The sequence below is a fragment of the Carcharhinus amblyrhynchos genome, chromosome 16 (assembly GCF_965287045.1).
Source record: "Carcharhinus amblyrhynchos chromosome 16, sCarAmb.v2.hapA, whole genome shotgun sequence".
In the NCBI taxonomy this organism is placed as follows: Eukaryota; Metazoa; Chordata; class Chondrichthyes; order Carcharhiniformes; family Carcharhinidae; genus Carcharhinus; species Carcharhinus amblyrhynchos.
The window spans coordinates 24,459,848-24,604,026 of NC_137339.1; the positions used below are offsets into that span (position 1 = coordinate 24,459,848).

The 144,179-nt window shown below is 42.8% G+C and overlaps 3 protein-coding genes across 6 annotated transcripts in view; 2 read left to right on the forward strand and 1 right to left on the reverse strand.

The window, feature by feature from the left end:
• The first annotated feature begins 1,167 nt into the window (after positions 1 to 1,167).
• srms (src-related kinase lacking C-terminal regulatory tyrosine and N-terminal myristylation sites) lies at positions 1,168 to 51,164 on the forward strand. Of its 4 annotated transcripts, none has more exons than XM_080204848.1 (8): positions 1,168 to 1,630; positions 24,269 to 24,390; positions 27,054 to 27,214; positions 31,743 to 31,887; positions 34,801 to 34,959; positions 41,861 to 42,042; positions 43,787 to 43,943; positions 44,021 to 51,164. In XM_080204848.1, exons 1-8 carry the CDS (start codon positions 1,257 to 1,259, stop codon positions 44,224 to 44,226), a joined length of 1,506 nt encoding a protein of 501 aa, XP_080060974.1. In that variant the 5' UTR covers positions 1,168 to 1,256; the 3' UTR covers positions 44,227 to 51,164. The 4 variants fall into 4 exon arrangements, with proteins under 4 accessions (XP_080060974.1, XP_080060977.1, XP_080060975.1 ...); XM_080204851.1 differs by having other exon boundaries at positions 31,743 to 31,815; XM_080204849.1 differs by having other exon boundaries at positions 31,746 to 31,887.
• Positions 51,165 to 58,176: 7,012 nt separating this feature from the next.
• On the forward strand, positions 58,177 to 96,117 carry LOC145353897 (protein-tyrosine kinase 6-like). The gene is made up of 9 exons (XM_080204853.1): positions 58,177 to 58,725; positions 67,164 to 67,285; positions 69,752 to 69,915; positions 72,283 to 72,451; positions 82,261 to 82,419; positions 89,092 to 89,273; positions 92,133 to 92,286; positions 92,390 to 92,566; positions 95,843 to 96,117. Exons 1-9 carry the CDS (start codon positions 58,397 to 58,399, stop codon positions 95,854 to 95,856), a joined length of 1,470 nt encoding a protein of 489 aa, XP_080060979.1. The 5' UTR covers positions 58,177 to 58,396; the 3' UTR covers positions 95,857 to 96,117.
• A 48,029-nt stretch (positions 96,118 to 144,146) lies between these two features.
• The window catches only part of LOC145353898 (pancreatic progenitor cell differentiation and proliferation factor-like), a 3,710-nt gene continuing 3,677 nt past the window's right edge, over positions 144,147 to 144,179 (reverse strand). The window contains exon 5 of the mRNA XM_080204854.1: positions 144,147 to 144,179. This exon is cut by the window's right edge and continues 242 nt beyond it. The gene's annotated coding sequence lies outside the window, so the exon portion shown is untranslated.

Consider the following 144,179-nt stretch of genomic DNA (forward strand, 5'->3'; position numbering starts at 1 on the left):
AGTTCTTCCTGGGACACTGTCCATTTCCTACTTTCCATTGAAATTCATCCATTAGCTTTTGAGTTACATTGTTCACAGTTTAATGTTTAATTATTAGTGTCACAAGCAGGCTTACAATGAAGTAACTGTGAAAATCCACACTCTGGCACCTGTTTGGGTACACGGGGGGAAAATTTAGCATAATCAATGCACCTAACCAGCAAGTCTTTCAGACTGTGGGAGGAAACCGGAGCAGCTGGAGTAAACCCACGCAGACACAGGGAGAACGTGCAGACACCGCATTGACAGTGATCCAAACCAAGAATCGATCCCAGGTCCCTAGCGCTGTGAGGCAATGGTGCTAACCATTAGTCTAATGGGGAGAGACATTATCTCTGCTTGCCTTTATTAAAATGAAGACATCAAATGTTGTCACCAAAGCAGAAACTCTCACCAGGTCAGGAAGCCTCTGTGGAGACGTGATAGATGGTCATGCACAGGTATAGCCCCTTAACTAAGAATTGTAAGATAAGCAGTACATTAAGAAGGCACTGACAGGAGTGTGTGTGTTGGGGGAAGCGTGATCTGGACAGTGCTTAATAAGTGGAGAACAGAGAGATTGAAAGTGATATTAGCACAAGTCACAATGAGTGAAATGAAAGGGCAGACACAGAGACACAACGTGGACAGGTAGAAAAGAAAGCATGATAGCAAAGTTGGGGGCGGGGGGGTTGAATCCCAGCAACCTGGCAGAGAAATTTGGGGGGGAGGGATTCCCAGCAACCTGGCAGAGATTAAAAGAAAGCAGCTGGGCGTCAGAAATTCCCTCTCCACCGTATTACATTTCAGATATCCCGCCAGGTAGGGTTCAGTAGTATCTGAATATTGTTCTGCTGTGAGAACTACCTGTGATTCCCACCCCCTTTGCCCCGAACTTGAAGCTTTACAGCCCAAGAAGCTGGGTTTGTTTTTTTTTGAAAAGTAAACCAGCGGGAAGGGATTCCCGGGCAGGCTGGAAAGGGGTTGGAGTTGAACCTGATTCCGGTGGTTTCCGCATTGCTGCCGCTGAGATTTGGAAACTGGTTCCACCTGATTTGTGGCTGCAGGAAGTGAACCCTCCCCCCTCAGCGAGCGAGGAAAGGTAGGCAGGCAGGAGGGGGATTGTGCAGAGTGGAGGGTGAAGGTACCTGGCTCCTTGTTAGCCCCTCTCCCACCTCCCCCTGGGCAGGAAACTTTCCTGCAGTTTCATGGCAAAGCAGGGCTGGTGAGTGCATGTGATGGAAAGGGGCTTGCGGGGCTGCATGCCCTGTCTGGGGGAGCTGTGGGACCGCCTCTGGCCCCAGCCTGTGACCCCCAGCACTCCCCCACGCCGACCGGAGATCACTGTCATCTCCGGCCCCCTCCAGCAGTCCAAAGTCCCGCAGTTAACCCTGACCCCGCTGCAGGCACCCAAATCCGAACCCCTCTACATTGCTCTGTACGATTTCCAGGCCAGATCCTCAGAGGAGCTGTCGCTGAAGAAGGGGGAGAGGTTGAGAGTCATCCGGGATGAGGGAGAGTATCTGTTTGCGCAGAAAGCTGGCGATTCCGGGGCTCAGGGCTTGGTCCCCACCAATTACGTGACAGCCTCTGAAAAGTTTGCACATCAACCGTAAGTAAACCTATCCGAAAATGCTGCTCTTTCCTGCTGAACGCTCTGTAAGTTGTTGAAAGAAGTCATTCAGGACAAACACTTGCTCCCTGGGTAGAAAGAAAGATGTGCATTCATGTAGCACCTGGGAAAACACAATGGGGCTAGAATGTCCAGCCTCCCAGCCATGTGTTTCCCGCCAGTAGGAGGTGTCGTGTTGTTCGCTAGTGGCGGGATTCTCTGGTCCTGCTGCTATCAATGGGAATTCCCATTAACATCACCCCACACTGGCAGGAAGCCCATGGGCAGGGGTGCACTGCTGGCAGGACCAGAGAATCCCGCTGGCATGAACGGTCGGAGAATTCCGGCCATGAAATTTCTTACGTATTTGCGTCAGAATCATAGAATCCCAATAGAAGGCCATTCGACCCATCAAACTCTCTGACACAGCATCTTACCCAGACCCAACAGCCCGCCCTATTCCACAGCTAAAGCCCTTAACCTACACATCTTTGGATGCTAAGGACAATTTAGCATCTATGGATGCACTTGGCAAGGCTCCTTTGACAGCATCTTCCAAACCCGTGAACTCTCCCACCCAGAAGGACAAGGGCAGCAGGTGCATGAGAACACCACCGCCTGTAAGTTCCCCTCCATGCACCATCCTGACTTTCAATTGTATTACTGTTCCCTTATTGTCGCTGGGTCAAAATCCTAGAACTCCCTTCCCAGCAGCACTGTGGGTGTACCTACACCACATGGGCTGCAGCGGTTCAAGAAAGCAGCTCACCAACATCTTGGGGCAATTAGGATGGGCAATAAGTGTTGATCTCACCAGTGATATTCACATCCTATGAAAGAATAAATAAATCCTTTGGCTTCTATGCTATATCTCAACAAGCCCCTTTGGAACTCCCTCACAAAGCCATTCCACCTCTCTTTCCTCTTTTTAAGATATTCTTTAAAGTGTACCTGTTTGACCAACACTTGTTATAATATCACTTCAGTAGCTTGGTGTCAAATTCTGTTTGATGCAGTCCTGTGATGCACCTTGGGGTATTTATATTAGCACAATTAATGCTGTATAATGGAGATTGTTCTTGTTACAACAGCACCTCACACACCTGTTTCCCAAAACTGGACTTATCCAGCGACTCTGCTTCAAATTACAACTGAATTTTAGGCACAGTAAAAAATCAATTTGGCCTCAGGAATAAAGTGATCCCTTTAACAAAGCTTCCCCCCACCACCCCCCCCACAACTTTAAAATCACAAATAATATACATTTTTCAAGATTTGACAATTGTCCTACAGGTACTGCACATCATTACAGTATTGCAATACTAGTTTTTTAAAGTTTTAATTGAAACTTTCATTGAAACTTTGGCTATTATATTTAAGATTTATCGTCATTAAGACCTGCATATATTTTCTGTTTTGATGAATGCATTTTTCATGGAGGAAGTATGTATACTTTCCTGATTGCCATGCCTTCACCATTAGGATATGCCTCATGCATGATTGATTTTTGATTTGATTTATTATTGTCACATGTATTAGTATACTGTGAAAAGGATTGTTTCTTGAACACTACACAGACAAAGCATACCGTACGTAGAGAAGGAAAAGAGAGAATGCAGAATGTAGTGTTACAGTCAAAGTTAGAGGGTGTAGGGAAAAATCAGCTTAATGTAACGCATTCAAAAGTCTGATGGCAGCAGGGAAGAAACTGCTCTTGATTCAGTTGGTATGTAACCTCAGACTTTTGTATCTTTTTCACAATGGAAGCAGGTGGGGAGAGTATGTCTGGGGTACGTGGTGTCCTTCATTATGCTGGCTGCTTTTCCAAGGCAGTGGCAAGTATAGACAGAGTCAGTGGATGGAGGCTGGTTTGTGTGATGTGATGGTTAACTTAAAATTTCATATTTCCGACAATCCAAGCTTTTATTCTAACTTGCTTGTTTATCTTGAATTAGGATAATGTGCCATTAAAATATTAAATAAAGGACTGTCTTTAAACATAATAAGAGTACACATTAATATTCATTCAATGTAACTTCAAGACCACTATGTTTACTTTGAGAAATATTTGACAGGGACTGGCTTTGCTTATTTAAATATACATTAAAATTTATTTATTAGTGTCACAACTAGGCTTACATTAACACTGTAACAAAGTGAAAATCCCCCAGTCATCACACTCCAATACCTGTTCAGGTACACTGAGGGAGAATTTAGCTTGGCCAGTGTACCTAACTAGCGTGTTTTTCGGACTGTGGGAGGAAACCAGAGTACTGGAGGAAACTCATCATTAAGATATGCAGACACAGAAGAATGTGCAGACTCCGCACAGGTAGTGACCCAAGCCAGGAATCGAACCCAAGGTCCCTGGAGTTGTGAGGCAGCAGTGCTAATGAATCACTGTGCCACTTTGTCTTTGTTTTTTTTAATGCTAATTTGAATTCAGTTTATTTCTGGGTGTATTCTCATGAAATTAGTCAGAAATTTGGATGTAATTTAACATTGGCAAAATAGGAGTGGAATAAGGAGTAAATTGGAGGGTCTAACATTCAGATTGCACCAACAGGTAAATTCCAGGCCCTATACAAAAGCACACCACGCAATTTACACGAGCAGTCACCTTGACTTAAGCACATGCAGCAGTCAATGTGTGCACTACAATGTCTTTCAAACACCTGAGATATATGACCAATGGATCATATTGATCTCGAAATGTTGGCTCCATTCTCTCTCCACAGATGCTGTCAGATCTGCTGAAATTTTCCAGCACTATCTGTTCTTTTTCAGATTCCAGCATCTGTGATAATTTGCTTTTATCAAACCCAGATTCCAACATTGGAAGATCTTTGGACTGCTCACCCAATACCTTAAGTTAAATGAACTGCCAATGATGAAGATGTGTTATCCAGTGCAACACAAACATTCCCCAATGTTCAACATGGCAAACATTAAATTTATTTTTTATTGAGTCACCTGCTTCAGAAATGAAGTAACCTTAAATCTCTTCAAAACAATAACCATTGCAAAAGGGGCAGCACAGTGGTTAGCACTGCTGCCTCACAGCGCCAGGGACCCAGATTAAATTCCTGTCTTGGGTTACTGTCTGTGCAGTCTGCACACTCTGCCTGTTCTGCGTGGGTTTCCTCTGGATGTTCCAGTTTCCTCCTACAGTCCAAAAGACGTGCTGTATAGGTGCATTGGCCATGTGCTAAATTCTCCCTCAGTGTACCTGAACAGGCGCCGGAGTGTGGCGACTAGGGGATTTTCACAGTAACTTCATTGCAGTGTGAATGTAAGCCTACTTGTGACAATAATAAATAAAAATAAACAATTACCCTTTAAAATATCCAGGTTAATTAATCCAGGGCACAAGATAACACTTCAAAAATGATGCTACCTTAGCATTGCAGACTACAATTGATATATATAGGTGAGAAGTTAACTTTTCCAATATGTGAGAGCATGTCTAATGGATTAAATTAATGAAACAGATAGATTTCTAGATGCCTAAAGGCATCAAGGGGCTTGGGGAGAGTGCTGGAAAATGGAATTGAGATAGAAGATCAGCCGTGATCATATTGAATGGTAGAGCAGGCTTGAAGGGCTGGATGGCCAGTTCCTGCATTTATTTTCAATGTTTCTGTGATAGACTCCATAAAAGTTAGTTTTAACGGTGACCCCAGCCAGGAATCAAACCTGGGTCCCTGGAGCTGTGAGGCAGCAGTGCTAATCACTGTGCCACCGTGTTAAAGAATGCAATTTATAGGGTAAGTTGAATGTATACCATCTCAAAACTAGTAAAGAACTGCTATGCAAAATCGTTTCCTCCTCCATAAACAATAGTATGTCACCTTCCTTAAATGAGAAAAATGTTATAGGTGAATGATAAACCCAAAGAATTTGTTGCAGTGCAAATTGCAGGTAGTTTTGTCTTATCATTTACAATTAAATTCTTTGATTGAATAAGTGCTAACTAAAGTTTTTTGTCTGTAGAAAATCAACTACATCCTTATTGTGACTTTCCATTCAACTTCCCTCTTGGCTCCATATTCATTGATCGTTTGCTCTTCTCAAGCATGATTTATCTTCTTGAAAACCATTATTATTCTATCTTCAGTTATCTGCAACCTCCTAAACCAGTTCCTTGAATGTTGCCTTTTATCCCCTAGCAGTTGTTGCTGTAACACAATATTATCTTGCCATTGAAAGATTACTTCTGACATCTCAACTTTAAAATTGGTGTTTTCCACAGTTGACTTTGCTGAAATTAACTAATATTGGCTGTTTATTAGATATACACACTATTTGCCCTTCAGCTGTACCATTCAATATTTCTGACGTTGAATACCCAGCTTAAATTCTTCACTAAAATAAGCAATATATTATGGATGCTAGAATCTGAAACATTAATAGCGGATGCTGAAAAAGCTCAGCAGGTCTTCCAGTATCTATCAGGAGAGAGAGAGAGGGTGTATCAATGCTGTGTGTGTGTGAGGTTGAGTGTGTTCATATGACAGTGCATGGCACTGAATGTGGATCTCAGAATGCGGCAAGAACAGTGGTTCGAGGAGTGATGTATATCCTGAAAATACTTGTAATTCTGGGCAGATTCAAAATGTGAGGGATCAAACCCTGGTTGGAGGAATACTTCTTCAAGGAAGGCATTCCTGGAAGAGAAATGACCCTGAATTAAATATTAAAATAAGCAAAATACTGCTTAAATTGTTGTTCCATGCTTTAAAACATGGAGAAAAAGGAATTTCACTGTTTAAAAGAAACAAACGCAGATATGATTGTTTTATATTTTCTGTCCTTCAGCGAGGGGGATTGAATATAAAAGTAGGGAGGTCTTGCTGCGGCTATATAGGGCATTGGTGAGGCCGCAGCTGGAGTACTGTGTGCAGTTTTGGGCGCCGTACTTACGCAAGGATATTTTGGCTTTGGAGGGAGTGCAGAGGAGGTTTACTAGGCTGATGCCGGAGTTGAGGGGGTTGAGCTATGAGGAGAGGCTGAATAAACTAGGCTTGTACTAGTTAGAGTTTAGAAGAATGAGGGGAGATCTCATTGAGATGTATAAGATGATGAATGGGATGGATAGGATAGAGGTGGAGAGACTCTTCCCACTCAGAAAGGACAGTAGGACTAGGGGGCACAGCCTCAAGATAAAGGGGGGGGGGGGGGGTTTAGAACGGAGTTGAGGAGGAACTTCTTCACTCAAAGGGTGGTGAATCTCTGGAATTCTCTGCCCGTTGAAGTGGTGGAGGCTACCTCGCTAAATATTTTTAAGATGCGGGTTGATGGGTTTTTGATAAGAGAGGGGATTAAGGGTTATGGGGAGAGGGCGGGAATGTGGAACTGAGCCACGACAGATCAGCCATGATCTTATTGAATGGCAGGGCAGGCTCGAAGGGCTAGATGGCCTACTCCTGCTCCTATTTCTTATGTTCTTATGATCACATTAGAAAGGCTGCCCAACTTATAAAAAACAATGATGGTTGCAAACAAGATTTTTTTTTGCTAGTAGTTGAATCCTGGTGCTGTGAGGCCGCAGTGTTAGCCATTGTGCCACCTCGCCAGTCCTATCCACTGTGCCACAGCAGTACCCCAGGACAATCTGCCAAGCAAACCCAGGCATGGCCCCAAAAGACTTACATCGGCGAAAAAACATCATGTTGTCCTACGTGGTGTACCACAAGGACGTCCTGTGGAGAATTTGAAACCTTGTCCCTCTACATTTTGCGAGTTGAATATAGAAGATGGCACATCTTGTGAGGAGTCCGGGTGGTTGTCTCACATCCAGGCCAACGACCAACACTTCAAGAATTGCACAGTGGTCACCCAGGAATTTCTAAGATGGAAGTGCTCACAAGAAGCTATGTTTGGTGGCCTGACATAGACAGTCATATCAAAAACCTGGTCAAGCAGTGCAAAACTTGCCAGAAAATACAGAAGGCCCCACCAGCAGTCTCGTTGCATCTACGGGAATGGCTAGGGAGACCCTGGGTGAGAGCACATGCAGATTCTACAAGGCTATCCATGTTTTTAATTCTCATCGATACCCAGTCAAAATGGGTCGACATGCATCGAATGGTATCTACTACCTCTTAAAATACCATAGAGAAACTCCGTCAATCTTTTAGTACACATGGTAAGAACCTAAGAACATAAGAAATAGGAGCAGGAGTAGGCCATTTAGCCCTTCGAGCCTGCCCCGCCATTCAATAAAATCATGGCTGATCTGAGGTGGATCAGTTCCACTTTCTCCCCATAACCCCTAATTCCCCTGTCTGTCAAAAACCTATCTACCCGTGACTTAAATATATTTAGCGAGGCAGCCTCCACCACTTCAACGGGCAGAGAATTCCAGAGATTCACCACCCTTTGAGTGAAGAAGTTCCTCCGCAACTCTGATCTAAACTGCTCCCCCCCTTATCTTGAGGCTGTGCCCCCTAGTCCTGCTGTCCTTTCTGAGCGGGAAGAATCTCTCTACCTCTATCCTATCCATCCCCTTCATTATCTTATATGTCTCTATAAGATCCCCCCTCATCCTTCTAAACTCCAACGAGTACAATCCCAGTCTATTTAGTCTGCCTTCATAGACCAACCCCCTCATCTCCGGTATCAGCCTAGTGAACCTCCTCTGCACTCCCTCCAAGGCCAAAATATCCTTGTGCAAATGCGGCGACTAAAACTGCACACAGTACTCCAGCTGCGGCCTCACCAGTGCCCTGTACAGTTGCAGCAAGACCTCCCTGCTTTTATATTCTATCCCCCTCGCTATAAAGGCCAACATTCCATTCGCCTTCTTGATCACCTGCTGCACCTGCAGACTGGGTTTTTGCGACTCATGCACAAGGACCCCCAGGTCCTTCTGCACCGTCGCATGCTGCAGCTTTTCGCTCTTTAAATAGTAATCCCTCCTACTATTATTTCTGCCAAAGTGGATAACCTCACACTTGCTAACATTATACTCCATCTGCCAGGTCCTCGCCCACTCGCTCAGCCTATCCAGATCTCTCTGCAGACTTTCCACACCCTCCGCGCAATTTGTTTTTCCACTCATCTTTGTGTCATCAGCAAATTTCGTCACCCTACATTCAGCCCCCTCCTCCAGATCATCTATATAAATGTTAAATAGCTGAGGCCCCAGCACCGATCCCTGCGGCACTCCACTTGTCACCAACCGCCAATCAGAATAGCACCCATTGATACCAACTCTCTGCCTCCTATTAGACAACCAATCCTCTATCCACGCTAACACCCTACCCCCAACTCCATGGTATATCTGAGGTTCTCATGACAGTGGAATCCCTCTACCTACAAGGAGTTTCATGAGTACGAACAGAGTAAGGTACACCTGCGTGGCACCCTACCACCTGTCCTCAAAGCCTGGCTGAGTGGGTGATCCTGACATTCCAAAGTGGCATGAAAAACAAACAGAGGTTCTCTGGAAACAAAGTTTGCACATTTCTTTTTTAACTATAAATGCGACACATGATATTCTGGACATTATGGTGTCAAACAATGGTCCATAAATTTGCTTATGAATTATTACAAACTTTAGTGAAGGAATACAGATTAATCCACATAATCAGCTCACCTCGTAAACCTCAAGCAAACAAAGAAGCTAAGAAAATGGGATGGACTATTAAAGACTTGAAAAAGAATGAAGATCTTAAGAAAGCTCTTCTGATTTGATTTGATTTATTATTGTCACGTATATTGGTATACAATGAAAAGTATTGTTTCTTGCATGCTGCACAGACAAACCATACTATTCATAGAGTCCATAGGAGAGAAGGAAAGGAGAGGGTGCAGAGTGTTACAGTCATAGCTAGGGTGTTGAGGAAGATCAGTTTAATATAAGGGCAGGTCCATTCAGAAGTCTAATGGCAGCAAGGAAGAAGCTGTTCTCGAGTTTACTGGTTTGAGTGAAGGACTGGACTACGTTCACAACCCTTTTGTAGTTTCTTGTGGTCTTGGTCAGAGCAGGAGCCATACCAATCTGTGATACATCTGGAAAGGATGCTTTCTATGGTGTTTCTGTAAAAATTGGTGAGAACTGTATGCTGAATTTCTTTGGCCTCCTGAGAAAGTAAAGACATTGGTGGGCTTTCTTAACTTAGTGTCAGTATAGAGGGGCCAGAACAAGTTGTAGGCAATTTGGACATCTAAAAACTTGAAGCTCTTAACCATTTCCACTTGATTGTTGTTGACGTGGACAGAGGCATGTTCTTCACTGCACTTCCTGAAGTCGATGACTATCTCCTTTACTGACATTGCGGGAGAGATTATTGTCATCACACCATTTCCTCACTTTCCTGAACTCCATCTTGTCATTGTCTGAGATCTGACCCACTACAGTGGTGTCGTCAGCAAACCTGAAGATCAAGTTGGAGGGGAATTTGGCCACACAGTCATAGGTGTACAAGTATAGTAAGGGATTGAGGACACAGCCTTGCAGAGCACTGGTGTTGAGGATAATCGTGGAGGAGGTGTCATTGCCTCTCCTTACTGATTGCAGTCTGTGGATTAGGAAGTCTAGAATCTTGTTGCAGAGGGAGGAGCTGAGCCCCAGGCCACAGAGTTTGGAGATGAGTTTTGTTGTGAAAATGGCGTTAAATGAGCTTTAGGCTATAAATAAGAGTCTGACACAAGTGTCCTCATTATCCAGGTGTTCTAAGCTTGTTGAATCTCATCATTCAGAGTTATTAATGAGAAGAAGATTGAGAATACAATTTCCAGCTCTGCAATAGAAACTAAAAGCTAATATTACCTTACACGACCACAAGAGGGTGAAATGGTATGAGGAAGAAGCCAGCTTATAACTGTAACTTCGGGCACAGAGCAGGAGACAGATCAGTACTGAAGTTCTGAGAGAGAGTATGGATACAAGACCAACAGAGAGGAGGCATAACAATCAAAAGAACTCCACAAGTTAGATCCTACAGAATTGAGACAGATCAGAGAACTATAAGGAACAGAGAACTCTGTGCCTTAATATGCTTGTAAAGAAAGCCATGAGAAACTTGGGCTTCCCAATCAAATCCCAAAAAGAAAGTAGAAGTAACAAGAGAAAGCTCTACAGTCACTCAAGAGAAGGACAATCACATCAAATGAAGGGAGAGTACGGAATATCCTCTACCCTCAGAAAGAGATCAGAATAAAATCAAGGTGATTGGTGAAAGCTAACTTGGCAGAGTCTGAGATATTGGAGGGAGAAATAGGAGGATGTATATTGTAGCAAGCCCCTTCAAAAGCATTACACTGGATGGGTGACTGGGTCACAAGACCCAGTGGGAAACGAGCACAGGGATCTTTGTGCACAGCGTGAGCTTTTGCAGCCAGAGTAGGTCTTAGAGTTGGAAGTGTTAACATCACGAAAATAGTCAGCTTGTAAACAAATTGTAGGGACCCAGGTTCAATTCCCACACTGTCTGTGTGGAGTCTGCACATTCTCCCCGTGTGGGTTTCCTCCGGGTGCTCCAGTTTCCTCCCAGACCAGAGATGTGCGGGTTAAGTGGATTGGCCATGCTAAATTGCCCCTTAGTGTCAGGGGGATTAGCTAGGGGGTTATGGGGGATAGAGCCTGGGTGGGATTGTGATCAGTGCAGATTCGATGGGCTGAATGGCCTCCTTCTGCCCTGCAGGGGTTCTATGATTCTCGCTTGTCATACTAACTGGTGGTCGCCAATCCTTGTGATTGCCACATATATAATTGGGTTAAAGATTTTGGGGGTGAGGGGCACCAGAGGAGGAAAGATTAATATTAGAAACACAGGATGCTGATGTCATGATGATGTAACATCACATGATTGAGATATCACAATCTGGAGGGAGCAGAGTTCCCAATACTTATATAACAGCTGTAATTAATGAGTAATATGGTTTTAACAGTCTCAAACTGGGAGGATAGATGTAATGACCTCAATGAGGCCCGTGAGGTTAGCTTCTTGGAGTATGAGCTCTCTAATTGAAGTAATGATTGCCTGACCGATCAGGAAGTCTCACATATATGTATATATTGAGGAGTGTCAGGGCCACTGACATTCTGGATTTTGACTTTGTACCTGAAACAATCTTAGGAGTGGGATTAAGTTTCTAAATAAAAGGAATCTGGTAAAGGGACACTGGGCTCTGAGTAGCTATTTTGACAGACAAGCCCCAAAGAACCTGATCTAGTCCCTGAGTACATGAACAAGCAACCTGTGTCAAGGCTTGCATTATTCCTTCATTTATAGCCACTACTGAAATGTGTAGGGATGACTGTGTTCCAGTAGTCTAGCTGACTTTGGAAGCATTCCATGTGTGAGTCACGCATGTAAAAATTCTCCTCATTTCATAACCAACACCATAGAATGGTCCCAATCCAATTGCTTCAGTTTTACAAGACTTGGATTGCAGGCTTCCCCATCATGCAGGGTTCCATTGACTGCACGAGCAGCCGATGGAATGTTCAGGGCATTGTGTTATGTGCTCCTTATGTGATGTCTGCTGTTTTCCTGGACCACAAGGATTCCCACTTCCTCAATTTGCAAATGGTGTGTGACCACAGCCTGGGTATCATGCTGGTGAATATCTGTTAATTTAGTTTCCTGAAACTCAGCAGCTGGAGAGGGGCCAGGACTGTTTCATTGAACAGATAAAGTGCTTTTCCAGCACGGCTTGTGAGCCAGGTGAAGGATAATAGCTTCCCCAGCCTACAAAGCAAACCTATTAATCTCTCCAGTGATCAGACCCAGACCCAGACCCTCCCCTGTTATTTGATGCCCACGTGATGTCTTCCACAACTCCCAATTTCCTTCCCATCCCCTCAGGTTATCCACAATCCTCTCGTGCCACTCTAATTTCTCCCCCCATCACCCTCCCCAGATCCCCCCCCTCGCCCCCTCAAAACCTTCCACAATCTCTTTCTCTGATCTCTTAGCGCCCTTGCACAAACTTCTACCCTCTTCTCAATCTCTCCGGCCTGCCTTTACGCTCACTGACTGTGGCCTGGAGCCATAGGCTGCATGCCTAACAATCTGTCACACTCCCAGACTCGCTAGCAACTGCCAGGAGACTGATTTCAAAAATGGTGATTGGGTCCTTTCATTAACCTTCTGGAAGGCCTGAGGGAAACCTGGCCTTCGAAGTTTCCTAGCTGCCAAACTGTTCCTTAACCTCCCGCCAGTTTCAGGGACAGTGTGTCTCTTTAAATATATTCCTGAAAGAAGGCATGGGGCCAGTTAGAATATGTTTGTCTTCTGCTCAATTACATTACAGGATTTTCTTGATTTTGCAAATGTTGAGAGGATTATACTCTAAATGTCTCCAATTTCCTATAAATGTTGCAGATCCGTGGCCTCGGGTAGTGGTTCCACAATCGGCTATTATTCTTTGCTTTCAGTGATCATTCCAACTCTCCACTTCCTCCTTTCTTTCAAACCAATTTTGGTTCATTTTGCTATCCTTGCCCTAATTCTACACTCCTTAAGCTTCTCATAATCTTCCGCGTAAGAGCTTGTCAAAGACTTTCCTACGGTTGATATATCTTTCTTACATGCACGGTATTACTCCCATTTGCCATGTCTGTTACCTCCTCAAAGAATCATGTGTTTTGTAAAGCATGTACATAGTCATGGCACCTCGGAACTGTACTCCACACTATATCATGTATCAAATTTAAAAGGGGACCTGAAGGGCCACTTCTTCATGCAGAGGGCGGTGTGTATATGGAATAAAAGTGGTTGAGGCAGGTACAATTTAAAAAGCATTTTGATATGGATGGGAAAGGATTAGAGGAATAGGAGCCAAATAGGGGCAATTGGGACTAGCTGGGATGCCACCCTGGTCGGCATGGACCGGTTGGGCTGAAGGGCCTGTTTCCATGTCATATTGCTCTATGACTCTATCTTGCCTTCTCCTGCACTAAAGGTACTAATTAAAAGGTAAAAGTCACTCTCCAATGAAGTTGTACCTCCCCCAATTGCGCTTATTCTCAGGCTTCAAAGGTTGTGAATGTAGCCCAATCCATCATGCAAACCAACTTCCCATCCATTGACTCTGTCTACACTTCCCACTGCCTCAGCAATGTAGCCAGCATAATTAAGGATCCCACGTACCGCGCACATTCTCTCCCACCTTCGTCCATCGGGAAAAAGGTATAAAAGTCTAAGGTCACAGATCAATCGACTCAAGAACAGCTTCTTCCCTGCTGCTGTCAGACATTTGAATGGACTTACCTTGCATTAAGTTGATCTTTCTCTACATCCTAGCTATGACACTAACACCACATTCTGCACCCTCTCGTTTCCTTCCCTATGAACGTTTTGTTTGTATAGCGTGCAAGAAACAATACTTTTCACTGTATACTAATACGTGTAACAATAATAAATCAAATCAAATCAAACAAGACTTAGTTGAATTAGAATCTGATAGAGCAGTATTAAAGGTTGCTCCCAGCTACAGCCCACAGGATCACAAGACCTTTTCCTCCCTGGATTGCCAACTTTCAGATAATGGCTTCCATACTTGTCAGTGTCCTGAGGATGTTTCTTCAGGTACTTCTCTTCTGACCCAATTTATTCCACCGTGCACCAAAAAATTGGGAGCCCTCATGTCTGCAGCCAGCAAGTCTTCCAGAGTTAATTTGAGAAATGCAAGAGGTGCCGCACTTGTTCAAGGGATGCATTGTACACTTTATTTGAGGAAGGGAGTTGTGCACATCATTGCACTGCCCAATTCTACAGAATTGAGAAGGCAGTCTGAAATTCAAATATTAGTGGGGCTCTGGGAGTTATAATAATCTGAGGCTTGCTTTTCCCTCAACTCCACGAGCATGACATCTATTCCATTAAGAGATCGGGCCTTATATAATTAGGCCAACTTACATGTTTATATGAAAACCATTGAACATACAAAAAATAACTTCTACTTATTTTGTCCCATTTATGACCCCAGGACCTTCCAAAGCAGCTTTCATTCAATGAAGCCCTTTACGAGTTACAGAGTACTACCTATAAAGGGAAATATAACAGCCACATTGCATGCGACAAGCCTCCACAAGCAGCAACATAGCCAGATGAGCTACTTGTAGTGTTAAGGATTAAGGAATAAATATTTACCAGTAAAGTGGAGGAACTTCACTATTCCTCAAATAATGACATTTATATCCATTTAAGAGGTCAAGCAAACCTTGGGTTTTTGTTTTGTTTTTGTAATGATTCAGGAAGTCCGACTGGGAAAGAACATAATTTATTACTGAATGAAAAGTAAAAACACTACCCTGGTTTACACACACTAGGCCCTACCAGGGACTACAGCAGGCAGGCCCAGTCCTGGGCCTGCCTTAAAGAAGGCTTAGGTAATGAGTACCAGCTGGGCCAGGCCACTGCCTGTTACCAGGGGAACCTATACTCAACAGGCCCCACAGGGAGATCAATCAGTGATTCTCGATGGTCCTCGTGGTGATTATCGTAGTCTCCATTGAATGTTGATGCTTACAAGAGTCCTGTGCTCCCTTAGTGCTGCTCCGAAACCCGCAGTTTTAACCTGGGGATGGGAGTAAAGCCTTATGTAGGTGGCAATCTCTCTGGCATCCCCCCAACTAGCACTAAACCTGGGAGATGGGAATCCTGTCTGAAGACAGTGGGACTGTGGAGAAGGCTGGTGGACAGAGAGGATTGCACCTAGGAGGAAGCCACTGTCAAAACCCCAAGGGAACAGATCCCAGCAAATAGTTTATCGATTGAGGAGAAACTCCTGATGTCAGCTTTGACTGGCACGTCCAATACTGAGCAAGGCTTCATCAACCTTCATATAAAATGGAGTGCTGCTGCTAATGGCATGATTAAAACATGAGTGTTATAATGTAATTAAGCCGCCACTTGCGAGTCCTGAAACAAACCTAATCACCAAATAAAATGCATTTTAAGTGAATGTATTCAAGAGGTGGCTAAATATAGCATTTGGGGACGAATGGGATCCAAGGTTATGAGAAAGCAGGATTAGGCTGTTGAGTTGGACGGTCAGCCATGATTGTGATGAATGACGGAGCAGGCTCGAAGGGCCAAATGGCCTTCTCCTGCTTCTAACTTCTGTTTCTATGTAAAATGGCAAGGTTCCTAAATACTTTGGGTAATGGTGTGATAAATTCCCAATCTCGTATGCACTTGGAGAATTTTGGATTTCAGAAGCATATTGTGTATCACATGGTACAATAAAATTGTAACTTTGACATTATTGTGAATTAGGGCTGGGGTTATCAGTGTCACAGGGGATCTGCTTATATAGTACAACATAAACAGCTTATTTCAAATATTTAACATTGCTTGAGGCAAATACATAATATTTAAAAGAGCACCACACAAAAATATGAAAGCATAGCAAATATTTTCAACTTTCCTGTCACAAAAACAAATAAAATCAGATCAGCTTCAGCGACCCTCCTGTATTTATAACAGGTAGCTGACACCGGATGCATTGGCAGAAGACAGAAGGCAGCTTTCTCTTAGCCCCATCAGTAGTCTTGAACTTGCGCTTGCTCTCAACTATTTATACTTCCTAAAGTTTAAAGTTAAAGTTTATTTATTAGTCACAAGTAACGAAGTTACTATGAAAATCCCCTAGTGGCCATACCCCAGCACCTGTTCAGTTACGCTGAGGGAGAATTTAGCATGGCCTAACCAGCACGTCTTTTGGATTGTGGGAGGAAACCGGAGCACCCAGAGGAAACCCGCAGACTCAGCACAGACAGTGACTCGAGCTGGGAATTGAACCAGGGTCCCTGGCGCTGTGAGACAGCAATGTTAAGCACCATGCCGCCTCAGTGCAGACATTTGAGATTTGGGGCAGCATGATGGTGCAGTGGTTAGCATTGCTGCCTCACAGTGCCAGGGACCCAGGTTCAGTTTCAGCCTCGGGTCACAGTCTGTGTGGGATTTGCACATTCTCCCCATATCTGCGTGGGTTTCCTCTGGGTGCTCTAGTTTCCTCCTACAGTCCAAAGATGTGCGGGTTAGGTTGATTGGCCATGCTAAATTGACCCTTAGTGTCCGGGGGATTAGCAGGGTAAACATGCGGGGTCTGGGTGGGATTGTTGTTGGCGCAGGCTCGATGGGCCGAATAGCCTCCTTCTGCATTGTAGGGCTTCTATGAATAGGTCAATCAGAGGATGGCAGCTCTCAGTAGGTAGGACTTCCACCCCTGTTGACTTTCATAAAGTGGAGATGCCGGCATTGGACTGGGGTAAGCACAGTAAGAAATCTCACAACACCAGGCTAAAGTCCAACAGGTTTATTTGCCAGCACAAGCTTTCGGAGTCTCGCACCTTCTTCAGGTGAGTGGGAGTTGTGTTCACAAACAGGGCATATATAGACACAAACTCAATTTACAAGATAATAGTTGGAATGCGAGTCTTTACAGATAATCAAATCTTAAAGGTATAGACAATGTGAGTGGAGAGAGGGCCAAGCACAGATTGAAGAGCTGTGTATTGTCTCCAGCCAGGGCAGTTAGTGAGATTTTGCAAGCCCAGGCATCTCACAGGAGTTACAGATAGTGTGACATGAACCCAAGATCCCAGTTGAGGCCGTCCTTGTGTGCGGAACTTGGCTATCAGTTTCTGCTCAGTGACTCTGCATTGTCGTGTGTTGTGAAGGCCGCTTTGGAGAACGCTTACCTGAAGACCAGAAGCTGAATGCCCGTGACCGCTGAAGTGTTCCCTGAATGGAAGGGAACACTCCTGCCTAGTGTTTGTCGAGCAGTGTTCATTCATCCGTTGCCGTAGCGTCTGCATGGTCTCCCCATTGTACCATGCCTCGGGACATCTTTTCCTGAAGCGTATCAGGTAGACAACATTGGCCGAGTTGCAAGAGTATGTACTGTGTACCTGGTGGATGGTGTTCTCACGTGAGATGATGGCATCCATGTCAGTGTTCCGGTGTGTCTTGCAGAAGTTGCTGTGGCAGGGTTGTCTGGGCTTGCAAAATCTTACTAACTGTCCTGGCTGGAGACAATACACACTTCTTTAACCTGTGCTTGGCCTTCTCTCCACTCGCATTATCGGTACCTTTATGATTTGATTACTATAAAGACTCTCATTCCAAACATTATCTTGTAAATTGAGTTTGTATCTGTATATGCCCTGTTTGTGAACACAACTCCTCACTCACCTGAAGAAGGAGCGAGACTCCGAAAGCTTATGCTGTCAAATAAACCTGTTGGACTTTAACCTAGTGATGTGATACTACTTTCTATCCTTCATAAAGCCTGCCTATCTCTTGGCACTTAATTCGGAGGGCCTTCACAAAGTGAAGTTACATTTAGGGCTGCCACTGACTGGCCTGTCGTCTCCATTAAACCCAACTCAATGTTGTAATTTTAAAGAAATGCATTTAGGGTGTAAAAGTTGAGAGATTTTATTCAAGGTAATATTTGGTCAGTGAAAAGTCATGTTGAATATTCAAAGAATGCGGAAACACTGGCTTTTCCTTTTGTGAGTAATAATAGAGAATATGCAAAATGTTTGGGAGATAAGGAATGGAGACTTTAACAGGATAATCCAGTTCATAATGTACATTGCTATACATGTAGTCCTCACTTAAAGTGTTGGTTGCATTCCTGAAATTCACCCTTTAAATGAAGCATGGTTTCTCATAGCAATCAACGGTAAGGCCAGAATTAGGTTCCTGAGGACAGTTTTATTTGGAAAACTCAGTGCAAAAATTGAAATACCACCTCATAGCCTTGAATACTATACTGTGAAGTACAGTTCTGTAGCTGCACTGTAAGGTACAGTACATTGGAGACTTATTTCAAAAAACAAAATCCACAGTTTCGCAACTACAGGGAAGAGTAAAATGTTTAAAAATTGAAGTTCAGTTTAGCACAGGGAGGGTTTCTGAAAGTGCAACAGGGACAAAATGACAATAATCACAAGCCAGACTCCACTCTCAGAATCACTGAGCCTGGTCATGCGATTATATCAGTGGCACATTGGTTAGCAATGTTGCCTCATAGTGCAGCACAGTGTGATGGAAGTAGAATCAGTCATGACTTTAAAAGGAGGATTGGACAGTTTTCTTACGGAAAATCAATTATAGTGCTACAGGGAGAAGGCAAGAGAGTGGGACTAATTGAATCGTTCTAGCTGAGGTCCAACGTGTATAGGACAAGCTGAATGGATTCCGTCTGTGCTGAAACCAATCAAAAACAGGCTGGGAGAGAATAGGATGTTGACTGTGCTGTCGGAAGGCTTTTTATAACATCATAATTAGCTGAAATGACTTCAGTTTTACACAAAAACAGAAAATGTTAGAAAATCTCAGCAGGTCTGACAGCATCTGTGGAGAGAGGATAGAGCCATCATTTCAAGACTGGATGACCCATCGGAGTTTTATACTACCTACAAAAGACAACTTCAACCATGCAGAAGTCCCCCCACCCCGCCAGAGGCTTAGCTTAGATAGTGCCTTCAATGCCTGGAGTAGGATTTGAACTCTCAACTTTCTGGCTTGGAGACAAAGGTAGAACTTTTGTTCCTGGGTCTCGATCTTGTTACTGGTTTGAAGAGCAATTCAGGAATCTGGAAATACCAATGGCAGAGCTGTGGGGGAGATTTTGGAAGCGGCAACCAATTAGTGATGAAGTGGGCACCGCTGCTCCTGAATCCTGAGGGTTAATAGTAGGCCGCCCAGCACGGAAACATTGACAGCCTTACCTTTAGAGAAGTACGGAGGGGAGTGTGAGAACTCCTCCTCCCGGTTACCAGTGACAAATGTGGGATATGAGAGGGGAGCAAAGGGTTAATGCTATTGGACAGGAGGTGAAATCAACCCCCATTTTTCCAAAGTAAATTGATAAGTTATGTGCAAAATTATGGTGAATAACATTTTACAGGAGTCTACGGTGTTTGTGGGGTCAGGGAAAGAAAGCAACCACTGGGTCATTAAGCAAGATAAGTAGCTGTCGGATGTCTTTTACTTTCTGTTTTAAGCAATTGAGCATGACGTGGGATGAAAATCATATCATCCACAACCGAATGGTGGAGCAGTCTCGATGGGCCGAATGGCCTAATTCTGCTCCTATATCTTGCGGTCTAATCTCATTATTCAATTTTCTTTTCATGCTACAGCCAACAAAATACCTTAAATTCATTTGAAATGTAGTGTTGATCAGTAACAGTGCTCTCTACTCTGATCAGGCACGTTCCAGGAGCTTTCACCACATGACTTCCCATCCACCCCGCCCAGTCAAAAAAAAACTTCCCTCCCATCTTCAATTTTTTTTTACAGTCAAGGAAGAGTTCAAAGAAAGATTTTTTTTTTAAAACCACACCATTCTAATGCCTCTAGGTTGCTCCGGGCAGTAGGATTGACTGACTGACTTCTCCAGTGACTTCTCCATTGAACAGAAAGTCCAGGTCCTCTCGCTAACTGGAACGCTGCAGCTGGTTTGAAACAACCTCATGGTTCAGCCTAACTCTGGTTGCAGAATCCAGACGGTGCCAGGAAAGTGTCCTTAATTCAGTCCTATCAGGTGTCCACTGCGGCTAGTCACGTAACCGGTTTCACTGTTGATCCACCTACATTGGAAGAAATGGTGACAGGTCATGGAACCTCTTGTCTTAGCCCCCTGCACCCCGCCACCGTCCCACCTGACCCATCTCCTCAGGCCCTTGAAAATTCAGCTCAAAACAACAAAGTTGACGAATTTCAGCATTGATGGGCGCAATTTTCTCCTGCAAGGGTTTTGAAAAGAAAGAAATAAAGCTTTACTTTTGCTGTAGGAATGTCCTGGAATTTCTATAAATTAAACATTAATATCCTACTGCTCTGAGCAACCTAATGCCCTGAGCATTAAAATTAAACTTTTTTTGAACCCTTCCTTGACTGTAAAAAAAATATTGAAGATGGGAGGGGAATTTTTTTTGACTGGGTGGGGTGGATGGAAAGTCATGTGGTGAAATCTCCTGGAATGTGCCTGATCAGAGTGTAAAGCACTGTTACTGATCAACACTACATTCCAAATGAATTTAAGGTATGCTGCAGCCATCAAAATGAAAAGAAAATTGAATAATGAGATTAGACCGTAAGATATAGGAGCAGAATTAGGCCATTTGGCCCATCGAGACTGCTCTACCATTCGGTTGTGGATGATATGATTTTCATCTCCATGTCATGCTCATTTGCTTAAAACAGAAAGTAAAAGACATCTGACAGCTACTTATCTTGCTTAATGATCCAGTGGTTGCTTTCTTTCCCTGACCCCACAAACACCGTAGACTCCTGTAAAACATTATTCACCATAATTTTGCACATAACTTATCAATTTACTTTGGAAAAATGAACCTAAAATCCACATATGTACTAGATGCAAAGAATATTAAACATAGAGGAAATAGTAAATGGTTATAGGATCGATAACGGTTCTGTAATCACAGGCCTGAGGCCTACCCTGTGCCCAATGTGGCTGGCTTGCATGAACAGCACTTGGGAACCTGTGTACAAAAGGGTCATTATACCTTCAAAAATATTTAAGTTATATATGGGGCTTTCTAATGGATTGCCTGAACTGTACTGTAACAGTTAATGGGAGCTCGTTCCCAGTGGAGAGAACTGGTTAAAAAGACAATTACAGTTTCTTATCTGACTGGCCCTTTCCTTCCCCAAAGACCATACAGCCTTTCCGTAGTTTGGTTTCAAAGGATCAAAGTGGATAGCACTGCCTTCGTTGTCACCTTTCTGATAAGATGTTAAACCAAGGCTCTGGGTGAAATTTTCCTGTCCCACCCACCATGGGAATCCTAGCAGGTGGGACACGGACCATGCAAAGGTCCATTGACCTCAGGTGGGATTTTCCAATCTTGGAGTGTGCATGGCTGGAAAATACTGCCCTCTATCTTCCTTCTCAGGCAGATGTAAAATATTCCACGGCACTATTTTGGAGAAGAGCAGGGAGTTCCCCCAGGAATATTTATCCCTCAGCCAACATCACGGAAATAGATTGCCTTCCGAGTTTTCTACATTATAACAGTGCCTATGCTTCAGAAACACTTCATTGGCTACAAAGTGCTCCGGGACATCCTGTGGTCGTGAAAGTACTACTTACAAATACAAATCAATCTTTCTTCCTCTGCTGGAAAAATTGTCATTCCTCCCAAGGAGGCAGAGCCTATTAGTAGCTGATGACCCAAAGTTCTGAACTTCCCTACCTGACACTAGCAGAACAGTGTATAAATTAGCTACCCTTACCCTTTGACCTTGTCAAATAACACACAGAGTTTGTGCAAGTTTTTATTACACTGACCGCCTCATTACAGAAAATGGGTCCAAAATTATATTCATTTTAGTAAAAAATTAAGTAAACATACTGGCCAGAATTTTCCAGCCGTTCACACCAGCGGGATTCTCTGCTGCAGTAACAGAGACTTGGCTGAGTATCCAGTAAAGGAGTATTGTGACGCTACTATACCTTTTAAAATTATATTCATAATCATGTTCTCTGCAGTTTGTAAGCAACCCTGTTTGTTTTTTTTGTTTTGTTATTTGGCACACTCTCCATTCACCTGACGAAGAGGGAGTCCCCTCGAAAGCTTGTGAGTTTACTATCAAATAAATCGGTTGGACTAAAACCTGGTGTTGTCAGACTTTTTACTGTGATGTCTGTGAGGCATCTTTTATTTTCGTTAGAGTCGGATAATATGCTTTTTGTTTATTTTTAATCTGGACCCAATATGATGTCCTGGAGTTGTGAGTTTTACGACCCCTTTTGAATTGTTGGGAAGGATGATTGATGATCATCCCCCGGGAAGAGTTCTTTACTTGCAGTTTTGGCTGCTGGCTAGTTGGAAGCTGTTGGACTCCAGACTGAAAAGCAGTATTTCTGTTTCTCTCCCCAGTATTAGAAATTCTGTTGGCTAATTGGAAGCAGTTTTTCTTGCCTCTCTGTAGTGATACTTTTGATGTTGATGGTTTGCTAGCTGGAGGCAAGCAGAGGCTCCATCTCTGCCTCAAAGTGGACTAGAAAGTCAGAGTTTCAATTCTCCATCCAAAGGACTAATTCACAGCAAGTGTTGCAGAGCTAGAAAAGCAGCACATGAGCATTCTTGTTTTCTGTGCTAAACCCTGGGACAGGTGTATGTTTGTAAGGAGGTTTGGTTGGAATGGTATTCGGAGCTGCTAAGGTTTACACAATATCATGATTGTTCTTTTTCCCTCATTTGTAATTGGTAGAAGTTATTGCTAATTGTCTTATTATATGTTAACTGTAATCTTAATTAAATCTTGTTTGATAAAAGCTCCCTAGTGGGTCGTTTGAATCACACCTGGAATTAAACATCTTATGCTTACCTGTGCTGAAATTTAAAGTGCAAAACTTATGATCTAAGCGGACCCCATAAAAAACCTTGGAGTTTCTGACCTGGATTATAACGATATTGTGTTATAATCAAACTTCTGATTAATAAATGTTTATTCCTTGTAAAACTAATTAGAAGTCTCTTCCTCCATATTTTCTTAAAGAAAAATCAAAAGTAGCAATCTTTTGAACCAGAGTTCAATTATGGAATCTTCCTGTCCAATTGTAACACCAACAGGCATTGTTACAAATTTTAGTGCATTGTACAGACATAATTCTCAGTACTGATATCTATGGTTTAAACAAAGCAGTTTGAACCAATGAGATTGGGTTCACTCAAAAAAGTGGAATATAAAGGATAAGGGAGCAAGCAAGAGTTATATTAGATAAGTCTAATATATTAAATAGTTTTCTAGAGAAAACGTCATCATAGACATCAGAGGCATCTACTGGTTTCTGTGCTGTAAGATTCTATAATTAGAACAAAGAAAACAAAGAAAATTATAGCGCAGGAACCTTCGGCCCTCCAAGCCTGCACCAACCATGTTGCCCGACTGAACTAAAACCCTAAACCCTTCGAGGGACCATATCCCTCTATTCCCATTCTATTCATGTATTTGTCCAGACGCCCCTTAAAGCTCACTATCGTATCTGCTTCCACTACCTCCCCCGGCAGCAAGTTCCAGGCACCCACCACCCTCTGTGTAAAAAAAAAACTTGCCTGGTACATCTCCTTTAAACCTTGCCCCTCACACTTTAAACCTATGCCCCCGGTACTTGATTCTTCCACCCTAGGTGGCAACTGTTGTCAGGAATTTTGATGTTTTGTGATCCTAGTATCCCCAGTTATCACATTGTTCATGAACCTGCCAATGTTTGAATAAAATGTTACTTTGTATATTTGTGTGTATGCAATACATATAATAAATAGCACACATATCCTGGCTGGAATTCTCCAGCTATTCATGCTGGTGGGATTCTCTGGTGTTGCCAATGATGCACCCCCTGCCACGGATTTCCCGGTGCCGTGAGGTGGATTCAATGGGAATTTCCATTGACAGTGGCAGGACCAGAATATCCCACTGCCAGTGAATGGCACACCATCCCCCATTGCTGAGGGGGGGGGGCAGAGGATCTCACCCCTATAAATATGATAACATTTCCTCCATAACACTGATTTCACAAAACAGAATTTGATTTATTAAGACATTTTAATATAAAGTGTCGTATCATCTGATACACCATGGATAATGCCACAGGGCATGTATATACTAAAAATCCAATTTCTTTTTAAATCAGATGGTATTTTGGAAGCATAACAAAAACCAGTGCGGAAAAATTGCTTCAGTCTGCAGAAAATCAGAGTGGAACTTTCCTAGTCCGTAAAAGTGAGACTGGTAACAGCGACTATTCAATATCAGGTATGCAAAACTTGGTTAAATGTAAAGCTTTGATGAAAGTGAAGTGTGGTTTGATGGATCAGTGCAGGTGTGATGTGATACTGAGTTTACGAGATCAGATATTCTCGGATTTGATCCCAACTCTGTGATTAGTTACTCAATCTCAAGCAATCTCGTAGTGAGGATCACGGGCAACACCCCCATACTTTTCAAATACCTCCCTCGAGGTCCGGGTGGAGGGATCGAGAACAAAGAGTTAGTAAGGGTTCCCCAGACACCGAAAACGTGTTCACAAGGCCACAGTGTAATTGACCTGGACAAAGGTAGCTGGAAGGGTCATTGCCGCCATCACCCCCAGGATTGAAGCTCAAAGCAGGAAAAGGTACAGTGACCTTACAAGAGCAGGAGGAGTGAGTATAGCTTTTAGCATTTCCACCTCTGTCAACACCACCTCGTGAATCTTGTCATCCCTCTCCCATCATTGTCAACAATCCTCTCCTCACCATCACATGCTTCAGGTACCAGTCATATGCGCACATGCATCACTCCCTTTTTCATTCAACACACACACACATCTTTTGCTTCCTTCACGCCACATATTTACTCACCATTTGATTAACTTCTGTAATAAGTCTTCGAAGGCAGAAATCCCTTCACCAAAATCCCTTTATTTACAAGCTCTAACAGCAGTATACAGAATGCTAATAGCAGTGTATCTCCAGGGATGTCAGAGGAACTGACACTCCCAGTTAAGTACAAGGTAAAGACCCCCTGGTTGGTCCATCAGTTGGATCCTTAATCTGGGACATCTTTTAACGGAAGGAAACCGGAGCATCTGGAGGAAACCCACGCAGACATGGGAAGAACATAGAGACACAAGGTGGGATTCGAACCTGGGTGCCTGACACTGCGAGGCAGTATTGCTGTCCACTGTGCAGCTGTGCCGTCCCATCCTTAATCAGTGTTCATACTCCAATCGGCCAACATCAGTGGCCTGATTGAATTCATTACAACCTCCTCCTACCACTCCTTCCTCACTTCAAATTACAGAGACTTCCTCCTATTGTCCTCACCTCTCCATCCTCCTTCCATCTGGCATCTTCTCCACCTCTCCCCTGGCAACAGCGCATACACATCTCCACTCATTCCTCACTGGTCGAACTCTAATTTTAGAATCAGAAACAAAACAGGAGGCACCGGAAATCTGAAATATCAACAGAAAATGCTGGAGAGCTTTTAATTTGCTGATTTTAAGATTCTGCCCTTTTATTATGGCTCATCCTCGCTGACCTCAATTTTAGTACAAGCCATGTTAATGCAACCTTCCCGAATTTGACCTTTAACCCTGGTATAGTTGTGACCAATCTGTATTGTAACCTCTCGAAGGCCAGTAGGTCTTTCCTGAGTTGCAATAGCCAAAACTGAACCCAGGAGTCCAGAGGGAGTGATGGCTACAGCAGAAACACTACTTCCTTCATTTTGAATTCCAACCCCCTGAAGATTTTGACTTAACTCATGGGAAGTGAGCGTTGCTGGCAAAGCGAGTATCTTATCCCCAAATAAATAGGTAACACCGTACATTTCATTACCTGTTTTGATTACAAGCATGTGAAAGCTTTTAACTTAATCAACCAACTTGGCACTCTTTCAGGCCTGCTTTCTGGGGCACTGACTTTCCTTGACAAAGCCAGCAGGAGGCATCAGCCTCAGACTCTAAACATAAAATAGCATAGGAGCCTGATTGACATCATTAAACCCCTGCCTTTGGATCAATCTCTCACCTGCCTGAGGCAAGAACCTCACATTTGAAATGCATCTGTTAAAATGTATGCCGCAGTGTGGATCCAGCAGGTGCCACTTTAAAGTTTACGTTTATTTATTAGTGTCACAAGTAGGCTTACACCAGCACAGCAATGAAGTTACTGTGAAAATCCCCTAGTCGTCATACTCTGGCACCTGTTCAGGTACACTGAGCAAGAATTTAGCATGGCCAATGCACCAATTAAGCACGTCTTTTGGACTGTGGGTGGAAACCAGTACAGACATGGAAAAGAATGTGCAGACTTCACACAGACTGGGAATTAGTGACATCTAGACCAAGAATTGAACCCAGGTGAAGGCGGCAGTGCTAACCATTATGCCACCGTTTGCCACTACTCTGCAATATTTTAACCCCGCACATGCCCTAGCTACAAGGGGGCAAAATCAAAATTCTTATTTTAATGGATTGAACATGGGATGGATGATATTTTGAGACTGAGGTCCAGTCATTGATGGTCCTCGCAATTCACAGATACTGAAATGAATATAATGCTTTTGTGTCACATGGTCACTCTAATGTAATGACCATCAGAAACTGGATAAATCTGATACATTCTCAGCACGAGGGGCACAGAACTGCTCTAGTCACTATGTAAAGTTATTTTGTAACAACATAATTACAATATTAGCGCACAGACAAATACGCCCATCGGAGAAAAATCATTTAATGGGAAGAGGGATGAACTAATAGCAAAAGTACATACTAATGAATCATAGAGCACCATTGCTGATGGTTACAGAGCCATATTCAGTCCAGACTTTGCCCTCCCCTGAGACTTGTTTTGCTGGCTCACTTATAAAGCATGAAACATGAGGCAAGGAATGATGTGTTTTCAGTTTAAAATGTTTCTTTTCACCTGCAGCTCTCAATAATAAAGTCTATCACTTTCGGATATTGACCTCACCTGAGGGAATGTTTTATCTTCGTGAGAATCAAACGTTTGCAACTGTTAGTGAACTTTTGGAATTCTACAAGAGAGATGGCAGAACCCTTGGGTTTTCATTAACAAAGCCTCACGCAAAGGTATGTACTGGGAGTTCACGCTGTGTAACATAAAACCATACACAAAAGATTTGTGATGTACAACTATACTACGTTCAGGGAGCGTTGTCCAAATGCATCTGTGGGTAATAAAAATGACAGTGTGTTGTGCATTGCTTAATCTAAAGTGACATTATCACCCATATGTGGTCTGGAAACCATGAAATGATTGTTTTATATTGGCTTCTGGCCTAATCCTAGAATCGTCATAGAATCCCAACAGTACAGAAGGTCATTTAGCCCAATGAGTCTGCACCGACCACAATCCCACCCAGGCCCTATCCCACTGACACTAAGATGCAATTTAGCATGGTCGATCAACCTAACCTGCACATCTTTCAGACTGTGGAAGGAAACCGGAGCACCCAGAGGAAACCCACGCAGATGCAGGGAGAACGTGAAACTCCACACAGATAATCACCCAAGGCCAGAATTGAACCCGGGTCCCTGTGAGGCAGCAGTGCTAACCACTGTGCCACTGTGCCAATGTCAGTAATGACATTGCCTGGATGATTGAAATGATTTTCTAAAATTTCAACTACCGTTTCATTTATATAGCACCTTTCCTGTCTCAAGAGGCTTAAAAAATTAAAGTCCAGAGTAAAGAAACAAGTAGTAGATTTTGGTGGAACAACTTAATTATATCTGTACATAAAATTCTATTAACATTTGGAGGAGATTCGCTCACAACCTGGCATTTCCTGGTCAGATCACCTGGCCAGTAGATCATGTTATCAGATTGTCAGTGTGTGCCTAAATCGCCAAATAACAATGATCTTCCATTTCTTAGTATCTACAGGAATGGTTTTGTACAGAACAGCGTGTGTCTGATAATAATCAGGAACTGTGGCACTGGTCAGGAATGTAATGTCAGGAAGGGTGGCAAATGATGGCACGGTGGCTTGCACTGCTGCCTCACAGCACCAGGGACCCAGGTTCAATTCCCAGCTTGGGTCTCTGTTTGTGGGGAGCCTGCACATTCTCCCCGTGTCTGCGTGGGTTTCCTCCAGGTGCTCCGGTTTCCTCCCACAGTCCGAAAGACGTGCTGGTTAGGTGTGTTGGCCACGCTATATTTTCCCTCAGTGTACCCGAACTGGTGCCAGAATGTGGTGACTGGGGGATTTTCACAGTAACTTCATTGCAGTGTTAACGTAAGCCTTACTTGTAACACTAATAAATAAGCTTTAAATTTAAGCACATAACCTTAACTCCTCTCCATATAACAATTTGGGTTTTAATTTACATATTCAACTTACCTGTAGATCCTCCCTCTCTGCCTCTCACGTGCCCTATCTACAAGGGGGCAAAATTAAAACCCTTATTTTAATGGATTGATATGGGATGATGATATTTTGAGACTGACAACAATGGATATATTTTGAATTGCAGCGACTGTTATCACGCAACCCAATATATCACATAATTTGTGTACAACAACATCTCACAAATAGAAAATGAATGATTTTCTGGGTAGTCTACCTGTCTTACGATATCTGTTTTAGGATGGATAGGACACACTGTGCTCTTCTTCACGGAACATAATGGAATCTTTACTTCTACCTGAGTAGTTAAGCAACGTTTCAGATATTAGGGCAATTTTTCTGTGTCCTTCTCCTCACCCAACCCTACCCCCTCCACTGACTCCTTGCTAGACTCCAGTGCTCTGGGTCTGCCAGGGCCATGGGCCGCCCAGATTTTCTGTCCTTGATGCAAAACTGGTACGTGCGTACTCCTCTGGCAAAACATTGCATTTAACACTGAAGCTGGTGACAGAGGCGTAATCATCAGTCTAAGAAGCCTGCCACTATATCTGTGGTAACTGGCTGCTGGGAATGAAGTATTCACAAGTTTACCAAAGAGAATGCTGGGGGGGGGTGAACTCTCGGTAAAAAATGGCAGAGTTTTGTTTCCTTGCAAATTCAACAGTTTTCTCTCCCAATCTTAACAAAAAAAAACACAACTGGTGTGTTTTTTGGCATTATTTGCATGTGTGTGTATTTGTTTGTGTGTTGGGAGGGGGGAATGGGGGGGTGCAGAGGGAATGGGGGGGTGCAGAGGGGCATCAACATGCCAATGAAGCCCAGCTGCACCAAGATTGGGGTGTAAAGAGAGCGCTCCAAGCTAAGCAAAAAGTGTCCTCCACTGCCCCCACCCCACCAGGAAGGCGTCGGGCTCCCCCACTGACCAGAACCAGCATGTATCCCCTCCCCCTAACCTCCCCTCCTTCCCTGGTCAGAGCTGGTATTTAATCTACGTCACCGCACCCCCCCCCCCCACCCCGCATCAGAGCCGTCATTTTGCCCCCCCTCCCATCCACCTCCAGCAGCCAGTTCCGCAAAACCTCCTCTTCCACATGAACATGGACAAACTGCCCCCCCCCACCTCCCCCAATCCAGCAACTGGTGCCGGCAACCCAACTTTCCTTCCCTCAATCATCAGATCCCTTCCCCCAGAACCGCACCCTCTCACCCCTCTCCGGCACCCCTCAAACAGCCATTACCAGCATCCTCATCTGCCATGTCTGCTCCCACCCACCCACCCACCCCTGCCATTTGGCTCCAGCTGGAATCTACCCCTGCCACAGGTTGGCACTGCCACGTTTGCATGGGCAAGGTGCCAGTCTGGCTGTGCCAACCTGTTACAAGATCAGCCTCCGATAAAACCTGTGAAGAAACAGCTAGTTCGTCCCGGACTGACTCTGCTCAGGTTTCTCTGATTTTTTTTTCATGGACATTCATTTTTCCTCAATTTTGCTGGTTCCTTGTCAATAAAATGCGTGGCTGGTTTTGAACTGGACGTACCTTCTTTGACAGTTAAAAACTGGAGCTCCTTCATGACATTGTCTACAACGCCACATGGACGTAATGCTTTAACAAGGTCAGCTTCCAATAAGACAACAAAGAACAACACAGCACAGGAAACAGGCCCTTCGGCCCAACAAGCCCGCGCCGCCATCTTGACAATGTGTTTTTCCTTCTCCACCCTTGACCCATGTCTGTGCTTATGGTGCCCCCATTGGAAACCTGTGAACTGTGCGGGACGAACTAGCTGTTTCTTCACAGGTTTTATCAGAGGCTGAACTTGTTGAAGCATTACAGCGACGTGGCATTGTAGACGATGTCATGAAGGAGCTCCAGTTTTTAACCGTCAAAGCAGGTACGTCCAGTTCAAAACTGTGCCAACCTGTGCCGGGGGCATTGCCAGGCCACTGCCTGCTCATGTCCCTCTCCCTCAGGGCGCTATACTCATCTTTATGCCACTGGGGGCTCTCTACAAGTGGGTCATGGTTTGAACAAATAGTGGGGATTCAGTATCCAGTGGGGGTGGTGTCCTTTAATCATATGCAAATTTTAAATATATGTAAACCAGGTTCCTGCCACCTCCAGCAGCCACCAGTTCCATAAAACCTCCCCTTCCACATGACTGCTCCCCCCCCCAAGCAATCCAGCAACCGGTGCCAGCAACCTAACTTTTCTTCCCTCAATCATTGTTTGCTGTGTACAATTCTGGTCATCCTATTATAGAAAGGATATTATTAAACCAGAAAGAGTACAGAAAATATTTACTAGGCTGCTACCAGGACTTGATGGATTGAGTTATCAGGAGAGGCTGGATAGACTGGGACATTTTTCTCTGGAGCGTAGGAGGCTGAGGGGTGATCTTACGGACGTCTATAAAATAATGAGGGGCATTGACAAGGTAGATAGTCAATATCCTTTCCCAAAAGTAGGGGAGTCTAAAACTAGAGGGTGTAGGTTTAAGGTGAGAGGAGAGAGATACAAAGGGGTCCAGAGGGGCAATTTTGTCACACAGAGGGTGGGGAGTGTCAGGAACAAGCTGCTAGGGATAGTAGTAGAGGCTGGGACAACTTTACCTTTTAAAAAGCATTTGGATAGTTACATGGATACGATGGGTATGGAGGTATATGGGTCAAATGCGGGTAATTGGGATTAGCTTAGGGGTTTTAAAAAAAGGGGCAGCATGGACAAGTTGAGCCGAAGGGCCTGTTTCCATGCTGTAAACCTTTATGGACTCTATGTAGGTGTGAACCTGAGTATGCAACCAGTGAGGAGGCAACAAAAATCTTGCTGGCAAGATTTGCGACTTCCAGGTTTTGCTGGAAATGGAGTTCCAGCTGCCACTCCCACAGTAGGCGAATACAGGCTCAAGATGTCGGCCAATGTACCTGACATCCCCAATGGCACAATTGTCCCTCAGTACTACGTTGAAATATACCCATAGGTTACAAAGCCAACAATGATGTCCAAACCCAATTGTGGAGCCCTAAATCACTTATAAGATCATCTATTTCCCCATCTACAGGTAGGTTAACGTCAATACTAAATGCAGGAATTTATGATGGTTTCCAGATATTATTAAGTTGGAATCTGCTTGATTAAATGTTCGTGTCCTGGAGTCTGTATGTTGAGTCTTGCAGTGCCTTTCAATTTTGTTTTAATAATTTGTTCAAGTCTATCAAAAGTCTGTTACTATTCTGGCTTTCTTGCAGCAGAATGTTTATACAGCTGACGATTGGGAAAAGCCCAAGGAAGAATTTACATTGCTGCGAAAACTCGGAGAAGGTCAGTTTGGAGAAGTCTGGGAAGGTGTTTGGAAGGAAAACCAACACGTGGCGATCAAAATGTTTAAAAAGGGTTTGTATCCTGATGTGTTTTTGAGCAGTTTTGGTCCCCTTATTTAAGAAACGATATTGGCAGGAATTCTGCCAAAAAATTTCTAATTGTCAAATTTGCATGAAAACTGGAGTAATTCACATTTTTCTTTCAGTGGGAGTTCAATGAAGAATCTCCCACACACTGTGCATTGCAGAGGTCACTTGCGTGTACATCATTAAAATGCAGTGGGCCTACTCCCACCTGGAAAACCAGCAACATGGTGCTGAGAGGGCCACTGCGCATGTGCTGATCAGTCAGTGCCAAGACCGGTGCGTACGCAGTAGCCCCTGATTGCTGGTCTCCCGATCACTGATCAGGTCAGTCGCTGGCCAGGCTTGTGACTTCCGCATTACTGCACACTCCCTGCCACACAACCCCCCCCCCCCCAGGCCTGATCGCTGGCCCTCTGACCATTCCTGGAGAAGCCTGAACCCCGCCAATTCCCAGACCATCCTGATCCCCAATTCCCTCCCTCTACCTCCACCTTTCCCAGTCCATGTCAATGCCAATCCCTCTACCTGCATTCCTGGCGCCCCCCAAGCAGGCTGAACCCCGTCCCCCCCCCCCCCCCTCCCCGCCCCCCGCCGCATTGATGGCCAGCCCTGATTGCTGGCCTCCACAGATCTTGGCAGCAGATTACATAAGAACATAATAAATAGGAGCAGGAGTAGGCCATCTAGCCCTTCGAGCCTGCCCCGCCATTCAATAAGATCATGGCTGATCTGTCGTGGCTCAGTTCCACTTTCCCGCCCTCTCCCCATAACCCTTAATCCCCTCTCTTATCAAAAACCCATCAACCCGCGTCTTAAAAATATTTAGTGAGGCAGCCTCCACCACTTCAACGGGCAGAGAATTCCAGAGATTCACCACCCTTTGAGTGAAGAAGTTCCTCCTCAACTCCGTTCTAAACCGCCCCCCTTTTATCTTGAGGCTGTGCCCCCTAGTCCTACTGTCTTTTTTGAGCGGGAAGAGTCTCTCCACCTCTATCCTATCCATCCCATTCATCATCTTATACGTCTCAATGAGATCTCCCCTCATTCTTCTAAACTTTAACGAGTACAAGCCCAGTTTATTCAGCCTCTCCTCATAGCTCAACCCCCTCAACTCCGGTATCAGCCTAGTAAACCTCCTCTGCACTCCCTCCAAGGCCAAAATACCTGTGCCCATAGACCTTGACACAGCCCCATGCATTGGCACTTTGCCCCTTGGCTGCCACTGCCAAGGTGGCACTGGCCAGGGGCACCACCTGACCCTCTGGGGAGCTCCTATTACCCCCCCTCCCCTCCTTCATTCCAGCAGGGTCAGGCCACCAGCTCCCCAAAAGCGGGGGAGCTGCTGTAAACCCTGATGGAGTGAACCATTTCAAGTGGGGTGGTGGGGCAGAGGCTCGTGGGCTCAGAGACTTCAGTTCCAAGTCTGCTAATGATATTCAAATTATATTAAAATGGCCATTTAAATGGTCTTTGTGTCTCCCCACCGATTTCCAGTGCAGAGTTGACACTGCTGGAAATCTGGTATTGGGGGATGTAAGTGGGGCGCAAACACAGGTGTGTATCCGCGAATCAGAGAATCTCCAGACCCGCTACACTAAAAAAATTAGGAGAATCGCGGCCATTATTTGATAGGAAGCAGTTCAGAGAATGTTCATTCAGATGATCCCCGAGAATGGAGGGGTTATCTTTACGAGCGAAGGTTAAACAGGTTGAGACAATATAATGTGAACTTTGGCTAATTGGAAATGCTACAGTATATTGTTTAGGCAAAATATGATTTTCACTCACATGATCGAAAGCTGTGGAGGCAATCTTATCAATAATGGCATGGGTATGAAAATGAATCTCAGATGGTGATAGAAAGATGTTGTCCCTGAAATGACACATGCGATACCAGTGCATTTGATTTATTTGAAATCCCCCTCTCTGCAATTTTAATGGCTCAGACAATATGGTAAGATAATAAATCTCAAATCTATACTCTAAATATTTGTAATTGTGTCCTAGACTGAATTTAGGACCGCATGAGCCTATCAGTAAAAACAAAACAGAGAACAGTGTGAAGATGTGGAATGAAACGTTATGTTGGAATAAATCATGAGCTTTCAAAATGCATCTGTGGAATCAGATGGAATTCACAAACACTTAGCTTTTCTCCTGCAGCTTTCAAATATTATCCAAGCATGTCACCCTGTATTTATAATACACTCTGAGCCAGCTGTAGTTCTTGCTGTGATCTACAATTGTTTTTTTCTTGGCCAAATGCACAATATATAATTCTGCTGTAAGAAAATGAGGTGTGAGAGCTTACTCCATGTTTCCAAAGCAGAGATTTGTTTGATGAGAACACAAATCTGAGAATCAGTCTTTTTTTCCCACTCTGCTTCCAGAATCCCTACAGTGCAGAAGGAGGTCTTTCGGCCCATCGAGTCTGTACTGACCACAATCCCTCCAGGCCCTATTCTCGTAACCCCATGCATTTACCCTGCTAATTCCCTAACAGGTCAATTTAGCGCGGCCAAGGAACCTAACCCACACGCATCTTTGGACTGTGGGAGGAAATCGAGGGACCCAGAGGAAACCCACAGACACAGGGGAATGAGCAAACTCCATGCAGACAGTGACCCCAGGCTGGAATTGAACCCGAGTCCCTGGCACTGTGAGGCAGCAGTGCTAACCACTGTGCTGCCCCTCTGTGTGGTGAGATCCTGTGGCAGTGCAGGAATACTGAATGTGCCATAAAATGAGTGTTGCAGTCCTCATTTTCTAACGCATGACCCGTGGTTGGTAAACTGTTGCATCCAATTCATATATCCTCAAATGTATCACTCTTCTTTGTACTTTACAATTGACAAAGGAAATCAGTTAAAATATTAAATAAGGCATTTTATTTACACAGATGACATGATTGAGGATGAGTTTGTTAAAGAAATAAAAGCTATGAAGAATATCAGTCATCCAAAGCTAATCCAGCTTCTGGCCATCTGTTCACTTGAGGAACCTATTTACATTGTCACAGAACTCATGACCAAAGGAAACTTACAAGAATACTTGCGGGGTTAGTATTTGAAAAATGGAAAAAAGGAACATTTGGATTGCGTGATTAGTTCTTTTATCTCGCTGACACTGGCACAATGGACTAAACAGTATTTTAAGATTATGAATCTATTGTGAACAAACTTTAAGCCAAACATTTTGCTGCATGATAATGGAATTCTCTATTGCCCAAAGAAATAATAAGGTTTTTTGCCAATCAGAAACTATATTTATATACAATTTTATTTGGGCAAAGTGCTAAATTACAGAAATTGCCTTATCTAACTCATTGTGCTTTCAGCTAATATTAATTAGGACTTATTGTATTAAGTCCACAGAGTGTTCATTTTAAAATCCTAATTATCTGACCCATAAAGTACAGTTGCTTGTGATACACATTTTCAAAATATAGTTGAGCTGGCTAGTAATTGGGGGAAGAAAACTTAGTGACCAACACAAGGGCAGCACGGTACCCCATCTGTAGAGAAACATCCAAGTACACAAGATCTATTATTTTTACAAGAAAGAGAGGGAAACAAATTATAATAAATTATAGTATTGAATGTAAAAAAGAGAACAATTTTTTTGCCAACAAGCAGTTCTGCATCACTTAAAGTGAATTGGGTCTCCTGCCTGCTCTACCAGGAATCCTAGGTGATGATACTGTACCTTTAAGAAATGTCTGCATATCATATTTCTTGTAAGGGAGATGCTGGGAAATCAGGCCTGTTTTGCAGGGTGCCTGTTTGTCTAGCAAAACTTATAAATGGGTAGCTGGGAGCACAGGATAAGTATTCATTTTAGATGTGGAGTGTTTGTTTTAAGCAGAGCTAATGCTTTTGGGTTTCCCTGGGGTTTCCAGTGTAGAGTTTTGATTAGGTTGACTGACAGGGACAGAGTCATGTGCTTAAGGGGAAGAGCTAAGCTTGCAGGAAAGAAATGCTATTTCAGTTTCATTTTTGAAACTACACGCAGTTGCTTCTTGGGCTTCCAGAAGAAAACAGGTGCTTCACTGTCTCTTACTCCAGAGGCATCCTGAAAGCTCTAAGATAGTTAACCTGAGATAAGCAAGTATGCCCATGTTTTGCTAACTAATTTTAAAGAGAGGTTTAAGTCTATAAGAGGAATATTGCTTAAATTGGAACTCAATTAAGAATTGTATCTTGTCATATTTAAGTATGACCAGATGCAATTGTCATACTTAAATATGACAATTTTAACCCTAACACCTGGTAAGATAGGTTTGTGGAGCATGAGTGCATTTCTACTGGCCATCTGCCAAGATTTCACTTGGGATTGGGGTTGTGAGAGAAAATCACTTTTCCTGTGTCAGAATTCCACTCCACGTGCTGCTGGCTTATATCAGCTTATCCCAGAAAGGTAAATATTTAGGGGGTTGTCATTTCCATCTGCTTATCAGAGAAGAATACTACACAACACGTAGACAAAGTTTTATTTCAAATCTATTGCCCACTCCTCTTCTGAGACCTATTTCCTGAGCACATTATTGGTACTGCTTTTTTTTTGTGACTGTGCATTTTGTTATCTACACCAATGTTCCCCAGCCTGTGGACTTTGCGAGTCATATTTTTAAAAGCTCTGCTTAACGGATCAAGGCTTGAGAATTATGATGGTGCCAATTACTTTTCCATTTTCAGTTCTTGAATTCAATATTAGGCTTGAAAATTTGAATTGAAAATCTCCTAAGCGCAGAATCCCAACCCTTCATGGTTAAGAGAAGCGTAGTTCAGAGTGTGTGAGCTAACACATGAGGAGAACAGAGAATGCAGTGAATTTGAATAGGGCTAGGAGACAGAACATTAGTGGGAAAATGCTCAAGATTTTGTTTTGTCACTGAGCCAGTTCAATTCCTGCCCTGCGGCTGAAGATGTTGCGACATGCTGCTACACCACAACTTTGCAGCTAAGCGCTAAAAATGAGAGACAGGTTTCCGGCTTCACTTCCTCTTTTAACAAGTTGAGCAAGGAGCTCCAGTCACTGGGACTGAGCAGTTAGACCATGTTTTGGCAGTATGAAAATATTTGTATTACGTAATATTTTAGTAAGCATGAATCAGGGAAATTTGAACTGGCTCGTCCACACGCAGGGCAGGAATTTCCAAGCCTTCCTGTCAGTGAGATCATCCAGTCCAGCTGAAGTCAACCCCCCTCCCCACCCCCCAACCGCACTGGGTTCCCTGACAACAGGGGGTGGGCAAACCACTTATCTGCCATGCCCGCAGGAATCCTGCGATTGGTGGGGGGTGTGGAGGCAGGAAATCCCAGAGTCACGGTTTACTTCAATGTTGATAATATGGTGCTATGATTAGGGGGTGCCTGGTGCTGATAGTGTTTCTTCACCTAGAGGTAGACTGCTATGAAGAAATTTCCATCCTTACGCCATGAGGGGAATGGTGTAATAAGAAACTAATTACATATATTGCATGAGAAACGACTTTTTTTAATTTGATTTATTAATGTCATATGTATTAGTATATGGTGAAAAGTATTGTATGGTGTACAAACAAGGCATACGGTTCATTCAAAAAAGAGAGAGGGTGCAGAATATAGTGTTACACTCATAGCTAGGATGTAGAGAAAGAAGAACTTAATATAAGGTAGGTCCATTCAAAAGTCTGACATCAGCAGAGAAGCAGCTGCTCTTGAGTCAGTTGGTACGTGAACCTTTGTATCTTTTTCCCGACGGAAGAAGCTGGAAGAGAGTATGTCCATGGTGTGTGGGGTCCTTGATTATTCTGGCTGCTTTTCCATGGCAGCAGGAAGTGTAGACAGAGTCAAAGGATGGGAGGCTGGTTTGAGTGACGGAGTGGGCTTTGTTCACCTGAGAGTACCTTGCCATCTAACTTCTATTCCAAAAGGTAATAATATCACAATTTCAAGCATATGTGTAAGAATAAAACTACTAGTCAAATTTCTTTACAAATGGCAATATACACAAAGGTACATCAGGTAGATCACTCGACTTAAATAAGCGATACTGTTACAAAGTAAAACAAAAGCCATCTAGCATCATTGTATCCTTTTCAGTAGTTTTGGAGTGAGTCTCTGATGAATATTATACATCATCCTTAATGTTAGAATCCGTCATTAAGGAGGAAATTGCGAGGCATCTTGAAGGGAATTGCTTGATAGAGCAGATGCAGCACGGTTTCATTAAAGGGAAGTCGTGTCTGACAAATTTACTGGAGTTCTATGAGGATGTGTCTAGGGCGGTGGATAGAGGAGAGCCGGTGGATGTGGTCTTTCTGGATTTTCAGAAGGCGTTTGACAAAGTACCTCACAAGAGGTTATTGCAGAAGGTCGAGGGACACGGAGTTGGGGGTAGGGTGTTAGCGTGGATAGAGGATTGGTTGTCAAATAGGAGGCAGAGAGTGGGGGTCAACGGGTGCTATTCGGATTGGCGGATGGTGACTAGTGGAGTGCCCCAGGGGTCGGTGCTGGGGCCTCAGCTTTTTACCATTTATATAGATGATCTGGAGGAGGGAACCGAGTGTATGGTGTCGAAATTTGCTGATGACACCAAGATTGGGGGAACGGCAAATTGTGCGGAGGGTGTGGAGAGTCTGCAGAAGGATCTAGATAGGCTGGGCGAATGGGCCAGGAAATGGCAAATGGAATTTAATGTTGGCAAGTGTGAGGTGGTCCACTTTGGTAGGAAGAATGGTAGGAAGGACTATTACTTACGGGGCGAAAAACTGCAGCAGGCGACGGTGCAGAGGGACCTCGGGGTCCTTGTGCATGAGTCGCAAAAACCCAGCTTGCAGGTGCAGCATATGGTCAGGAAGGTGAATGGGATGCTGGCCTTCATAGCGAGGGGGATTGAATATAAAAGTAGGGAGGTCTTGCTGCAGCTGTATAGGGCATTGGTGAGGCCGCAGCTGGAGTACTGTGTGCAGTTTTGGGCGCCGCACCTGCGCAAAGATATTTTGGCCTTGGAGGGAGTGCAGAGGAGGTTTACTAGGCTGATACCGGAGTTGAGGGGGTTGAGCTATGAGGAGAGGCTGAATAAACTAGGCTTGTACTCGTTAGAGTTTCGAAGAATGAGGGGAGATCTCATTGAGACGTATAAGATGATGAATGGGATGGATAGGATAGATGTGGAGAGACTCTTCCCGCTCAAAAAAGACAGTAGGACTAGGGGGCACAGCCTCAAGATAAAGGGGGGGCGGTTTAGAACGGAGTTGAGGAGGAACTTCTTCACTCAAAGGGTGGTGAATCTCTGGAATTCTCTGCCCGTTGAAGTGGTGGAGGCTGCCTCGCTAAATATTTTTAAGACGCGGGTTGATGGGTTTTTGATAAGAGAGGGGATTAAGGGTTATGGGGAGAGGGCGGGAATGTGGAACTGAGCCACGACAGATCAGCCATGATCTTATTGAATGGCGGGGCAGGCTCGAAGGGCTAGATGGCCTACTCCTGCTCCTATTTCTTATGTTCTTATGTTCTCCTGTGGCACAGATAGTTCAATGTACCGAAAATCATGAAACTGAGTTGAAATATATTTTGGTGTTTTTGATTACATCAGGATATCCTGTCCAGTTCTTGTGTGTGTATATATACACACACGCACAAAATTTGGACAGGATATGCTGATAGGCGTCTATAAGTCAATGCCAATAAACAAAATTTAACCTGACCTGTTCAAAAGACAAAGTTATCTTCGTGATACAGTCCTTTATTATATTAATGAAAGCAAAATGCTGGAAACCTGAAATAAAAACGAAGTGCTGGAAAGACTCAGCAGGCCTGAAAGCATCTTTGGAGAAAGAAACAAAGTTAATGTTTTGAGTCCATTTGATCCAGCTCTGAAGAAAAGTTGTATGGATGAGAAACATTAACTCTGTTTCTCTGTCTCCACAAATGCTGCCAGACCTACTGAGTCTTTCCAGCATTTTCTGTTTTTACTTCATATTACATAAAGTAATGAATGTGCCTGTTAGTATGTAATTGAAGTCATAAAGAGTATTTTAGTTCTCCATTTCCCCACTATCCCTCCCCCACCCTACATCTGATGAGAATGAAGGGTGTGTGATGGATTAAAGTTGAGATAGTACCCTACCCACTTGTTTGACATCACCAATATGGGATGCTATTTTAACTTCTGGGTTTTTCGATGTGTACCAAGCCCACGCCAGAGGTGAAAGCCACATTAAATTGCAGCAGACAGGTCCTGACGATACAAATGGGGTGGCCTGATGCCTATTTTCAGCCCTCGGCTAAATCGATTAAGGATTAACCAAGCACGTGCAGGTCCTCTTCACAGAAGAATCTCCAGACCTGGATATATTTTGACCATTGTTGTTGTGGTCCCAGGAGGATATGCCTGTGAAAGCACAACAGGCACTGGCAGCTTGGTCAAATGTAATAGGCAATGGTAACCACTCAATCAGTTCATTCAGAACAATTTTGTCCCCATTTGTTCCTGCATCGAATAAATCACCTGCGATGTTTACAGTCAGAATTGAGTTCTGACAAAATGGACAAACAGCTTAAATGTGCTCAAAAATCATTAGAATTAGTAAGAATGTGTTCCTATTTTTATTTATTCATGGGACATGGGCACCACTGGCTGGCCCGTATTTATTGCCCATCCCTAGTTGCCTTTGAACTGAGTGGTTTGTAAGGCCATTTCAGAGTGTGGGAGTCACATGTAGGCCAGACCAGGTAAGGGTAGCAGATTTCCTTCCCTAAAGGACCTCAGTCCTTTGTTGGTGGAACAGATGGGTTTTTCCAACAATTGACAGTGTTTTCATGGTCATCAATAGATTCTTAATTCCAGATTTTTTAAATTGAATTCAAATTTCATCTGCTGTGGTGGAATTCGAAACTGGGTCCCCAGGACATGAGCTGAGTTTCTGGATTAATAGTTTAGCGATAACACCACTAGGCCATCACCTCCCTTATGCTCTTATCTATGGGAAAGTGCATTAGCTTCAGTGAAACTGTCCCAAAAGTGGCACCTGTTATGAACAGGAATAGCACGTTCAAGCAGTGCAATTACAATTTTTAAATGTGGGAATCATAGAGAAAAAATTTCATTGATTTAAAGTTATATTTGAAATATCTTTCTATTTTTCTTCCCAGCGCACATGAGTTGTACTCACTGGGGCATGGGACATTAAGGATTCTGGTAGCAGATATTAGAAACTCAGACAAATGCTGCTGAAGATTTTTCAGCCATTAAAATGAACAACTCTCATTTTCTTGACCATTATGCAGCTGGATTCCAAATTTACATAGCAATGTATTTAAGATTGGTGAAGACCAATTTGAACTTTTGCCTCTCCACGCTTTTAAAATGAACTCTCGCCTCTGTCCGTGTCTAGTGAATCCCAACCATTTTCGGGTTAATTTCAGTTACATGCACAGCAATGAAAGGTCAAAATGTCAATTTCTTCTCATGCTGAGATAAGAAACCATTTAGTGTTCAGTATAATCACTCACGTATTAATGAAGGGTTATTACATAAAAAGGAATCAGCCAGAAACAGATGATTGGCCAAATAGTGTGCCTCAGTTAGGTTTCAATTGAAAGATAAGTCATTAATATTCAGCAGATAATGAGAAGTCGCTGGCAGATTGTGGAGTTCTTGCCAAATTCTCATAAAATCACTTTTGGTATCAGCTTGATTATGTTTGAACGCCCCATCCAAATGCAGCTCAATTTGCTCTGTTGCAGTTTTGAGTGCTATCAGAGGTCAAGTGTAGCACTGCCTCACCTTAACTCCCAACCTGGAAATTGGGGTTGGCACCTCATTTCAAGATAGGACCATGATGGTAATTGGTCCCAATTGAATTCTAACTTATTTCCATACTAACCTGCTGCGTTCCCTGCACTCTTGCGAGTTGCCAACTTTATAAATGAAATGATTTCTGTAGATGGTACATTTGAGTATTTTATCTCTAGGTGCAGAAGGTGAAACGTTGACAGTGGCCCATCATGTGTACCTGGCTAGCCAAGTGGCCGAGGGAATGGCTTATTTGGAAAATCTTGGATTTGTCCACCGGGATTTGGCGGCGAGAAATGTTCTTGTTGGAGAAGAGCTCGTCTGTAAAGTCGCAGACTTCGGATTCGCAAGATTAATCCGGGTAAGTGACGAACACTGTCAGCCAGCCTGGAACTGGTTCAGAGAATCCAGTCTTCCGTTAACAACATGTTTCTAAGATGAAATGTAAATACATGCTGAAGATTATAGAAGACAATTGGGTCAGTAACACATGGAATGGGGTCATACTGAATGTTTCAGTTGTTTGTTCCAAATCATCATTATTGGCTGTCGATGGAAATCCTTCTTTATAACATTAGAACCTTGATTTTTGGTTTAAATCTTGTTCGAAGAGCATGATACTCCCTCAGTGTTGCCTCATTGTAGGTTAACGTTGAAATCCTGATGTGCATCTTAAACTCACAACTTGCCTTTAGAAAAGAAAGTTCTGACAGCGAACCAAAGAAACACTTTGCAAACGGTTGGGTAACTTCTATCTACGGTCTGACGGCCGGCCTGATATTGCAGGACCCCTCGTGCCTGCAGCTGTGTTTGTGTTCTCACGCCTGTTCCTCATCACAAAGCAGACCTGCACCCACAATGTGATTGGGTCAGAGCAGCAAAATGGGGGGAGCAGGGCCCATTGAGGTTGCGCGGCAGAATGCTTAGAATTGCAAGTTCCTTGAGGGTGAGATCAGTCAATTGGGCAGAAGATTTGTGTGAGGAGCATGGCGAACATTTCTACTCTTCCTTGTAACTTCAGCACTCCTAAATAAAAACACATTTTTTTGACCTAGTTACTCCTGTCCCTTTTACCTGGTGGGCTTCTTAACCCTTAGCAAATTCTTTGGGTGGTGAGGGAGTTTAAATCACTGTTTGACCTATTCTACCCCTGGTCGCCTGGAAGCTTGATTTAAATATTATAATGAAGGCCACACAGCCCAGTACAATAAAAATGGCAACAAGTATGTTTGTAGCTGATTGGGATCTCAATACATAATGTCTAATTCTTTAATCTCAGGGGTGATATGGTGGCACAGTGGTTAGCACTGCTGCCTCACAGTGGCAAGGACCAAGGTTCGGCTCCTGGCGTGAGTCATTTTCTATTGCACCTTCTCACTGTCTCTGTTTGGTTTTTTTTATCTGGGTGCTCTGGTTTCCTTCCAGAGTCCGAAAGACGTGTTGGTTAGGTGCATTGGCCAATTAGTGTCAGGGAGGATAGGAGGTTAAATATGTGGGGTTACGGGGGTACAGCTTGGGTGGGATTGTTGTCAGTGCAGACTTGAAGGGCTGAATGGCCTCCTTCCGTACTGTAGGAATTCTAGGATTCTATGATCCTAACCTTGCCAATCAAGCAGGAAAGGGGTTAAAAACGCATAACAAGTTTAGTCAGTCAGGAGACTTCCGGACCCTGGAGGAATGTCTCAATTCTGTGTTATCCTCTTCAGGAAATGAGGGATCTTTACGACATTTGCAAAAGATAAACGGGGTCAAGAGCCTCCTCAGTAACTACTGTCTGCTCAGTTACAGAAACGACTGGAGACTTTGGTTCCACATTTACAACAGGGGCCCCTGTATTAACCACTGATGAACCCAAATCTACTGAAGGGGGTTAGTCACCTATTGATCCCCTGTATCAGGCCCAGTTTTCTCCCTCAAATGTTTTTTGACATGATGACTTTGTATTTTTACAACATAAGAGATCTGCCCTGTTCTTTCCACAACTTTTCCAGCCGCCCATGTCGGTTCTGCTGCAAAGTTTCTGGCCTCTAGAACTAAATCATCAACTTGGAAAGCCCTTGTGTTATGTTTGTGAATATAACAAATCCCTTGTTTTCATTGAGCAGGATGATGTGTATCATGTCCGTGCTGGGACTAAAATACCTGTAAAGTGGACAGCCCCCGAAGCTGCAAATTATCAGAGGTATACAGTGAAGTCAGATGTATGGTCCTTTGGTGTTCTTCTGTATGAAATAGTGACTTACGGCAAAGAACCTTACGAGGGTAAGTAAATTCCAAATTCTCAGGCATTTTGCAAGCAGGACTGTGCGTTGTATTTACAATTCCATTTCATTTTGCAGGAATGACGAACAAGGAAGTGGTGAATCAAGTAAACAATGGGTATAGAATGCCTTGTCCAAAAAACTGTACCCCAGACATATATGGAATAATGCTTAGGTGCTGGAACGAGTCTGAGGAAAGCCGGCCTTCGTTTAGTATGCTAATGGATGAACTTAATTCATTGTATGCTACATATTATTACAAAAGCCAAGACCAAACTCAGTGAGGACACAACAAATATTATTGGTGATGGTGCATTGCAAGATGGAACTGCACATGAATTAACTTGTAAAACAATACTTTAAAACAATGCTCTTTTTCCTTAACTTTTGTTGCAATGGGATTGTCCAGTCCTGCAGGGGATAAAGCAGGCCAACCAAAAATCCATTGGCTTTTGGCGAGACTGGACAATCCCGTTGGGGCTGGAAAATCCCACCCTCAGTTCCTGCCACCAATGTAATCAACAAAGGAGCTAAGCAGATTTCATGAACATGTGAGGTTTCAGGGCCTGAGAAAGGAAGCTGAAGACTTGTAGATAACTTGCAAAAGAAAAAGAAAATTAAGGTTATGTTGCAGCTGCATACGGTGCTGGTGAGGCCACGCTTGGAGTACTGTGTACAGTTTTGATCTCCTTACTGGCACTGGGGGGACGTGCAGAGGAGATTCACTAGGTTGATTCTGGAGTTGAGAGGGTTGGCTTATGAGGAGAAACTGAGTAGACTGAGGCTATACTCATTGGAATTCAGAAGTTATGGGGAGATCTTATAGAAACATGTAAGATTATGAAGGAAATGGATAAAATAGAAGCAGGGAAGTTATTTCCACAGGCAAGTGAAACTAGAACTAGGGAGGATAGCCTCAAAGTAAGGGGGAGCAGATTTAGGACTGAGTTAAGGAGGAACTTCTTCACCCAAAAGGTTGTGAATCTGTGGAATTTCCTGTCCACTGAAGCAATTGAGGCTACCTCATTTAATGTTTTTAAGGTGAGGATAGATAAATTTTCCTCAAAATTATGGTTGGCAAAATTGGGTAAAGGCTTATATCATCGGTATGATACTATCCTACGCAACATTCTATCAGGAGTGTTAAAACTAAATGAGAAGATGCCTACTTTAAAAAAACAGAGAAGGGAATGTCATGTCATTTCATTGAACACTGCTCAATAATGGGAACAAGAGTAAGTTTTAGCCTACTACTAGTAAGTATTATCAAGCACTAAAAGGAAAGTAATTTAACAGCCAAATAATATAAAAATGCAGCAGAGGCTAAGAATACTGCAGTGAGTAACTCACCACCTGATCCCCCAAAGCCTATCCACCATCTACAAGGCACAAATCAGGAGTGTGATGAAGTACCCCCAACTTGACTGAATGGGTGTAGCTCCAACAACACTCAAAAAGCTTGACATCATTCAGGACAAAGCAGCCCGTTTGAATGGCACCACATCTGCAAACGTTCAACCCCTCCACCTCTGGCGCTCAGTAGCAGCAATGTGTACTATCTGCGAGATGCACTGCAGCAATTCATCAAAGATCCTTAGACAGCACCCTCCAAACCCACGACCACTTCCATCTAGAAGGACAAGGGCAGCAGATAAATGGGAACACCACCACCTGCAAGTTCCCCTCCAAGCCACCCACCACCCTGACTTGGAAATGTATCACCACTCCTTTGCAGTTGCTGGGTTAAAATCCTGGAATTCCCTCCCTAACGGCATTGTGGGTCAACCCACAGCATGTGGACTGCAGCAATTTAAGAAGGCAGCTCACCACCACCTTCTCAAGGACAACTAGAGACTGGCAATAAACGCTGGCCAGCCAGCGACGGCCATGTCCCACAAATGAACTAAAAAAAATTAAATCTACAATCTAAGATTTCTTTAAAGGGAGTCCAGGCTTCAGCAACATAATAATTGCATTATCAAAAATGTTTTAACTATCTGTTTCAGACACAGCTATTCTGGTACCATAAAAACCTTTGTGGCTTTCATTTACCACGTCTAGTTCCGTAAAGTTATATTCGGCTAGAAATGACTGTTGGCAACATTAATGAGCAAACTGTGTGATTTTCCTTTGTCTGTTATCTTAACACACACAGGTGGTACTTTGTTCAAAAATTAGCACTTCTGCTAAAACAGAGGGCAGAAGAATGTCATACAAATCATAACTTACTGGGCAATTGTCCACTTCAACAACCTGAACATAATTCTAAGACTGAATGCAGCATTTAAAAAGCCTTAGGCTGGGATTGTCCAGTCCTGCAGGAGATAAAGCGGGCCAACCAAAAATCCATTGGTTTTTGGCGAGACTGGACAATCCCGGTGGGGCTGGAAAATCCCACCCTCAGTTCCTGCCACCAATGTAATCAACAAAGGGGCCATGCAGATTTCACAGACATGAGGTTTCAGGGCCTGAGAAAGGAAGCTGAGGACTTGTAGATAACTTCCGAAAGAAAAAGAAAATTAAGGTTATGTTGCAGCTGCATAGGTGCTGGTGAGGCCACGCTTGGAGTACTATGTACAGTTTTGATCTCCTTACTGGCACTGGAGGAGGTGCAGAGGAGATTGATGAGGTTGATTCTGGAGTTGAGAGGGTTGGCTTATGAGGAGAAACTGAGTAGACTGGGGCTACACTCACTGGAATTCAGAAGTTATGGGGAGATCTTATAGAAACATATAAGATTATGAAGGAAATAGATAAGATAGAAGTAGGGAAGTTATTTCCACAGGCAAGTGAAACTAGAACTAGGGAGGATGGCCTCAAAGTAAGGGGGAGCAGATTTAAGACTGAGTTAAGGAGGAACTTCTTCACCCAAAGGGTTGTGAATCTATGGAATTTCCTGTCCACTGAAGCAATTGAGGCTACCTCATTTAATGTTTTTAAGGCAAGGATAGATAAATTTTTGAACAGTAAAGGAATTAAGGGTTATGGTTAGTGGGCATGTGAGTGGAGCTGAGTCCACAAAACGATCAGCCGTGATCTTATTGAATGGTGGAGCAGACTCGAGGAAATAGATGGCCTACTCCTACTCTTTGTTCTTATGTTCTAACCCATTAACAAAACACTTATTTTTTACACTGCATTCTTTTTCCTTTGAATGTATTTGCTGAGATATAACTGTTGGCAGAATGTTCCTTCCACATAATTTTTGAATAAGGCAGGCTCCTATAAGAAGGCACTCCTGCTCCCAGCTTGGAGTCTCATTGGACAAAGGCATAGGGCCTAAGAAAGAGTTTGAACACTACAGAGTAAATTCTACATTTAGTACAGCTGATTTTCTACCTCAGTGTTTTCAGTGTGCAAATCAAACTTTGCAATGTATAAAGAGCTCCAATGTAATTTTCAGGTGGAGATGAGTGGAGCTTGCATCACACCCACTGGTACTTGGCATTGCGTAGCCTGTTAAGCAGCTCCTGAAGGGATTTCTGAAACTCTGGAAACACAGACATATGTTTTCAGAATAATTGTTTTGTTGAGCCAGGAGGATGTTTTGGCCTGTTAATGCTCCACTCCCAACTGGCTGTCTCCCTCCCAGCCCCTTTAGGTTTTGACTTCCAGCCCAGTTCCAAAAGAGGAGCCACTGGATTTTCCTGCTCTATTGCTAGCCTGGCTGGTCAGCTGCCTTTGAATGCTGGTTTGGTGCTCACTAATCAGCTGCAAGCATGGCTTGGCCACCAAACAAAGCTCAGAGCGCTCACTGGGAACATCAACTACATACGTTGCCTAATATCCACCAAAGGTGAAAATTAGACCCAATAATGTGACATTTCTCCTCTCTAGCACTTGCATCTCTCGAAGCATTACAGTAATGCGGTTTTATCACAAATCCCTCCTACTACCTACTCCTTTGACACTTTCTTCTCCTTTCAGCATCTTGTGTTATTTCACCCTCCCTGCCTCCCATTTAATATCCCGTCGTTCACTTCCGCACACCCATGTGCCAAGGTTTGTTCTGAGTTACCAGCGGGGAGTCTCGCTTCAGGTAAGTGTGTGTTGTAAAATTGGGGCCTGCTGGCACCACAGAATAATCAAATTCACCAACGTTTTATTCGAAACACAGAGAGAAAACAGTATGTCCCCCTCCTTCCCCACTGCAACTTCCCCACTGCAACTCCCCCACCAGCCCCTGCAAACCATATTCGCTCTAAACTTATTAGTAAGCCATGATCTTAAATAAGAACTTAATTTGCTTTTTATGATCCAATGGTTAACCAATTGCATGTTCTAAAGGAAAACAGTTTTGATATTATTGTTGGGTATCTTAGTGGGACAGCACTTAACTGATCAGTGAAACTTCTCAATCTGCTATTTTAACAAAGTTATTAATCCATTTATTTTAAAATGTTAAGGGGAGAATTTTGGCTGACAAAATGGGTTGAGTTAGTATTTTTAAAATATCAAACCACCTGTTTCTGGTTTTAATACAGATGGGACAATGGGTGGTGAGATATAGGCCACCAATCAGGCCGGTTGGTTGGTAATAGACTTTAAGAATGTTGGATACCTCTATTTTAATAATTTTTTTCAGCTTTAACGTCAACCAAGGTTCCCTGGCCTCGTGAAACCTGACAGGAGAAAGGAGATAAGAATGGATGTAACCATAAGGTTTGTGCCCTTACAGCACTGTTTGTGTATCAGTTGGAGCAGAAATGTCTCTCCCATACACCACCCCACCAAACCCAAAAAGCTTACCTGCTCCTACCTCCATGGTGGCTGACTTCCTTTGACCACCATCTTCTTACCCTCAACTTCCATCTCACTCCCCCTCCTGTCGCTCCCCTTCTTCCTCTCCCACCACCCAGAATTGCTATCTCGCTCCCCTGCAATCTCTCCCTCCTCCCCACTACCACTATCCCCTACCCATCCCAAAGTCTCATATGCCATCTGATTGTGGTGTAGCCACTGCCACCCAGCAGGCAGCCAACCAATCGATCAATGAAGCTAGTTCTTGTATGAGAGCTGACGAGATGCAAGAGATACCCTGCAGTGAAAAGCTACAGGAATTCCATATTTCCCATCAATAACTCCTTTGTCACCATTCCAAAAGCACAGCCCGCTAAAAATTAGTGCCAATGTTTGTTAAAATAGCAGGCTGAGAATGAATTTAAAAATATGAGAATCTTTCACCCCCTAATATCAGCAACAATTTTTTTTACATTGAAATCTTTTATAATGTAGAATATTGCAAGTTTGAAATTATTCAGCCTGCTTAATTGTAAATTTATAAACAAAGGACTTTATCTTTGGAGTGGTACAAGCCCACTACAGTCACTGACAGAGGTCTTAAGTGTTTCTATACAATACGACTCTTCCTGTAGTTTACATTTTTTTTTCATTTGCCAGTATGTTTTGTTTTTGATATATCTGAAAATAAATATATAAGTAGAAGCCTCTTACCTGCTAATGTCTGCCTTAGACATTCAATTATCTCTTATTTAAAATTGCAGTCAGTACCACTTACATTTGTTGGAGGGTTGAAATTCATTATGTTCTGTATTGACCTTTAACTTAAGAGTCCTTGGATTTTGTAACCGTATCAGTCATTGGCTATTTTGCTTGTGGAGATAGAGCTGTGATGGGGAAGAAAGTACAAGCAATGACTTTTCAAACTGTGAGGAAACCGCTTTTTAAATATCAATATTGCCATCTAACAATTAGTGCTGTTTAATTTCCTTCAGTAATTAGGCAAATAGTATCTTTGATGCTGATAGTGTGTCAAGTTTTATTGGCAGAACCAGAAGTGAACTGTGTATGTTGCCAATGTCAAATGGCAAAAAACCTTCCAAATCTCGCTTCATAACTATTGTGCACTAGCAACTGTGAAACTGCAGGTGGTGCACATTTTTTAATAAGTACTCTTAAATTGTGAACGGTGTAATATAAAAAAATTGTATCAACTTCAAACACTCGTTCCTTGGACCCCTTGATTAGTACAATATTTTCAGATTAAAATCCAGTGATTTCAAAACTCTGGCATATTAATGATTGACTGGCCAGTCTGGATTAGTACTAAAACTTGAAGGGTAATGGCTAAGTTAGATGTGTCCCAATGAGCATTAATATGTATTCTATATTGGACAAGCAAAGATTCCTGAAGCAAAAGCTTCTCAGTTGCTTGGTTTTCAGACTCTTCAACATGGTGCCATAAAGATATGCTTTGGACTAAATGATGATTTTAAATTGCTCAAATGGAAATGGGAATTGAATTTTTAAAAACAGACTAATTAAAAATTCTCAAGACTAAAGTGACTTGAACTCACAGCCCAAGATAGCATTGTGTTCCACATTCCAATTGATTAGAAAGCAGACTGTCTGTAACACCTATCAAAAACAATAGGCAGGATTCTCCAGACATGCATGCCCAAAGACTAGAAATTCCTACATGGGCTCAGTGCACCTTTAAATGGTCTGCCGAATTTTCTGCCTTGCCTGCTACTTTCCTGCAGCAGACAAAATGGCATAATTTCAGCCAATTATTTTGGAGAAGTGTGAAGAACTCACATCTCCTGTTTTGTTCGCAAGGCATCTATGACAATAAACTGATATATTCAACTGTTGGAGACCATTGAGATTGTTGAATTCAGCCTGAAGTAGTCAAGTCACCAAACTACAGACTGCGTATTCTTTTACTTTTTGTATGGACTCCAATATTGTGTGTGTGTGTGTATATTTTACTTCTATCGATTTAAGTATAACGAAGCCAATCTCTGTCTTTGTTAAACTTAAGAAAAACAACTTCCAACAAAAAAAAAATGTACAAATGAAGAGAGGGCAAAGAAGGAAGCCATTTGAACCTCCTCACCTGGCTGTAACAATGGGTTATCAGCCACCCAGTTCACAAACAAGCTAAAATTAATATCACCTCCTTCTCATTACGAGCTCGATTGATATCCCCAGACCACCTCCAGTTGACTGACACTGACCGCCACTTTAACAACATGTTATGTTTGTCTGTTTTCAAATCCCTCAAAGACATCAGTCCTCTCCAACTTCCTGCAGCCCTCCAATATCCCAGGATCTCTGCAGTCTTCTAATTCTGACCTCTCATGCAGCACCTATTCTCAGCACTCCAACAGGGGCAGCAATACTGTTGGCTCTGGAACTTCCTCAATATCAATGGACAATAAAACAGCATATTGTGATTGCATTGAGGCACATCATTGATAGTCTAACAAATTTACTAAGTTTTGGTAAAGTTGTTTAAAACTCAAACTTTGCAATGACAAATAATTGCATGGGGCACAGTGGTTAGCACTGCTGCCTCACAACGACAGGGACCCGGGTCCGATTCCTGGCATGGGTCACTGTCTGCGTGGAGTTTGCACGTTCTTCCCTTGTCTGTGTGGGTTTCCTCCAGGTGCTCCAGTTTCCTCCCATTGTCCGAAAGACGTGCTGGTTAGGTGAATTGACCATGCTAAATTCTCCCTTGATGTATCCAAACAGGCGCCGGAGTGTTGCAACTAGGGGATTTTCACAGTAACTTCATTGCAGTATGAATGTAAGCTTATTTGTGACTAATAAATAAACAAATAATTGTGTTTTGCATTATTATTACTAAGAATTGGGCAGTGCATCCTGGTTGTACGATTCCTCAGTGCTGGCCTCGATGTGGTTTGTTGCAATGACCGTGCCAGTCACAAGAAGCATTCTCAGACACAGGTCTAAGGTTCCAATTGTGGCTGCAAAAGTGACACGTATTTTAGTGGAGCGTGAATGCCTCGCATTTTGTTCCTTGATGAAGTAAGTATGAGAGATGTTACCTAAAGACTCACACAATGCCCTCTCCCTCCTCCAGCCCCAAAACAAACTGCTTGTGACTGGAATAAACTATACCTAATCCGGACAAAAGCAATGCAGCATCAAGATAAAGTTTCCTCAGGAGTCAGAAAATTCACATGTGAAATATACAAAATAGCTCCCCTTGCAAAAAAAGGCCCAAACTGTCAGCTTAACAGAGCAAACCAAAACCTAAAATATCAGAAGGAAATGAGCTTTACAGAGTCCTTTTTGATTATTAATAGCACTAGTTTCTCAGCAAGTTGATCAAGTAGCGAGACAGCTATTGGGACAAACCAATTTTACAAAACGATTTTCCAGCCAACAAAGGACATTTACTTTTTTGAAGTTAAACAATATACAGAGTTTTCTGAATCACTATAACACAGAAGCTGGATGCCCTAGACAGCAGCCTAATCAGATATTACAGGGGAATCACTTCTGATGTGAGACCAGAGTACTGACACCACCTACCATATTATATCTGACATTCTTCAGCCTGCTCAGTTGTCAATTTATGAACACAGAACTTTACCTTACCCATCATGTTGCCTTGGAAAGTGTGCTTGAGATTGACTGGCTTTGGTGAGCATCAAATTTTCTCCAGCAACTTAAATCAACTATCTGTCCACCTCTCACATGGTCAAATGACTTGGTGAGATCAATGATATCAATATATACTGGTCTCCTTTATTCACTGCATTTCTCTTGTAGCTGCCAGACTGAGAAAATCACATCAGTTGTAGATCTTCACTTCTAAAACTGCACTGGAATTCAGTGTAGATGCCTTCAACGAAGATCTGCAGTCTCCAAATGCAATTAGTGAGGACCTTTCCTGCAGTTTTCTTTGCTGATGGACCTGTGACTATTTGATGCCTTAATACATGCCTCTGACATTCCCTCTATCAAAGCACATCTAGGTATTCTGGCAAAGTTGTAACCAACAGTCACTGGTGCATTGCCGAGCAGTCATTGGATTTTACTCTGAGTGGCTCTCAGTGCATTCAGAGTTTTATTGGTTGAATCTCTCCTGTAATTACTGAGAGCTGACTGCTTGGCATCAATGACTAAGTTCCATCACAGTGATATTAAAATCTAACCAGTCAACCTATTTCCACTATTTGCCACATGTTGATGTTGCAGTGTTGTAGATGGTGTCTCAAAGGTTGTTCCAATACGCTTCTGCATTCAGCTTCAGAGTGCCAGAGAGCAAGTTCAAATGAATCAAAGAACTGTTGGTTTTTATATAAACACAAGCATACAAATTATTAGCAGGAATAGGCCATTATGGTCCCTTGTGCCTGTTCTGCCATGGAATTAGAATCCTGGCTAATCAGATCATAGCCCAAATTCCACATTTCTGTCTACCCCAGTAACCTTTGACTCCCTTGTTAGTAATCTATCGATCTCTGCCTTAAAAACATGGCTGACACTGATACGAATTTGGCATTTTTGCTTTGTATATGAAAGCTCCTCATCCTAGTGCAAACCAGGGGATAATCTGTATCACAGTCAGTGGTGTGGTAGCTGCATATGGTGAGAATAACATTCAGAGAGTCATATCTGGTGAAGATTAGATCCAGTTGACTCCAATGCCCTAATCTTGGATGTCTTTAGGATGTCCTGTGGCATGGTGTGTTCTGAAAGGAACACACCATTCCAGTTACACAAAAGTTCACAGTAGCAGCAAAGCTCAAGTAGTCTTTATGTGTTGTCATTTATCTTTCCCAGACCATAATGTCCAAGGAAGGAGTGTCATGTCTCATGTTCCATGCCCACTATTGCCTTGAAATCTTCCAGGAGGTGCTGATGTTCCGGCTTAGAAATTCTGCTGATAGCAGGGTCAAGCTCCTTGAGAACTTGATTCTTTGTAGTGGAGAGCAGTGCTGGGGCATAAGCACTGATGAGGTTAACTGCCATCTTTGAGTTGAGAGATAGGTTCTGAACTATTTGTGGGGGGTTCTAGTGTCAGGTGTAGTGCGTTTCTTGCAGTGAAGCCTACACTTTTGCTCATGCATTTTCTCTGAACTCTCCCAATGTGCAATTTTTTTTCATTCAGTGATCTGCTCTAGCTGAGCCTGTTCCCTTTAGGAAAGCCATGTCAATGTTCAGCCAATCAAGTTTCATGTCAATTACAACTGCCTTGTGCATGTGTTACTGACTGGCTGCAAATCATCTGTCAGTCCCACACACATGATCTTAACATTCACCTTGCCAATCAAAGCATTGACATCTTCCTTCTTGTTTTTTTTGTTTGCCTGGTGTGATGGATTCTGTCCAGTTGTTGAGCAGAGACTCATTAAGCTCCAGCAACCAGTGAAGCAGATGGACTGTGGCAAGTCAGCAACTTGCTGATCAGGGACTGCGTGACTTGAGGTGGGTGGTGGCCAATCAGTGAGACATAATTGTCTTTCCCACCATTGGAGACAGCCCATAGTACCTATCCTCTAAGCCAATTCAGTTGGGCTTACAAAGTGCTATCTCCCATCTTGTGTTAACACTGCAATGAGCAGGAATGTCCTCTTAGCAAAAATTATGGACACCACAGACTGCCCAAACTGTTCCTCTCTCAACCTCCTAGGTTGACACCAAAGAAATGCAAAGCACATTTGAGACCAGTTTACAGTATTTGTCAGAAAAGTAGCATATTTAGACTCTCGGTAGAGACTAATAACTTTTGAAAATAAATCCAAACTCCCACTCATTAAATAAAAGAGCAAAACCACAAGATTTCACATTTTGAACAAAAACCTTTACTGCACAAGACTTAAAGAAAGCAAGCAATACTAACTTATCACTATATTTTGGAAGCACTTGTACTTTAAACCCATAACTCTCAATACAATGTAAACATTTGTAATTCCACCCAAAAGTTTCCTTGATACTCTACAGGATCAATCACTTTTCCCGAAATCAAATTAAGGTCTGCCACACCTCTCAGAAATTCACTTTTTTCTCCGTAAGCGTGCCAGCTATTTTAGCTATTCAGGCATGAGATTTCTTGGGGTCCTTCCGCTAGCTTCAGACAAGGAAAACACACCACCTCTTCTACAGTACCTCATATATAGGTCAGGATTTTATGGCCTCACTTAGCTTGAAACCGTCAAATCCTACCTGAAGTCGTCAAACTTTCCATTGTTCACCCTCACCCGCTGGGTGGTAAAATTCTGGTCATAGACTCTTCATATGAATTCTACATCTCATACATGGGTTAAACTGCATTCTTGTTGAGTGACTCCAAACCTGAAAGCACTCTTAGCTCCTGATAACCCTTTGCAACAGGTGCCAGCTAGTTTAAAGGACCAACTGCTGGCAGTCTTCTCTCTTCTGACCCCAGTGGCTTCCAAACTAGAACTGATCTTTCTGTGAGAAATCGCAAAGATCAACCAAAAACAAAAGGATGACTCCATGCATAACATATTTCCATAGCAATGTGACACTCTTGGGTTGTTACAGAGGGAAAGTTCAATTCATTGCATCCAATTGTCAAATCATCACTTTATTATGGGAAACCACTGGAATAATTTAATCCTCTTATTGGGACAGTTGTAGACAGCCTGCCTCCATCAAGAAACCTTGAAAGGTTGTCTACAGTTTCGCTTCCAAGAGTCCTATTATGACCTTAGTAAGTCAAGATAGCCATCCTTTGATTTGTAATTGCCCTAGGTTTGTTTGCCAGCCTCTCAAACCGGGAAATTTCATTTATCCCACAGCTAAAACTTCCAATTTACAAACTAAAAGTAATGCTCCTAAAACATACGATCATAAAATTAGACATTCAGAACAAGGAAAACAACAGATTTTTTTTGTCAGGGTTTGCTCCATTCATCTTCAACTTTCCCAAGGTTTCTACATAGCATTGGAACTATTTGTCCTTAGATTTGTTCAGGAGTGTCAGAACATGTCCACATGCCGGTAGACTTACCAATGGAGAGGCTATGTACTGACAGGGAGAGATTTACACGTATCTTTTTTACATTGCTATTTACCAGCAATGTAGGCTGAAAATATGAGGCAAGCTGGCACACAAAAGTGGAAAGTGTGCTAACGCTCTCCATCCACATCAGATTAACGATTGTGCGCAGCAAACTCTGGCAAATAGCAAAATGATAATGACCAGATAATCTCTTTTTTATGATGCTGTTTGATAAAATACTTATGATGTGGATATGCCGGTGTTGGACTGGGGTAAACACAGTAAAAAGTCTGACAACACCAGGTTTAAGTCCAACCGATTTATTTGGTAGTAAATTCACTAGCTTTCGAGGTTACCCTCTTTGTCAGGTGAATGGAGAGTTCCGGCCTCAGACAGAGCATATAAAGCACAGACAGTTTACAGATTACTGATTAGAATGCAAATCTTTACACCTAATCTGCTGTTCAAGTCTTAAAGTGGCCGACAATGTGAGTGGAAGGAGCACTGACCACAGTTTAAAGAGATGTATATTGTCTCCAGATAGTACAGTAAGTGAGGTTTTGCAAACCCAGGCAAGTCACGGGAGTTACAGATAGTGCGACATGAACTGAAGATCCCTGTTGAGACCGTCCTCATGTGTGCGGAACTCGGCTATCAGTGTGATAGCCAGCATGACTTGCCTGGGTTTAACCTGTGATCAGTGCTCCTTCCACTCACATTGTCGGCCACTTTAAGACTTGAATAGCAGGTTAGGTGTAAAGATTTGCATTCTAATTAGTAATCTGTAAACTGCCTGTGCTTTATATGCTCTGTCTGAGGCCAGAACTCTCCATTCACCTGACGAAGAGTTTAACCTTGAAAGCTAGTGAGTTTACTATCAATTAAATCGGTTGGACTTAAACCTGGTGTGGTCAGACTTCTTATTGTGTTTACCCCAGTCCAACGCCGGCATCTCCACATCATGACTATTAAAGAAACAGCACCTGTGATGGTGTAGCATTCCCTCCACTCTGCACTGGATTGTTATGGTTCAGTTTCCATTGTGAGACTTGAGTCCAGAAGCCTTTGCGTCAAGAGGAGCGGGTGTGTTTCCAATGACCAGAACCAACTGGAATCAGAAAGGCACCATTTGGAATTATGTTACTGCGAGTGGAAGAGGACAAGCTGCCAAGTGGTAGGGAAGATTGGTGGGGGCCAGAGGTCAGAGTGTTGAGGTGCATTGTCTTTCCTGTGCCAATCAACCAACCCCTTGTAGCAAGTAGATGCAGAAATGTTTAATTGAATTGCTAAACATTTCTACTTTCTCATGAGGCTAAGCAAATTTGGCATGTCCACTATGACTCCCACCAACTTTTACAGATGCACCATAGAAAGCACCCTTTCCAGATCAATCACAGCTTGGTAAGGCTCCTGCTCTGTCCAAGATTGCAAGAAAGTACAAAGAGTTGTGAACAAAGTCCAGTCCATCATACAAACCAACCTCCCATCGATTGACTCAGTCCACATTTCCTGTTGCCTTGGAAAAGCAACCTATGTAATCTCAGACCCCATGCACCCCCCAAACATTCTCTCTTCCATGTTCTTCCATCAAGAAAAAGATACAAAAGTCTAAGGCCAGACACCAACTGACTCAAAAACAGCTTCTTCCCTGCTGCCATCTTTGTAATGGGATATCAATCAGTCCAAAGATCAAACATTTTTTTCAAGAGCTTTTGAGAATTTCTGAAGGGCATTTTTCTATTTTTCAGGGCTACTATTTGGTTTCCATTGGGTCATCTTCATAAAAGGAGTTCAAGATGCCATTCTTCCTCAATTCCTTGGTATTTTCTCTCACATTTGGGTTTTAAAAGCCAGAATAATCAAGGACCCTACATACCGCAGATATACTTCTTCCACCTTCTTCCATCAGGAAAAAGATACAAAAGTCTGAGGTCATGTACCAACTGACTTAAGAGCAGCTTCTTCCCTGCCGCCATCAAATTTTTGCACTACCTACCTTGCACTAAGTTGATCTTTCTCTACGCTCTAGCTTTGACTGTTACATTACATTCTGCACCCTCTCCTTTCCTACTCGATGAATGGTATGCTGCCTGTGAGGCACACAGGAAACAATTCTTTTCACTGTATGCTAATACAAGTGACAATATCAAATCAAAAACGTACCAGTACAGGAATGTGATAATATTGTCACTGGAACAGTAATCCTGAGTACCCAGGGTAATGCTGAGGAACCAGGGTTCAAATCCCACCAGAGCTAATTGTGAAATTTGAATTAATGCTGTTCTAAAATTAAAAGTCTAATGATGGGTATTTTAAAAATCTGGTTCATTTTAGGGGAAGGAAATCTACCATCTACCTAGTCTGACTTCACAGTAAAGTTCATTCGGATGAATGAATACACAAGTATACAATCTTATCATCTTCATTCTATTTTGCCTTTGGACTCCAACCATTAGCAATAAAGTGTTGGGGTGGTTTCCGTGTTGCCACGAAGACTGGACATGAGCTGGTCGCTCAACAGCGAGGCGTGGTTTCACAGACACCGTCTTTATTTTTAACAAAACCGGCCGCTTACATCAATGAAAGTAAGAAGGAAGTAAAGATGGAAAAGCGCTGAAGTTTAATTCGTTTGGGAATGTGACAAGTCAACGAGGAGGAGTGGAGTGAAGTCAAGGCTGTGATTATCACCTCCAGGCTGAGTCCTTATGGCCGGAACCATCTTCAGGCTTTGTCCCTGTTTGAGGAGGAATTCTGAGGGGGAGAGAGCGAAAGATTCACCCCGTCCCCGAACTTCCTCGGTGGCTGAACCCCAGGAGAACCGGCCCACCGTGTACACGGCGCTGTATGATTTCTGCGCCCGGACTAGCGAGGAGCTGTCTATCCGAGTTGGGGATGAATTCGAAATCCTGCACGGTGACCCTCATTCTTCTGAAACTTGGTGGTTCGCGAGGAAACTCAACAGTGCCAATAGGGAGTGCGTGGGATACATCCCACATAATTATGTTGCCAAAAAAGAGAGTTTAGCCACAGAACTGTAAGTGTGATTTCAGATATTTTTCATGGGATTTAACTTGTAAACATTGCAAAAGTGATGTTTGTAGCTTAAATAACAACAGAGAATGCTGCTAGAAAAGCAAAAAAACCCAGAAAATATTGCCTTCCTCAAAACGTTTAACGCGCTAGTTATTTCTATCTCAACAGATGCTGGCAGAGTTTTCCGAGCAGTTTATGTTTTATTTCAGATTTCCAGCATTTTGCTTTCATTTTTGATGATTGTGGCTGTTTCTGTCTACTTCATTATCCCCATGAAAGAGAACAAGAGGACATGTAACTTGTTTTCATTGATCTTTGGGATGTGGGTGTTGCTGACTGGGCCAGTAGGGAACTTACTGCTCGTCCCTAATTGCCATCCAGAAGATGGTGGTGACCTGCCTTCTTGAAAGGCTGCAGTCCCTGAGATATAGGTACACTCACAATGATGTTGGGGAGGGATTCCCAGGAAGTTGAAGGTGAAGGAACTGTGATAATGTTTCCAAGTCACAGTGCCACAGTGGTTAGCACTGCTGCCTCACAGCGCCAGGGACCAGGGTTCGATTCCCGGCTTGGGTCACTATCTGTGCGAAGTCTGCACATTCTCCCCATGTCTTCATGGGTTTCCTCCAAGTGCTCCAGTTTCCTGAAAGACCTGCTGGTTAGGTGCATTGGCCATATAAATTTCTCCCTCAGTGTACCCGAACAGGTGTCAGAGTGTGGCGACTAGGGATTTTAACAGTACCTTCATTGTAGTGTTAATATCAGCCTACTTGTGACATTAGTAACTAAACTTTTAAAGTCAGGATGGTGAGTGGCTTGGAGGGGAACTTGCAGGTGATGGTGTTCCATCCTGGACGTGACTGCTGGATTTGTCTGACCAAGAGGCTGTGAATTAATTTAGTTAAGCTTTTGGATTTGAATCCATCCTACCTTGGAAGTATTGAGGTCGGGGATATTAGCACTGTGGTTAGTAATGAAGAAGAATCTGTTGGTTGGAGGAGCAAAGATTATTTATTAGTCCCAAGTAAGGCTTACATTAACACTGCAATGACGTTATTGTGAAATTCCCCTAGTCGCCACACTCCCACGCCTGTTCAGGCCAATGCACCTAACCAGCACATGTTTCAGACTGTGAGAGGAAACCAGAGCACCCGGAGGAAACAAACACAGACACAGGAAGAATGTGCAAACCCCATCCAAACAGTGACCCCAGCTGGAATCAAATCCAGGTCCCTGGCACTGTGAGGCAGCAGTGGCTAACCACTTCCATGCATCATGGAAGGTATCATGCACTGATTAGATGGACCACAAAAATGCCAAATGGAATTTAATCCTAGGGAGTGTGAGAAGGGAAGACAAGGCAAGAAAATACATAATAAATGGGAGGATACTGAAAGTGTGGAGGGCTAGAGGAATCCTGGAATGCATGACCACAAACCCCTGAATGACAGGTAAAGTGCGACGGAATATTCTCCACTTACTTAGATGAGTGCCCCTCCAGCAATACTCAGTTTGACACCGTCTAGGACAAAGGAAGCTGCTTGATCAGCCAAGATTGTGGAATGAAGAGGAAGTGAGATGTAAGAAGCTGGATTAGATACAAAGACACCATCATCTTCCATCGCTTTGACCCCACAGCAGGCTGCAGCTTCCATAGTGACACCACTCCTAATGATGGAAGACACCATCTCCTCCATAAGAGTTCAGAAATCCAAGTCCAGTTCTCCCCCCCAGCACTCTGACCGTACCTACAGATGGACTGCAGCAATTCAAGATGCGGCTTACCACCACCTATTTAAGAGCAATTCGGGATGGGCAACAAATTCTGGCTTTGTCAGAGACACACACATTCCACAAAATAATTGTTAAAAACCTGCAGCCTCCAATTATGTACCATCCCGTCTTGAGAAAGAGAGAAGGGCCCCAGAGAGTGTCACGCAATCTGCTTGACTGATTTGACTATCATGGTGGAATAGCTGGCTATTTTTCCATTATGGGATATGGATGTGAGGTTCCTATTAATGATAAGTATCTGAGGCTGAAGAAAAGCTATGAATGTTAGTCCTAATTAATAGAGATTGTGGACGGTTGAATGATGGAGTTATGCTTTGTGTTGAGCAGTATCTGGTGCAGTTGGCAATTTGAAGATAAGTTCACTGACCTTCACCACTCTGGCAAGGTCACTGAACTTTTCATGGCATTGCATCCAGATCCTGAGAGCTTAACTCTTGTGAATGACCTAGATGGCCAGCTTTTCCCATTACCTCCTGAGAGTTTGTCTGGAAGGTCTCCTATCCACCTATGGATAGAGAAAGGTTTCCCGAGTCGCATCAGAAAACCTTGGAACTCAGTCTCTTTCCCACATTGTGCCATATGTGTGTCTTTCCCAGGTCAGAATCAGCGGTGGAATAACTTCCAGCACCTGCTGCAGCCACAGTAGCCCTACCTTCCAAGAGGTGCAGATATGCTTAATTTGTGGCTAGCCTCTAGCAATCGTGGGTTTTCCTGCTAAGGAGTGCAGCCTTTTATCAGCATGGTTAACGCTGGCTGCGCTCTGCAATTGTGTAAATTAGCAAGCAGCACAAATTTAGAGACGGCATGGTGGTACAGTGGTTAGCACTGCTGCCTAACAACGCTAGGACCCAAGTTCAGTTCCCTGCTTGGGTCACTGTCTGTGTGGATTTTGCACATTGTCACCATATCTATATGGGTTTCCTCTGGATGCTCCGATTTCCTCCCACTGTCCAAAGATATACGGGTTAGGTGGATTGGCCATGCTAAATTGTCTCTTTGTGTCAGGGAGACTAGCCTGGGTAAGATAAATTATGGGTTACAGGGATAGGGCCTGAGTGGCATTGTGGTCAGTGCAGACTCGATGGGCTGAATGGCCTCATTCTGCACTGTAGGATTCTATGATTCTATTTAGTGTGCTGTCTGTATCAGAAGAAATGTTCCTATTTTCAGGGACTGTTGAATTTAGTTCCCATTCATTTGTAGCCAGATATCAGTCAGGCCAAAGATCAAACCTTCTTTACAAGTGCTCTAGAGATTTTCTGAAGGGCTACTTTCTATGTTTCAGGGCCACTTTTTGGTTTCTGTTCGGTCATTTCATATAAGGAATTCAGGATACCATACTTCCTCAATTCCTTTGTATTTTCTCTCACATTTGGGTTCTAAAAGCCAGCATAATTAAGGACCGCACGCACCTCAAACAGTCTCTCTTCCAACTTCTTCCATCGGGAAAATGATGCAAAAGTCTGAGGTCATGTACCAACCGACTCAAGAACAGCTCCTTCCCTGCTGCCATCAGACTTTTGAATGGACCTACCTACTTTTGAATGGACCTACCTCACACTAAGTTGGTCTTTCTCTACATCCTAGCTATGACTGAAACATTACATTCTGCACTCTCTTGTTTCCTTCTCTATGAATGGAATGCTTTGTCTGTGTAGAGCGCAAGAAGCAATACTTTTCAATGTATACGAATACATGAGACAATAATAAATTAAATCAAATTAAAAAAATACAATTCCTGTTTTACAATAATAAATTAAGGTCAGATTCAACTCAAATTCCAAATATTTGATGCAATGAAACAGAAATAGGAGATCTATGGAGAAAGTGCATGGTGTAAATCGATTGATAAAGTTTAACAGAAGATACAAAGTGGATTCAAATTTGGCCCAATTGTAAGAGTCAGAGAATGGCAGAAGGCTACTTTGGTGACTGGAAGTCAGTGCCCAGTGGCGTACCTGAAGAATCTGTGCTGAGTCCCCTATTATTTGTTATTTATATAAATGGCATAGATTACTAAGTGGGGGGGGATAGGATTAGTAAGTTTGTGATACCACAAGGATTGGCTGGGTGGTTAACAGCAAGGCGGAGTGTCTTGGGCTGCAAGAAGATTATTGAGGGAATGGTCAAATAGGCAGATGGAACTTAACCCTGAGAAGTGCGAGGTGGTACACTTTGGAAGTAGTAATTTGACAAGGAAGTAATCAGTGAACAGAATGTCACTAGGAAGTTCTGAGGAACAAAAGGGACCTTAGACTGCTTGTCCATAGATCTCTGAAGGCTGAAGCGCATGTTTATAGGGCAGTGACAAAGGCATTTAGGATACTTGCCCTTATCAATTGAGGCACAGATTACAAAAGCAGGGCAGTCATGTTGGAGTCATATAGAACTTTGGTGAGGCCACAGCTAGAGTATTGTGTGCAGTTCTGGTCACCACATTATAGAAAGGATGTGATTGCACTGAAGGGAGTGCAGAGGTGATTCCCTGGAATGGAACATTTAAGTTATGAAGAGAGGTTGGATAGGCTTAGGTTGTTTTTGTTGTAAGAAGTCTCACAACACCAGGTTTGGAACAGCCAGTTCCAAAAGCTAGTGGCGTTTGCTACAAGTAAATCCATTGGACTTTAACCAGGTGTTGTGAGACTTCTTACTGTGTTTACCCCAGTCCAACACCGGCATCTCCACATCTTGATTTTGTTGGAGTAGAGAAAACTGAGGGGTGACCAGATCGAGGTGTGCAAGATTGTGAAGGGCATTGACAGTATGGATAAGGAGCAGCTGTCCCTCTTAGTTGAAGGGTCAGTCACGAGGGAACATAGGTTCAATGTGAGGGGTAGGATGTTCAGGGAGGATGTGAGAAAAAAATGTTTTTACCCAGAGGGTGGTGACAGTCTGCAATACACTGTCTGGGACGATGGTGGAGGCGAGTTGCTTCACATCCTTTAGAAGGTACCTTGGATTAACACTTGGCTCATCATAACATACAAGGCTATGGGCCAAATGTTAGTAAATGGGATTAGGTGAAATGTTTCTCACATGTCAATGAAGACTGGATGGGCTGAAGGGCCTCATCTGCACTGTATGACTCTATGACTCTAAATGCGATTCAATGTTATAATCTTAGTAAGAGTTTCAATCATAAACCAACTGAGCTTCACTGACAAGTTAGATTGGTGTTTCCTCACTGTGCAGGGTACATAACTCAACTGTGTTTTATGATATTAGTTCAAAGTACCAAATTACTGAACAAAATTTAATATAACAGAGCCACAGGATAATGCCTGCAACCTCCCTCCACCCCCTGGGGTGGGAAAGAAACACACACCAGTGTCATCTGCTCTCAGAACGCAACTTGCCCCAGCTGAAGCCCAACCTGGACAGAATTATAGACCAATCCCCAGAGCCTGGAGCTAGGGCCTAACCAGCCTCTGCCAGCAGGGGTCAAGTGCAGGGCAGAGAGAATGCAGAGCTCATGGCAGCTCCTCCCTCATAGGCAGCATCCCCGGTGACTTGTACTTGCTCAGGCCAAAGCCAAGATGCACTCTTTCAGAGCTGGTCCCCATTGACCACATCTACTGGCTACTGCACAATGCACAAGAGTCACTATGCCAAGCATGTCAAACCAGAAGCCCCTGCCTCTGAGACCCCGAAGCTGACCGCCAATGGTGTCAGATAGGAAGACCTGCATCACCTCTTGTCACCTGTAACTTCCCATTAGCAATGGCAAAAGTTGCAGGGAGAACTCCCATAGCCCAGGATGGGGCCCTGTCCAACATCTAGGCCATGCTGCTGCCCAAGAATATCAGACAACCCAGCAAGATAAAATAACAAGATCGGGCAAAAAGGAGCAGGAGGGAGGGAGCCTGTGATTGGAGGAGTTGGAGGAGCCAAATGGGAGATTTGGAATCTGTGATTGGAGGAGCAGCTCCTTAAATGCTTGTGCTCACTGCTCCTCCAATCAAAATGACCCTTCTTGAACTTTCACCCTGATCAGTTAGCTTTTGGGGGCTCTTTGAGAGATTTCCAGGGCAAATTTGCTTGTTGCCCCCATGTACTTTGAACCCTGAATCAGATTTTATCTGCCTGCCCACTTAAAGACTGAATTTCATGGCAGCACAAAGACTATCTAGCCAATTAAATCATTTTGTATGGCAGCCACTGCTGTAATACAGACCTTGTAGGATGAATAGGGAAGCTAGCAAATGCATAGAATCCCTACAGTGCAGAAGGAAGCCGTTCAGCCTATCAAGTCTGTGCTAATTCTCCAACAGGCATCATACACAGGCCCACCCCCACATATCCACCATAGCTTATCCACCTAACCTACGCACTACAGGCAATTTAGCATGGCCAATCCACCGAACCTGCACTTCTTTGGACTGTGGGAGAAAACTGGAGCACCCAGAGGAAACCCACGCAGACATGGGTCCTATGTTAAAGACACACAGTACGAGGGGCCATGGGCTTAAGGTGAGGGGGGAGAGGTATAACACAGATATTAGAGGGAGGTTTTTCACACAGAGGATTGTGGGGGTATGGAATGCTCTGCCAAGTAAGGTGGTGGAGGCAAGCACGCTAGAGTTAAGAGTAACTTAGACAGGCACATGAGCGGGTTGGAGATGGGTGGATATAGGAGATTGTTTTAAATAAGGCTCATTAGCATTGGGACATCCCTGGTAATGCAAAAGGATGTGGTATGATAATAATGTTTTTCTCTTTTAATTCACAGGTTTTAAGTCGGTCCGCCTTGTTGTCCAACAAGGGGCATACACGCGATGGGTCATACTTGGGCTGCTCTTGAATGTCCGAGAGTGGCCTAGTGCTTCATGTCGTTAGGGTGCGCTTAAACTGGACCAGATGCTGGGCAACACGACAGCTCAGGGACTATCGCTGTTTGCTGTGCAGACACATGGATTTGGGCCAGTGTCTGTGGGCGTTTGCGCATTCTCCCTGTGCTTGCGAGGGTTTTCTCCGGGTGCTCCGGTTTCCTCCCACACCCCAAAGATGTGTTATTAGGCTGATTGGAAGTAATAAATCGTCCCTAAATTAGTTTCCCTCAATGTGGATTGCCATAAAACAATAGATAAGGATCATGGGTGGAGGGGGAGACTGGTAATGTTAAAATGGCGGCGCGGGCTCGTTGGGCCGAAGGGCCTGTTTCCCGGGCTGTTTTTTGTTCTTTGTTCTTTGAATGTGCAAACTCCACACAGACAGTCACCCAAGACTGGAATTGAACCTGGGTCTCTGACACTGTGAGGCAGCAGCGCTTACCACCGTGCCACCGTGCTGCCCCACCTAGTGAATGCACTGTATGTGGATTCTTAAAATGTTATAACAAGAGATTATTACAAAAAATTTGGGCTCATTAGACTGGGAGGGTAATAGCACAGATTGAGCATTGGTCTATGGACTGGAAACAGAGAGTGGGAATAAAGAGTATATTTGCAAAGTACCACATGAATCAGTCCCTGGGCTTCAGCTTTTTACAATCTATATTAATGACTTAAATAGGGGGGTTCTGTGTATATTGCTGATGGTACAAAGTTAGATGAGAAACTAGGCAGTGAGGACACGAACAGGCTAGACAAATATGCACAGGTTGGATGACTGGGTAACAACATGCCTTCTGGAATACAGTGTTGCGAGGTGTGGAGTTCTCCACTTTGATTGGAAAAAGAAACATTTTTTTTGGAAGGTGGAAGACTGAGGAATGTTTGCACTTTGCAGGACATGAGTGTCTATGTACATTATTATGGAAAGTTAAACCTGGTAAAACAAGTAGCTTGAGGTAGAAAGTCAACCGTGATCCAGTTGAATGGCAGAGCAGGGTCATAAAGGCATCATGACCCCCTCCAGTTCCTATTTCTTATGTTTCTAGGGATTCTAAGGGAGTATCTGATTGAATGGTCAGTGCTGACAGGAATATTTTCAATGATGCAAATAATTTTGTAATGTAATTTCGGTCCAAGTATATACACCCTGTTTAACACCAGTCTATATCACATCACACAAACAGCAAAAAAAGATTGGAGTTGTTTTAGATTGAATTATGTAAGAATGATTACAATATCTTGGCCCTGAGCCCCACTAAAACTGGAAATTCAAAATTTGACTTGAGGAATGACTAATTTTAAAAATCCCAACATTACAAAGAATTGACCAGCGCCAGTAAGTCAGTGGGTTAAGGATAAGGCATCATGTTTAGCATGTCCAAGTTATCTGACATTACATCAATACAAGTGAATTGTGAGTCAACCCACAGCACGTGGACTGCAGCGATTCAAGAAGGCAGCTCACCACCGCCTTCACAAGGGCAACTAGGGATGGGCAATAAATGCTGACCAGCCAGCGACGCCTGTATCCCACAAATGAATAAAAGGAAAAAATAATAATATTTCCTCAATAGTCTGAGTAAAATGCAAGGCAGTGGGAAACAAACTAATGATTAACAAGTTCGCAGAGAATGGGAAATGACCCCAATGGTGTGGTTATGTTTTAACTGGTGTCAATGCGATGAATATACCTTCCTGACTGCAGAATTTGCCCACACGGAATGCTTATTAGCAATTTCATACATGCTGTCAGTTATCTGCAGCCCAATCTTTTGTTTTCCAATCAAGCTTTATTTATCTCTCTTCTTTGCAGCTGGTACGTTGGGAAACTCAGCCGATCTGAAGCAAAATTTATTCTTCTCTCTCCCCAAACTGCAACCGGGTCTTTCCTCATCCGGGAGAGCGAGAATCAAGGGAATGGATACGCATTATCTGGTAAGCATTTTTTACAAGGTAAATATCATTATCTGCCAACCCATGCATGAGGCATCAACAATTTTTTTAATATTCGCTACCATGAGAAATTTAGGAGCTGGGTTATTTTGAGCTTTATGTGGAGTAATGGGTTGAGTTTCACAACCGCTGCTGATCATTTGCAACAGGACAGTAAAAACCATACACCCAGTCAGTTTGTGGTCAAACCTGAACCAGATTTCCTGCACGGGAACATTCTATAGTCAACATCTTTGTTTCCTCCCTCAATAAACCCAGACCAAGTTTTTGAGTTTTATTTTTGTAAAGCATGACGGGTGTCTGACCTACAGCCGAGGGCCACATGCTACTCCCAAGGCCAATTCGTGCTGTCAAAATCCAGAGAATTCCATCCTATTGGTGCCTATTTTTCTAACTTGTTGCTTTATATAAAAGTCTGCTGGGGCCCATTGATGAGGAGATCATAAGGCAGAAAACCAAGATCTGTTCACCTCAGCAATTTGAGACAGTAGAAACAAGGGTTTAGTTGTGGTTTCTGAGGTTGCATTGCACACGCTAAAGCGGCTCATGAAGACACATTCTTAGACCCCAACCATTCCACAAATAATCTACCCTAGATCCCACATCCCCCACTTTCATGACCTCCCCTTGTACCTATATATATTGCTACCTGACGGAAGTTCCATCCTGTATTCATAGAATCATAGAGTCCATACAGTGCAAAAGGAGGCCATTTAGCCCATCGAGTCTGCACCAATTACAATTCCACCCAGGTCCTATCCCCGTAACTCCACGTATTTACCCTGCTAATCCCCATGACACTATGGGGCAATTTATGATGGTCAATCAATCTAACCCACACATCTTTGGAGTCTGAGAGGAAATCGGAGTGTCTGGGGGAAACCCACTCAGACACGAGGAGAATGTGCAAACTCCACACAGACAGTGGTCCAAGGCTGGAATTGAACCTGAGCCCTTGGTGCCGTGAGGCAGCAATGCTAACCACTGTGCCAGTGTGCCGCTCCTGATACTGAGGTGCCTGTTTGGGATTCCCCAACTCCCTCACAAATGTAAATCAGATTTGAGCCTCAAAATCAAGGGGCCACTTTGTATTGATCATGGTTTGAACACAAAAGCCTAGGCTGAGGAAATAGCTGTACTCTTTCCCATCTTCCAGATGAAGCATTAAAACTTCTGCTCCCACAGTACATGTGAAAGATCCCTTGACACTATTTCACAGAAGAACAGGGGAGATCCCCCCCCCGGCCAATATTTATCCCTCAGTCTGCCTCACTAAAGAAGAGCCAGTTAGCTTACACCAGTTACTATATCTTATGTTTTTATATGTGGGAGTGGAAAGGGAACAGAGGATGGAAGTAATCGCCTGAATCTTTTGCGCAGTGGCAGTGCTGCAATATACTGCTAGGCATTCCTTCCAGGATCTTCCGATCCTGGCTGTCACAGAAATATACAGTACAGTGTACCCTGGGGAAAGCCACCAAAGCAGAATTGGGGGAAGACGGGTTACACCCACCACCCACCCCCCCACATCCCCCATGTCCAATCCTATTGCTCTAAAGCTCTCTATCTGAGTTCTAACTCATACAAACCCTGCCTGTCATTCAGTTGTGTTTTAGCTTCCTCTCATCCTTCATGCCCATCTTGACTTTAATTGACTGTACACTATCCAAGGGCACATGCTGTGCCAACATTGTCCACCCCCCCCCCCCGGCACATCCTCAAATCCCACCAACCCCACTCAGCCACCTCCCGCTTCTGCAATCTCTTGCAACACTATATCCCTTTTCATTTTGCCATTTCTGTAATCCACTGTGTGGCAAAATCTGTAGATGCTCAAATCCAGCAATCTGTTTTTTCACACCTTTAAAAACCTTATCTGATGATCTTCTTATCATGCCAGGTTCAACTGAAATTTTGTGAAATGGTTTGAAATATTTCACTACATTAAAGTTGCCTTGTTGTGTAAGTTATTGTTGATTTAAATTGGGCGCAACTTCTCAACTTTCTTTTTTAACATTTTTCTTTCACTATTAACTGTTGGTCCAATGACCCAATGAATGCAGATAGTAAAACAGAGGGCTTTTAGGATTTGAATCGAAAGACTGCAATGGCTTATGCCAAATGAAGGCTTTCATGTATGTTTCACTTTGGAGTTCCAATGAATTCAGTTAAATGAGTTGGTTAAGCTCTTACAATCTTCTTGTGAGAGAACCAGATGCTCTGGTTTCCTCCCACAGTCTAAAGGTGTGTGGGTTAGATTGATTGGCCATGCTAAATTGACCCTAGTGTCAGGGGGATTAGCAGGGTAAAAATGTGGGGTTACAGGAGTGGGATTGTGGTTGGCGCAGACTCAATGGGCCGAATGGCCTCCTTCTGCACTGTGGGGATTCTATGATTCTTTGTCTCACTATATCACATAGAATTTCCATTTTACCCTTTCTTCTTCAGTACGAGATGGAGACATGGTAAGACACTATCGAATCAGGCAAAATAAAGCTGAGCAGTTTTCCCTGAATACACTCATTGAATTTTCCAGTCTGAAAGAACTCGTGGAATACTACAAATTAAATAATCTTCGATCAGGCCTCCGACTGACCAGGCCTTGTCAGAAAGTAAGTTGATTTTTAAGTTAAGCCTATCCATGTTTAATCTTTTATAATCTTCAAGCTTTTTTCAAATTGGAGAAAAATGTTCAGCGTTGCCTGAAACTTGGAATGTGGCAGAGGTCAGTGTGCTGTGAGTGCAAGCAGATTGCTCTTTTCTTGATTTAAACTATCTGCACTTCCTGATATTATGGATCAACTTTCCAATTGCAGATTCCCTGCATGGAGCCTCGTATACCAGAGAATCACACAAATGCAGCCTATCATTTTGCTTCTGACGAACCAGGCTCCATCCCAGGAATACATAAAATGTAAAAGCAAAAGATGGCAGATGCTGGAACCTGAAACAGGAACAGAACATTCTGGAAAATCTTAGCAGGTCTGACAGCATCTGTGGAGAGAGAATAGAACAAACATTTCAAGTCTACATGACCCCTAGTCAGAGTAGCCTCAGTGGCACAATGGTTAACACTGCTACCTCCCAGCACCAAGGACCCAGGTTCAATTCCCGGGTTGGGTCGCTGCCTGTGTGGAACAAATAACAAAGAGAATTACAGCACAGGAACAGGCCCTTTGGCCCTCCAAGCCTGCACTGAACATGCTGCACAACTGAACTAAAACCCCCTACCCTTCCGAAAATCATATCTCGCTATTCCCATCCGATTCGTGTATTTGTCCAGATGCCCCTTAAAACTCACTATCGTATCTGCTTTCGCTACCCCTCCCGGCAGCGAGTTCCAGGCACCCACCACCCTCTGTGTAAAAAACTTGCCTTGTTCATCTCCTTTAAACCTTGCCGCTTGCACCTTAAACCTCTGCTACCCAGTAATTGACTCTTCCACCCTGGAAAAAAGCAGTTTGCACATTCTGCCCGTGTCTGCGTGAGTTTCCTTCAGGTGCTCTGGTTTCCTCCCACAGTCCAAAGATGTGCGGGTTAGGTTGATTGGCCATGCTAAGTTGCCACTTAGTGTCAGGGGGACTAATAGGGTAGGTACATGGGGTTATGGGGATAGGACTTCGGTAGAATTGTAGTTGGTGCAGGCTCGATGGGTCAAATGGCCTCCTTCTGCACTGTAGGGATTCTATGATCTGAAGGCAAAGAAAAGTTTTCAGCTCTAACAAAAAGTAATCCAGATTTGAAAAGCTGGCTCTATTCTCCCTCCACAGATGCTGTCAGACATTCATAACATGTATCCTGGTATGTCAATCCATCACACCTTATTAGTTTTGATTCCACATTCTCCACATGTCCAATGCACAATGTACATAAGCAAGCATTCTGCACACAGCAGGATCTTACAAGCAGCAATACAAGTTAGGTCACTTTATTTCAGTTGAGGCGGCACAGTGGCACGTGGTTAGCACTGCTGCCTCACAGCTCCAGTGACCTGGGTTCAATTTCCAGCTTGGGTCACTGTCTGTGTGGAGTTCGCGTGTTCTCCCCATGTCTGCATGCATTTCCTCCTGGTGCCCCAGTTTCCTCCCACAGTCTGAAGATGTGCGGGTTAGGTTGATTGGTCGTGCTAATTAGCCCCTTAGTGTCCCGGGATATGTAGGTTAGAGGGATCAGTGGGGCAAATATGTAGATTTACAGGGATAGAGCCTGCATGGGATTGTTGTCAGTGCAGACCCGATGAGCTGAATGGTCTCTTTCTGCACTGTAGGGTTTCTATGATTCAGTTGTGGGAGGAATTTCAGATACTGGTTGAAAAACTATTTGCGCAAACATTCAGAACAACCCTTAATTGCTGTTGGTGAGACCTTTCTGTGAGTAGAATACTCTTCTTTGTATAGTACCAGAAAATGTTTAATGTCCATCTTAACGGACACTTGATTTCAGTGTCTCAGCTGAAGGACAATGCCTTCAAGAATGTATTCCTTTAGGGCTGAATCACTAGCTTATGTTACACTTTTGAAATCTGGTACAGGCTTCAGCCTACACGCTACAGACCTGAAATTGAGGCTGCTGCTAGCTGAACTGAGGTTCCAATGAAATTGCAAATAAACAGCTGAAGATGACAGTCAAGTGCACTCCCCTTTCTCACACCCATGTAGTACTTGAGAATGTCGAATGATATTTCGTTCATGTTTTAACATTTGCAAAATGCCAATGTGTTAATCACTAATAAGGTCTTAAAATGAAGAATTTTCTTAATATGTTTCAACTGAAACTATTCCTGTATCAATGCTTAATTTCAACACTTATATTTTGAGTGCTTATTCAAGAACAGCAGCTGACAGGAAATATATCCCAATTAGCTCAAGTGTCTGACAAGCCAATTATTGAGCAATTGAATATCCGTTTTTGTACTTTGGTAATCATGAGCTCTTGAAGGAAATGTTCATTCCTGTCTTGTATGTATTTTATATTTAAAGCAACATCAGCCAAATATAAGAGATTTGTCACATCAGACTGCGGATGCGTGGGAACGACCAAGGAAAGAGTTTACTTTTACGAAAAAGCTGGGTTCTGGACACTTTGGAGAAGTGTATGCTGGATATTGGAATAAAACCGTTCAAGTAGCCATCAAAACAGTCCACGTTGGTAAGGATGTACTGGAAGTGAGATCTATTAGGACAGAGGCTTTAACATTAGAGCAGTTTGTTCAATTATAAAAGGGGTGTCCACCTGCAGTCCATGGGTCATATTGCTAGCTCTGAAGCCTGATAGTTCAACCATTATAGAATCATAGATACCCTACAGTGCAAAAGGAAGCCATTCAGCCCATCGAGTCTGCACCGACAACAGTCCCATCTAGGCCCTATCCCCATAACCCTACATATTTACCCTGCTAATCCCTCTAACCTACGCATCCCGAGAGACTAAGGGGCAATTTAGCATAGCCAATGCACCTAACCTGCACATCTTTGGACTATGGGAGGGAACCAGAACATCTGGAGGAAAATCACGCAGACATGGGGAGAACGTGCAAACTCCACACAGACTGTGACCCAAGCCAGGGATCGAACCAGGTCCCTGGAGCTGTGAAGCAGCAGTGTTAACCATTGAGCCGCGATGCTGCACCCATGTTCATACAACATTGCCTTAGGTAGTGATATCGGACTTGGAATTAGGAGTAGGCCATTCAGCCCTTCGAAAATAGCTGATCTTGTTATGGTCTCAACCACACTTTGCTGTCTGCCCCCCATAACCTTTGACCCCTTTGTCTATCAAAAATCAGTCAACTCTACCTTGAATCATTTCAATGGCACAGCCTCCACTGCTCTCTCGGACTAATGACCCTCTGAGAGAAAGAATTTCTCCTCATTCCAGTCTGAAGAGAGAGACCTCTCATTCTTAAACTGTGTCCCCTAGTTCTGATCTCCCAGAGGTGGAAACATGCTCCTGGTCAATTCCCTTATAACAGGTAGAATTCTCTACCCTCCGCCCCCGCCCTTCGCAGTGTCTTTCTCAGCAATGAGAGGTGACCCACCATTGTCCAGCTGCAGGATCTCTAGTCATGCCAATGGGATTTCCCTTTGAATTGATCTCACGGCATTGGGAAACCTGGCATGGGGATGAATGTCGGTGGAACCAGAAGATGGAAAAGGCAGGAAAATTCCACCCATAGTTTATTGTTGGTGTTAGGTTGTTTGAACTTTGTAGACCTGTTGCTTTTGAAAGGACTGTCCTTGGCATTGATGCCTTATTAATAAGTGTTAGTATCTGTATAGTGACCCATAAAGCTCTTTTGGGCACCATTATCTGCAACAAGACCCTTGTTTAAAACTTCCAATTCAACAAATTTATGCACTGAAGTCTTACTTGAAAATGTTATTGATATTACTAAGTATATTTTAAAGATAACAGATTATTGTCTTGAAGTATTAGCCAAGATCTAAGCAGATTTGTAAACTGTGTGGCCTTTAATTTCTCTTCAAACTTTTCTAGTATCCTGTGCCCTGTGTTAACTTAAAGAAATCACTCCATTACCTTAATTTAATTTCCAGTAAAATATTGTCATGTAAAACCTGTCCATGGGGCAGCATGGTGGCACAGTGGTTAGCACTGCTGCCTCACGGTGCCAGGGAACTGTCTCTGTGTCTGCACGTTCTTCCCGTGTCTGTGTGGGTTTCCTCCGAGTGCTCCGGTTTCCTCCCACAGAACAAAGATTGATTGATTGATTGGCTGTGCTAAATTGCCACTTTGTGTCAGGGGGATTAGCTAGGGTAAATACATGGGGCATCGGGCTGGATACGATTGTGATCTTGATGGGCCGAATGGCTTCCTTCTGCACTGTAAGGATTCTATGATCTGTGAATATTTTAATTAGGAAGAAACTACTCAAGGGCCTGTTTTCGTGTTTTGCTGATTTTGCTGAGAAGTGCGCAGTCTAATTTTATCAAAGAGTACCAACAGATTACTTCAGGCCTGCTCAAACCATTCTTGTGCCTCCAGAATTTGGTGAAAGAAGATCAAAGGAAATCTTTCTAAAAGCTTATTTTGTTTCTCAAGGCCCTGTTTAAATCATCAATGAGAAATTCATGTAGCGTCCCAGAGTATAATGGTTCAATCTAAACGGGAGCATTTCACTTTCATCCAGTTAATGTCTGGGTTATGGAAGTCCCAGTCAGAGAGACAGCAGTTCAGCAACCTGAGCGGCACCACTGCTATAGCAGCAGCTATTGCCAAGGTTGCAGCTGCAAAAAGGGGGCACCTCTGTGGCACAGTTGGAAGTATTGGGGCTTGGCAGGCAGGTCCAGCATTCTGGGGAGAAGGTAGAAAGTCGTGAGACAAATGATAGCGCTTCAGGCAGGGGTGACCATTGGACTGGAGGGTGGGGGATTCATCCATGGGCCGTAGTTTTCCAAAAAAGATGCCTCTCCCACCCCTCTTCCAACATGGCAGTAGCCAACCATCCCCCCCCCCCCCCACCCCCCCACCGCCCCCACCTGTGCAAGCAGAATGCCCACAGATGTGGGAATTGACCCTGCTAAGTGACTCAGTAGGGCTCCCAGTGGGCAGCACGTTTATCCAACTTTCCCATCACTAGGAAAATGGCATGGCACTGGGAAGACATCAGGCTCAATTCCCATGCCATTTTGCCAGCCTTCCTGCCTCCCAGCCCAAAGACCAACGAGCTTGTAAATATCCAGTCAATGAGGTTAATTATTATGAGAAAGTTTTGGAATTATTGTCACAACAGTGAGTGAAAGAAGTGACTAATTCAATTTTCTATAAGTGGATATTGGATGGAACAGATGCAGGCAGGTATATTTTGGAGTAAAGAAAGGAGAGAAGATGTTCGAGGGATATGAGGGCATAGAAGCCACGTAACTACCCCAGGCACAGGGTACAGTGAGAATTCAGCAACCTGGGTATGACAGGGAAGCAATAAGTTATGCTACTGTGGTAGACCTGGAATGTTATGTCTGTTAAATGCCATCTGATCAGCAATGATTTTCAGGGGCAGTCAGCAATTTAGCAATGTACTATTGTACTGCAAGTCAGAAATATCAGTCTTGAACATGTTGCATGCTATCTCACCACAACTCTTTGATTAGAATTTAGAGTCATTGTAAAAGGGAAGGGAATGCAAATTCCACATCACAAAATGAAAGAACATTCAACGTAAACCAGTCACAAAAGCAGTGAAGTTGCGATGAAAGCAAAGAATGTTTAAAGTAACTGTGTCATAGAGAACGTCCTCCACCCCAGCTAGTCAGTGGGGTATTAGAGTTAGAGTTTAGAATTTAGAGTTTAGAAGAATGAGGGGAGATCTCATTGAGACGTATAAGATGATGAATGGGATGGATAGGATAGAGGTGGAGAGACTCTTCCCGCTCAAAAAAGACAGTAGGACTAGGGGGCACAGCCTCAAGATAAAGGGGGGGCGGTTTAGAATGGAGTTGAGGAGGAACTTCTTCACTCAAAGGGTGGTGAATCTCTGGAATTCTCTGCCCGTTGAAGTGGTGGAGGCTGCCTCGCTAAATATTTTTAAGATGCGGGTTACATAAGAACATAAGAACATAAGAAATAGGAGCAGGAGTAGGCCATCTAGCCCTTCGAGCCTGCCCCGCCATTCAATAAGATCATGGCTGATCTGTCGTGGCTCAGTTCCACTTTCCCGCCCTCTCCCCATAACCCTTAATCCCCTCTCTTATCAAAAACCCATCAACCCGCGTCTTAAAAATATATAGCGAGGTAGCCTCCACCACTTCAACGGGCAGAGAATTCCAGAGATTCACCACCCTTTGAGTGAAGAAGTTCCTCCCCCCTTTTATCTTGAGGCTGTGCCCCCTAGTCCTACTGTCTTTTTTGAGCAGGAAGAGTCTTTTTTGATAAGAGAGGGGATTAAGGGTTATGGGGAGAGGGCGGGAATGTGGAACTGAGCCACGACAGATCAGCCATGATCTTATTGAATGGCGGGGCAGGCTCGAAGGGCTAGATGGCCTACTCCTGCTCCTATTTCTTATGTTCTTATGCATCTTGGGAATTACCTTGTTTGCCTTTTAGATATCTTCCACTTTGTTTCCGTACCATCAAAGAACGATTTAATTCAGTTGTGCAATGATATTTAAATCTGTTTACGTGTTTAGCTTTTCTGTGTTGCTTGTTAATATGCTTCGCTACGAGATGTTTCCTTGGATGGAGGAGTTGGGTGCAACTGGTCTCCTAGCAAAGTAGCTTCTGCAAGAAATATTGAGCAGTTACTTCATGGACCTGGGACTAACCCTAATGTATCGCTATCAGTGACAGGGATCTCTTTTGTTGAAGGCATTCTATACATACTGATTTAAAAGATGGTGCTTGCTATCACTTGATGATATTAAACGGTTGCTTCCTGGATACTCCATAAAGTTACAGTTTACTAATCTGTATTAATATGGACAGTGGCTATGTATGACGTCTGGAATCCCTTTCTATTTTTTCCCGTGACCATTCTTCTTGGACTTTGTAGCAGTCCAAGTGAGCTACTGGGGGCTGGGCACATTCTGCACCTGTAATCAACGTTGTGCGATATTACCATACACTAATTTTTTTAGCCATTAACAAATATGCAAGACCCAAAAGACATTCAGCAGAGCTATTCGGGGCTCTTACATTTCAGCCAATGGCAAAACATTTACTTTAAATATTCTTTTCTTTCATTGCAACTTCACTGCTGTTGTGACTGGTTTACGTTGAATGTTCTTTCATTTTGTGATGTGGAATTTGAAGTCTCTTCCCTTTTACAATGACTCTAAGTTCTAATCAAAGAGTTGTGGTGAGATAGCATGCAACATGTTCAAGACTGATATTTCTGACTTGCAGGAAACAATTTAATGGACTTTGGCTTGCCCTTTAAATATAAATAGCCATTGGTCCAACTTTATCGTATTAACTTTTAATGGTATATATCAGGAAGCAAGTGATTGTTCAAGGCACATCTTTGTGGTAAAAATCCTCCATTGCAAAACAGGCTTACTCAGATGTGCACACCATTCAGGAGGATACTCACATTCATGGAACACTGTCTTCTCTCTTTATTTGTGCGACTTAAGTTTCCTCGTCTACTACCTCTTACGTATTGCCTCTCTTTGTACCTTTTCTGGTGTTTACTTCAAGTGGAAGAGGTAACATTTGGTCCTCAGGTTAGAGAATGCGTTCCATATCAGCCGCTAAGTTCTTCTCAAAGAGAGCAGATGGCGCAGTATGAACACATACTTAGATAGCTATTTAGGTATTATGGTAAACCCCTCCAATCCCTACAGTCCAGGTCCTTCTTCCTGAATAATTTGATTACAACATACATAGGAATCAGGAGCAGGAATAGGTCACTTGGCCTCTTGCGCCTGCTCCATTATTCAATATGATCGTGGCTGATGTAATTGTAACCTCAACCCCACATTCCTGCCGACCCCAATAACCTTTCACCCTCTTGTTGGTTAAGGATCTACCTAGCTCTGCTTTAAAATATTCTGCTTCCACTGCCTTTTGAGGAAGAGGGTTCCGTAGACTCAACACTTCCTGAAAAAAAATTTCTCCTTATCTCCATCTTAAACGAGTGGCCCATTATTTTTACACAGTGCTCCTAAATATAGATTCTCTGTCAAGCAGAAACATCCACTCCACATCCACCCTGTCAATACTCCTCAACATCAAGCCACCTCTCACTCTTCTTTGCTCTAGTGGATACAAACCTAATCACTCCAACCTTTCCTCAGAAGACAACCCGCCTATTCCTCCATTACTCTAATAAACCATCCCTGAACTGTTTCTAATAGATTGACAGTTTTCCTTGGGCAAGGAGAACTGTACTGTATCCAATACTCCAGATATGGTGTCACCAATGCCCCATACAACTGAAGCATAGCCCCCCTAATTTTGTAATTAAACATTAACAATTTTGTTATAACTTGTCCCAATAAACATTAACATTCTATTAGTTTCCTAATTACTTGCTGTAACTGTCTACTAGTCTTTTGTGCACTAGGACACCCAGATTCCTCTGTATTTCAAAGCTCTGCAATGTCTCATCACTTTTTATTCTTGCCAAAAGGAAGGATTATTATTTCTTTGTGTGTAATGATTTATTTCATGCCATATAGTCAGCCATCATGTGATGTGACACATGTTCTTTTCTATATCTGTGGAGTGTAGGTGGAAGGAGGATGATTTGGCTCACGGATATTGTTTCAAAGAAAATTACAGTGCAGGAATAAGCTCCCCAAGCCTGCACTGACAAAAGTTTCCTGCAGCTAATTCTCTTTTGCGTTACGGAATGTGCAAAATAATTTGCATAGCATTTTTATTCACTTGTTTTACCTTCCTTATCAATCCTTGCCAGTGCTTCTTTATGTTACTGGATCACTTTTTCCCCATAATTTAACAGCTGCTAATTTTCCTTGCATTATTGTGTGAACATTGGGATAAACAAATCAAAGAAAGCATACAGTGAAATAGAATTATTACCAAACCATTTTTTGGGAAAGTATTAGAAGTGTACATTTGGCTTGATCGAATTTTCAAAAATGAACTGGTTGGAATTATACTAACATTTACATGCCAATCCCAGATATGGACCCATGTAAGCTACTGAGAGTGTGGTATATAACGTTTTGACAAAATCATAGAACACAAAGTCAAACCACAAAATCCTGAAATACCCTTTTTAGAAATATGGTTAACATATTACTGAATGCCTGACAATAGTTTGCAAAGAATTTATATAGATATGAATAACCTGACAGAATTAATATCTGAGGCTACAAGGGTAATTAATGCATCATAATAATGCAACCTCAGCTTTTCTCTGATTGCTCTTTTGCTTTATATCTTTATATCTTTTGCTTTATATCTTTATTTCCTCTTTTGCTTTATATCTGAAGTTGACAGCATCACATCAACATTAAACTCCATGACTAGTCTGTGGAGCATTGGTTAGCACTGTTGCCTCACAGCGCCCAGTTTGGGACACTGTCTGTGCAGAGTCTCCACGCTCTCCTCATGTCTATATGGATTTCCTCCAGGTGCTCTGGTTTCTTCCCACACTCTGAAAGACGTGCTGATTTGGTGCATTGGCCATGCTAAATTCTCCCTCAGTGTACCCAAACAGGCGTCGGAGTATTACGACTAGGGGATTTTCACAGTAACTTCACTGCAGTGTTAATGTAACCCTACCTGTGACACTAGTAAATAAACCTAATGTTGTGCCTGCCGCACAGTCTGTTTCAATCCTTATACGGCAAACAAATAACTGCAAGTAGACATCTTGTTAGTACAACCAATATTTATTTAAGACACACAATCAATAATCACCCACCCAACCAACAACATTATCTTTATAGAAAATGCTAGACTTCAAGTCCAATACAAGGCCTTGTCTTAACTTTGCGTGATTGGCAAGTACCCAAGCAGAGATTAGCCTTTATCTGTGCATTGGTCTCAGTCTCCTCTGCGTATCTGGTCCTTTGGTCTGGTCTGGCACTCTGGCTCTGGTCTTCCTTCCTTCTTGGGTGTGGTGGCTCTCCTCGTGCTGGTCGTCGCTGGCAATGGTTACCATTGTTGTAACTCATTCGTGGGGTCAGAGAGAGAGAGATTCTTCGTTGTGCAGCACCCTTTATACCCCATTGGGTTTCGTGCCCCTTTTGGCCATTACCAATCAATCAATCAGGACTTGATCACCCTGATCGATAAAGTCCAATCGAGTGCTGCCACACCAATCTCTGGGTGTGTCCCCAACGGCCATGTCTGCAGGTGCTGAGGGCACGTAGAATACACACGCCCTCCCAAATAAGGGGCTATGGCGCCCCTGTGTCTGGTAGACAACCCAGTTTGACCAGAAAGTCTCTTTTCCCCTGGAGATGATCCATGTCCTGTGTATTCACTCATCTGGGTTGCAGCCTGTTTATCTCTGTCTTTTAGGCTGCATGATGTGGAGATGCTGGTGTTGGACTGGGGTAAACACAGTAAGAAGTCTCACAACACTAGGTTAAAGGTACAGACAATGTAAGTGGAGAAAGGTTCATATCACATTATCTATAACCCCCATGACTTGCCCAGGCTTGCAAAATCTCACTAACTGTCCTGTCTGGAGACAATATACATCTCTTTAACCTATGCTTGACGCTCTCTCCATTCACATTATCTGTATCTTTAAGACTTGATTACCTGTAAAGACTCACATTCCAACCATTGTTTTGTAAATTGAGTTTGTGTCTTTGTGCCCTGTTTGTGAACAGAATTCCCACTCACCCGACGAAGGAGCAGCGTTCTGAAAGCTAGTGGCTTTTGCCACCAAATAAACCTTTTTAGGCTCCAGCCTGTCATTTCAGTTCTTGCCCAATTGTCCCAGAGTGCTTTACAAATTGCCATTTTAGATGGCCCATTTGGCCACACTGACAAGTTAACAACTCTGAGTAGTGAAGTTATCACATCTATTAAAGTCCTGCAGTAACGTGTGCCTTGCTTGTTGACCATTTAGCACAATGGACGTTGCCCTTGCACCCTTCTGCAGAAATTAGAATGTGTGGCTCCACTGCAAAGTTCATTAGTTCTTAGAGGGATGGAGAAATAACAGAGTGCCAAATTACCATGACTGGTTTCATACTTGCTCTGGTAGTTGGTTACAAAGCTGAAATGACAAGAGAGTTGGGAGGGGATGGGAAAACCAGAAGAAGTAGAAAGGGGTGAAGTACAATGCCAGATTCTTGAAAGAGCTAAATTAGCCTGAAAGGCAGCCAGCCCAGTGTTGAAACATTCTTGTTTCCAATCTCACCACCGGACGGTGGCGTAAATTTGTGCCACTGAACTAATCAGATAATCAGCCTCAGTCAGGATGTGCTGTATTGAATAAGAAGGGAGAGGGAGATGGAAACAGACATGCTGAGCAATTACCCACAACTTATTGTATATCATTAAATAGCAGGAAATAACCAACTGAAAATGGGGAAGAGGAAATATAAGCAGAGACCAATAGTAAACTATTATTGGGAGAAGCGTAAAATATGCATAGGCTTTTTGAAATATCGCTGATATGGTTGTATTTATCATTACTGTCTAAATCCAGATAGCGGTACATAGAATAGAAGTTTCAGCATGTGAGGCACCCATCAGTGCTAGGTGTTCAACTGTAATTACCAATATCCCATATCCATGTTCTTACTGGGATTATTTCTGATGAATTATGAAATGATAGGATGTATTTTATGATAAAGTTTCTCTCCACAAAAATCATGAATGCATTTACAAAGATTCAGACAAAATTAGACGCGGAGAATATTTACCCTAGATGCAATGGGGAGGCAATGGCCTAGTGGTATTATCGCTAGACTATTGATGGGTTCCAATATTGACACAGCAGATGGTGGAATTTGACTTCAATAAAAAAAATCTGGAATTTGGAATCCACTGATGACCATGAAACCATTGTCAATTGTCAGAAAAAACCCATCTGATTCACTAATGACCTTCAGGAAAGAAAATCTGCTTCGTCTGGCCTATATGTGACTCCAGATCCTCAGCAATGTGGTTGACTCTCAACTCCCCCTCTGAAATGGCCTAGCAATCCACTCAGTTCAAGGGTCAACTAGGGGTGGACAATAAATGCTGGCTGATCAGCGATGCCCGTGTTCCACGAATGAATAAAAAGAAGTGGTATAATCCTATAATTTTCAAATTGTACTTTTGGATTGGTAGATCTTTGTTTTCTTTTTCTGGAAGATACATATCAGAAAGAAAGTTGTTAAAACTAGTGCAGCCTAATATGAAAGCTATCTGAACAATTCAAAAGAAATTGCTGCATTTACATTTTTTAATGACTAAGCATTTATGCCTTAAAACTAGGAGACAGTTTTTGTGACAATGTCCCAAAGAATGTCATTGTTTTTCTTCAAATTGACTCTTACAATTTTATGTACATTTTTCTCCAGAAGTGCGAAATCGCAAAGACTTTCAAGCAGAGACACAGATTATGAAGAAACTGCATCATCCTCATGTCATGTCTCTGTATGCAATCTGCACAACAGCTGATCCTTTCTACATTGTAACGGAACTCATGAAAAACGGCAGCCTGTTAAATTATTTAAGAAGTTGAGTAGACATCCTTTTCATTTTTACCTATCCAGTGTTTTGGCATTGTTTTTCAATGTAATGTCGTCATGCCTTTCGCTAATGGCTTAAGGGGTCTTATCCATAGCAGCACATGTGAAATTGTGCTCCAGGCAGAGGTGGATTTACAATGAAACACACCATGCCTAGGCAAAGACCCTGACCAATGGGAGGGGGGATCCCCACACTGGGCCGGTGCACTGGGCATCCAATCAAAGGCTAATCACTCTACATTTGCTGATTGATTCATTTGAGGCTATCAGCAGCAAATGCACAGCAAAATCAGACTCTGATTGGGGACAGCGGCAAAACTGGTAACGAATGGTTAACTTGAGGCACGCTTTCACAAGACTATGATGAAGTGCGAGGGAGAGTGTGATGACTTCAGCCAAGCTAATGAGGCTGGATTGCAAGAGAATGAACTGCCTGATGAGTCCTAATTGATGGTTAAATCAGGGAGCCTCATGCTCCCTATTTAAAGCAGGTCTGTCAGACTCCCAGCCTGCATCCAGCAGGGAGCAACGAGAGAGCTGGCTGTGTGCAGATGTGTGGTGTAAATAAAGTAACTTGGTGACGGGACTTTCGCCTCTGTGGAGTTATTACAGAAAGGCTGCTGAGGTTTGCAAATCAAGCCACAAGGAGGCAAGCAGGTGAGTATGTTTGTGCCGGGCGCTGGCACTCATGGACTCAGGCCAGCAACAGCGAGGCGCGCCCACTGAATCAAGCCATAAGGAGCCACTGAGCAGGCGAGGTGAGCAGACCCAACCAGCAATGGCAACATGTGCACAAGGTGTGACATCCTGAACAAAGCTATGAGGAGCTGAAGAGCAGAGGAGTGGACCCAGGCCACATAACAATGCCACAAGGCGAGGGAGAGGATCAGCAACCACAGCGAGTAAGGTAGGCTGTCTTAAAGAGCCCAGATGAGTGGGGTAAGCAAGATGGTGATAATGGGAGAGCATGAGAGGCAGGAAGAGACGGTGAGGGGATGGGGAATGTAGGGGAATGACTGTGAGGGTGTGGGTCCTCATCTAGGTCCTCATCTGCCATAGCCTTCTTGTCATCAATCTTTGGCATGTTGTTTGTGTCTTTCACTGTGAAGACCGACAAAAAAAATACCTGTTCAATGCCTCAGCCATTTCCTCATTTCCCATTATTAAATCCCCCTTCTCATTCTCTAAAGGTCTGATATTTACTTAGCCACTCTTTTTCATCTTATGTATTTATGGAAATTTTCGCCACTTGTTTTATATTCTAGTTTACTCTTATAGTCTATCTTACTTTTCTTTATAGCTTTCATTGTGGCTTTTTGTTGATCTTTAAAGATTTCCCAATCCTCTAATTTCCCACCAGTATTTGCCACTTTGTATGCATTTTCTTTCCATTTGATAACCTACTTTATTTCCTTAGACATCCATGGCTGATTATCTCTTTTCCCACAGTCCTTCCTGATATATACTTTTGCTGAGCACTGTGAAAAATCACTTTGAAAATCCTCCACTGTTCTTCAATTGTCCCAACATAAAATCTTAGCTCCCAGTCTACCTTAGCCAACACTTCCCTCACCCCATTGTAGTCTCCTTTATTTAAGCACAAGGCACTGGTATTGGATTTTACCTTCTCACACGCCATCTGTATTTTAAATTCAATGCTGTGATCGCTCCTTCCAAGAGGATCCCTCACTGTGAGATCATTAATTACTCCTGATTCATTGCACAGGACCAGATCCAGGATAGCTTGTTCCCTCAGAGATTACATTACATACTATTCAAGGAAACTTGCGGATACATTCTATGAATTCCTCCTCAAGGCTGCCTTGACCAACCTGGTTTGACCGATCAGCGTGTGGATTAAAATCCCTCAGATAACAGGTGTAACCATTGTTATGTGCATCAGTTATTTCCTCCTTTATTTCTCACCCCACCATGATGTTATTATTTAATGGCTATAGACTATACCTATCAGTGACTTTTTCTCCTTACTGTTTGTAATTTCTATCCAAATGGATTCTCCATAGGATCTATAACATCTCTCACTACCGCCCTGATGTCATCCTTAAATATCAGAGCTACACCACCTCACTTATCTTCCTCTCTGTCCTTCCGAACAGTCTGATACCCCCAGTCATGACCACCCTGCAACCATATCTCTGTAATGGCCACTAAATCATACTCATTCGCAATGATTTGCATCATCGGCTCATTTACATTGTTTTGAATGCTACGAGCATTTATTTAAAGAGGCTTTAATGCTAGTTTTTTATATCTTTTTGAATCCTAACACCTCCATTAATAACATCTCCTAAGTTCTCCTTCCTTAACTTTTTTCATAACTTTCCATGTAGTTGAACCCTCCTCCCCCACATGCTAACCTGCTGCTTTGCTTCCCATTAACCTTTATGCTTCCCGTAGTTTTACTCTTCTCTTCCTGCTCTCCCCTGCCCCCCACCACATGCTAGTTTAAAGTCCTTATGACCACCCTATTTATCCTTTCCACTAAAACACTGGTCCCAGATTGGTTCAGGTGAAGACTGTCCCAATGGTACAGATCCCTCCTGTTCCAATACTGATGCCAAAGCCCCATGAAATGGAACCCCTTTTTCCTGCACCACTCCTTTAGTCATATGTTTATTTCTCTAATTTTCTCATCTATATGCTGATTTGCACATGGCTTGGGTAGTAATCTGGAGATTATAACCCTTGAGGACCAGTTCTTTAATTTAGTTCCAAGTGCCTGATAATCCCCAAACAGGTTCTCTTTCCTAGTCTTGCCTGTGTTGTTTGTACCAATGTGGACCACAACAACTGGATCTTTCCCTTCCCACTCCAATATCCTTTCAAGCCAGTCAGAGATGTCCCTCACCCTGATACCGGGCAAGCAACACACCATGAGGGACTCTTAAGCCTACTTACAAAGGATGCTATCAATCCCCCTAATTATAGAATCCCCTATAACTACCACTTGTCTTCTTGCTTCAGAGAATAGGTGTTGTTTAAAATTTATGATCAGCATTATATCTTTGGAGTTAAAAGATGAATCCAATTTTTGCAGATCTCGAACCTATTGAAATCATGAGAATGACTGTGCAAATGGCTGCTCTTTCAGACACTTTATTAGCTGCCTAAAACCAAGATTGGTTTCTTTAGCAATATGAAACAACTGAGACAACAAGAGAGACTAAATAGACTGAGTCTGTACTCATTGGAGTTTAGAAGGATAAGGGAGGATCTTATAGAGACGTATAAGATGATGAAAGGGATGAATAGGGTAGAGGTAGAGAGATTCTTCCCGCTTACAAAGGATAGCAGGACTAGAGGACACAGCCTCAAGATAAGGGGGGGGTGCAGTTTAGATCAGAGTTGAGGAGGAACTTCTTCACTCAAATGGTGGTGAATCTCTGGAATTCTCTGCCCATTGAAGTGGTGGAGGCTACCTCGCTAAATATATTTAAGTCAGGGGTAGATAGGTTTTTGATAGACAGGGGAATTAAGGGTTATGGGGAGAAAGCGGGAAAGTGGAACTAATCCACTTCAGATCAGCCATGATCTTACTGAATGGCGGGGCAGGCTCAAAGGGCTAGATGACCTACTCCTGCTCCTATTTCTTGTGTTCTTATGTTCTTAACTGGCAGTCAAAAATACAGAAAATTGAGGGCGAGACAAGAGGGTGAAGCTACTCAATATGACAATATATCACTTTTACTTTAAAATATTTGAAGTATTGAACAGCGCACAAACTGTACGTTTAACCTCATCCAAAAGTATGGGTGAATTATTCAAAGACTGAAGGCAGAATTTGCCCATCCCACCTTCTTCAGGAATCGTAGCAAGGGGGACAGGGCCATGCAAAGGTCCGTTGACCTCGGGTGGGATTTTCCGGTCTTGGAGCGAGCGCGGCTGGAAAACCCTGCCAGCGGATTTGCTGATATCCAGAGACACCACATCGCCTGAAAATACTGAACAAAGAGTGGACTCTGAAATGACAATGAATGACTACAAGATATTGCTGATTCCTTTGTTGAAGTGGCAGAAGAAACCTACTCTGAAGACATTGCCCCATGGCCAAAATCTGAATGTGATAGAATATTTTGCACGAGGAAACATAGGTAATATGGGAAATTTAAAAGTTAAAAAGCAGTGATCAATTTGGGCATTTTTGTGGCTTTAGCCTTTGTGTTCTGTGGGGCGAGGGTGGGTGGGTCAGGAGGGATGTGAGATTGTGGGGGGGAGGGCATGGGAATAAAGGTGACCATAGGGCCCCACAAACTGTAAATCTATCTCTGGCTCCAGTCTGCAGCCTATTAAATGCTGAATTTATATGTTGGGACAGTGAAGTGTTCTATAATAATTGAGCCACCTTTTGTTGAAATCTTTTTGGTTTGACATTGATATCTCCAAAGAGACTGAAGCAAACTGGACATCAAGAAGAACTGCCTAAACTATTTAAGCGATAGAAACGTAAAACTTTCAATAGTTATTACTTTTCCCAAAATCGCCACCCTTGTGGAAGTGGAAGCCACTTACACTAATAGGATCTGTTGCCAATGGAGCAAGTCATCAGAAATTATTGTGTTTGCAAATAATAGCCTATGATCTTTCAAATTACAGCTGTGGTGTGGAAAATTGGAGCTTTTTCAATACACAAGAGAAGATTAAGGATCTGGCAGGTTTTTTTTTTAATCCTGACAGGTTCGAAGAGGATAAATAACGGGGCATTTATATTGTTGGCTAGTTGATGATAAAGGACACAGATTATCAGTCAAGGAACCAAAGTGGAAATGTGACTTCTACAGTTCTGTGAGCCCTGAGGCAGTTTAGGCTGCCTATCTCAAACCAGAAATATGACATCTGAAACAAAGCAAAATGGACCAGCCACTGTAAATTTGAAATAAAAACAGAAATTGCTGGAAGCCCTCAGTAGCTTAGGTAGCGTCTGTGGATGGAGTAACAGGAATAACCTGACGAAAGGTGGATTGACGTAAAGTGCTTTGATCTGTTTTGCTACCTTCACACAGACGCTGCCTGCTCTGCTAAGCATTTTCTGTTTCTTTTTCAGAAATTCAACCCAATGCATGGGCCCAGTCATGTAGCAAAACAATCATAACACTGCCCAATCCACCTGGGAATTTGCAAGCAAAATCAAAGAATCCAACTCCAGGCCTGAGCGGCACAGTGGTTAACACTGCTGCCTCACAGTGTCAGGAACCCAGGTTCAATTCCTGGCTTGAGTCACTGCCTGCGTGGAGCTTGCACATTCTCCCTGTATCTGCGCGGATTTCCTCCGGGTGTTCCAATTTCCTCCCACAGTATAAAAGACATGCTGGTTAGGTGCAATGGCCATGCTAAATTCTTCCTCAGTGTACCCAAACAGGCGTCACAGCAACTTCATTGCAGAGTCAGGGTAAGCCTACTTGCGACACTAATAAATAAATTTAAACTGAAAACTTAAACCTCTAAAATTTGAGAGGTTAATGCTTCAGGTGATTTCTCAACCTGCCTCTGGCAAACCTCCTATTGCAACCTCAGTGCCTGTTGTATACGTAATGCTCTCACTTACCATCCCTTTTGAGGTCATTAGTACACATGTTGAACAGCAAGAATGCCTTGAGGGATCCAATTAGATAAATTAGAACAATCGCCGCTGTTAACCTTCCTATTATCTCACTTAATAATAATGTATTGTTGACTTCAGTTGTTGGAACTATTGAGAGTTTGCTCTAATTAGGTCTCCTTTGAGGGGTCATGAAGACAGTATTGCACTCCTTCCTCAACTCTGAAACTTGCTGACAGAAATCCATTATCACAAAAACAATCTATTTATTATACCCATAATAGGACAAATTCAATAGCACTTCCAAAGAGCAAAAACATAATGGGTTGAGCGACATCCTTTTGTGCTTTTTTAACTCATAAGTCCATATTACACAACAAAACTAAAAGGCATCTGCAGCAATGATTTGACATAGTTGACAAAGGTTATGTAGCTGAAAATCCTCAAGAGACTCGTTTAGCTCTGACTTACTTTCAGTTGGTAAATTGTAAGTGTATCTGTTCGGTTTTGGTTTTTCGGTATGTGGTTTTGCTTGAACTAAACTCTGTTTTCTACAGCAAGGATTTGGTAGTAGAAATTTCCATGTACAAGGTTGTGTAAAGGTGCTTAATGCACACACAGACGGTGCAAGTTCTTTGCTGTTAGGCACATCTGAGAAATAAAGTTTATTTATTAGTAAAGTTTGTTTATTAGTCACAAGTAAGGCTTACATTAACACTGCAATGAAGTTACTGTGAAATTCTGCTAGTTAACACACTCCAGCGCCTGTTCAGGTCAGTGCGACTAACCAGCACGTCTTTCAGACTGGGGGAGGAATCCGGAGCACCCGGAGGAAACCCACGCAGACATGGGAAGAACATGTAAACGCCACACAGTGACCCAAGCTGGGAATCGAACCGTGGTCCCTGGTACTGTGAGGCAGCAGTGCTAACCACTGTAAGATTGTTGTGTAATAAAGAGCACATTCCAATGTGAACTTTCCTAATGGTAAAATAATTTTCCAAAATGTGGATCAAGGTAGTTCAATACAAGTTAATTTTTTTGCATAATCCATTTTTATGTTCTCTGCATCCTTACTTCTGTTTATTTTAAACGATTATCAGGCAAAGAAGGATATTATTTGAGTTTGGACCAACTACTTGACATGACAGTCCAAGTAGCTGAGGGGATGTCATATCTGGAATCCCAGAACTATATCCATCGGGATTTGGCTGCAAGAAATGTGCTTGTTGGAGATAATTGCATTTGCAAGATCGCTGACTTTGGACTAGCCAGAGTGGTAAAGGTAATATTACTTCCTTTTCATTTCACAAGTGCATAATTATAAATTTGTTCATGCAAATGTCTTGTTTATCTCCACTGGATTAGGCTGTATTGAACATGTATAGCCCAACGCACCAGAAATGGCTAGAAATCTAATTTGTTCAAGAATACTCATTAAAGTTGTTCTTTGTGATCTGTTTCAAGTATAGATTCTGCTTGGATCCTTTATACCTTTTAGAATTCTGTGCTTGAATGAGAATGTGTGTGGATGAGAAAGGTCATTCATCCATCTAGCAATGTCCTACAATCCGAATCAGGAATTTTTACCTAACACTTGGGTAAAAATTACCTTTTGAGATGTATAAACCTTTGTCCCTTTTGTATTACTCTTGGAGTTTAATTCAAAGTAATGTTACATTCTCTGAACTTTCTTATGTATTTCATAAGACCATCTTTCCCGTCCTTCATTCGCTGGACTTAAATGTCTCCATTACCCCATTGCAATCAGAACTGGACACTGCATCTGGTTTGTAGTCTGACCACTGAACTGTACAGTTTGACCACAAATATCCCCTAATTATCAATTCTATTAAGATTCCTTTTTGTATCGTTCGTCTTAGAAATTTGTTATTTCAGCACTTCAATTAATGGAGTATAGTGTCACCAACAATTATTTTTATGCAGTACTTCACATTTGCCTGTATCAGTTTTCATCCGGCATTGTTCTGACCACTGAACCATTTTGTTTAATCTGTTCTCTCAATTTTGGTCTGTTTCTTTGAATTTCAGTATCCCTCCCATTTCTATCCTTTAGGTTTAGCCATGTTTCTAATATTCCATGCACATAATAAGTTATGATGTGGAGACGCCAGCATTGGACTGGGTTAGGCACAGTAAGCAGTTTCACAACATCAGGATACATAAGTCCATACAGGTTTATTTGGAGTCACAAGCTTTCGGAGTGCTGCTCTTTCATCACCTAATGAAGGAGCAGTGTCCGAAATAAGGAGGGATTCCTATTTGTTGATCATCTTTCTATGACATTAACTGTTCTAGTTGGGATTAAGTTGCCACTCTGCCCTCCCTCCAAACCACCTTGTTTAAATGATTTTAGTCTGCTACTTAATTTTTCTTAAATCTCTTTGTTCCTATTCAGTTGAAACATATTTGTTCTTTTCATACTGCAAATCTGATTGTAGGTTGACATCCATTCAGTTCCACCCTCAATATTATCAGTGAATTCCATTCCCAGGCACTGCAGTATACGGGGGTGCATCATTTTGGGCTTTGGCACAATTTCATATATATATCTCTTAATGTACCTTCTCCCTATGTTATTTACTCTTGTATAAACCATCATCACAGCCCTGTCACTGTCAGTATCCCTTGTAGCATTTCACAATGTGAACCGCTCCAGTGACTGGTAGACACTTAAGACTTGTCTTTGTGATGCATGTGGTTAACTACTTTCCTGAGCAAAAAATCCCCTACACTCTCTCTTTCTGTGACCTGCAATCTTCTTCTTTGTCAAAGGTATCACCCCTGTGTTCTTGCTGCCTTTTACTTTGTGAATTTATTTCATTCTGTAGTATTTGATAGTGCCTGGTATTTGTTATCGCAAACTCTTGTCTCAGTACAATGAATTTGACAGATGCAGGAATAGACGGAGAGCACTGTGTAGAGGCAAAATGTCTTTAGTTTAGAAAGACGTCATATGTCAACACAGGCTTGGTGGGCCAAAGGGCCTGTTCCTTCTAGAAACCATGTAACAGATAGCTGAATCCTGGTTTTCATCTGGAATGTGCACAAAAGGTTGCATGATACAGAAAAGATCCAATGAACCCACCTCTCTTCAAACTATCATACATTCCTGTCAATGTCTTCAACGCTGCTGTTTTAAACAGCATTATAATCGATCATCTTGGAGTATCTGTTTTGAGCATTTCTGATAGTGTCACAATGCTATTATTTTTACTGATTATTTTATTTAATTGATGGAATGACCTTTGGGACTCCATTCAGAAGTGTGAACAAGGAGCTGACCAGTTGGAAGTGCAGCCCCTAGTGCATTACTAAGGGGATCATGAAACTTAATTAGAAGGTACAAGAAGTCTGTGTTCCAATGGCATATTAGCATTTAAAGATCAAGGTGGATATCAACAATAAATTGGGCATATTTTCCAACACTTGGTCTTGTGTGCTGTGGCATTTCAAGTGCTAATCTAAATGGCTTTTAAATGTTGTGAGCTTTCCCACTTCTATCAGGCAGAGTTCTAAATTCCCATCACCTTCTGGGTGGAAAGGTTCTTCCTCAAATCCCCTCTAAATTTTTTTGCCCCTTACCTAAAATACATGATCCCTGGATATTGACCCCTCTACTAAAGTGAAAAGTTTCTTCCTATCTACCCAATCTGTATCCCTCATAAATATGTACATCTCAATCAGGTCCCCACACCACCCCATTCAGCCTCCTCTGCTCTACAGAAAACAATCCCAGCGTAACCAGTCTCTCTTCATAATACTCCATCTCACGCAACATCCTAGTGAATCTCTGCTGCACCCTTTCTAGTGTAATCACATCCTTCCTTTAGTGTGGTGACCAGAACTGCACACGGTTCTCTAACTGTGGCCTAACGAGCGTTTTATACAGCTCCATCATAACCTCCATTCTCTTATATTCTATGCCTTGGCTAATAAAGGCAAGTATCGCATATACTGCCTTAACCACTTTATCTACTTGTCCTGCTGCTTTCAAGGATCTTACCCCCAGATCTCTCGGGCCCTCTGTAATTCCTAGACTGTAATCCAATTATGACATTAGTGTCAGCTATTGGGATAAAATGTTCCCTCTTGTTCATTTGTAATGTTGTATTGTTTGCAGGAGGGTATCTATGTGTCACAATCAACTACAATTCCATATAAATGGACAGCTCCAGAAGCAATTGAATTTGGACATTTCTCTGTGAAGTCTGACGTGTGGTCTTTTGGCATTCTTCTTTATGAAATCGTCACTCATGGAAAAACACCTTATCCAGGTAGTCTTTCCATTTTGTTGTACAGGATCTGTGTACTGAAAAACACTGGGGGAAAAACAATCCTTTCAGATCAATCCTTTTAACATAGATCACTTTGCCACAGGTATGCAGAACAGAGAAGTAGTCAGCATGGTTTCTAAAAATTACCGGATGCCTTGTCCTGACGAATGTCCTAGAAAATTGTATGAAATAATGCTACGGTGCTGGAACAGCATAGCACAAAATCGACCATCGTTTAAGGCATTAGTAGGATTACTGGTGTCCCTCAACCATTATGAAGGTGATATCTGTTTTTCTATCAACATGAAATACTGTGTTAAGACTGGAAATGAAAAGTTCCTTTAAAATTCCTCACATTGTAAAAATACTGCGTGGGAATGGAAGCTGGGCTTTAAATATCCTTAATGCCATTAAGCAGTTCAGGGTTAATAGATTTGTAGTTTAAACTTTTATGGCACCATTGCCATTTTACATGACAACTAACCAAGTTTCTTAGAGCCAATGTTTCAAGCCTAGATGATCCTTCGTCAGTGCACTGAAGAAGGGACATCTGGACTCAAAACATTAACTCCATTCTCTCCCCACAGATGCTGTCAAACCTGCTGAGATTTTCCAGCATTTTCTGTTTTTGCTTCAGATTCCAACATCCACAATATTTTGCTTTTAACCAAGTTCTTCTAAGTAAAATTCACATGGTTCGTATTTATAAAACTTGAAAGTAACATTCTCTGTATCTAAGCATTGCTACTAAGTAGCACTTGGGCAAACATAAAGGAAGTTTCTCCTCAAAGGAATATTTGTGGGGTGAAGGAGTATACTTTTTTGAGTAAAGTTTACTAAATTATTATTGTTACAATGGGAGTTTAGTCAACAAACATACAGCATTGATGTAAGGTAAAGACCAACCATTTTAAAAGCTCCAACCAATTACAAGGCCCAATTTATTGTTTAAGATACATTTCAAATACACTTTATTTGACAACATTAAAGACAGCTGTGCACTCTACTCCCCAGATGTTCAGCTGTCATTTTCCTTCCTCTGCTGAGGTGGGCTTCCTGACAGAAGAGGGAATTCCAGGATGACAGCTATTAAACTAGTTTTAAATATTGGAAATTGACTGGATCAGGCAATCAGAGGGCACACTGCCAATTTGGCATCTGCGAAGAAGTCAATAGGATGATCGATCCCAGTACAGTTTTATATAGTGTGTTTGCTTTTATTCATGTTTTGCCAATCTAAAATCTATATGGGTGAACGTATGCATGTGAATGTGGGTGTCAGAGTGGAGGTGCATGCAGTTGTTTCCAGCTAAGTCTACATATTGAAAATGTGTTCATGCATTTTTGGGTGTGTCTCCTTGGTCTGACATTTTTCCTTCTATTGAACATTTTGCTTTCTTTCATCCCTCTCACCTCTGACTTAAAATCCTTGTTCTTTCCCACCCACCACAAACCATAATAAAATTTCTCTGAGCTACTTTTACTGTTGTTCTCAGCCTCTGAACCAAATGACTTCTCATCCTCAATGAGCTCGACTTTCAGTTCAACTCACTTTGTTCTCTCTCTTGCCCATGAGGTTGACCTCCTGATTGCTTGACACTATTTCTACTAAATTGATGTTTGATCATCCTCGCTTCCTGACTCCCAGGTTAACTAATATTGGAAATGATTCTCTCGGCCAAGATACAGTTCCATTCTCCTTCAACACTGCCAATGTTTCCTCTCTCCCCCTGCCAAAAAAACCCTTTGGTAGCTCCACACTTACAAACTGCCATTCCACCAGCATCCTTCATTTCTCCTTCAATTCCCCTTTAAAATCCATGTCCAACTTTCGAAACCTTACAATCATGATACTTCACTGCTACAATACCAAAATGGCTCTTAGCAAAGTCACAAATGACATCCAGTGTGACTGTGATAGTGGTAAACAATCCATTTTCACCCTCTTTAACCTTCCTGCAGCCTTTCACATGGTTAGTCACACCGTTCTCCTCCAACTTTCTGCTATTATCCAGCTACATAGAATACATAGAAACCCTACAGTACGGAAAGAGACCATTCAGCCCATCGAGCCTGCACCAATCACAATCCCACCCAGGCCCTACCCTCGTATCCCTACATATTTACCCACTAATCCCCCTAACCTACGCATTTCAGGACACTAAGGGCAATTTTTTAAGCGTGGCCAATCAACCTAACCCGCATATCTTTGGACTGTGGGAGGAAACCGGAGCATTCGGTGGAAACCCACGCAGACACAGGGAGAACGCGCAAACTCCACACAGCCAGTGACTCAAGCCGGGAATTGAACCCAGGTTCCTTGAGCTGTGAAGCAGCAGTGCTAACCACTGTGCTACTGTGCCACCCAGCTACATGGGACTGCATTCACCTGCTTCCATTCTTGCCTATCCGGTTGTAGCCAAAAGATTACTTGCAAAAACTTTTTTTGCTGTTCCCAGACCATTATCTCTGGTGTCTCCCAATGGTCTGTCTTTGGCCCCTTATTTCTCATCACAATGCTGCCACTCAGTGACATCATCTAAAAGTACAGTTTTGATTTTCACAAGCATGCTGACAATATCCAACTATATTTCACTGCCATCTCTCAACGCAATCCCCCACCTTTCCACAGCCATGTAAATTGTCACACTGTTTGTTTGACACCCAGTACTGGATGAATAGAAATCTATTCCAATTATATATTCGGAAGATGGAATCCATTAACTTTGGTCCCTGCTACTAACTTAGTTCCCTAGCTAACAATTTCAGCCCTCTCCCTGCCAATTGTCTGAAATTGTACACAATCTTCTACCCTGTCCCTGTAACCCCATACATTTCCCATAGCTATTGGAACATTAAGGGGCAATTTAGCATGGCCAACCCACCTAACGTTTGGATTGTGGGAGAAAACCAGAGCACCTAGGGGCAACCCATCCAGACATGAGGAGAACATGCAGAATCCTCACAGTCACCCAAAGGCAGAATTGAACCCAGGTCCCTAGAGCTATAAGGCAGCAGTGCTAACCACTGTACCACCATGCCACCCTGCTATGAAGTGCCTTGAGGAATTGTACTGTGTTACAGGTGCTATATAAAAGCAAGTTTCTGTTCACCTAAATAATATCACTAAAGCTACAAGTTTTAACTTTCATGCACACTAAAATCAAAAATCGACACATGACTGGGAGCAGTGTCCTTTCTGATTTGATGGTTCAGCCAGTAACATTAAGTATTCAAAGGTCTTTCTTATTTTTCAAATGGTTTTACTCTGTTTTGTTTAAGGTGGTTTTACAACTTTTTAAAATATTTATGTTAATACATTCAAACTACTCAAATTGCAAATCATCAATATCTTAGAATATAAACAGTGTCAGATATTGTTTGCTTGGAAATGGTCCAATAATCTTACAATCCTGAAGTAAATTTTGCAAGAAAAGTGTTGATCTTTCAAAGTATTTTAGCACTTTAGATAGTCTGTCAAATAGCATTCAATTATTTAATATTGAAAAGTCATCAAATTAAAATGTTAACTCTCTCTCTCTCTCTCTCTCAACAGATGCTGCCTGTTAAGTATTTCCTGTATTTTCTGCTTTTATTTTGAATTTACAGCTGTGGCTGCCTTTATATTTAATTTTAATTCATGTTATTTCTTTTCTGTTTATCCTCAAAAAATCCTGGTGTGATGTCCAACCAATGAGGGTAAATTTTGTTATGTTATTAATTGGATTAACAATTCTGATTTACACAGAAGCTGTTTCTAAAACACTTTTTTTAGTTTATTTATTAGTGTCACAAGTAGGCTTAAATTAACACTGCATTGAAATTACTGTAAAAATCCCCTAGTCGCCACATGCTGGCACTTGTTCGGGTACAGTAAGGAAGAATTTAGCATGGCCAATGAACCTAACCAGCAGGTCTTTCAGACTGTGGGAGGAAACCAGAACACCCAGAGGGAATCCATGCAAGTACAGGGAGAACATGCAAACTCCTCACAGACAGTGACCCAAGCCGGGAATCAAACATAGGTCTCTGGTGTTGTGAGGCAGCAGTGCTAACCACTGCCACTATGCAACTGAGCCACTGTGATGGCTCCATCAGAGAGTCAGTGCAGACTCAATGGGCCAAGTGCCCTCCTTCTGCACTGTAGGGATTCTATAGAATTTCTGAATTTTGGAATTTTCTGGATTCTGAGATAACATTAGAATGCCCAACCACAAGCCTGTTAATCAGATATAAATGTGTACCTGAAATATAAGGCATGCCAAAACAAGTGTTAAGCCACAAAAGTGCACATTACCAAATCCATTAATTTGAAAATATGATCTGATGCACTAACAGAGGTGTGTCTAGAATAAAATTGATCATTACAACAGCAGAGCAATATATGCCTGTTCTTTAAGGTTTGTATATCCCAATGCACTCAGTATGTGCTTGAAGGCACTTGTAGTTCATAGAACCATAGAATCCTTAAAGCGCAGAAGGAAGCCATTCAGCCTTATCGATCTGCACCAACAGCAATCCCACCCAGGTCCTATCTCCATAACCCCACATATTTACCCCACTAATCCCTCTAACCTATGCTTTCTGGGACACTAAGGTGCAATTTAGCGTGACCAATCACCTAACCTGAACATCTTTGGACTGTGGGAGGAAACTGGAGCACCAGAGGAAACGCATGTCAACACGGAGAATGTGCAAACTCTACACAGACAACGACCCAAGGCCAAGTTATCTCAAGATCTCCCTCGGTTTTGGTCCAGTTCCCAGTGGCTGAAAAGCAGAGTTGCCAGTCCAGGATATCGAGCCAAAATAGCAGACAGACTAGAGCAGAAACACAACAAAGACTGAAGCTACCACTTAACATCCCAGCTTAGCCACATGCCTTGCTGGTTTACCTGCACTCCGGGCACATTTGTCAGTCAGTTACAAAGGATTGTGAGTTACACTTGCCTCCATTTACCAATGCACAATCATCATGCGTCCATTCTGAATTTGCAGCTAGAAGTATTTTCTAAACTTAAAAGAGCACTTTGCATACATCGTCCTACGCCTGCTGTTTAGCAGCATTGACCCAGTGGACCCAGGGCTGTTGTAATACCATGGTTAACAAGCCTGAGTTGTGGGGCCTGCTAGGGGAAAAAAACCCAGACAACCGATGTTTCTGAGTATTGGAGTTTTAGACCAGACAAATTACAATATGGTGCATTGATTATTACTGCACTTGTCCGAGAATGTACCCATTTAACTTACTTCCATTCACTATTACTGCCCAATAATCCCTTGGCAGAATATACAAACATGACCAGCAGTGATTTGAGAGAATGGTTTGTAATTCTCCTCTCTACTTCCTTCCTATGAGGAATTAAAGCCCTTTCTGCCTCTGCAATGTCATTTTTTAATTCATTCGTGGGACATGGGTGTTACTGGCTGGCCATCATTTAATGCCCATCCCTAGTTGCTCTTGAGAAGGTGGTGGTGAGCTGTCTTCTTGAATCGCTGCAGTCAATTGCCCCAACATTGATGCCAATACTATCAACTGACTTGTTCCAATGTTCTGAAATTCCCTCCCAAACCTCTTTAACCCCCTTTCCTCCATTAAGCATGTTCATAAAACATAATTTTTCTAGAGTAGACCACTGGAATGTGGCTTGGGTTTTCTTTTCCTGTAATGAGATGTCCCTCATTAGGAAAGCGCTGTGTGATGATTTTTAAAAATTCTTTCATGGGATGTGAGCTTCACTGGCAAGGCCAGCATTTATTGTCCATCTGGAATTATTGTTGAGACAGTGGCGATGAGCTGTTTTCTAACTCGCTAGGCCAGTTCAGAGGGCAGGTAAGAGTCACATGCAGACCAGACCAGTTAAGGAGGACAGATTGTGTTCCCTATAGGATATTAAGTGAACCAGATGGGTGCTCAGGACAACTTGGTGGTTTCACAATTGCCATTGCTGAGAGTTGCTTTTTGTTCCAGAGTTGTTTATTGATTGAATATTAAATTCCACCGGCTGCACTCAACTTGAATTGATGTCTCCAGAGAATTAGTCCGAGCCTCTGGATCAGTAACCTTACCACTACGCTACTCTCCCCCTCCGATTGTCTGGTGTGATCATCTATCTCAGTGATACCAACATGCTGCCAGTCATGTCCTTGTGCGTAGGGGAGGCAGCGGCCTAGTGGTATTATTGCTAGACCATTAATCCAGAAACTCGGCTAATATTCTGGGGACAGCAGATGGTGGAATTTGAATTCAGTTTAAAAAAAATCTGGAATTAAGAATGTACTGATGACCATGAAACATTGTCAATTATAGGGAAAAACCCGTCTGGTTCACTAATGTCCTTTAGGGAAGGAAATCTGCCATCCTTACCCCTGGTCTGGCCTACATGTGACTCCAGAGCCACAGCAATGTGATTGATTCCCAACTGCCCTTGGGCAACCAGGCATGGGCAGTAAATGTTGGCCAGCCAGTGATGCCCATGTCCCATGACTGAATAAAAAAAAGCTTTTTTTTTCCAAAATGGAACAAGCTGTACAATATTTATTCACTTTTGATTTCTAGATGCTGTAATCTAAATGCTTAATTGAACATGTTAGAATATCTTCTGTACCACCTTTTATTGATTTTCTTAATGCAGCAGAATTCACTTTGAATGAATCATTACTGCGTTGTATACCTCACAAACAGATTTAGGTCTGTCAATAGTATTTAGCAATAAAGTATATAATTAAGTAAATGTACATAAAGCTTCAATTCAGGTTAAATGTTCCAAGAGTGTAAGTTTTTTGTATATTTTGGTAATTTCTGTAATAAAGGTGTGTTTAGTTTCCATACAGTGGCTGATTCTAATGGAGTGAATGTTAACATTATAAAAGGAAACTTTTTTTAATTTGGAAGTCATAGAAACACTACAGTACAGTGCCGAAAGAGGCCATTTGGCCCATCAGGTCTGCACCAACAACGATCCCACCCTATCCCCAAATATTTATCTTGCTAATCCCTCCAACCTACACATCCCTGAACACTAAGGGGCAACTATCACTAAGGGCCTATCAACCTAAACGTACATCTTTGGACTGTGGGAGGAAACTGGAGAAAACCCACGCAAACACGGGGAGAATGTGCAAACTCAGCACAGTGGTCCAAGCTGGGAATCGAATCCAGATCCCTGGAGCTGTGAGACAGCAATGCTAACCACTGTGCCACCGTGCCGCTCCATGGCAAGTGGGCGGGGGGGGGGTAGTTTTCCCATCCTGCCTGCTACAAGAATTCTGCCCATGGTGTAGTAGACTAATAAAGGTGGTTGCCAATTTCATAGCTTCAACCAGAAATCGATTTTGTTTGAGAAGGTACTTTTTTTTTCTTTATACATTTGTGGGACATGGACATCATTGGCTGGCCAGCATTTATTGGGTAGAAGAAGCATCTGAAGAAGGAGCAACATTCCAAAAGCTTGTGTTACCAACTAAACCTGTTGGACTTTAACCTGGTGTTGTGAGACTTTTTTCTGTGCCTACCCGAGTCCAACACCGGCATTTCTACATCACAGCATTTATTGCTGATCTTTGTTTGCTTTTGTTCAGAGGGCAGTTGAGAGTCAACCACGTTGCAGTGGCTCTGGAGTCACAAGTAGGTCAGACCAGGTCAGGGCAACAGACTTTCTTCCTTAAAGGAAGGAACCAGATGGGTTTTTCCAACAATCAAATTCAGTAGATTCTTAATTCCAGATGCTTTTTATCGAATTCAAATTCCACCGTTGGCCGTGGCAGGATTCAAACCCAGGTCCCCAGAACATTAGCTGAGTTTTTGGATTAATAGTCTGGCAATAATACCTCTGGGCCATCGCTTCCCTTCACATGCAGCACTTTATTAATTTACTTCTGAAAAATTAAGTTGGGTGTGGTGGACAAAATGGTTTCTTTCAATACTATAATTTCTGACAAATATTCCTCGAACTTGTGTATAAATGCCTCTACAGCTTTGCCAATTCCTTACGATGTGAGCTCTTCCAGCCCAACTTGCCAAGGTGTTCCCTTTACAGTTTGGCTGTGACCTCTTTTACATTATTCATTTCCTCAGCTGTGTCTTCATTGGCAGAGCCTTCAATCATTTCTATTTAAGAATTAGGAATTAACAGCAATCCCACAGACAAGAAGTTGTGTTTAATGGACGTGATTCACCCTGGAGTCATGTTATTTGTGGAATCCTCCAAATATTAGGCCCAGGCCCATGACTGTTCACTTTTTATTACTGAACCTGGCAGTGGAGTTGAGAGTACGGCCAATATATTTACAAGATAATACTTAAGCCATGTGAGATGGGGCAGTTTTGCAGAGCAGCCTCCCACAATGAGCAGAGCAGTCAGTTCAATGGAGATGGCTTCTCCGCCAAATTGGGGGTGGGGGGGGGGGGGGCGGGTATCAGAGCCAGAGGTCTTCAAGACCAGAAGATGTAAGAGCAGAAGTAGGCCATTTGGTCCATCTAGTCTGCTCCGCCATTCAATGAGATTGTGACTGGTTTAATATGATAATCCTCAACTCCACTTTCCCACCTTATCCCCATTGCCCTTGATTCCCTTACTGACTAAAAATGTGTCAATCTCAGCCTTGAACATTATTAACGATAAAGCCTCTACAGCCCTCTGCGGTAAAAAAATCCACAGGTTCACTGCCCTCTGAGAGAAGAAATTCCTCTTCATCTCTGCCCTACCTAGGGATCTTAGACTTTCCCACAAGGGGAAACAACCTCTCAGCATCTACCCTGTCAAGCCCCCTGCGAAGCCTATCTGTTTTCATAAGGTCACCTCTTATTCCTTCAACCTCTAATGAGTACAGGCCCAGCTTACTCAACTTCTCCTCATAAGAAAATCCCTCCTTACCCAGGATCAACCTGGTGAACTTCCTCTGGACTGCTTCCAATGCCAATATATCTTTCCCTAGATAAGGAGACCAAAACTGTTCACAGTATTCCAGGTGTGGCCTAACTAATGCATTGTATTGTTTTAGCAAGATTTTATTTTTACTCCATTCCCTTTGAAATAAATGCCAACATTCTATTTGCCTGCTGAACTTACAGGCTAGTTTTTGTGATCCCTCTGTGCTGCAGCTTTCTACAAACGTCCTCTATTTAAATAACGTTCAGCTCCTTTATTCTTCCTATCAGAGTGCATCACTTCACATTTTCCTGCATTAAATTACATGGAACATAGAACACTACAGCACAAACAGGCCCTTCGCCCCACAAGTTGCGCTGATCATATCCGTACCTACCAGGCTTATCTATAACTCTCAATCCCATTAACTCCCATGTACTCATCCAGAAGTCTTTTAAAAGACCCCTGAGAGTTTGCCTCTACCACCACCGACGGCAGCCGATTCTACTCACTCACCACCCTCTGAGTGAAAAACTTACCCCTGATATCTCCTCTGTACCTGCTCCCCAGCACCTTAAACCTGTGTCCTCTCGTAGCGACCCTTTCAGCTCTGGGAAATAGCCTCCGAGAATCCACCCTATCTATACCTCTCAACATCTTATAAACCTCTATCAGGTCGCCTCTCAATCTTCGTCTCTCCAGGGAGAAGAGACCTAGCTCCCTCAACCTATCCTCATAAGGCATGCCTCCCAATCCAGGCAACATCCTTGTAAATCTCCTCTGCACCCTCTCAATAGCTTCCATATCCTTCTTGTAGTGAGGCGACCAGAACTACGCATATCTAATAATTTTTTGCCATTCACCTAACCGGTCTATATCCCTCTTGTAGACAATTTGGGCAGAATTTTCTGTTTTTTGTTATTTGTTGGAGGTGGTGAGAAACTGGTATGCATCTCGCAGGCCACACAGCCAACTTTTCTCACCACATTTTGCAGCACTTTGTGTAGCAGCAATCTCCCGAGGTGGCCCACACCACCAGACTGGTGGGGTGGGTCCTAGTAGAGCTGGCGTTGATGCTCTACAGAAATTGGGGTAGTCTTTTCAAAAGGCATGCAGATCTGTGATTTAAAAAAATACTCTCATCCCATGGATAAGAACTACCCCTACCCCACACACAAGGGAAACCTTCTTCCCGCATATAATGGGAATGCCCACAATTCCACATCAGAGCCCAACATCAGAGCTCTCCAGAGGAGGTCCCATGACACTGTGCCAGGGGAAGTGTCTGGGCACTGCTAGGGCATTTCTGTCCCACCAGCCTCCCTCCTCGGTGGCTATACTTACTTGTATAGCCCCCAGCAGGTTCCCTTCATCTGGCCTCCCTTTTGCAAAAGCAATTGGAAAGCTTGTTGGTGTGATGTCATGCCAGTGAAGGGGGTGTTCCAATGGATAGGGGTGTTTGGAGTGCGGGGGTGCATATAGCAGGGAAGCCCTTTAATTCTATTATAATTTATTGAAATGAAGTTCCTGAACCTTCTGGATGGAACCTCATTGTGTCACTGATGAGGAGCAGGAAGATTCTGAACATGAGAACTTTCCAGCAAGGTTCATGTTTTTGGAGTCTCATTGAGATTTTTGTGCCTGTGTTTGCTCAAAGCGAACAGAGGCACAAAATTGCTGTCTTTGTGTCATCATTAGCACTTGCTTACCCACCTATTTTTGTGTCAACCACAAACTTGGCAATAGGACATTCATTTCCCTCATCCAAATCATTAATATATATTGTAAATAATTGTGGCCCCAGCACTGATCCCTGTGTCACTCCAATAGTTACAAGTTGCAATAGTGAAAATATCCTTCTTATCCCAACTGTCTGCCTTCTATTGGTGAGCCAATCCCCTGTCCATGCTAATATTACCCAATACTATGGGCTCTTATCCTATTCAACAGCCTTTAGTGCACTAAGTTATCAAATTGTTTTTGGAAATCCAAATATGCTATATCTCTGGGTTCCCCTTTATCTATCCTGCTCATTACTACCTCAAAGATTTCTAATGGATTTGTCAGGCATGATTTTCCTTTCATGAAGCCATGCTGACTCTGCTTGACTATGTTATGCATTTCTGAAAGTTCTGATATTAATGCTTTATAGAATCTACAATGCAAAAGGTCATTTGGCCCATCGAGTCTCCACCAACAACAATCCCACCCAGGTCTCATCCCTGTAACCCCATGTATTTACCCTCCTAATCCCCCTGACACTAAGGGACAATTTAGCATGGCCAATTCACCTAACCCACACATCTTTGGAGTGTGAGAGAAAACTGGGGCACCCAGAGCAAACCCACACAGACACAGGGAAAACGTGCAAACTCCACACAGACCCAAGCCAAGAATCAAACCTAGGTCCCTGGCTAACCACTGTGCCATCATGCCACCCTAAAGATACGGTGGCACAGTTCTTAGAATGGACTGTAATATTTTTCCAATGACAGATGTTAAAGCTATCTAGCCTACAGTTATTTATTTTTTGTCTCCCCTCTTTGATTAAAGATTTATATGGGCAGTTTTTCAATCCTCTGGGGCTTTTCCAGAATTCAAGGGATAGTTGGAAGATCCAGCATATCCATTATCTCTGTAGCTACTTTCTTTAAATTCCTAGGATGCAACCCATCAGGTCCAGGGGACTTCAACCTTTAGCCCATTCAGTTTCCTCAGTACTTTTCCTGAAGGATAGTTATTATATTTATTTACTCACTCCCCACTTCCCATTGATCAGTGCTTCTCCCATGAGGACTGATGTAAAGTATTTATTTAACTCCTCTGCCATTTCCTGGTTATCCATTACTATTTCCTCAGTCTCAGTCTCTAAAGGGTCTGTGTCCATTTTGGTTTCTCTATTCGTTTTTATATATTTAGGGAAGCTCTTTCTGTCCATTTTTATATTACTTGCTAGTCTACCTTCACAGTTTATCTTCTTCCTCTTGATTATTTTTGATCATCTCTTGTTGCTTTTTAAAACTTTCTCAATCCACTGGCTTACCACTAATCTTTGCCACAAATGTAATAGTTGTAACTTCATTGGTTAACCATTGATTTAGCTCCCTCCTAGAATCCTTCTTCCACACAGGGATGTACCTTTATTGTGGGTTGTCAACTATTTTCATAAAAGTTTGACATTGCGGATCAACTGCCTTTCCTGCCACACTCCTTTCCCAGTCCACTCAAACCAATTCTACCCTCATTCCTTTGCAATTACCCTTATTTAAGCTTAGCACAGTGGTTTCCAATCTAATTTTTCACTCTCAAACGGAATTCTAAATTCTACCATATTAATTGCCATGAAAATTCAAAGACAAGTGTTTGTCCGGATCATTCTCCCGAGATGTTGAAAGGCCAGAAATCTATTACCCATGTAAGCATCTTTGGTTTCTGTGCTAACTGGTTCTAAAGAAGGAACTCATGTCTTTGGAGGATACTGCCAAATTGGAACAGTAGAGGTAGTTGGTTGTTAAGAATTATACTTTGTCATATTTAAGTAATTTAATTGGTTAGGCTAATTCTTTCTGTTGCATTCTAATCGTGACCTGAAATAGAGTTTGTTTTGATAAACACTTGAATCATACCTGGAGTGAGAGACCAAATGCACACTCTAAAGCCAAAATCAATGTAAAAGTTAAGATCTGGGCCGGCTTCATAAAATACCTTGAAATTTCTGATCTGGTCCTTAACACACTGCAGTCAGCACCCATCTGATATTGCCTGATTTTTGCCACCACTGAGACTGTTTTCTCCCCCATACTGTTTTGCTCCTTCCTTCACAAGGTGGTGAATGGTATTGTTAGTGGACAGCATATTGGCACAGTGGTTAGCTCTGCTGCCTCACAGCACCAGGGACCTGGGTTCGATTCGCAGTTGAGTCACTGTCTGGGTGAAGTCTGCACGTTCTCCCTGTGTTGTGTGGGTTTCTGCCAGGTGTTCCGGTTTCCTCCCATGGTCTGAAAGATATGCTGGCTAGGTGCATTAGCCATGCTAAATTCTCCCTCAGTGTATCCGAATAGGTACCAGAGTGTAGAGACTAGGGGATTTTCACAGTAACTTCATTGCAGCGTTAATGCAAGCCTACTTGTGATACTAATAAATAAACTTTAAACTTAAAATCTCATGACCAGAGAAATATCAGACAGATATTAAGAACTTGTCAGCTGATATCTCCTATAATCACCTCTGGCCTTTTGAGAATATAGACCTTTCAATATGTATTGGACAATGTCTTCTCTAATCCAGTCTTCCCTGAGTTCAGCTGATGACTTTAGGGAAACTAAGTGTGAAAGGTCTTTTGATATGGTAACTGACAGGTGGATTAGTGAAAAATCAGTGGATGTAGCACATTTAGATTTTCTTAAGGCTTTCATTAGTAATGATATTGTTGCATCAGATTACGGCTCATGAGATTAGCAGTAATATATTAGCTTGGATTGAGAATTAGTTAGTGGACAGAAATTAGAGTAGGAATAAACAGGGCATTTTCAGTTTGGCATGTTACAAATAATGGGGGAACCACAAGGATCAGTTCTTGGGTCTTAGCTATTTACAATCTATATCAGCGAATTGAATAAAGGGAGCAGGTGCAATATAATCAAGTTTGCTGTCAATATAAAGCAAGATGGAAGAGGAACCAATGAGGAAGATGCAATGTGACAGGGGCATAGATCACTTATGTAATTGGGTTAAAAGGCATATAACGAAGGGAAGTGTAATTACCTGCTTTAATCAGAAGAACAGAACTGCAGAATATTTTCAAAAGTGACCAGTAAATGTTATTCAGACAGGTTTGACCGTTCTTGCACATAAATCACAAAGTTAATAAGATTTGTCAAGCAATTAAAAAGGCAGGTGGCATGTTAGACTTCATTGCAAGAAGTTGACATATAACGGTAAAGAAGTCTTACTGTAGTTATACAGAAATTTGGTGAGAACACAGCTTGAAAACTGTGTACACTTTTGATCTCCAAAAGAAATATTACACCTGCTGGGGCAGTGCCAGGGGTTGGAGGGCAAGTTGGGGAGAGTGGGAGGGTGGTAACAAAGGCTCAGTAGATTGATTCCTGAGTTGAGGGGGTTGTCCTATATATTAAGCCCAGGGTTGAAAAGAGTTCCTATGAGAATAAAGGGAGTGGTTTGGGCCTATCTTCCCTGGTGTTTAGAAGAATGGGCGGTGATCTCATACATAATATTAGAGGGCTTTTCAGGGCTGGTGCTGAGAAGCTTTTTCTCCTGCAGAGTCTAGAACTGGCAGATCATAGTCCGATGATGAGGAGACAGACATTTTGGCTTAAGATGAGAAGTTTCTTCCTTCCAAGATTTATGAAACTTCTGAGTGCCCTGTCCCAGAGAGTTGTGGCTGCTCGGTCATTCAGCATACTTAAGACTGAGAACAAATAGATTTCTGGGCACTAAGGACATAAGAACATAAGAACATAAGAAATAGGAGCAGGAGTAGGCCATCCAGCCCTTCGAGCCTGCCCCACCATTCAATAAGATCATGGCTGATCTGTCGCTGCTCAGTTCCACTTTCCCGCCCTCTCCCCATAACCCTTAATCCCCTCTCCTATCAAAAACCCATCAACCCGCGTCTTAAAAATATTTAGCGAGGCAGCCTTCACCACTTCAACGACATCAAGGGATATAGGGATAGGTTGGGAAAGGGGAATTGATTTGGATCTTATTGAATAGATGGAGCAAACTCAAGATCAGCTTCGGGCAGAAATGTAGCCATTGCATAACTCTGCCACCAGGTGGCACTCTGAGACGGTTTATGTTCCCAGGTCAGAAATTGATGCTGGATGGGAATGAGAGATTGTACTTTTCTAATGACCACAGCATTGTCTTCTTCAAATCTGAGACTCTTGTAATGTGAAAATACTTAAAGAGAAGTAACAAAATAGTAAGGCACAGTGATTAGCACCGCTGCCTCACAGTACCAGGGACTCCCCCCCAGGATTCGATTCCCACACTGTCAGTGCGGAGTCTGCACATTCTCCCCGTATCTGCGTGGGTTTCCTCCGGGTGCTTAGGTTTCCTTCCACAGTCCGAAAGACGTGCTGGTTAGGTGCATTGGCCATGCTAAATTCTCCCTCAGTGTATTCGAATAGGCACCTGAGTGTGGCAACTAGGGGATTCTCACAATAACTTCATTGCAGTGTTAATGTAAGCCTACTTGTGACACTAATAAATCAACTTAAAATATTTCTCATCATTAATCAGAGCAAAATGCTGAAAAATGTGCATGTTTGTTTTATTGGTTTGGGTATGACTGATAGTGATATAAGCAGTGATATAAACAAAATGCAAACTTTGACTTTCTTTTCACTCCAGCAGCAGCTCACAAACAGTCAGTGACAATGTTTTAGCATTGAGAGTGTTTCCATCGTGTAAGGGATAACATAGAAATTAGAAGTAGGATTAGGCCATTTGGCCCTTTGAGCCTGCTCCACCTTTCATTATGATCATGGCTGATCATCAAATTCAATATCTTGATTTCGCCTCCCCCCCCATAGAAATATAGAACATCATGTACAGTGAATTACCGTGACAGAATACATTACAGAATACAGGGATGGCACAGTGGTTAGCACTGCTGCCTCACAGCGCCAGGGGCCTGGGTTTGATTCCCAGCTTGGGTCGCTGTCTGTGTAGAGTTTGTACATTCTCCCGTATCTGCGTGAGTTTCCTCCGGGTGTTCCGGTTTCTTCCCACAGTCCAAAGATGTGCGGGTTAGGTGGATTGGCTGTGCTATATTGACCCTTATTATCAGGGGGACTAGCTCGGGTAAATGCATGGAGTTTTGGGGGACAGGGCCTGGGTGGGATTGTGGCCTGTACGGACTCTGTAAGCCAAATGGCCTCCTTCTGCGCTGTAGGGATTCTATGATCAAATTCCATTGTGTTAAATGCATTCTGGAACTTTTATTGGTGCTTTGAAGATGGAATTTCAGGCCTGGGCACATGCTTTATTATTTCTTTTCATGATAGATTTCACTGCAGGAACTAGTGGAAACTCCCAGCAGCAGAGTACAAACACACAGCACCAGACAGCTACAAAGGAATTCTCCTTCAGAGATATGAATACGAAGTTCATAATGGAAACTCAAAAATAAGTCTGAATGACCGATTTTGAAATGGGGACTGGTTGTGTTCTGCCCCTGAAACCTTAACCAACTCCATTTGTTGTTTTTCACACGCTGTGTTTCGAGGATAGAGCCTGGGTGGGATTGCTGTTGGTGCAGACTTGATGGGCTGAATGGCCTCTTTCTGCATTGGAGGGATTCTATGATTCTATTAATGTTTGTTTTCCAGGAGTAAAAAATAAACACACGGGGCAGGATTCTCCGGCCACCCAGCCGTGTGTTTCCTGCCAGCGAGGGGTGGCATGCAGTTTGTTAACGGCAGGATTTTCCGCATGTTTCCTGCTGGGAATGGGAATTCCCATTGATCGAGGCAGGATCAGAGAATCCTGTCGTTAGCAAACTGTGTGCCACCTCTTGCTGGCAGGAAACACACAGCTGGGAGGCCAGAGAATCCAGGAGCCCAGAGAATCCCACCCCCTGTGTTTAATTTTTGCTCCTGACTATCTGGAAAACAAACACTAATAGAATCATAGAATCTCTACAGTGCAGAAAGAGGCCATTTGGCCCATTGAGTCTACACCGGCAATAATCCCACCCAGGCCCTATCTCCCGAACCCCACATATTTACCCTGCTAACCCCTCCAACCAACTCATCCCGAAACACTAAGGGGCAATTTAGCATGGCCAGTGCACCTAACCCGCACATCTTTGGAGCGTGGGAGGAAACCGGAGCACCTGGAGGAAACCCAAGCAGACACGGGGAAAATGTGCATACTCCAAACAGACAGTGATCCAAGCCGGAATCAAACCCAGGTCCCTGGCGCTGTGAAGCAACAGTGTTAACCATTGTGCCACTAGGCTGCTAATGAGTTGCACCAGTCAGATGCAGGTGACTGCACCAGGAAGGTTTTACTGATCAGCGTTTCGAACTTTCGACAGGCTAGTAGAAATCTTGTCTGTGCGGTGCATCTATGTGAACGCACAGCTTCACTTGATCTGATATAAATGCATTGACAAATCCCTTGGCCCAGCTTGTTAGCACAACAGAATAGTTGAACTGGCTAAAAACCATCCCTGATAGCGGTGACTGTGTCCACTCTAATAATTTTTGCCCCGACTGACTTGTGCACCCAGGGGCTAGGAAGAACTTTGTGCTGGAGAATGTCCTGCAGTGATTTGTGTGAGGGAACAAAACAAAGGTACGTAAGGCCCCTCATACACAGAGGCAATGAAAGCCAGTCACCATGAGCGGTCAGAGATCAGAGCACGTGCAGAAGGTCCAGGAGAGGAGGTTGGTGCACGCATATCAGAAAGGAGGAGGAGGACGGATAAGAGGCCACCAGGTACAACCCTGTGGGAAGGGCACAGGCCTTTCTCTTGTGGGTTCTCTTTGCACATACTGTCCTGAAAGCTTCACTCGGCACCATGTAGATCAGTCCAGACAGAGAGGGTCTCGGGGGTAGATTGGTCTGAGCTGGGGTGGAGGGGGGTTCACGATAGACTGCCCCCTGCAGTAGCTGGGAGCGAGGCCTGCTTTAGGCCATGGTGCCTGCATGCGAGAGGCAGACGTTGAGTAACAGGTCTGTCCGCTCTCAGCTGACATTTGGGCGATTTAAGACCTACCCCATCCCCTACTGGCGATAAATGGATTTTGAGAGGTTTTTTTGCTCTAAGTGCATAAGATCATAGATTTGTTCTCACCCAAAAAATGGATCAGAAACTCTCCCATTTTCATGCTCGTTCTGGACTTAGAATTATTTTCATAAGATCGCCACCATCCCCCCCACCCCCGTGTCTGGAGCATCAGATGATTTTAAACTTCTGATTAAGGCAACAGTACTAATGACTGTGCCACCATGCTACCCTTGTACTGCCCCCAGTTTTTTACTTTGGAGTCAAAATGTTCTAATTTCCACATCAAAGGCATTTTGATATGTCCCTTTTTTTTCAATGCTCCAGTTCTTCCCCTTCTGGCTGTGAACTGCAATCCCCAAGGACTTGGAAAGCTTTCCAAATTGCCAGAGTAATTAATTGAGGGAGACTCAATGAAGCTTTATTGATAAAGCAACAATTAACTGTATATGCATATAAAGTCCAACAGAACAACTATGTGACTGTACACTACTCCTCCCTGGTTCCAATTGCAAATCCTCCCCTGAGCTGGGATTGTTGGCCAAGGTATTTCTAATATCCTGCAGATTCACTCAACCAGCACTGTGTATAATGGATTTTACTCAAATACCTCTACATATATCAGGCAAAAAAACTATACACATGAACCAATAGTAAATAACCAAGTCGCAACTTTATTCCAAACAGTAAAAGACTTAATTTTTACAACTTTAACAATTCTCTCTCTTTAGCTAATTGAATATTTAGAAATTCGTATACTACCCCAGATCCCCGTGATTCCATTAGTATGTTGAACTCTCAAGTCTGTCCCTCTCACTCTCACTCTTTTTCTCCCTCTCCCTCTCATTCTCCCATTTCCTCTCCCTCTCCCTCTCATTCTCACTTTCACTCTCTCTCTGGTCTGGAGGTGAGCTGCTCTTGTCATTGCCATATCCTGACACATTTCTGCAGGAAGCTGGAGAGGCAGGTTCTCTCAAACGCTGCTAGCACAGGTTTCTTATACCCGACTGACTACCTTCTGGAATCTTTCGAGGATTTGGCCTATCAGTGCTGAGGTCTGATTAGTTTCACATCAACGTTGGTGGGTTTTAATGGTTTTAATGAGTTTCAATGGTGGACGCTTTGTGTTTATGTGCTAAGTGTCTAGTTTCAATTTCAAATATTCATCGAATTTTTTTTTGACTGATGCATGTCTGTCCCATGTATATCATGGTGATTTGTTGCTCAGTAAATGTGTAACTGTCCTTTTACACATGTTAAATGTCCTGGTGCATCTCTGGTTTTCAATTGTTTAAACTCGAATCTTGCAAAGGGCCTGTCTCCAGGCAGACTGTTTTGGACTGAGGTAATCCCAGCATACAATTTTTATGTCAGTCTCTATGTTGTTTTGCTGTGCCTGCTCCCCTGGCCTGACACTCCTCTGCAATTGGTTTCCTTTCAATCATTCTATTTCACTCAAGCATTCACAGGCTGCTACAGGGTATGTGCCCTCGCATGCCATTGGTTCAGCTTCCCACCCCAATACTCCATAAGGTCAGGCCTGTCCACGTGGCCTTCATGGAACCCTCCCCTCCTCTCTGCATTAAAGGGGTCATGCTACAACAAGATGTTTTTTAAAGTTTATTTATTAGTCACAAGTAAGGCTTACATTAATACGGCAATGAAGTTACTTTGAAAGTTGAAGGTTAAATAACAATGATAAGAATGGCATTTGAGCCGATCCCTAACTCAGTGTTTATAATCAGGTTGTTACTTTAGCTGAAGTGAAGGTCTGAAAAAAATGCAAATATTTTTCAGTAGATGTGATGGTTCCCAGAGTTGATCTGCCCAGAGGCTATTTTCACAGGTAGGCTTGAAGATGGAATGGTTACAGGTGATAGGGGAAGAGGGGCTTAGTTTTTCTTGCAATATATTGTAGGCAGCTAATGTGCTGCTTAACTGGGTGCAGCAGTCGATGTATTTGCCTATCAGGCCCTCTCTCTCACTCCCTCTCTGACTTTGCCCTCAGATAGAATTCTGTCAGCATCTCTGAGCTTGTCTTAAAAAGCAGTTTGAATATTTCTGGTATATGTGCAGCAGGATGTCAGATGGCTGCTTATCATGTGACCTCACATCAGTGTTGCATCCTAGTGTTTTAATTACCAGCCTGATGTCTTCTCCAACTTGTGAATTTTTAGGTGACCAGTGCCTTTAGATTTGACACAGCAAATTTTCATCTTCGCAATAAATATGTCAAAGGAATTTTACTTATTTCCTGGAAGAAGCCACTACAACTCAATATCAGAAAAAGTATTTGTGACCTCCTTGTCTTCTTGAGAGATAAATTGGTTTAATCCACAAAACTGTCAGAATCATAGAAATCCTACATGCAGAAAGAGGCCATTTGGCCCATCGGGTCTGCACCGACCATAATCCAACCCAGGCCCTATTCCCATATTCCTGCATATTTACCCGCTAATCCCTCTAACCTACGCATTCAGGACGCGAAGGGGCAATTTTAGCATAGCCAATCAACCAAACCCACACATCTTTGGACTGTGGGAGGAAACCAGAACACCCGGAGGAAACCCATGCAGATAATGTGCAAATTTCACACAGACAGTAACCCAAGCTGGGAATTGAACCCAGGTCACTGGAGCTGTGAAGCAGCATTGCTAACCACTGTGCTACTGTACCACCCATTGCACTGCATTGCACTGAGGAGCTATCTTGAGTCCCAGTTTCATTTATTTTATAAAATGTAGCCTTTAAAACACAAATCCAGCAAAGATTTATGATACCGTCATGTTAGTACTGCACCATGCCACCATGCAGGCTATCAGGGGTTGCAGATATAAATGCGCAAAGGAGCTTGCAGCTTACCACATAGGGCAGCCATTTCTGAGCTCCACCAGGTTACTATGATTTCAGAGGGGAAATGGCACTGGCTCTGCAGTGCATGCCTCTGATGTCCTCTCCCAACAGCACAATATTCCTGGTCTGGCCTACTTGTGACCCTAGCGCCATAACAATGTGGTTGACTCTCAACTGCCCGTGGGCAACTAGGGATGGGCAATAAACGCTGCAAGAAGTCTCACAACACCAGGTTAAAGTTCAACAGGTTTATTTGGTAGCACAAGCCACAAGCTTTTGGAGCGCTGCCCCTTCATCAGGTGAGTGGGAGTGGGAATAAATGCTCGTCAGCCAGCAGCGACCATGGTCCACAAATGAATATAAAAAATTCTATCCATTCTATTATTGTTCTACGTAAACTGTAATGGCGGTCATGGTGACCGTGACATCAGAAGGAGGCCGTCCCCAGAGGTTTGGAGTTTCTGTCTCAGGAAGGATTAAAATCCGAAATATGTGTCATGGACAGCTATTGGGCACCTTTTAAAGGGAAGCACAGTGGCACAGTGGTTAGCATTGCTGCCTCACCTTGAGGAGGTGACAAAAATGGCCGACGAAGGACGAGCCGTTGATGTCGTCTATATGGATTTCAGTAAGGCGTTTGACAAAGTCCCTCATGGTAGGTTGGTAGAAAAGATTAAGGCTCATGGGATACGTGGCCAGGTATCTAGATGGGTTGAGAACTGGCTTGCAAGGAGGAGACAGAGAGTCGTAGTGGAGGGGTCCTTTTCTAGCTGGAGGTCTGTCACTAGTGGTGTGCCGCAGGGCTCAGTACTGGGACCTCTTCTCTTTGTAGTGTATATAAATGACTTGGAAGAGGGAGTAAGTGGTGTGATCAGCAAATTTGCTGATGACACCAAGATGGCTGGATTGGCAGGCAGAGAGGAGCAGTGTCTGGCAATACAACGGGATATTGATAGGCTGGTATATTGGGCAGATACATGGCAAATGGAGTTTAATCTGGATAAATGTGAGGTGATGCATTTTGGCCGGAATAATGTAGGGGGGAGTTATATGATAAAGGGTAAGCCCATAAGGAGTATAGAATCGCAGCGAGACCTGGGGGTGCAAGTGCACAAGTCTTTGAAGGTGGCTGTACAAGTGGAGAAGGCTGTGAAGAAAGCCTATGGTATGTTAACCTTTGTAGGAAGGGGTATAGAATATAAGAGCTGGAGTCTAATGTTATAGTTGTATAGAACGTTGGTTAGGCCGCATTTGGAGTACTACGTCCAGTTCTGGTCGCCTTACTACCAGAAGGACGTGGACACTCTGGAGAGACTACAGAGGAGGTTTACCAGGATGTTGCCTGGTATGGAAGGACTGGGTTATGAGGAAAGATTGAGCAAATTGGGGCTCTTTTCCCTTGAAAGACGGTGACTGAGAGGGGATCTAATAGAGGTATATAAGATTATGAAGGGTATAGATAGAGTAAACAGAGGTAAGCTATTTCCTATGATAGAGATACATAGTATGAGGGGCCATGGGCTTAAGGTGAGGGGGGAGAGGTATAACACAGAAATTAGAGGGAGATTTTTCACACAGAGGGTAGTGGGGGTATGGAATGGTCTGCCAAGTAAGGTGGTGGAGGCAAGCACACTATTGTTGTTTAAGAGTAACTTAGACAGGCACGTGAGCAGGTTGGAGATGGGTGGATATAGGAGATTGTTTTAAATAAGGCTTATTAGCATTGGGGCATCCCTGGTAAGGTAAATGGATATGGTATGATAATAATGCTTTTTCTCTTTTAATTCACAGCTATTAAGTCGGTCCGCCTTGTTGTCCAACAAGGGGCATACACGCGATCGGTCGTACTTGGGCTGCTCTTGGTTGTTCGAGATTGGCCTAGTGCTTCACGTTGTTAGTGTGTGCTTAAACTGGACCAGATGCTGGGCAAGACGACAGCTCAGTGACTATCACTGTTTGCTGTGCAGACACATGGATTCGGGCCAGTGTCTGTGGGAGTTTGCGCATTGTCCCCGTGCTTGCATGGGTTTTCTCCGGATGCTCCAGTTTCCTCCCACACCCCAAAGATGTGCTATTAGGCTAATTGGCAGTAATAAATTGTCCCCAAATTAGTTTCCCTCAATGTGGATGGCCATAAAACAGTAGATAAGGGTCATGGGTGGAGGGGGGGACTGGTGGTGTTAAAATGACGGCGCGGGCTCGTTGGGCCGAAGGGCCTGTTTCCCGGGCTGTTTTGTTCTTTGTTCTTTGTTCTTTGTTCTCTCAGCACCAGGGACCCAGGTTCCATTCCAGGTTTAGGTCACTGTCTGTGTGGAGTTTGCACGTTCTCCTTGTGCCTGCGGGGGTTTCCTCCGGGTGCTCCGGTTTCCTCCTACAGTCCAAAGATGTGCAGGTTAGGTGGATTGAGCATGCTACATTGCCCCTTAGTGTCAGGACGACTAGTTAAGGTAAATGCATGGGGTTGTGGGGATGGGGCCTGCTTGGAATTGTGGTCGGTGAAGACTCGATGGGCCGAATGGCCTCCTCCTGCACTGTAGGGATTCTATGGATTCTATGATTCATGCTTCTATCCCTGCCACCCTGCCTGTGTCCTTGTTGTTGACTTTCAGCCACTCAGACTGCAGTCAATTGTGATGAGGTGGTGCAGTTCAAAATCAGGCCTTTGAGTTCCAGAGCTGTGCGAGGTTGTTGTGAAATGCTTTGTGCAATCTGCCCCTTGCTGCAGCCATTGGATTGGCATTACATTGGAACGCTAGGCCACACAGTGGTATCGGCAAGACTGGCACTAAAGGAATATAGCTTCTCTACATATTATTGGCAGCGTAGGTGGATCAAGTTATTGTGGAGTATTTTTATTTCGCGGTGACCTTTAATTCAGGACTTTGGCAAAGAGGACATTGTAATTGCCTGTTGCAGATGGATTGAACGATGGAGGATTATGCAACAACGTTGTTGGGATATTTCCAGGGGGAATGGAGATTGATGAGCCACTGAAATGAATACAGGGCAATTTTACAAGGATTCTTGATTTTAATAGCAACATTGTGATTCACTCCAACAGATTCTCTCTTTAAAGAACTTTTTGCTTAAAAAGTATGCAAGAAAAATCCTAAAATTATGAACCACGATCAGAAATAGAACATAATGAGCTGTTGACTTAACTATTGGCTGGCACCATATTTTCAGGCTGTGCCTTGCTGCACTTGTAAAACCTGGCATCTATCTAACAATGCCCCTGTTGACTCTTTATATTCTAACTATAGTTGTTGTTTAACAAAGATTCACTCATAATATCTCAAACGTTCAATAACGTTATAACATGGATATAAAAAAAACAGAAAGGGTTTTAGATTATTGCATACAGCAACCCCACCATCACCCTGGCAAATTCAGGTTAGTTACTTTTACCTTATTATAATAGCCTGTGGCTGCAATTAAAAAATATATCTGTTACTGCAAAGGCTGTGACGGAACATCTTGAAAATTTTATTTATTAGTCACAAGTAGGCTTACATTAACACTGCAATGAAGTTACTGTGAAAATTTTCCAGTCACCACACTCCGATGCCCGTTTGGGTACATGGAGAGAAAGAATTTAGCATGGCCAATTAACTTAACCAGCATGTCTTTCAGACTGTGGGAGGAAATCGGAGCACCCGGAGGAAACTCATGCAGACATGGAGAGAACGTGCAAGTTCCACACCCAAGCCGGGAATCAAACACAGGTCCCTGGTGCTGTGAGGCAGCAGTGCTAACCACTGTGCTACTATGCTGCCATTTGTCTGTTCTATTTTAAATCCCTGCAGCTCTGAGCCAGACTTAGAACGTAGAACATAGAGCCCTACAGTGCAGACAGAGGCCCTTCGGCCCATCGAGTCTGCACTGAACACAATCACCACCCAGGCCCTACCCCCTACTTGAGAGAATGTTACTCACTGAAGAAAGATGGGGTTTAGGAAGTGCGGTAATGATGTAGGGGAGAAAAAAAGATGCAAAAGTTTAAAAATCTAATTAGAGTTATTAAAAATCATAGTTATTGAACCATAGAATGGTTACAATAGAGAAGGGTGTATTTGGCCCATCATGTCTGTGCTGGTTGAATAGCTTTTAAAATAATATGACTTGTCCACCAAGGAATTTACTAGGAATTATTTTCCCACAATATCTTTATACTAGGGACAAAACTTATGGAGTGAGAGATAAAAAGGAAAGATAAAAATGCACATTGAAACCATTTTTACCTATGTACGCTAGGATTTTCGTTTTCCCAATGTAAGGACAAAGGCTGTCACCTAGATTCAGAAAACATGGGGGCAGGTAGGAAAAAAATAAAGACCAGTGAGCCTCAAAATAATATACGGCTACTGTTATCATCTAACCAAATTAAAATGCAAAATAGCATTAGTAACTTCTCCACATCAAAGGCTTCTCTGCCCATTGAGCCCCTGGTGTGTGATGTAACCTGGAGATAGGCACAACCAGCCTTAACTCCTAAGAGCAGATTTTCTCCTTGCTTTGTTGAACTGGTGAACCAACTGGCTGGGGAATGTGTCGTGGAGCATTGCAGGCTGGTCTCGATCAGGTATCTGATTACTCGGTCTGTCGCTGACTCGGACATTCGGGATGCGCACTCCTCCAGCATTTGCTGCACCCTGGCAAACCAATGACTTCAGGAACAGGAAGAGAAAGAAAAACCTGCAGGATCTGGATTGAGGACGAAGGAGATGATGTGGAATGTTGGGTGGTTCTTGTGACATGTGAGTGACACCTAGCCAGGATCAGATAATGGGAACAAAAACAGAAAATGTTGGAAAATCTCAGCCAGTCTGACAGCATCTGTGGAGAGAGAATAGAGCCAACCTCTCGAGCCTGAATGACCCTTCAATCCAGACTGGAAACCTTAGCTCTATTCTCTCTCCACAGATGCTGTCAGACCAGTTGAGATTTTCCAGCATTTTCTGTTTTTGTTGCAGATTTCAGATTTTATTACAGAAATTTGCCTTTATCAGATAATGGAATTTCACTTGGCTCCTTTTTGGGTTCAGAGAGTGTTTTTGATAAGAAATTTAACAAAGTAAATAAGATAGAGCCTGATGTAGAGGCTTTACTGCGACAGGAGTGAGATGAATAGGACAAATAAAGTTTTTTTGTGTACTTCATTCAGACCTTGATGAGGAATAGAATGTGCATCCACTTCTGCACAATAACTTGTCCTATGAGAATCTTAACCTGAGGAGAACACCTGTGTGCTAAAAAAATGTTTTTGGTTTTCCACTTCATTCGCTGCATAAGGAGTGGAACAAATTCTGGACTGATCCATGCTCTGGACTTTTGCTCACCAAGATCTAGATTGAGAAGCCCTCACCAATGCTAACCTCAGCAAGAAATGGGCAGGCCATGCCCTCTACATGCATCATTCAGTTTTAGCAGGCCTACTGTGCCCTAACTAGTGGCCAATAAAGAGATCAGCTCTTTTTTTTGCACTTACCTTACTATGGAGCTAAGAGGATCAGGACAATTCTTCTCGGATTTGCCGCCACACTGTGAATCACTGGTGGTCTATTCTTATCTCTTCCAGTTCATATCTCCGTTCCTCAAACCTTACCTGAGGCCAGCCCAGAGTTGAAACAGGCCTATTTTGAGAAGGTTCCAATTGGCAATCTGTACTGAGACATCCAGCTGGTGGCCCAGCTTGCAGAATGATGAAGGTGAGGCCTGAAACCCTATTTGGATGCAACCTCCAGCTTTTGGTTTTTTTGCTACATACTCTCAATAAATCGCTGATTCTATGCTTTCCTTACTACTTCACAAGCATTATTCACGATTTATCATTTCCATGCTTACCTTGATACACTTTCATTAACAAACATTTCCAGCAAAATAAACAGGCACATGAACAGAGACTTACAGAAAAATTACAGAGAATTACAGGGTATTGGAAAGGCCTGACCTTTACAAAGCAGAAAAGTGTTTGTGGTATCTCAACAGCTGATGCTGTCACTGGAACTCATTCTTCCAGGCACCAAGCCAGCAATGCAGCGGGGCTGGTTGGAGAATGTGGTCTGCTGCTGAATCAAACTATTGTCACCATCACTGGCTCAATCAATAGAGGAATAAAGAAGCTGTTTAATATTTCTACCACATTTCAGCAAACCACACAAATCTTAATTTTCTGTTGGGGCATAGTGGCATAGACCTATCAACAGTGGCATAGACCCATCAGGCTACACTGTACATTCTATGTAACATGGTGTATTTCTTCAACAGTACTACAAATCCTTAATAGCCCTTGATTAACACAGCAGAAAGTAACCTTGCTATTATGGCACAAAGGTCAGTAGGAGGGTGAGCTTTGAGGAGGATGCAGAGATCCTTCAGTGTGATTTGGACAAGTTGAGTGAGTGGGCAAATAAATGGCAGATGCAGTATAATGTGGATAAATGTGAGGTCATCTACTTTGGTAGCAAAAACAGGAAAGCAGATTACTCTCTGAATGGCCATACATTTGGGGAGGGGAATGTGCAATGAGACCTGGGTGTCCTTGTCCACCAGTCGCTGAAAGTAAGCATGCAAGTGCAGCAGGCAATAAAAAAGGCAAATGGTATGTTAGCATAGTGAGAGCATTTGAGTACAGGAGCGGGGATGTATTGATGTAATTATACAGGGCTTTGGTGAGACCACACCTGGAATATTGTGAGCAGTTTTAGTCTCCTTATCTGGGGAAGGATCTTCTTGCTCTAGAAGTAGTGCAAAGAAGATTTGCCAGATTGATTCCTGGGATGGCAGGACTGACATATGAGGAGAGATTGAGTCAGTTAGGATTGTATTCTCTAGAGAGATTGACTCAGTTAGGATTGTATTCTCTAGAGTTCAGAAGAATGAGGGGAGATTGCATAGAAACTCAGAAAATTTAACAGGTCTGGATTGGGCAGATGCAAGAAAGATGTTCCCAATGGTAGGGCTGTCCAAATCCAGGGGTCACAATTTCAGAGATAGGGTAGACTGTTTAGGACAGAGGTGAGAGACATTTCTTCGGCCAGGACATGGTCAGCCTGTGGAATTTGTTACCACAGAAGGTTGTTGAGGCCAAAACATAGTATGTTTTCAAGAAGCAGTTAGATATAGCTCAAGAGGCAAAGGGGAACAACGATTATGGGAGGAAGGCGGGATCAGGCTATTGAGTTGGATGATCAACCACGATCATAATGAATGGCAGAGCAGGTTCAAAGGGCTGAATGGTCTTCTCCTGCTCCTTGTTTCTATGTTTCTGTATTACCACAACTATCCACTATCTTCTTTTTCAATTCACTTTAGCTATTCTGATAACTTTTCTTGTCTTTAGCTTTAGATTGATACCTGACATTTCCCTGAGTTCACTTGTTATGCTTGTAAAAATATTTCTGCTTAATGCTAGTTTGTTTTTAAGCATGAAACATCTGCAAATCTCACTTTGTTTTACTCTGTGTCCTTCTTTCGAGGTGTAAGTGGCTTTCTACCGCATAAAAATGGTTTTCAGCGTTGCTGTTATCCCTTCTAGTTCCCTTCTAGTTCCAATCTTTCACACAAAACACTCAATCCTTTTTTGCACTTCTAGTCCTCCTGGGAGGAACAGCATGGTGGCATAATGGTTAGCATTGCTGTCTAACAGCTCCAAGGACCTGGGTTCAATTCTAGTCTCGGGTCATTGTATGTGTGGAGTTTGCACGTTCGCTCCATGTCTGCATGGCTTTCCTCCGGATGCTCCGGTTTCCTTCCACACCCCAAAGATGTGCTGGTAAGGTGGACTGGCCATGTTAAATTGACCATTAGGGCCCAATTTTACCATTGCATCGTGGCTGTTTCCAGGCGCAAAACCAAAAACTTGGTAAAGTCAGGAGTGAGGTGATTAGCGCGATTTGCGCCTGTGTCCGCACAGATGCCCGCTTTACCAATGGCCAAAAATGGCCTCAATCCGAACAGCGCCCGAACTGGTACAATGGCAACGTAAATGCACTTGCATGCTGCCTGCCCAACTTTACCAACATTTCCCCCTTTACCATTGCACTCGCGCGTCCAGATTCAGCGCGAAACAGACATGCTCGGCAAAGGTCTGTTTCGGGTGCTCCAGCTTCAGAAGAGGTAAGCTCAGAGCTTCTAATGGCTCTCCAACTCAGGTTGCTGGGGGGCGGTGGAGGGAGGCAGACCTGGTGAGGCGGGGGGGGGTGGGGAGGAGGGAGGTCTGATCGTTCTCTGTTGGTGGGGATGGGGGGGAGGGAGGGAAGTGGGTCAGATGTATCTCTGGTGGGGGGGAAGAAGGAAGCCTGATCATTCTTTGGTTGGGGGTTGGGGGGGAGGCCAGATCGATCTCTGGTGGTAGGGGGGTGGGGTGGGGAGGCCAGATGGTTTTCTGGCAGGGGGAAGGGAGGAGGCAGGAGGGTCTGATATATCTCTGTCTGGGTGGGGTTGGGGTGGGAGGGAGGCCCAATCATTTTCTGGTGGGGGGGGAGGGAGGCCAGATAGAACTCTGGTAGGGGGGAACCACTGCCACTCTGCAGGGTGATCGGTGGGGAGGGGGGTGCAGACGGTCATGATTGGTCTGGATAGCGGGGGTGGGGGGGGTGGATAGATAAGGGGGCCAGTTATGTTGTGGGGGGGGGTGATATCTGTCAAGGCCATCGCTCCCGCTTTTTGCTCCCAGGCCAATTTATCTGCTTTCTGTGGCCCGGGAATGATGTGATGGGGCGTGTTTTTCAATTTTTTTCACTGCGCACGCGCAGTTCAAAGCTCCAATCAGAGCTGCAGCGTTTTGGGCACAATAAGCCCCGTCCACAGTGTGATTCAGACCCGTGTTTTCAGGCTAAGTGCATATGAGGGAGCCTGAGAGCAGTTTTCCAAGTTGGATCTGAATTGCGCCCAGATTCAGCACTTAGAATCAAAATGGTAAAATCGGGCCCTTAGTGTTAGTGGGGTAAATATGTGGGGTTATGGGGGTAGGGCCTGGTTGGGATTGTTGTTGGTGAAGACTTGATGGGCCAAATGGCCTCCTTCTGCACTGTAGGGATTCCATGAAATCTGCTACTAGAGGTAAACTGCAGCAGGCGGCGGTGCAGAGGGACCTCGGGGTCCTTGTGCATGAGTTGCAAAAACCCAGCCTGCAGGTGCAGCAGGTGATCAGGAAGGCGAATGGGATGCTGGCCTTCATAGCGAGGGGGATTGAATATAAAAGTAGGGAGGTCTTGCTGCAGCTGTATAGGGCACTGGTGAGGCCGCAGCTGGAGTACTGTGTGCAGTTTTGGGCGCCGTACTTACGCAAGGATATTTTGGCCTTGGAGGGAGTGCAGAGGAGGTTTACTAGGCTGATGCCGGAGTTGAAGGGGTTGAGCTATGAGGAGAAGCTGAATAAACTAGGCTTGTACTCGTTAGAGTTTAGAAGAATGAGGGGAGATCTCATTGAGACATATAAGATGATGAATGGGATGGATAGGATAGAGCTGGAGAGACGCTTCCCGCTCAGAAAGGACAGTAGGACTAGGGCGCACAGCCTCAAGATAAAGGGGGGGCGGTTTAGAACGGAGTTGAGGAAGAACTTCTTCACTCAAAGGGTGGTGAATCTCTGGAATTCTCTGCCCGTTGAAGTGGTGGAGGCTACCTCGCTAAATATTTTTAAGACGCGGGTTGATGGGTTTTTGATAAGAGAGTGGATTAAGGGTTATGGGGAGAGGGCGGGAATGTGGAACTGAGCCACGACAGATCAGCCATGATCTTATTGAATGGCGGGGCAGGCTCGAAGGGCTAGATGGCCTACTCCTGCTCCTATTTCTTATGTTCTTATGTTCTGACCTTAATTTAGTTGATCAGCCAAATTCTCGTTGTTGTAGTCATTGTTGCCCATGTGCTGTCCACTACTAACTGTTCCTTACTAACTCTGGTGTCTGATTACTCCTGGCATTTTCACGAGTATGTTGTTTTGTTCAGTCACATTTACAAATCTTTACTGTCCTTCCCTGCGTTCTAGAGGGACCATTCTTTGAATGTCTGGAAAATTAAAATACCCCATGATGCAGTCACTATTTAAGTAATTTACCCCAAATCCTTATGCAGCCTGGGTGACCTCGAAACACAATCATGCCATGTTTCGCTTGAACTGTTTTATGACTGATAAATATTATGGACACTGCATCATCACAATGAGAAATGGACCTAACACTTGTTTTAGTTTGACAAGCTGCTTCTATTAGTGGTGTTGTTCTCTTCAGGATTGCATTTGTTGTGGTATTTAGTCCTGATGGCTTTCGGTTCATGCCTAATGCCATTCTGTCATCCCAGCCAAAATCGTTCTCAGTTGCCCTTGTAATTCCACAATGTTTCATTATAATGGGCCCCTTGCCCTGGTGGACAATAACAGGTGCTAACATTCGATTGAAAGTCAGCCAGATGGGAAAATAAACCAAAAGAAACAGAAAGAGATGAAACAGGAAAGAACAGAGTGCGAGCTGCATTAGAAAATGAACTAAAAATGTGACTGTCTATATCAGATCCCTGCTGGGACCAGTGTTCTTGTGAACCACACAATCAGGGAAATAGAGAGAGGGTTTTAAACTAAACAGGGGGCTGAGGGATTAAATGTGGAAAGCTGTGGGATATCAAAGAGTACAGACAACATAAGAAAGGAAAATAATAAAATGGGAAATGAGGATGGGAGAATGGCAGGAAGGGACAGGGAGAAGGAAACAGGAGAATACACAAAGACTTGGGGTGGAATTTTCCCATCCCACCACCGCTGGAATCAGAACAGGCGGAGGGGTGGCATGGATTGTGCAAAGGTCCGTTGATCTCAGGCATGATTTTCCAGTCTTAGGGAGTGCGCAGCTGGAAAATCCCACCCACGATGTTACAAAGATAACAAAGAGACAAAACTAAAGGCTATCGGAATGTGCATAGCATTCATAATGAAGTTAATGAACTGATAGTGCACACTGAAGTAAATAAATATGACCTGATAGCCATTATGGAGACCTAGCTGCATTATGGCAAGGACTGGGTCCTGAATATTGACTGGTATGTGTCATTCAAGAAGAATAGTAAGCTTGGTAAAGGTGGAGGGGTAGCACTGTTAATCAAAGACGGCATTTGTATAATAGTCAGAGATTACTTTCGTTCAGGCAATCAGGATGTAGAATTGGCTTGGATAGAGATGAAGAAATATTTCTTCTTGCGTACTTTGTCCTACATTGTGGTTACTGTTAAGGGGCCTATGGATCGCTCCCACTAGTGATCTCTTTCCCCTACTGTTCTTCATTGATAGAAGGAAATGTGAGATGGAAATGGAGAAATGAGGGTGAGGGAGAGAAATATGCCAAAGGGAGGAATGGAAGTTTTTTTCCGGATTTTTCCAGACTAAAATCTCCTGATTTTTAATAGCAGAAAGAAGTTAAAGTCCTGACTCTAGTAACAGATCATGGGAGGCTGAGAGTTATTGCTATTACTAAAGTCAATTGGAAACTGTTTTAGGAACTATTGTTTTTGTTTAAGTTTATTGTTGGGGATGATGTGTTACTATGTGAACCATAGAGTAACACATGTTTGAAAATGTAAGTAATATATCGATTTACTAGAGACTTTCAAGATTTATGATGACCACCTTGATAATGCACTATTTTTCTGGGTCCTTAGCTTTCTAACTCAAAAAGACAGGGTTCCTTCATAAATATACATTTTCTGGGAAGTTGGTCAGAGCTGCTCCCACGCAGGGACCATAGTTATGTTGGAACTGTGGCAGAAGCCTGATTTACATATGCAGATAGAGAGTCCTACCACACAGACAGTGACAGGAAAAGAGTAGCCTCAAAGGAAAACCCAGCAAAAACAATTATTTATGGTTTGTTCATTCAGCAACATACTTTATTGTTCTCTTTTCCTTTAAGAATGAAGACACAAACAAACAATTCAGTTTTAAGCTATGTGTGCGGTGAGCACAACATAATTATGCGCTGTTTCCATTGTGTAAGCAATGTTACTGGAACAACCAGCCCAGTGAGCCTACACAATAGGAATGTAACTTGAAAATACCGCTGCTTAAAGGACTTGTACTTTTTTTAAACTTCTTGAACGATACTGTGTTTATGTAATATAAGAGCATCTTGGCACATTCACAGGATGTATTTATCTGTAAATATCCTAATGCTTACTAAAGGTCGCAACATGACATTAGTCCATGAGACAGAAGGCACCCAATGAACTCGATGAGATTATGCTTTGTGCTCAATTTCAGATAAACGGTTTTGGTAAATGACTCTGGATGTACAGGAAGGATTTCTTATATGTGGAAGCACTGAACAAAAATGAAAACAATGTTTATTTTTCTGCTGTATAAGCACTTGTCAGAAATATTTGTTTTGTTACAATCAATATGACAGAAGAAGTTGGAATGATATATGACCTATAAGTCTTGTTTTCTACGTTCACCAACCCCACTGTAAATGTTTAAGTTTTATTTATTTAAGGAGCGCAGTCAAAAGTCATTGTAAACTTCTGGAAAACCTAAGGTTTAAAACATTTGAAATGGATTAAAAGTTTGACATTCAGTGCACTGAAAGCCTGTTGTATTGTAAAACAACAGTGCTTGAAAGGCATTTACAGAATTAATACCAGCCAACCTCCGCCCTTCCAACAATGATCCACTGTACACATCTTGCACATATCTTGGATTCCTGCAATCTCAGTTATTCAACCAGGTTCGAGATACTCCAACAGATAGGAACAGGAATTTGGATCAAAAGCAGGCAATTCAGCCCTTTGAGCCCGCTCCGCCGTTCAATTAATCAAAGGAAGGAATATAGAGAGTTTATTCCAGAATAGTCACACTACATCAAGTGAAACAGAGTAGGTGGCTGACAAGGATGAGGGAAAATTAGCAGAGGCACAAGAAGAGTAACTGCAGCAACTGTTCTTAACAGGTAGGATCTGCTCGCTGCATGAAAATAAGGAAGACGGATGTGAAGAGGATATTAACCATAATGTTAGCCATGGCATCATCCAGCAGGATGCAGTCCAGAGGGATGTTGTGAGGGTTGGATGTGGGGAGTGGGGACAAGACTAGGATGTAAAATTGTAGTTAGAGGGGATTTGATAATTAGGAGGACACCATGCATCCATTGCAGTCATAATTGAATGTCACACAGTGTCAGGGTAAGGAATATCCCAAAGTGGTTAGAAAGGAATGTAAAAAGGGAGGGGAGAAGAAGTAGCTTTATGGTCCATGTCAGAAATTATGATGTAGGAGAGACCAGGGTAGAAGACTAGTCCAGGGTGTCCCAGGGGCCTGCTGCTAAATTCAGAAGAGGGCCTCAAAGATGGTTCACTGGCTGATATGTGTTCTAATTGGAAAAACAAATCCATAAAGTGAGAATGTGCTGAGCGAGTGGGATGAGAAGAAGAGGTCCCAGTCTGTGGGACACTGACACCAGAACTGAGACAAGAAGGAGTGTACTGATAATATAGACTCAAGGACTGGAACTAAGATCTTAGCAGAAAAGACAAATAAGACTGTGGAAAGAGTGTTAAACCAAAAACAGCGAGTTGCAGGGCAGGGGAGGAGTATGAGTGGAAAAAATAGTAACCTGGAGGTAAAAAAGGAACAAAAGCAAAAATTGGAGTATAGAAAATGGTAAAGCTGGCATGAATTTTCCAAGAACAAAAATTATTACAGGGAGTAACAATAAAATATGCATTAAAAAAGACAGAAGTGAAAAATATAAGTATGTTAAATTATATGCATTACAATGCACAGAACACCAGCAAGAAAAGTGTGGTAAGTCAGGGAGTGTCAGATCAGGGCAAGCAGACAGGCTTAAACAAGATTTTTGTACACAAACACACACAGCATAAGAACTGAAGCACAAAATCAGCTTCAAGTTTAAGTACAAGTAGCCACTACAGAATCTGGGAATGGAAGCTGAGAACAAATGGGAGTTAAATTATCCAGGCTACCGGATCTTTGGAAAGTATAGGGAAATTGGAAAAAGAAAGGGATTTGTAATTTGAAAAAAAACTGCAGCAGTGGAAAGAAGGGATTGCAGTAAGAATGATCAGGCAGTTTCTACACTAAGGATATAACAAAGGAATAGCAAAGGATTTAAGACTCTGGTGACAGTTGTCTACAAACCTAGTAGAATGGCATAGTGGGTGCATCAATTCAGCCAAACACCAGTTTCCTGTCACCTTTCCATACATTACTGGCATCCTTCTTACCCATTGAATGGGTGTTCAGAGGAAAATACCAAAATAGGGCAATCAATGACATGATGATGTGCCTGTCCTGGTTGAACAGGTGGCTTTGTCAACAAGTTGTAAGAAGTGAGGCTTGCAACAGTGCTTCACTCATACGGTGAAGAGAATCTAATGAATGTTAGATATGAGGCCTGATTGATAGCGATTGCTGGTAGGTGAGTAGCGGATGTAGTGATTTGCCCAGTGCCTGAGGCTACTAGTATGCTTGACAGAATATGACATTTGATGGTACATTCACTAACCTCTGCCACTCATGTGAGATAATTGAATCTTTTGGGGTACTACGTCTAGGCTTGCTTCCTGTAATTGACTTCACAACTAACTGTTCCCATTATCTTTTGACAAAGCATCTGAGCAGTCTCCTTCCCACCTCCTTCACCAAGACCTCCAGTGCAGTGCCTGAAAATTAGGAGCTCATTGTCTCCCCTTTGCAGATTCCCAGGTCAGTTGCTCTACCACCCATTTAAGAAATACAGCCTGACTTTAAGCAGTGCAGGCTAACATTAAGTAGATTGTTTGTCTCATATATTCATGCACACTTCCCCACTTTGGGGAATGGTGGGGTAATGTTGGAAGGCTCAGCAGGCCTATTATCAATGTGTTAAGCCACAGTATGAATATTTCTTCAATGGCTAACAAGTCCTTGCACCCAGACCTCTGGTTCTGAGTCAGTGAATGCTACCAACTGATCTACAAGACCACCATGATGCAGCCATTCAAATGAGCAGTCAGGGTGCAGTTGTATTGCTGCCCGCATTGCAATCAATGGGTGTGGGTTAATCATGCATTATGATTGCCCCACCTTTTTTCAGGGTGTATCCAATTTAGCCCCCCATGTGCACCCTCTACTCTGGGGTCCAAAATGCTTAAACCCCAGTTCTTTAATTAACAGAAAGGCATTTCACTTGAGTAATGTTCAGGTGCTATCCCACTCTGAATGCACAATGATTCAAATAAATGCAGATGATACTAGAATTATCCATGACATCCTCGTAATGCAGCAGTTGACAATGTGGACGTTGATTAACGGTCCAGATAGATTACAGGGTGGCATTGCAGGACTGGGTATATCCACACAATCATTGTATGCTTGGGTGCTTTCCTAAAGTGTTGCACTGCTGTGTTTCCTATCTTGAAAGAGTAAATCTATTGGTAGGTGCCTGTTCAGTGAGAGTACCTTGTCCTTCTGAATGCAGGGTCATGAGACGATCTTGCGACAACTGTCTGAGCCTACAATAACCTGATGGCTATCGGTATTTCTTTGATCCTTTGTGGGGATTAGTTAGATTGTATGATATGCAATCATTCTGAGAAATTAATATTGCATCTTGTGCCATGCTCCTAGTGCTGTATATTCCAGCAGGATATCTGGAAAGCTGCATTAGAACAGATTAAATGGTGTTACTGAAGATTATGAAACCCATCATCTTTGGTCTTCTCAAAACAGTTTATCCCAGTTTATCAAATCTGGCACCAACAGATTGAAGGCTGTACATTGAAGCCCAATATTTCAGAGAATTCACTAACAATGTTATTCAGATAAAATATCAAGGGTCACTCTGGTTTCAAGGGTTCCTCTATCCATGTAGTTGTGATGTGCTTCATGATGTATTCCACAAGGTTTATATGACTTTTCTTGCAATACAAGTGTTTGTAGAAGGAGAAAAGCTGTCTCCATACTTAGCTGTACGACAGAAATAGCAGCTATCATGCTATATCCAACATCAATTGCATGCGCAAATGTAGGTGCACCCATTGGTACTCCCCTTAGCAGTAACTCACTAATGTTCCTTCGATAGCACCTTCCAAACCCACAACCATCTCTTATTGAAACATGTAAGATTCTAAGAGCCTTGACAGAGTGCGTGCTGGAAGGGAATCTTGAACTAGGGGTCGCAGTTTAAAAATAACGGTGAGCAGATTTTTAATTGACAAGGGAGTTGAGTCAGAAGAAATAGGCAACAAAGTGGAGATATGGCTGCAATCAGATGAGTCATGATCTTATTGAATATGGGAGTGGGTTCAATGGGCCAAATGGCCTCATCCTGCTCCTGTTACATATGATCACCTAGAAGAACAACAGCAGCAAATCCATGGAAACACCATTACTCCTCCAAGTTGTCTGTCATCTTAACTTGGAACCATATTGTATTTCTGTCAATGTCACTGAGTCAAATCCTGGAACTCCTTACACATCAGCACTGCACCACCGGGACTACAGCAGCTGAAGGTGGTTCATCACTATCTGTGATGTAATGGTGCTGTCACTGGACTAATAATCCAAAGACCCAGGGTAATGCTCTGGGGACCTGGATTCAAATCCCACCATGACAGATGGTGAAATTTGAATTCAATAATGGTGATCTTGAAACTGTTGTCGATTATCATTAAGACCCATCTGGTTCGCTAATGTCCCTTTAGAGAAGGAAATCTGTCATCCTTGCCTGGTCTGGCCTATTTGTGACTCCAAACCCACAACATTGACTCTCAAATGCTCCACTGAAATGGAAGCCACTCAGTTTAAGGGACAATTAAGGATGCGCAATAAATACTGACCCAGCCAGCAATGCCCACATCCCACGTAAGAATGAAAAGCAAATCTTCTCAAGGGCAATTAGGGATGGGCAATAAATACTGCCTTTACCAGCAATGCTCACATTCCATGAAATGATGTAAAAAAAAAAATCAATTTTTCCCATTTTTCTGTTCTACACAGGATGAAAGATAAAAAGTTAAGTAATATAATGGAATATTTTGCAAATTAGGAGTCTCAGGATGCAGTGTTACTTACTTGGAGCAGTAATTGGAACATTTGCTCCAGAAGGTAGCACATCTGTTAATTTTAATAGCAAGCTACAAAACGGGGACGTGAATTTCTCTGTCTGATAGCAAACTTAGCATATCCACTATTCAAATCTCTAAACCAGGGACTCTGATTGACAAAACATATCCGCTGTTTTAGTATAAACTAAGCTGATGATTAATCCACATTACTACACAAGTAAACAATGGTCACCAAGTGCAACCATGTTATATTTACACTCCTTATTCAGGAAAAAACTAAAATCAGTTTGGCAGCTTTAACCCAATGTCTTAAGCACACAGAGAGATTACATTATTTTGAAGTGACTGGTTGGGTCTACGTACTGAACTTGAAAACAACAACTGATTCAAAGCCCTGAAATTCATCCAATTTGCATTGAAGGCATATATTTAAAGTTTAAAGTTTATTTTATTAGTATCACAAGTAGGCTTACATTAACATTGCAATGAAGTTACTGTGAAAATCCCCCAGTTGTCACACTCCGGGTGCCTGTTTGGATACACTGAGGGAAAACGTAGCATGGCAAATCCATCTAACCAGTTTGTCTTTCAGACTGTGGGAGGAAACTGCAGCATCCTCAGGAAACCCATGCAGACACAGGGAGAACGTAGACTCTACACAGACAGTGAGCCAAGCCGGGAATGGAATCTGGGCACCTAGCACTGTGAGGCACCAGTGCTAACCACTAGGCCCCTCCATTACAAATTAGAAAGGAAGTCTTAGTCAATTTTTGTGGGCATATCAGTGAGCCCGAGTTACACAATAGATTTTCCCACATAAATGTTGTCCAAACAAATATTTATTCCACAACATTGAGCCTTTTCTTTCTCATAACAGCTTTTACCATTGGCCCCAGGAAATTTGAGCATTTGTAAGTAACTAACAATGGAAGGTTTGTACAAGGCAGGAATGTGTCATTTACACTGAAAATAAAAGAGATCTGTTAAGGGAACCATTATGGTGAAGCTGCCTCAGATTTTTTTATGAGCAAGCAATACTTTCCTCTAGTCCTGCCTGAAACTCTGTTTAGGGTATTATCCAAAATATTAATATTTTGGTAAGGAAGTAGGTATTAGATAATTAGATAAGAGCATATAACAAGTGTGCTCAATAAGTCAATAGGGAGAGTACAGGAATGGGATAGAGAATCTGGTGAACTGGTGCGGCAACAATAATCTCTCCCTCAATGTCAACAAAACAAAGGAGATTGTCATCAACTTCAAGAAGAGTAAAGGAGAATATGCCCCTGTCTACATCGACAGGGACGAAGTAGAAAGGGTCCAGAGCTTCAAGTTTTTAGGTGTCCAGATCACCAACAACCTGTCCTGGTCCCCTTATGCAGATAGTATAGTTAAGAAAGCCTTCCTTAGAACTTTAAGGAAATTTGGCATGTCAGCTATGACTCTCACCAACTTTTACAGGTGCACCATCAAAAGCATTCTTTCTGGTTGTATCACAACTTGGTTTGGCTCCTGCTCTGCTCAATACTGCAAGGAACTACAAAAGGTCATGAATGTAGCCCAATCCATCACGCAAACCAGCCTTCCATCCATTGATTCTGTCTACACTTCCTGCTGCCTTGGCAAAGCAGCCAGCATAATTAAGGACCCCATGCACCCCGGACATTCTCTCTTCCATCGGGAAAAAGACACAAATGTCTGAGGTCACATACCAACCGACTCAAGAACAGCTTCTTCCCTGCTGCTGTCTGGCTTTTGAATGGACCTACTTTGCAGTAAGTTGATCTTTCTCCACACCCTAGCTGTGACTAACACTACATTCTGCACCCTTTTGTTTCCTTCTCTATGAATGGTATGCTTTATCTGTATAGTATGCAAGAAACAATACTTTTCACTGTATGTTAATACACGTGACAATAAATCAAATCAAATCAAAGATCTTGGGAAAAACACCATCTATAAATACTGAAAATGTGTTTATTGTAACAAATCGTTTAATCATCCTTTATCACCGGGTTAGTCACGTTTCCAAAGGCCAAAGATAAAGAAATTATTTATATAATTTTATTCATCTAAAAATCCATTCCAAGAAAACTAAATTAATGGAAATTCTCCCACTAAATCTGGCATGCAAAAACATTCATCTGGAATTCTTCTATTTTAGCAAAGATGCTAAATCTGTTTTTAAAATTAATAGGTACATTACTGGTAAATTACCAGTTTGTCAGTACAGGAAAGGTTCAATGGGATGGCTCCTGGATAAGAAGATTCTCCTACAATGCGTGATTAATGGCATGAGCATCCTGGAATAACTGTGTGAGCAAGTCTACAATGGCAACATCAGTGTTGAAGGCATCCAAGCAGAGTTCCAGCCAGAGTATCTCTGTCCACTGGGAGTTTATATTTTATGTACAAGTAATGTGCTCATTGAGACTGCCTCTGGGTTCTGATGTGCAATATTTCAGAGTTCACTGCCACTTAAACTGGAAGATCCTAGCCAAACTCTGTGTCTTCCCTGTTAAACTCTTTCAGAATCCTGTAAATTTCAATCAGATGCCCTCTCATTCTTCTGAACTCCAGAGTATCGAGGCCGTTTGGTGGCATAGAACCTGGGTTGGAACCTGGCAGATGCCATATGGGCCTCACATGTATTTAAAAGTAAACTCGCTGGACAATTCAATCCCTCAGGTCTCAGTGCGAGAATCTAAGGGCACTGCTTTTATCATGACCAGCAGCAAGCAAATGTTTTGTCTCTCAGGGAATCAAAGAATATGATGAGCTGCCTGGGAAGTGGCATTGAAGCAGATCAGCAATGATTGTATTGAATAACAGAGCAGGTTCCAGAGGCTGTATGGTTTACTCCTGTTCCTAATCCTTAAATTTTTATCTAGTTCCCTTAGATTGCCAAAAGGGTTTCAAAGTTTCCTCATTCACAACCAATAGGGAAGGTTAAAACGGTGGATTATGCGACAAATTGGAAAGATTAGGAATTGGCTTTAACAAAGAAGCAAAAAAAGAGGAATTAAAGCACTGACCTGAAAAAAACACAATAATGATGTACCACAGAGGTTTGTCCTATAGTTCCAATATTTATGAATGCGCTGGAAAAGGTTAGGCAATACAAGTAGTTACGATGAATTAACCATATAGCCATTTTGGCATGTAATTGAAAGAGTGTAGGTGGAATCTTACCAGCTTTGACATGTGTGTGTCACGGAGCAAATGCTGTTGGTTGGCCACAGATGTCCTGATCTTATACCTCAAGTTGACGATGGTGGGTAGGTTCCCAAAGCAGGAAGGCCTGGCAATCAAAGAGGCCAAAGCTCTGGATAAATGGTATGGACAGATGATGATCCCACCAGGAGAGGTGAGAACTGCTAAGGCAGGTGGGCTGTGAGGGAGGCACTCTGAAGTCTTCTAAGAATGTAACAATAACAATAAATAAAAGCTCTTTGGCCATCATTGTGGAGGGGGCAGTCCTCCCCAAGCTGTCCAGCGACTCCAAATTTGGGGGGGGATGGATGGAATTGGGATTGAGAGGGGGTGTCAATGGCCCTCTATCCTGCCAGGTCTCCTGCCACAGCAGAGACCACTGTCTGGACATCCGAGGCATCAGAACGTCACCCCAGTTAAAGGGAAAATACTGCGGATGCTGGAATCTGAAACAGAAAATGCTGGAAAATCTCAGCAGGTCTGACAGCATGCCACCAAAAGGCCTAGACACTCTCTGGAGTTCAGTAAATTGCCCCCTTAGGTGGATTGGCCATGCTAAATTGCTCTATAGTGTACAAAGATGTGTTGATTGGAGGGATTAGTGGTGCAAACGTGTGGGGTTACAGGGCACAGGTTGATGCAGCAGAAAGACGCTCTTTTGAAGAAACAGCGCAGACCTGGTGGACTGAATGGCCTCCTTCTGCACTGTTGGGATTCTATGAATATCAGACATTTTCTCTGGAATTACTTTGCTTTATCTGGTGCCCCAGACTTCTCTAACCTCCTCAGAGAACAGGATTCAGTCCTGGTAAAATTCCTGGAGTTACATGCAAATAAATGCAGATACAGTAGCAAAGTTTAAGAGGCATCTTGACAGATACACGAATAGGCAGGGATACAGAACGCACAGACGCAAAGGTCTTCAGTTTAGGGAGGTGTCATGTGTGGCTGCAGACTTGGTGGGCCGAAGGGCCTGTTCCTGTGCTGTACAGTTTTATTGTTCCAAAACCAATGATAACGTATCATATTAGTGAGTTTGCTATTTGGATGGTTTTAATTAGCATTGTACTGACCCCCCAGCAAACCCCAATTGGAAAAGGAAACAAGTTATAAAGGGAAAATACTGCAGATGCTGGAAATTGGAAATCACTTAGATCATCAACTTTACTATGTTTCTTATTGCCACGTAAACTACTGAATGTCAGCATTTTCTGTGCAAAATATGAGGATCTTTACGTTGCTTATTTTTGATAATTACGATATTGATTGACCTGTTAGATACAACTCCCATTTTCGCTAATAGAAGGATTAGAAATCAAATGGAAAAGGAGAAAATGCAATCGTATATGCAGTACAAAAGTGAGCACCCTATCCCACGGGAATCTCCAATCTGTATACTGCCAGAAAGCCTCGGAAAAACAGCTATACCACCCTTCACTCTAAAACTGGCGCTGTGTTAGAATGCAGCCAGAAAGTAAAGTAATGATGCAGTAACTAATGAAGGTAAAGTGATTCTGGGTGAAACCCAGCTGGTAACTGTAAAAGAAAAACACACAAATATCAATCTGAAAGAGCAACTTGACATAAAATCGACAGCTACCCATCACAAAGAGGAGCCAACGTTAAGATACATACAAATACGCCTTTTACAAACACATGACTATTTTGTTCCATTAATGCATATTAAATCGAGCCACAACTCGTAATTACGAGTCAAACCCAAAGTTTCCAACCGATTGCTCCCCCCCCCCGCCCCCGCTATAATTACATCTGCCCCATTTAAAACTGGGCTGCCGAAGTTTATGTATTACCCTGCTGTTTCTCTATTACAAAGGAATATTACAACGCAAAGGAAACTCCCTACCCGTTTTCATTACCACTTTTGCTTATTTTTCAGTCTCAATATGTCACTGAGTTTGTTTTTAAAATCTGAATTTTAAGACTCCTGTGATTGGGTTGAAGTGCACAGCCTGTCCAATGGTTACGTGAAGCTGCCCTAGCGACAAGCTACTGTACGAATGCTCACTATCTCCGCCCCTGCTTCTGTCAATTTCCCCTCCACATTCATTTGGCAAACTGGCTTAAAGTACAGAGCTGTACATGCGTACATCCAGCTGTTTACAAAAAAACCCACCCAATCTAGAATAAAGGTTACTAAGCGCAAAGGGGAAGTCCCGCCTGGGGAAAATCACGCTGGAATTGCAACATGAAAATACAGTATTTCAATAATGTACTATTGTACTGTCTGCTACCTTCATCCTTTTCGTCTTCCTAATTTTGTCACCGGAATGGGCTGATTCAAACTGGATACCATTGGCCACTAGGCAAGCTATAGTCATTCACAATGTTATCCAGTAGGATTTTGATGCTGTGCGATTAGGCCACCATACAAAATGTACACATTAATGAAGCAAATCTTTTGAAATTAGTTTAAAAGTTTTGAAATTTATTTGTGTCACAAGTAGGCTTATATTAACACTGCAATGAAGTTACTGTGAAAATCCCCTAGTTGCCAGGCATCTGTTCGGGTGAATAGGGAGAATTTAGCATGGCCAATGTACTTAACTAGCACGTCTTTCAGACTGTCAGAGGAAACCAGAGCACCCAGAGGAAACCCAAGCAGACATGGGGAGCAGGTGCAAATTCTGCAGTGACCCAAGCTCGGAATCGAACCTGGGTCCCTAATCATTGTGAATCTTTTGGACTGTGGGAGGACATGCAGACTCCGCACAGACAGATCCAAGCCAGGAACTGAATCTGGATCCCTGGCTCTGTGAAGCAGTAGCACTAATCTGTGTAGGTTTGAGGTTCTAAACTGTCAGCAGTCAAGATCAATGCAGTCACTGCCCGAGTCAGAACTTCATAAGGATTTTACAATCTGTTCTGCAAAACTTACCTTCTCAAAAGGGTGGTGACAATCTGTTAACTGAATAGAATAGAAAAAATTCTGGAAAAAATTAATTTCTTTGGGAGTAAACAATCTCAATTTTATCAGAATTGATATATTAGAAGATTAATGGATGGGTGTTGGCTTTTACATTCTGATTCTTGCCCTGATCACCTCACATTTTTATATACTTAATTGACTGTTGGCTCATGGTTAATCTCCTGTAATCTCTCTTTATATTCCAGTAGCTTCCTATTCTTTCCAATCACTCATTTCGACAGATCTATTAAGATGAAGGTTGAACACATTTTGATGTTTCTGCTGTCCCAGTAGGCCAAAATTGCACATTTCAACCCTAATTGGCAGTCATGCAGTGCTGAGCTTCACTTGTGATTCTCATCTGTTTTATGAAGACCATAAGCACCCGCTAAACTGTGCCAAGTTCTCCAGCTGGCATTCTGTGCCACTAGATTCTCTTCCTTACTCAACCAGGAATACTGGACAAATAGCAGTTGAGTGAGTGATACCCATAATCAGACTTGCTACTTTAACACAACTTAGTGCTCCATAACTCAAAAAAAGTCTGTGATTGATTTGCTATGTGACAAATGGAAAAAGAGTATTGAATAACACTACTCCATACAGAACCTTTCCAAGTTCGGACAAATCAACCACAGAAGGCATCATGTTAAAGTCCCAGCCTGCGTTGGCCATAGTTTCCAGCAAAAGTAACAAGTTATCAGGATTTTCTTCCTAAAAAGTTGTGTAATTTTCCCTCCTTAATTCAGTGATGCACAGATCAACAAAAGCATCTGGATTGGCCATCCAGTTGGGATCAACCAATTCAGCATCAGGAAAAAGAATATAGATATGATGACATTATATACAGATCAGCACCAGACCTGACAATGCATCTTATCAAATTAGAATCCCTACAGTACAGGAAGCTAACCACTGTGTACCATGCTGCCATATTGCTATGTGACTGCCTTGGCATCAATGCAGAGCAATTTGGCTACCAAGTGCATCAAGGCCAATATAATCAAGATGATATCTAGTAGTCTCACAGTGACTAGTTTTAAGATTACTCCAAACTGATGAAACACCAAATTTATAAATCTGCCAGATAGCCTATTAAACAAATGTCAGTTATTTTATCCAAACATGAATAACTTGTTAGACCAGTTTTTGGTGGAATTTGTCAGATTGAAAATTTGCTCTTCACATAGTATCATGAGTTCTTTCATGCCCAACTGAACTGGCAGAACAAGCAGATAGACCTTCATTTATTAGTCAGGAATATTCTGCGCTTGCCTGGCTGAATGCAGCTCCAATAACACTCAAGAACTTCACACCATCCGATCAAAGCAGCCCACTTGATTGACACCTCATCCACCATCTTAAACATTCACTCCCTCCGCCACTGACCACAATGGCAGTATTTTATACCATATACAAGATGCATTGCAGCAACTCACCAAGATTCCTTCAACAACTCCTTCCAAACCTGCACCTTCACCACCTCGAAAGACATGGGCAGCAGGTGCATGTGGGCATCAGCACCTCCAAGTTCCCCTCTAGTCACACATTATCCAACTTGACGCTCCTTTAGTGTTGCCGAGTCAAAATCCTTAAACTCACTTCCTAACAGCACTATGGGTGTACCCACACACCATATGGACTACAGAGGTTCAAGATGGCAGCTCACTACCACCACCTCAAGAGCAATTAGGGATGGATGACAAATGTTGGTGTAGCCAACAATGCCTGCGTCTTGTGAATTTTTTTTGTAAAGTCTGGTCTGAAAGATGACCTGACAATCCACCATTCATCTCTGAGTAGGTTACATGATAAAAGGAGTGGACTGGAGTTTGAACACTCAATCACCTGGTCAAAAATTAAGAATGCTACCAACTAAGTTAACTTGCAACAATAGCTACAGATCATATCCTACAGAGCTCTCATATCTATCTTTAGAAACTATACAAGTGCAGTTAAATGATGACATCCTGAGCTATTGTCTATTCCAATTCCAACTCCTTCTCATTGTTTCCAGGCCAAGTGGTTAGATGATGCAAGCTATTTCCAAGCCTCTGCTCAATTTTTCCTAATTCACAATTAATCAACGCATGGGAATAATCCATCATCCAATTATTCATTCCAGGCAATGTGCAGTATAAATATTAACACGTTGCTTGTGAGGTACAAACATTAAAATGCTGTTTGTTAAAAGTATGAATACTGATAGTTTCATACATAATACTCTGTATTGAACACCAACATTATGTAACTACAGCGGTATTGCTTAAGTATGAAAAAGTTGCAAAATGTGGTGTGAAAGTGTACCATCAGAACCTCCTGAATATAAAAATTACATCTGAGTTAATGTAATAGGACCTGATAGGTTAGCAGCCCATATAAAACGACAGGATGATTTATATTTACACAACTGAGACAGTCCTGAGGAAAGTTTCAACGGGGAAAGCAATGATCAAGACGACAAGGCTTACCACAAAAGGCCAACATGGAGTAATGTCAGCAGCAACTTTGGATACTTTTGCAGCCTAAGTCAAGTCCTTTCCCCTCCAGCTCTTTCCCTAACTGAAAGGGGAATTGCATAGAAACAGAGTGACTAAAGACGAGATGCAGGCTAACCAGTGAAAACAACATTCAAGAACTAATAAAGCTAAGATACTGAATACGTGAAAGTAGAAGTTGCATTGCTGTTACCTTAGCTGTAATTCTGTTATAGAATCCTTACAGTGCAGGTGGCGGCTATTCGGTCCATCAAGCATGCACCAACAATCCCACGCAGAACATATCCCCGCAATCCCAGATATTTACCCTGCCTCAGTCCGCCTGAGTGTAAGGGGCAATTTAGCATGACCAATCCACCTAACCTGCACGTCCTTGGACCGTGGGAAGAAACACACTCAGACACAGAACATGCAAACTCCAGCACCCAAGGTCATTGAACCTGGGTCCCTAGCATTGTGAGGCAGCAATGCTGACCACTGTGCCACCATGCCAAATCAACAATTCTTTTTATTAACAGAAGATTTTGCACAAAGCAGAAAACTGGTTTGATTTAGATACAGAGCAGAGTAAATAATTCTATTTCAGCCGCTAAGTAATGTGTATAAATAGACATTCTAGAAACTGGATCTTTGACAAAATTTAAATAGAAACATGTTAGTATTGTGTGATTTCCTTAACAAAATAGATTCACTCACGTTGACAAATGCCTGTTTAGAGAACAGCTTGTCGCTATAAAACTTCCCAAAAAGTTTCATAAGGAATGAAACTGGTGCATTTTATGTATATTAACCAATCGCATTTCATGCTATGTAGGTAAATGCAAAAGTAATTTTGGTGTGGAAAGATCCTACAACTTCAGCAGTCAATTACTTTGTCATTGTGTTGTTTGAAGTAGGTTTAACATCTGACTGAATAGGCAGATGGGGGTTTCAATTTAATGTCACAACCAATTTCAAGCAATGTGGCATTCCTGGGCTTGATTTTGATATGGGTGACTTGCTAGCATCAATGTTTAAAATGAGGAGCCTTTGCATTGGGTTTATGACTTTCAGGGTGCCCAACAGGTATCCAAATGCTCACTCCATTGAGACTTCCCTGGCTGCTACCTAGATAAGATCAAGGTGGTACACCAGAACAGACCTTATTTTTGTAGTACTCCAATTCTCAAATTTTAAATTAACCTTAGGGCATCTTCAATTCCACTGTCTACAGATTTGATCATAACCTGTACAAACACCTAGTCCAACCAATTCAATTGAAATTGACAATTTAACTCTTTAAAGTTTGTGTCACAAGTTATTGTGAAAATCCCCTAGACACCACACACTGGTATCTGTTTGGGTAGTGAGGGAGAATTTAGCATGGCCAATGCAACTAACCAGCACGTCTTTCAGACTGTGGGAGGAAACTGAAGTACCTGGAGGAAACCCACGCAGACACAGGAGAATGTACAGACTCCACAGTGAGCCAAGCCAGGAATCAAACCCAGGTCCCTGATGCTGAGAGACAACAGTGCTAACCACTGTGACCCAGTGCTGCCTGTTAGGCCATAGGCTTCTGTTTAAAAGATACTCAATTTTCATATTAAGAAAGGCATCTGCCTGAAGCAGGCTGTAACAGCAAGTAGTAGACCCATTTTAAAATAGGAGGCAGCTGCATGGTCAGTTAATAAGACCCTGTTTTAGGATATCATTCTGTTAACACAAGGCAGGGGAAATCCAATCCAGTGTTACATTGACCTATGAGCTCGAGACATTTTTAAACAACTTGCATTTACATTTACTTTTAATATAACATCCCAAAATGCTTCACAGGAGAAATATAAAACAATAACACCAAGCCATACAAGGAGCTATTCAGACAGATGATTAAAAGCTTTGTCAAAGAGATAGGCTTTAAGGAGTGTTATAAAGACAAGATAGAGAGGCAGAGAACTGGAGAGGGGGAATCCCAGAGATCATGACCTTGGCAACTGAAAAAACGCCAATGTTGGGGCAATTAAAATTGGGAATGCTCAAGAGGCCAGAATTAGGTGAATGCAGATGTGAGGGTTGTAAGGCTAGAAATAGGAGAAGCAACCTCAGAGGAATTTGAGAGCAAGGATGAGAATTATATTAAAAAAAATCAAGAAAATGCTTGACAAGGAATCAAAGCTCAGCAAAACGCAGGGGTGACAAGGGAACTGGACTTGATGTGAATTAAGATGTGGGGCAGCAGAGTTTTCGTGGACTTGAACAAAGTCTGTGCTAAAGTAGTCAAATCTAGGGATAACAAAATTACAAATGAGGTTGCAGTAGCAACGAGTGAAACAAGGGCAATGTTGCAGAGATGGAAATTAGCGGTCTTAGTGATGGGGTGAATACATAGTCAGATGGCCAACTTGGGGTCAAATATGCGAACAATCTGATGCAGCGCCAAACAATTGCCAAGAATTCTTTGCAAGTAATACTTTGGATAGGATTAGACAGGTTGGAATGGAACCAGGCACAATGACTTCCACCCAGCTGGATATCAAAGGGACACTGGAGGAGGGTGTGATCAACCACATCAAAGATTGCACTCAGTTCAAGAGGAAGGAGATAAAGTTTACCCTTGTTAGACACAGAACATCATATGACAGCCATTCTGGAGGGTTGGAAGCAGGATTGAAGGGAAACATGGGCAAAAGATTTGGGAGACAACACATTCAAGGACTGAGGAAAAAGTGGTTAGACGTAGAGCATCAGTTTGTGAGAAGTAGGGTCTCAATGGTTTGCTTTTGAGCAAGGGATGACGACTACATATTTAAATGAGTGCAACCTGAAGCAAGACAATGGTCAAGAATATCCACCAACATAATGACCAAGAGGGAAAATTAGACAATTAGCAATGAGCAGGTGACTCAGAGAAGATGAACTTGGAGGTGACATGAGAGATAGAAGAGAAACAAAAGGAAAATGAGTTCAGACTGAAGCAGGGGTAAACAAACTAGTAAAGAGAAGAATGTGACAGACTGGTGACTGCATGATCAAGCATGAGTGACAAAAGTCCATTTGTCTGGACTTTTATCCAGTCCTGATAAACGTGTAGTGGTCCATTGGGATAAAGGAGTATAATATCAAGGGTAAGACTCTTAGCAGTGTAGAGGATCAGAAGGACCTTGGGGTCCAGGTCCATAGGACTCTTAAAATCGGCCTCACAAGTGGAGGATGTGGTCAAGGTGTACAGTGGACTAGCCTTCATTAATCGAGGGACTGAGTTTAGGAGTCAGGAGATAATGCTGCAGCTTTATAAGACCCTAGTCAGACCCCACTTGAAGTACTGTGCACAGTTCTGGTCACCTTGTTACAAGAAAGGTGTGGAAGCTATTGAAAGGGTGCAGAAGAGATTTACAAGGATGTTGCCTTGATTGGGTGGCATACCTTATGAGGATAGGTTGAGGGAGCTCAGTCTTTTCTCCCTGGAGAGACAAAGGATGAGAGGTGACCTGATAGAGGTTTATAAGATGTTGAGAGATATAAGTCAGGTGGATTCTCAGAGGCTATTTCCCAGGGTTGAAATGGTCGCTACGAGGGGGCACAGGTTTAAGGTGCTGGGGAGTAAATAGAGATGTCAGGGATAAGTTTTTCCACTCAGGGTGGTGGGTGAGTGGAATCAGCTGCCATCGGTGGTGGTGGAGGTTAACTTGTTGGGGTGTTTTAAAAGACTTCTGCATGATTACATGGGATTGAGGTTATAAAATAGGCCTAGTAGGTAGGGATATGATTGCACAACTGGTGGGCCAAAGGGCCTGTCTGTGCTGTAGTTTTGTGTTCTCTGTTCCTTGCATTTATTGTAGGATGGAATTTAGATTTAAAATGTAAGAGGCTGGTTGTTATCTTCAACCAAGTTGGAGGATGGAGTTTCTATCTTTCTTACAGGGAACAATTCCACTTATTGAACTGAAACAAAATTTGTGTTCTGTGATTAAACAATATGATAGGACTTCCTCATTCAACATTTTACACCTATTGAATCAGCAATCAATAGTCAGGGTGAACTTGGTCCAGACACCTCATTGTGAAACACTTTGCACCACAGTCACACATACACTGCTACAGAATACCACTCTGCCTCAGTCTTACAGCCAAGATCATGGACTTGCAGCTAAACATTGCTGAGGGCAGCTAAAATGCCTCCTCCAACTGAGGCAATTTCTGGCACTGCCCCACACTGACTTTGTGATGAATAGTAGGCAGAGCATTGTGCTCAGAAACATCAGGAGCAATGCAATCCTCATTGCTCACAATGAATTTAAAAACCCACTGTAAAAAGCACTTAAAATTCTGTCAGCCATTCTGGGAGACAGCAGTTAAATAGTACATTGAATACATGTGCAATAATTAGGAAAATGGTGCACTTGGGACAGTGTATAAGCAGCACTTCCTTTAAAGTGCACAATCAGGATCCCTATATTGCAAAAGATGGTCATTTAGTCTGAGTCTGCACCAATTCTCCCATAAAGCATCCCCCCAAGATCGTAACCCTGTACCCCACTAATCCCCCTAACCTACATATCTTGATACAGCAAGACACAATTTAGCATAGCCAATCCACCCAACCTGCAAATCTGTGGACAGTGAAAGGAAACTGGATCACTGAGAGCAAACCCACACAAAGTGCAAACACCAATCACTAAGGCTAGAATTGAATCCAGGTCTCTCATGCTGTGAAGCAGGAGTGCCAACCACTGCTACCCCAAAAAATGTCAGGAGTTGGATTTGAACCCATGCACAAATGTGCAGAAATCTTGAAGGGTTTGAACAGTAACAAATGAGACAGATTAAGTATTACAGGATCAAATCACTATCCAGATGGACTGTGGATTGCAGACAAAAAGCCAACATCTTACCATTGATCAAACAGCGGAGGCCCATCTTCCAATAACAATGGACAGCACTAAGCTGCACAAGGAATGAAGCAGCAGGTGGTTACATTCTTGAAGGATAACCCAAAGTCAAATTGTTGCCACCAGTCTCAAGATTATGGAACACATCAAATTGCCAAATAAATTTGTGGCATGCAGCTCATTTTGGCACTAAATGGACTCAGAAGCCATTTCTGTCATATGATAGTACACATCAGATCTGTAACATTTCAATTATGGGTAACATGGTATTAACATTCAAGGAGCAGAAGACTCACTTTCCTATTTCAGACTTTTGTCAATCAGCTTGATATAATCCTCTCTAATATCACAGTACTGAAATAACCTTAAATCAAAGTCACAACTGACAGCTCTATTTTGATTAGTTGCATTAGGTTTTCTACACAGACGACAGCACAAATAGCAACCCAATCTTGCACCTGATCTTAAAAGTTCTCCTGCAGCACTATAGATCTGATGCACTTTGGCTGTCACTTGGACGATCAGGGTTTATGATTAATAGGCAAGGTGTCATCTTGCACATGTATTCTGAAACAATCTAATGTTACCACTATTTTGCTCTGCCATCACTGCACTGGCAATGTTAAAGACATTCAGATCACTTGCACAGAAGCTGCCACTGATTAGCAACTATGATCTTAGGAGTTGCCAAATGGAGAGAAACTTACTTATGGTGTTCACCTTAACCTATGTTAGCATGTGATTCAGCTCATCTAGAATTTGATGATTGTGTGGAAAGTTCAGCCAGCAAAAAATAGTGAACATGAACTCAGACAGATAGGCTGCTTAAGTATTTCATTTATTAGATGTTCA

Excerpts from the sequence above, each read along its gene's own strand:
- srms (XM_080204848.1), top strand. The coding sequence starts at position 1,257 with ATGGAAAGGGGCTTGCGGGGCTGCATGCCCTGTCTGGGGGAGCTGTGG. Across the intron at positions 1,631-24,268 it reads GAAAAGTTTGCACATCAACC|ATGGTATTTTGGAAGCATAA; the intron begins GTAAGTAAACCT and ends TTTTTAAATCAG. Across the intron at positions 24,391-27,053 it reads CAGCGACTATTCAATATCAG|CTCTCAATAATAAAGTCTAT; the intron begins GTATGCAAAACT and ends TTTCACCTGCAG.
- LOC145353897 (XM_080204853.1), top strand. The coding sequence starts at position 58,397 with ATGGCCGGAACCATCTTCAGGCTTTGTCCCTGTTTGAGGAGGAATTCT. Across the intron at positions 67,286-69,751 it reads GAATGGATACGCATTATCTG|TACGAGATGGAGACATGGTA; the intron begins GTAAGCATTTTT and ends TTTCTTCTTCAG. Across the intron at positions 69,916-72,282 it reads TGACCAGGCCTTGTCAGAAA|CAACATCAGCCAAATATAAG; the intron begins GTAAGTTGATTT and ends TTATATTTAAAG.